A 127,127-nucleotide genomic window follows, 5' to 3' on the forward strand; every position below is an offset into this window, starting at 1 on the left:
ACACAGAGCTGTGTAGGACTGCGTGCACTTTGAGCCAAGAAGTGGAGTTCAACCTCTCTCCCTGGCCCCGGGGACATTTGAGCTGACCTTCTGTTGCTACTCACCCAAAATTCTAGCAGCAGCCACCACCTATCCCTGATGGAGATGATGATGACTCCACTTACTCCAGATCCTGGTCTCCCACCATCCTCAGGGCAGGCCCATGTAGCACCAACCCCATCACCCCCATTTTACAGATGGGGAAACCGAGGCACAGAGAAACTGAATAATTTGATTTAGGCTAAACACCTGGGTGGTGGCCAAGCCAAGATTCTATTATTCATTCAAGAGGTTTTTTGTTTTGTTTTACTTTTTAAAAAATAAACTTTAATTTTTAGAATAGTCTTAGGTTTATAGAAAAATTGCAAATACAGAGGGTTGCCCTATGAAACCACACCTGATTTCCTGTATTATTAATATATTAATATGGTAGGGTTTTTTTTCCATTAATTAACCAATATTGACCCATTATCAACTGAAGTCCAACAAATTTCCTTTTTTCCCCTAATGTCCTTTTTCTGTCCTCGGACCCCACTCAGGTTCCCACATGACATTTCGTCATCACATCTCCTTAGGCTCTTCTGGGCTGTGATGGTTTCTCAGACTTTCCTTGTTTTTGATGACCTTGACAGTTTTGAGGAGTGCCGGTCAGCTATCCTTTTGGTTTCCCAGGGCTGCCGTGACGAAGTACCACAGACAGAGGGGCTTAAAGCCACGCAAATGTATTCTCTCACAGTTCTGGAGGCAAAGTCTGAGACTGACGTGTCAGCAGGGCCATGCCCGCTCCAGAGGCTCTAGGGGAAAGTCCTTCCTGCCTTTTCTAGCTTCTGGTGGCTCTGTGTATCCCTGGCTTGTGGCTGCGTCCCTCCCGTCTCTGCTTGTGTCTTCACATGGCCATCTCCTCTTGTGTGTGTCTGTGTCCAGATTTTCTTTTTACAGAGACACCAGTTACACTGAATTAGGCCCGCCCAAATGACCTCATCCTAACTTGATTCTATCTTCAATGATCCTAGTTCCAAAGAAGGTCACGTTCCCAGATACCTCTCCTAAAAGGTATTTTGTCAAACGTCCCTTGGTTGAGTTTTGTTTGATGTTTTTCTCATGATTAGACTGAGGTTTAGATTTTAAGTCAGAGGAGCACAGAGGTGAAGAAGGTTTTGTCCCATTATATCAAGAGTACGTGCCGTCAACATGACCTTGGTCCCCTGAGTTAGGCACCCAATTCTTATTTATTTATTTATTTACAGCTGCATTGGGTCTTCGTTGCTGCACGTGGGCTTTCTCTAGTTGCGGCACACGGGCTTCTTATCGTGGTGGTTTCTCTTGTTGTGGAGCACGAGCTCTAGGCGCACGGGCTCAGTAGTTGTGGCACGTGGGCTCAGTAGTTGTGGTTCGCAGGCTCTAGAGCACAGGCTCAGTAGCTGTGGCGCACGGGCTTACTTGCTCCGCAGCATGTGGGATCTTCCCGGACCAGGGCTCGAACCCGTGTCCCCTGCATTGGCAGGTGGATTTGTAACCACTGCACCACCAGGGAAGTCCCTGGTTACTTTCATTATCCTTGGTATCATACCATTTCATCCACATCCTTGTAATATACAAAGACTCCCCTCTAAAAAGGATAACCATAATGCAACATTATCACATCTACAAAAGTTAGCAATGACCCTTGGATATTTAATATCCAGTCAGTATCCAGATTTCCCCATGTGTCTTGTAAATGTCTTTTCTAAAGCTCCCCCTCCCCGCCACCCTGCTGCGCTGCACGGCTTGCAGCTTTTGGGATCTTAATTCCTCCACCAGAGGTTGAACCCGGACCCTCGGCAGTGGGAGAGTGGAGTCCTAACCGCTGGACCGCCAGGGAATTCCCTAAAGCTTTTCATTTTATAATAATATTAGATTTAGAGAAAAGTTGCAGCAATAGTGCAGAGTTCCTGAACATCGTCCACCCACGTTCCTCTGATGTGAACCTCTTAGATAACCATGCTACAAGCCAGGTTATCAAAGCCGGGGAATTAACATCAACCATCATCCTATTACCTAACCTCTAGGCTTGTTAGAATTTGGCCAGTTTTCCCTCTCCTGTCATTTTTCTGGGCCAGGATTCCACATTGCACCTCGTCTTTGTCTCCTTGGTGACGGCTCCCAGCCTTTGTTTGTCATGACCTGTTTAAGGAGTTCTGCCCAGAGGACTTCTCTGGTGGCGCAGTGGTTAAGAATCCGCCTGCCAATGCAGGGGACACGGGTTCGAGCCCTGGTCCGGGAAGATCCCACATGCCGCGGAGCCACTAAGCCCGTGCACCACAACTACTGAGCCCACGAGCCACAACTACTGAGCCCACATGCCACAACTACTGAAGCCTGTGCGCCTAGAGCCCGTGCTCCGCAACAAGAGAAGCCACCGCAATGAGAAGCCCGCGCACCGCAACGAAGAGTAGCCCCTGCTCGCCACAACTAGAGAAAGCCTGCATGCAGCAACAAAGACCCAATGCAGCCAAAAAGAAAGAAAGAAAGAAAGAAAGTTTAAGAAAGAAAGAAATTTATAAAATTAAAAAAAAAAGTTCTGGCTGGTTATTTTATAGAACGTCCCACAATGGGCTTGTCTGACGTTTGCTCATGATGTGATTAATGGCATGCATTTTGGGCGAGAATGCCACAGGGTCCCTCAGTGCATCAGCCGGGTGGGCCCATGATGGCAAAATGTCTCATCGCTGATGATGAAACGTCATACGTGTTTTTTCTGCAGGTAGTTCCTTTGAGTCAGGACCCAAACAAAGCCCACACGTGGCATTTGGTTGCTGTATCTCTTAGTCTCTTTTCACCTATAACCATCACCCAGCCTTTTTTCTTTGCCATTTATTTGTTGAACCAGGTCCTTTACCTGGTAGAGTTTACCAGCCTCCTGATTGGGTGGGTTGCTTCCCTGGTGTGGATTAATGGTTTCCTCTGTCCCCTGTAATCCCTGTGAATCGATCTACCTAGAAACATGAGCGGACTTCCTAGGTGGTGTGAGCTCCACCCGACAACATATCTAGTTTGTTTTCTCTTTGTATCTCTGTCTCCCTGTCTTTGTCTCTCTCTCAGTGAGACATGTAACAACATTAACACCCAGTTGGTTCCCTCCCCCACCTCGTTAAAAATGACCAGTGGGTTCAGGTGGCACAAGTCTGATTCATTTACTGTGAAATTTCCCCATGAACCTCTCTCATAATGGCCTTAGTGGCCACTGGTGATCATTGCTTACATACATCATTAGGGGTTGCAAAAATGGTGACTTTGAACACTTTCATTTCTTCTGCATTTATTGTCTGGAATTTTTCTGTTAAAAAACGCAGCTCAAGCAAAAGAACTGAAAGCAGGGTCTTAAAGAGATATTTGTACACCCGTGTTCACAGCAGCATTATTCGCAATAGCCAAGAGGCGGAAGCAACCCGTGTCCATTGAGAGATGGATGGATAAATAAATATGGTTCACCCATACAGCGGAATATGATTCAGCCTTAAGTGGAAGGAAATTCTGACACACACTACAACATGCATGAACTTTGGGACCTTATGCTCAGTGAAATAAGCCAGACACAGAAGGAGAAGTACTGTCTGATTCCACTCACAGGAGGTCCCTAGAGGAGTCACATCCACAGAGACAGGAAGCAGATGGTGGGGGCCAGGGGCTGGGGGAGGGGGATGGAGATTCAGTGTTTCATGGGGACAGAGTTTCAGTTTGGGAAGATGAGAAAGTTCTGGAGATGATGGTGGGGATGGTTGCACAACAGTGTGAATGTATTTTTTTTTAATTAATTTATTTTGGGCTGTGTTGGGTCTTCGCTGCTGTGCGTGGGCTTTCTTTAGTTGCAGCGAGCGGGGGCTACTCTTTGTTGCGGTGCGTGGGCTTCTCATTGCGGTGGCTTTTGTTGCAGAGCACGGGCTCTAGGCACGCGGGCTCAGTGGTTGTGGCTCGTGGGCTCTAGAGCATAGGCTCAGTAGTGGTGGCACAGGTGGCATCTGCCTGGACCAGGGATCAAACCCGTGTCCTCTGCATTGGCAGGCGGATTCTTAACCACTGTGCCACCAGGGAAGCCCCAGTGTGAAAGTATTTAATGCCACTTAACTGTGCATTTAAAAATTGTTAAAATGGTAATTTAATGTCACATGTAATTACCACAATTTAAAGCAATTTTAAAAATGGAGTATGATTAAAAAAACATCTTTCCCCTATCAAGTAATTGGTTACCCAGAAGTAAAGGCTGTGCAGCAAAGACAGGGTAAATGCCTGATTCTTGACTTTTCTTTAGCAGTTTTCACAGTAATTTGTTACTTCCTCAATATCCACAAAAGATCACCAGAGAGTTTGGTTTTTTTTCCTTTTCTGTGACTATGAACTCATGGATGTAACATCTGATGTGTTTCTATCCACTGCATATCTTATTCTTCTCTTATGCCCACATTGTTTCATCTTTGGCCAGTGGAAACCTCTTTGAGTTGGCCCCTAAGTCCTTTTGATGTGACCCAGTGGCCTTAAGGGCTCATAGTTCTGGGGACTCCCCTGGCGGTCCAGTGGTTAAGACTGCATTTCCAATGCAGGGGCCATGAGTTCTATCCCTGGTTGGGGAACTAAGATTCCACATGCTTCGTGGTGTAGCCAAAGAGAAAAAAAAAAGAGCTCATAGTTCTGGCACAGCACGAAGCTTTCTGCTCATTCCATACTTCACAGTCCCAGCCCTGAACCCGGCCATTTCTCCAAGGAGCCCTGCTTCCTTTTAACTGGAGATGATATTTAGAGACCATAATCTGACCACAAAGTTAGGAAATCCACATTTTCTTCACTCATCTTTTTTTTTTTTTAATTTATTTTTTTTGTGTGATACGCAGGCCTCGGGCCTCTCACTGTTGTGGCCTCTCCCGTTGCGGAGCACAGGCTCCGGACGCGCAGGCTCAGCGGCCATGGCTCACGGGCACAGCCACTCCACGGCATGTGGGATCTTCCCGGACCGGGGCACGTACCCGTGTCCCCGGCATCGGCAGGCGGACTCTCAACCACTGCGCCACCAGGGAAGCCCTTCACTCATCTTTTGACTTTGAAAATATTTGACCTACAGAAGTTGCAAGACGATGACAATGAACTCCCATAGCCCCTTCCTCTAGGTCAGGGGTCACTACCTGCTCTAAGCCTGTTTTTGTAAATAAAGTTTTATTGGCACATGGCCAGGCCCATTCATTTACACATGGTCCGGGGCAGCTTTCCCGATGACAGCAGTCATTGTGACAGAGACTGTCTGCCCCTCAATTCAAGTCTGCAGACCCCTGAGCTAGATGCTCCCGCAGTTAACCTTTTGCTTTATATTTCTCTATAAACATAATCTAAAAGTATACAATCTATTCCATAAAGAATATACACATTTTTTATTCTTTTTCTTAATTTTTTTCTAAGTAATTTGAAAGTGGGCAACATCATGCAACTTGACTCCAAAAAAACAAAAATACAAACAAAACAAACAAAAAAACCAAATGTATTTCCTGCAAACAAACACCTCCTGTTATGTAACCAGAAGGTGTTGGTCAAATTCAGGAAATCTAGCACTGATACAATAATAGTATTTAATATACAGCCCATATGAAAATTTCACCCAATATTGTCTTTTATAGCAACTCCCCCCTCCCCCCTCCCCTGTTGTATTCAGTTGGGGATCACTCATTGCATGTAGTTTCATATATCTCTGATCTCCTTTCTTCTGAGACAGCTTTAGGCCTTTCTTGTTGTTGTTGTTGCATATGACCTTTTACAACCTGAGTCTTTCCAAGAGGCCAGGCCAATTATTCTGTGGGATGTCCCTCAGTGTGGGTTTGTCTGATGGTTCCCACGATCAGATGCAGGTGATCCACATTGGGCAGGAATATCCTAGAAGTAATGTGGCCTCAGTGCCTTGTATCAGGAGGCCCAGGAGGCCTAGGAAGCCCATTTTTTTTTCCCCATTCCCGGTGTGTTCACTTGGTGTCTTGGTTAAGCTGCTATTCACCAGGTTTCTAAGTAAGGCATTTTCCCCTTTGTAACTGATAAATCATCTGTAGGAAAACACTTTGAGATTATGTAAATATCCTGCTCCCCAACAAACTTCCACCTAATTACTTTAGCATCCACTGATCAATCCTGCTTGGATCAATTATTGCTGGGATGGTTACCAAATGGTGATTTTAAAAACTCTGTTATTGAGTCAGTGCCTGGGAGTGGGATTGCTGGATCATACGGAATGGTCATTCTTTTTTTTGTTTTTCCTAATTGTTTTTTAAAATACACATAAAATGAACCGTGTTGTACATTTCAGAGGTATGGTTGAATGAATACATTCGTCATTTTGCAACCGTCACCACCACCCATCTGCAGAACTTTTTTCACCTTGTAAAATTGAGACTCTGTCCGCATTGAACACTAACTCTGAGTCCCCCCCTTCCCTGCCCCTGGCACCCACCATCCTACTTTTTGTCTGTGTGATTTTTTAAAAAATATATTTATTTATTTTATTTTTGGCTGTGTTGGGTCCTTGTTGCTGTGCGCAGGCTTTCTTTAGTTGCAGTGAGTGGGGGCTACTCTTTGTTGCAGTGCTCGGGCTCCTCCTGGCAGTGGCTTCTCTTTGTTGCGGAGCACAGGCTCTAGAGTGCAGGCTTCAGTAGTTGTGGCCCACGGGCTTAGTTGCTCCGCAGCATGTGGGATCTTCCTGGACCAGGGCTCGAACCCATGTCCCCTGCACCGGCAGGCTGATTCTTAACCACTGCGCCACTGGGGAAGCCCCATGTCTGTGTGATTTTAAGATTGTTCATTGTTGATGCTCAAATTGTCTCAGGTTTGGTCAGCCTGTGTTTCTCCCATGGGTCCCCATCCTTCTCGGAGCCCTTCCTTACTCTCTGGTGCATCAAGACATTCCAGGCTCACCTTGTATGCTTCCTGCCCCATCCCTGGAATCAGCCATTTCTCCCTAGAGTCCTGGATCCCTTCTTTTTTGTTTTTTAGGGCATGATATTTAGAAGCCAAGATCTGGGTGCTAGGTGTGCTCATTCCAATTGGGTTATCTCAGTGGATGGAGTTAGGAAATTGATTTGTGTTTAAATATCAAGTCCACATGGATACTTTAATCCCATTTCATCCCTGTGGGGTTCTTCTATTTCATCTTTGCACCTTTCTCCCCCAGTGAACACCTGTTCCTAATAATATCAGCACACTTGCTACTTCGACACATTTGCTACTTCACTCAGTCCCACAGTACACGATAGTTTCAGAATCACTACATCTATGCCACTCCCAAAAACAAATGTACTGAACCAAGTTTAAATTTTTTTTTGCAGTTCCCTTTGCCTTTAGAGTGAGTAGTGTGTCCAAAAGTTGCATAAGCTGGTTCTTTTCTATTTCTGTGAGGTTATGTTTTTCATTTGACATAACGTTCAGTTCATTTGTTTTCTATTTATAGTCCATCTTAAAGCTTCTGTCCTCCATCGTTGTTGATTTAAATTTTTGTTGAATATAGAAAGCATTAACAGTTTAAAAACTATACAAAGAGGAAAACACAAAGGGTGTCATCCCCTCCTCTCTTCAGTTTCAATCCCATCCACTCCTGTAGGTAACCAATTTGATTGGTTCTTGGTTTATCTTTCCTTTTGCAAAAACAAGCTGTTATGTGGATATTTTACTCCCCCCTTCTTTACTATACAGAAGGTAACATACTACATATACTCTTGTACTTCCCCCTCAACTTAACAATACATCCTGGAAATCACCCCATTCCGCTCACAGAGATCACCCTCATTCTTTTTCATGGCTGCGTAGTACTCCACTATGAAGTGCAGTGTGATGCATCAGCCTCTCTCCTGTGTACAGACATCTGGGTTGCTTCCAATATTTTACACTTACAAATGACAATGAATAACCTTCTGCATACTCACTTGTGTATCGTTAAAGCTGTGTTTTCAGGACAGATTTCTAGAAGGGGGACTGCTCTTCTGTAGCATGGTGATAATCGTAAGATTAAATAAGGTATAATGCACATATGGCCTTTCACCCAGGCAGCAGGTAATTCATGGCAGAAGGTCACCACTGTTGGACAGCTTGGCCTCAAATTAGCCAAACTCTGCTCTCCCATAGCATTTTAGTCTAGTTCTCAGTTTGCTCTCCCAGCCTGGGGTGAGGGGCTCAGCTGGGGTTGGGGTTTAGTTGGGGTTGGGGCTCCACTAGAGTTGGGACTCAGCTTGGGATTGGGGCTCAGCTTGGAGTCAGGGTTCAGTTCAGGGTCAAATCTCAACCAGGGTCAGGGGTCAGGGTTGGAGTCAGGCTGTGGTCATGGGCTCAGCCAAGGTCAGGATTCAGCCTGGGATCAGGGCTCACTCCAGGATCAGGGCTCAGTGTAGGACCAAGGCTCAGTCCAAGGTCAGGACTCAGCCTGGGATCAGGGCTCAGCTGGGGTTGGGGGTCAGCCTGGGTCAGGGATCAGAGTTGGGGTCAGCCTATGGTCACAGGTTCGGCCAAGGTCAGGGTTCAGCCTGGGATCAGGGCTCAGTCCCGGGTCCAGGCTCAGAACATGCCATGTGTCTCTCTGTGGTGGTCCCTCGTGAGGCCGGGACTGGGGCTCGGGTGCTCATCCCGTCCCCGCTTCCCCCAGCTGCCTGCACAGCCCCTCCTCTCACACCACCCCCCTTCAGATCCGTTTCTGCTTGGTCACCTCCAGTGACCAGATGCTGCTACTTCCCAGGGCGCCCCTCCCTCTGAGCTTCCCTGTAACTGTCCTGCGCCAGAGCTGAGCAATGAACTCAGGGTTCAGGGGGCCACAGTCCCTGGGCTGTCCTCAGCCCCTGTGTCCTGCCCACCCGCCACTCATGGGGGACACCAGAGCCCCTCAGACACCTGTGTCTCCCCACTCAGACCCTGGCCAGGGCCGTGCCTCCCCCCTCAGGCCTCACAAACATCACTCCACCCATCATCCCCGACTTGGTGCCCACACACCTCCGTCCTCACCCTTCTCTGGTTGAGTCAGGGTGAGCCGGGTCAGGGTGGCTGTGCGGTGGCGGTGGGGTGAGCTCCCCACTTCTGTGAGCCCCTCCCCCTCCAGACGTGAGGTGCTGCCCTGGGTGGGGGTCCCCAGCAGCTCTGCTCCTAGCAAAGCCAGCTCAGGGGCAGGAGAGGCAACGGAAAACCTGGGGAGAGAGGGTCCCGCCACGGAGGCCCCGGGTGAATGTGTGGGTGCGTGGGATTCACCTCCCGGCTGTGTGCTCTTCCGTGGGACCCGGGACGGACACAGCCTCTCCAGGCCTCAGTTTCCCCTTCTGTGGACTGCGTGGTCCTGGCCCTGTCGTGAGGCTAAAACGGGGTGCATCTGCGGTATCGATGAGGAAGCTGGTGGTGCTCCTGTGTGTGCGGCCGCTTGACGCACACTTATTAAGCACCTACTGTGTGCCAGGTGGGCTTGGAGCAGTTGGGGAGCCTGTGACGGAACAGCGGGTCCTGCAGGGAGTAGGTCATGGGGGCGGGGAAGTCGTCCAGCCCGGGTGTCACAGGGGAACAGGTTTCCCCCGCTCTGGGACGGGGCGGGGACCCCACCCATAATGAGGGACCGCGGGCTCGCAGCAGGCAGCAGCCGCAGCGCCCTCCGGGAGTCCGGGTGGGAAGCGACCGTTGGGATGCCCCTCCCCGTCCCGGCCTCACCCTCACCCTGGGGGTACCTTGAACATAACAGGAAATTTCAAATAACAGGAAACCAAGACCGGGCAAGGCGAGCAGCTCCACCCTGCCTGGGGCGAACCACCCTGGGCCTCAGTCTGCCCCCGGGGACAGCGATGAACGCCACGGGGGCCCCAACCGAGGCCCCCGAGTCCTGCCAGCTGCTGGCGGCCATCGGGCACAGCCGGCTCATCGTCCTGCACTACAACCACTCTGGCCGGCTGGCGGGGCGGGGCGGGCCCGAGGAGGTCGGCCTGGGGGTGCTGCGCGGGCTCTTCGTGGCCGTAAGCTGCCTGGTGGTGCTGGAGAACCTGCTGGTGCTGGTGGCCATCGCCAGCCGCATGCGCTCCCGCCGCTGGGTCTATTACTGCCTGGTGAATATCACGCTCAGCGACCTGCTCACGGGCGCCGCGTACCTGGCCAACGTGCTGCTGTCGGGGGCGCACACCTTCCGCCTGGCGCCGGCCCAGTGGTTCCTGCGAGAGGGCCTGCTCTTCATGGCGCTGGCCGCCTCCACCTTCAGCTTGCTCTTCACGGCGGGCGAGCGCTTCGCCACCATGGTGCGGCCGGTGGCTGAGAACGGGGCCACCAAGAGGGGCCGCGTGTGCAGCTTCATCGGACTCTGCTGGCTGCTGGCAGCCCTGCTGGGCCTGCTGCCTCTGCTGGGATGGAACTGCGTCTGCGCCTTCCAGCGCTGCTCCAGCCTGCTCCCGCTCTACTCCAAGGGCTACATCCTCTTCTGCGTGGTGGTCTTCGCCTGCATCCTGGCCACCATCACGGTGCTCTACGGGGCCATCTTCCGAGTGGTGCGCTCCAACGGGCAGAAGGCCCCGTGCACCCCGGCCCGCCGCAAGGCTCAGCGGCTGCTCAAGACGGTGCTCATGATCCTGGTGGCCTTCGTGGTGTGCTGGGGCCCGCTCTTCGGCCTGCTGCTGGCCGACATCTTTGGCTCCAACGTCTGGGCTCAGGAGTACCTGCGGGGCATGGACTGGATCCTGGCGCTGGCTGTGCTCAACTCCGCGGTCAACCCGGTCATCTACTCCTTCCGCAGCCGGGAGGTGTGCCGGGCCGTGCTGGGCTTTCTCTGCTGTGCTTGTCTCCGGTTGGGACTGCGAGGGCCTGGGGACTGCCTGGCCCGGGCCGCCGAGGCCCAATCCGTGGCTTCCACCACCGACAGCTCGCTGAGGCCGAGGGACAGCTTTCGGGGCTCCCGCTCGCACAGCTTCCGGATGCGGGAGCCCCTGTCCAGTATCTCCAGCGTGCGGAGCGTCTGAGCCCACGGTTGGAGCAGTGGTCCAGCCGCCGGGTGCACGCCCGGGCGCGCAGGGATGCAGCAGCAGGCAGGCTGGATGGAGAGGGAGGAAGAGGGCAGCCGGGGGCGTGCGTCCCATGGCCCTGCGATCCTCCCCGAAGCCTCCTGAGGCTGCTGACGCCGAGTGGATTTCCTACGGGCTCCGTGGGGCAGGAAGCAACGGGAGGAACAGAGAGCGCGGTGGAATGGGGATGAATGGGTTTGCTGTGTACGCCGCCCCCCTCCTGTGAGATTCTGAGGAAATCCCAGCCCCACAGTGGGCCTCAGTGGGGCTCCCAGGCTGCCAGGGCTAGGCTGGGTAGGGGGGTGTCTATGCCCTGGCAACGCGAGAGTTCAATGATAGGATGAGATGCTGCAGCCCCTTATTCACATGTGGCATCAGGGTGATGGGGTGAGGGCTGTGGGTCTGCTGGAGCTGTGCCTGCAGCACAGGGAGGGCCATGACACTGCCCCTTCCTGTTCACTTCCCCTTTCCCTGCCCTATCTCTCATCTTGGGTCCTGGGCGGCCTCCTTCCCCCACCTCTGGCCTCTGCATCTCTTGGGACTCAGTCTGGAGACCAGCAGAGGGGGAGCCGACTGGCTCTCCTGACCTCGGGGAAATCTCACCCACTTCTCCCTTTAGCATTAACTGCCTCTTCCTTCCCTGTCTGTAAAATGGGCCTATAGCAGACGGAACCCACCGCAGGAGGCGGTCGGTACTCGCTCAGTATTTTTGCCGTGGCGCGTGGCATCAGTGTGTTGACAAAACATTCAGCAACGGTGGAAATGTTCTACATCTGTGCTGCCGTATGGGACCCTCATGTGGCTACTGAGCCCTCGATAAGTGGCCTGTGCGACTCAAGACTGAACTTGGAATTCCTTTGCATTTAAACAGTCCACAGGACTTGCAGCAATGGTATGGGACAGCGCCGCAGGGGTACACCCTCCGGATGTAGCCACCTTTGGCTGGTAGAAAGTGCTCTCTCTCTCCATCTTCCTAGCCAAGACAGTGTCTGCAGGTCTTTCTGCCTCCGTCTTGCCAAGTTCTTGGGTCAGCATCCTGTTAGCCACTCTGGATGGGATAGCTCCGTTCTGAGCCTCCGTTTCTCCCCTGCAGGATGGGGGATGCGGCGATGGGAAACTGTTTACTGCGCTGTTTCAATAAAGCAGCCATTAGCCACACGTGGGTATGTAAAATTAATTAAAATGAATTTTAAAAATTCAGTTTCTTGGTGCATTTCTCGGAGCTGCCGTATCAAAGTATCACAGACTGAGGGGCTTAAACAACAGGAACGCATTCTTTCATGACTTCCCTGGTGGTCCAGTGGTTAAGACTCCGCGCTTCCACTGCAGGGGGCACAAGTTCGATCCCTGATCGGGGAACTAAGATCCTGCATGCTGAGCGGTGCGGTCAAAAAAAAGAAAAGAGAAAAGAAATTTATCCTCTCATGGTTCTGGAGACTGGAAGTCTGAGATCAAGGTGCCAACAGCTTTGGTTCGTTCTGAGCCCTCTCTCCTAGATTCTGGGGGTTTGCTGGCAATCTTTGGCATCCCTTGGTTTGTAGACTCCATTTTCACATGGGTTCTCCCTGTGTGCACATCTGTGTGCAATTTTTCCCTTTTTATAAGGACACCAGTCCTATTGGATTAGGGCCACCCTATTCCAGAGGGACTCAGCTTAACTAATTACTCCTATAACCATCCTATTTCCTAATAAGGTCCTATTCTGAGGTCCTGGGGGTTAGGATTTCAAGACGTGAATTTTGGAGACACAATTCAGCCCATAACACTTGGTCACACTAGCCACATTTCAAGTGCTTGATGGGACATGGGACTTGTGGCTACTGTTTTGGACAGTGTAGACACAGAGCATGTCCATCATCACAGAAAGTTCTGTTGGACAGGACTGGAAAACGTTCCAAGCATGTATAAGCTGGGATACTTCTTACATTTTCCTGATTCCTGGTCCACGTGTGTTTATTTGGGACAGTGGCAGGCAGGGTGAGGTCTCGGTGGAATTCGGTGTGAGTGGAGCCTGGGCCTCCTTGAAGCTCTCAGCCTGCATCCTGGGCCTATGTGAGCTGGCCCTGTGGCCCCCTCTGCCCTGTGGGGTGTCACACTTTGCTTTGACTGAGCTGCACTATTTGCTGCTCCCTCCCATCTGGGGTCTTTGCACCTGCCTTTGTTGTCCCCAGTAGAGTGGCCTGCCTGGCACATGCCCTGCCTATCCTTCAGGTCTCAGCTTTAGCACCACCTCCTCCAGGAAGTCTCCCTGATTTCTCCTCCTCAGCCCTCTTCCAGGCTCCCACACCTGCGTGTGCAACTCCATCACAGATCCGATCGCACCTGGTTACACATCCACCTTTTCCCCTGGACTTGGAGCTCCATGAGAGTGCAGGTAGTGACAGTGTTTGGGCCACAGCTATGTCCCCGGCACCCAGCACAGGACCCAGCAGATAGTAGGTGCTCCATGACCTAGAGTGTTGGGAGAACTAGTCCTAGCATCATGCCTTCCACTGAGCCTGGGAAACTTCTTCCTCTCCTTACTCTTCACCCCCACCTTCCTCCCTGACTACAATGAAACTGTCCCCATGAATCCTGACTTCTGCTCTTAGGTGGCTCAGGTGTCTGTAACCCATTACCGTTCCCCAGCTCTGCCGCTCACCATGGGCTTCAGTTTCCTCATCTGTAAAATGAGGATATTGATATCCCCTGCCCTCCTGGGATGTTGATAAGGCAAGGAATATAAAGGCCCTCAAAATTATGTGTCTGATTTTGTAATAGGGAAGAACAAATCTGACTCCTTTTTTTTTTTTTTTTTGCGGTACGCGGGCCTCTCACTGTTGTGGCCTCTCCTGTTGTGGAGCACAGGCTCCGGATGCGCAGGCTCAGTGGCCATGGCTCACGGGCCCAGCTGCTCCGCAGCAAGTGGGATCCGCCCGGACCGGGGCACGAACCCGTGTCCGCTGCATCGGCAGGCGGACTCTCAACCACTGTGCCACCAGGGAAGCCCCTGACTCCTTTTTAGACCTGTTCCTTTTACTTTAACCTTTGTGCCCTGTTGCCTGTGCTTAGTCATGGTGGCTTTGTACCTTTTGTACAAGAATGTTGCCTATAGCCTGAAATATACAGGTGAGCCTATTCTCAAGGCTCTGACATTTAAGAGTCCATTCACATAGAGGTAAAATGTTTCAGAATAGGGAATAACATTTGTTTTGTTGGAGGTTTACAGGAACATCCTGACCTGACCTGCACAGCTGCAAGAACAAAGGATTCCAGCACCAAGAAGTTTGCAACAACTAACCAGGTCCTTCTCTCACTTGCCTTTAAAAGTGCTTTGCTGAAACCCTTTGGGGAGTTGGGGTTTATGGGGCATGAGACACTGGTCTCCTTGCATGGCCCTGCAATAAACCTTTCTCTGCTCCAAACTCCAACTTTTGGTTTGTTTGTCCTCACTGTGCATTGGGCACACGAACTTGCGTTTGGCAACATCTTAAAATGCCTTATGTATCACTCAGCGTTATCCTAGTCACCTTTGTACTAACTCATTTAATCCTTGGAAAATCTCCAGGAGGCAGGTACCATCATAACTCCATTTTACAGATGGAGAAACTAAGACCCAGAGAGGTTAGGTAGCTTACGCAAGGTCACACAACTGGGAAGAGGCAGAGCTGGGATTCAAACCCAGACAGGTGACTCCCCCCCACCCCCACCCCCGATCTTAGTTCCCTGACCAGGGATCAAACCCACGCCCTCTGCAGTGGAAGCGTGGAGTACTAACCCCTGGACCGCCAGGGAAGTCCCCACAGGTGACTTCTGGATCCCTGTCTGTTACTGCCTCTTTGATGAATGAATGAATAAATGAATGAATGAAAGAATGAATACCAGTTCCTTCTCTCCTTGGAAAACTCAGAATGAATGTTCCATTTCATTCTTTGGGCTGCCCCAAGGTTTCATCTCCACAAAGCAGGATTAGTTGAACCTCCCCATTTTACAGACAGAAAAACCAAGGCTCAGGAGAGGAGGTGGAATGGGCAGCCCTAAGGTCCAAGCCTCATTATCTGAGCCAAGTTCAGGCCCCTGTCTTGCTTTGTCTCTAGATGAGTGTGCGTGTCTTGCCTGTTCATAGCCTGGCCTGGAAGAGTGGGGGTAGATGGAGAAGCAGGTAATAAACATTTGCTGATGAGGACCACGTGGGCCAGAATTTCTCAGTCTTTTCCCTGCCCTGCCAAGCCACTCCTGACTCTTCATGCCTAGGACCTGCCTGGGGATGGCCGGAAGCAAGGGACACAGCTGGAAGGGAGGGGTTGGTGTGTTGGGGTTTTCATGACTCATTCATTCATTCACTCAACAACTGTGTGTCATTGTCTATTCTGGGCAATGGGGTTGCAGCTATAAACAACCTGGTACCTGCCCGTGGAAGGGTCACAATTTTCTGGGGGTGACAAACATCAAACTAAGAAATGTCCAACATCATTTCAGGAAGGAACTAGCCATGCAGAAAGTGGGAGGGGGCCCGCGAGTGTTTTTCAGGAACAGTGGATGCAGCAGCTCTGAGGCTGCACGAGCTTGGTGCGTTCTCATAATACCAACACTTATTGAGCACTTAATGTATGCCTCATCCTTTCCAAGTGCATTCACGTGGATTATCTTGTTGAATCCTCACACACCCCTGGGGAGCCGGGGAAGAGTGTTTGATTATTTATCATCGTATTTGGCAGCTGAGGAAATGGAGGCTCAGAGAGGTGAAGCGACTTGCCCAAGGTCACACAGCTGGGAAGTGGAGGAGCTGGGACTTGAATCCATGCTGTTAATCAACACAGTTGCCACCTTTCACTTGGGACAAAAGGGAGGCCCACTCCCCTAGGCAACGGTATCAGAACCTGTGGGCCAGGGCCATGTGCTCTTCACCCTCTGGCCTCAGTCTTCCCATCTGTACAAGGGGGTGTAAGTTACTGATGCCCCTTAAGGCCCCTGGCCCAGAGACAATTGGGTTCTCAGGGGGGCCAGATTAGAAAATACAAATTTAAGACACCCAGTAAAATTTGAATTTCTGATGAACGAATAATTTTTTTTTTACTGAATGTGTCCCCAATATAAATACGCCTAAGTATAAATATATCACCAACCCCGGCACAACGCCAAGCTGCAGACTACAAGTCCCATAATCCATTGCGACATCCCTTTAGGAACCTTCTGTCATGATTTCTTGATTCTTCTTTCATTCTTTTATCCAAAAATTATATAAACCACCCACTGTGTGCCAGGCCTTGTGTTAAGTTCTGAGGAATACATCAGTGCACAAATCAGGCACAAGTCTTTGCCCTCATGGTGTTAACATCTATATTTCTTGGGAGTTTTAAGTGATTTTTTCCGAACTTCTGCCAGGAAGACTTCAGCTCCCATAACCCCTTGTGCTTGTTCAATGAGACTACAATTCCCAGGAGACCTAGCGCACCAGGCCGGCCCCTCTCTTCCTTATTCCCAACTTTCCTCCGGGTCGCAAGGTCACGTCCTCCACAACCCCCTTCCCCCTTCCACCTTCTACCACAGCAAAGACAGGGCCTCAGTAAGTTCCGCCGATTATAGGTTTTTTTTTTAAGTCTCCGTATTTTCTGACTTGGGGTTTATGTGAAACCTTAGTCAAAAGGTCCACCACAGCTTCCTCTCTCGGGAAGTAACAGAATGGGCCTACAACTCCCAGCAGGCAGCGCGGCGGGCGGGCGGCCCTCGGCGGTGCCCGCAGGGCCCCGGAGCGGGTGCGGGCTGCCCGGCGCGGCGCCCGCAGGACCCCGGCACCTACCCATGCCTAGGTGAGTTCGCGTGAGCCGCCGCCGCCGCCGTCCCGTCCCCGCCGCCGCCCCGCGCGGCCCCGCCGCCGGCCAGGATGCTGGAGGAAGCAGGAGAGGTGCTGGAGAACATGCTAAAGGCGTCGTGCCTGCCGCTCGGCTTCATCGTCTTCCTGCCCGCCGTGCTGCTGCTCGTGGCGCCGCCGCTGCCCGCCGCCGACGCGGCGCACGAGTTCACCGTGTACCGCATGCAGCAGTACGACCTGCAGGGACAACCCTACGGTGCGTGGATCCGGGCCCCTGGCCTCCCCCCGGGGCCGGGCTTTCCCCATGGGCTCCTGACCTCCCCCAGCTTTGCCTCCCCGCACCTGACCTTCCGCTCAGCCTCTCCCGTCCTAGGGGCTCCGGCCTATGCCGGCCAGGATGCCCCCTCCCTCGGTTCGGTCTCTGCTCCCCGGGCCCCAGGACCTGCCTCTCCCACCTGTCCAGCAGGAGTCCAGCCCGCAGACCTCACTTGGGCCGCCAGACACTTACCCAGATCCCAGGCAAGTCCGAGCCTGGATACCTGGACCGACGCTAGGTCCCCAGCTCTCTGCCCCAGGGACCCGCCGCGCTGGCTGCCACAGCACCCCGGCCCCGGCCCCGACAAGGGCTACATGCTCCAGAACGCAGAGCTCCCTCCCACCTTCAGGCCAAGCTGCCCCTGCTCCTTTTCTCCTGGGTCTTCTCTCTCTCTGATTCCCAGCTGGAACAGAGCCTCAACCTTGGGTCTTCTTCACTTGGAGTGGAGCCTCTCAGCGCGGTTCTGCCAGGCCGAGCTGGTCACCCTTACACAGCTCCTGGCACCCCGGTGTGTTTTGTCCAGTGTCTACATTCTGACCCCCTTCAGGGCTCAAGAAGCTCTGATCGCTGACCCCACCCTGGCCCCGTGTCAAGGCCCATCTCTCCCCAGGCTCTGCTCCTTGGTCCCAGCTCATGAGCCAGGTTCCTCAGAATTCCTTAGCTAATTCTTCAGTCCCCTGCCTTTGGGCTCCTGAAATCTCTTGGACCCCATTTCTTGCTCCCCCCTTAGGTGCATACCCACCCCTCGGCTTCCTGCAACACCACCGGCCCACCCTGGCTCCTTCTCTCCAGGATTTCAGGCCCCCGCGGCTGGATCCTGCCCAGCTCCTGTTGCCCGGCCCTGCTCCCTCATCTGTCAAAGTTCTGACCCCAGTGCCCAAGTCATTCTGAATTTCCCTCTCTTTCCCCAGCCTTGCTGTATTTGGTGTTCCAGAACCTTCTGGCCTCTGGTTTCTCTTCCAGCCTGGTGCCTTAAGCCCCCACAAGTCAAGGCCCGCCCTCCCCAGTCCCTCTGGTCGCCTCATCTCTGAGCTCTGGTTCTCTTGGACTAGCCTCTCTTGTTGGAACATCAGGCCTAGCCTGAGCCCCCTGGATCCCCTGCCACTGCCAGCCCCCTGGGGAGCCCCAGTGTCGGGAGATTCCCCTCAGATCCCTCATCACCCCAGAGTTATGTTGTTTCTGTTTAGTGCAGTGGTTGTCAACCCAGGGGTCGCTGAGTGATGACTTTGGGTTGTCATGACTGGGGGTGCTCCTGGCATCGAGGGGGTAGGGCCAGGGGTGCTGCTCCACACCCCACAGTTCCTGGGACGGCCTCTCCCAGAGAATGATCTGGGCCAGATTGTCAGCAGTGCTGAGGGGGAGAACTTGGGGTTACAGTGACGTCTCTAGACCCCAGGCTCTCGACCGGTGGGGAGGAAGGCCAGGAGCCCCTAACGAGTGGGCAGTTTGTATGCGTTGTTGACATCCCCCTGGGGAGAGGGTTTCAGCCGGTGCTGTCACAGGTGGTCTTTTGAGATGTGGCTCATGCAATGGAAGAAGGGGATCTTTAGCATCTTTTGGTGGTTAATTGTAATAAGCTTGAATAGCCACGTGTGACTAGCAGCTGCCGTCCTGGTCTAGAGGATCCTGCAGTCCAGCAGCAGGCCTGGATCCTAGAACTCTCCAGGTCAACCCGCCAGTCCTCCCGCACCCAGTCACTCCGCTGTCCCCTCTCACACTCTACTCGGAGCCTTGCCGGGAGCTCTCCCAGCCCACCCAGCTCCACTCCGGGACCCTTAGGCGGCTGTAATCCAGCAGCCTGAATGCCCCGGATTCCCCCACCGCCTGCTCAGCGCTGGCCTGCTTGCAGGTGTGGCCCCCTCTCCCCGCTCCAGACAGCTGCCGCAGACCCACTCCCTGACTGCATCATTCTCCTCGCAGGTCCTCGGGAACCTTCTCTCCTTTCTCTCTGCCCTCCTTCCTTCCTCCCCTCCTTTACCTGAGTTCTTCGCCCCTGTTGCTGGATTCCTTCCCGTTCTTTTTTTCTGACCCGGTGTCTCCCCCCACCCCACATGCCCGCCTTTCCGGCCCCCATCTTTGTTGCTGATGGTGAGAAACCCGGATGCTGAGTGGGCTCGGGGGTGAGCGGAGGGGCCTGGCAGGGCGCCCACCCGTCTCAGCTCGCACGTCTACACCTCCACCCAGATCACACCAGGCAGTGTCCCCCATTGGCAGGGATGTGAGGTCCCCACCGCTGCCTGGGGAGATATTGGCGGGATAGTCCAGGAAGGCCTAGTGGTGCAGAGGGAGTTCCGCCTCCTCCCCGGTCGCGGAGCCTCTGAGGGCTGGTCTGCTGGGTCACTGCTGATTGCAGCGTCCCCAGCATCACGCATGCCCTCGGCTCCTGCCTCCTGGTGTAACCCTTGCTCTGGGCCTCCTTTCCCAACTTCCTGTTCGCTCCTGTTGAGAAACAGGCGGGCAGGGTGCCGGGAAGGGGAGGCGTGTGCTCTTTGAGCTGGGGTGTGACCCCCCCGCCCCCCAATGGACTCCGGCCTTTCTGGGCTGGGCCACTCACGCCCATCCCACTTGGTCCCCTCAGAAACAGCCCTGGGAGGTGGGGATGTGGGCACCCACACCAGGCATGGGGACGGGCTCTCCGCCCCTTGCTGGTCGGTGGCTTTGCGCTGAAAAGGACCAGTGCAACCCGCAAGGAGAGAGGACTGGCCCTGGGCCCTCGGTAGAGAAGTCTGTGACCTCTGTCCAGGTCTGGTCCCATTGTGGGAACCAGCGACTTCCGTCCAGGTGTCCAGCGCCCGCCCAGATGCAGGGGTGACCGAGGCTGCGCTGGCTTCAGCCTTATGCCAGCAAAGATGGTCTCTGGGGGCACTTGGGGGGCTGGTGTCCACCTGGTTCTGCTCTCACCCCCTCCTTCCCATCTCTGGAAAGCGGGTCTCTGTAGGCTCCTCAGGCCGTCCTCTGTGTCCTCACCCCGAGGTGACAGGTGACATCCGAGCCGCCCCTGGGAGGCTGCGGGCTCCTGGGAGGCTGCGGCTGGGACACGTGGGACACAGGGGAGGGGCTGTCCGGCAATCCCAGAGCTTCAGGGGCCCCTGAAGGTCTTTGCCGCCCTCCCCCGCCAGGCTCTCCCGGGCTCCCACGTTGCCTTAAAGCAGAGGAAAGGTCCCGGGGGTGGGAATGGGGGTGGGGAGAGGCACACAGCCCCCAGCCTGGGGCGCAGGCCCAGCTTCACTCCTTGATCACAGACCCCGCCCCTGAGACAGCCCTGCCCTCTCCCACCTGGGGCGCTGTCCCTTCTGTGTTCTGCTGGGCCCCTCCCCCGGACCAGCCGTCAGGATGAGCTGTAGGAAGCAACCCTTCTCCTGATGGCATATTCTTGGGAAGCAGAGGTGGGGACCTCGTTCCTGGCCCTGAGCCTGAGTCCGTCTGGGCCTGGTGCATCCCTGAGGTGCACCAGGGATGCACCGGGTGCACCGGGCAAGGTGTAGCCTTGCCCGGCAGCCTTGACCTCCAGGCAGCACATTCTGGCTCCCTGGGGGAAGCAGACCTGTTTCTCTGCATTGTTATTTTGACACTCACTGTGTGGGTCTCCAACTGGAGGCCCTAAGGGCCGTTTCTGGCCCCCATGTGCAGTAGGGTTTGTTTGCTTGCTTTGTGCATCCTAGGTCAGCCTGGGACCTGTGAGACATTTGGACTCGCTGTTGCCTTTGTCACCTGGTGATCTGACCTAAGAATCTGGATTTCTGGCAGCATCCCGCTGAGTGCTGTTGGCCCTGGCAGCTGGGGGCCTGCCTGAGCCCCCTTTCCTCTCAGTCCAGGGATGGCCCCGAGGGCCCGCCGCTGCCTGCCGTGCACCCGTGTGTGCTGGCGCCCCCTCCTCGTCACGCTGAAATGTCCACGTAGCCTCTCGCCGCCTTTCTCCAGTAGAGCTCTCAGGACAGCAGTGCTCTGTGTCTGAGGGGACCTGCTGGCCTTAGAAAAGCGCTCTGTGCAATCCTGGCTGTAGCCTACTTCTGCTCAGGCGGGGAGGGGTCAGCTGCCTGGAAAATCTTGTGAGCGGGGAGGGGTCCAAGCCGGAAGCAGCCTCTCCCTCCCTCCCTGATTCTCTGGCCCTTTCTTGAGCTCCCAGAGGAGAGAAACGCGGGTGGTCCTGCCCCCAGGGCACACCAGGCCACCTCTGGCATCATCTGTGGTTACCCTGACTAGGGGGCTCCTGGCATCGAGGGGGCGGGGCCAGGGAGGCTGCTCCACACCCCACAGCGCCCAGGACGGCCCAGGGGGAACAATGCAGCCCTGACGGGAAGAAGATGGACAAACCCTGGTGTTTCCCTTCCTGAGGGACTTCGGGGAGACCGGGTGTTGGTTCATTCCATGTCCTGAGCCTGCTGGGCTGGGAGTCGCCAGGCGATGCTGGGTTTTCACTGTGGTGAACGAGGTCCCTACCCCTGGAATCCCCAAGCTAGTTAGGGGAGTAGATAGCAAGGGCCCTGGGGACATGGACAAGGCTGTGTTAGAGCTGTGAGGGGAGGGCGCCCTGGTCTGAGGAGGGCGGGAGGGGGGCCACTGATCAGGTCAGCCAGGGCAGGGTTTGGGTTTTCCTCAGGTCATTGGGAACTGTGGCGGGGGCGGCAGTCCTGTAGCCTGGGGGCTCCCTCTGCTGGGGACTAGACCCTGGGGTGGGTGCTGGGCTCTGTGCTGGGGGTCTCCTGACACCCTGGGCAGGGTGTGAGGCACCCGTGGGGCCCTGCGTCCCGGGAGCCACGGGGAACCCAGGGGAGGAGGGCTGGGGGAGCAGGACCGACTGGGTTCCAATCCCGGGGCTCCTGCTGTCGGTCCTGCCTTCTGGGTGGGTGGCCTGGGGGGTTGCTGGCTGCCTCTGTGGGCTGGGGTGAGGGCACCCGCCCCTGAGCTGCCGCAGGGACATGGGGCGGGGGGCACAGCACCCAGCCTGGCAGGCAGCCCGCACATCCTCGCGGGGTGGCTGGGTGGGCAGGGACCACGTCACTTTCTGAGGGATGACTGTGGCCGTGGTGTAGTGGCGGGGGGAGGGTGCCAGAGCAGGGACAGTGGGTCCAGCCCTGCTTTAGGAATGTAGGGGTATGGGGGTTGGTCAAAGGAGAAGGGTCTTAGTTTTCGTTGAGTTCTCGGAAGGCCCCGCGAGCCCGGGGTTGGGGTGGGCGCGGCTCCAGTGGGTGGGCGGCCAGCTGAGGGACCCCTCCCTGCAGGCACGCGGAACGCGGTGCTTAACACGGAGGCGCGCACCATCGACGCGGACGTGCTGAGCCGGCGCTGCGTGCTCATGCGGCTGCTGGACTTCTCGTATGAGCGCTACCAGCGTGCCCTACGCCAGTCGGCTGGTGCCGTGGTCATCATCCTGCCGCGGGCCATGGCCGCGGTGCCGCAGGACGTCATCCGGGTGAGGCCCTCCCCGCCCCACCGGCTCCGGCTCCATCCGGTCCAGTCCCCGGTGCCCGACCTCCAGGGGCAGCCCCGGGCCCCCCTGCCCGAAGCCGCCTGAACATTTGTCTCTCCCGCAGCAATTCATGGAGATCGAGCCCGAGATGCTGGCCATGGAGACCATCGTGCCCGTGTACTTCGCTGTGGAGGACGACGCCCTGCTGTCCATCTACGAGCAGACGCAGGCTGCGTCCGCCTCCCAGGGCTCTGCCTCTGCCGCCGAAGGTGGGCTCGGGGCGGGGGCCGTGCGGAGAGGGGCCCCGCTGTGCAGTTTCCAGGACCCCCTCTCCCGGGCTGGGGGATGTTGTGGCGAGCTTGGCAGCCGGGAGCTCTGCCATTTGACTGGTCCGGGGGCCATGGGGGAGAGTGAGCTAGCAAAAGTGGTCAAAGAATTGAGCCAAAAGGATCCAATCGCTGGTGTCGGAAAAGGAAGCTGGTGAGAGTGGGCAAGGCAGGCAGGTTTGTCCACACAGTGGACTAGCCCAGCTCCTTGGGGAAACAGTTTGTGGGTATGTGTTTAAGCTGTAAAGGAAGGGTCATTCCTCCTGGCCAGATTATTAGCTGCGTGGATGCTAGACTGGGGGGTGGCAGGCTGTGGCTCTCGGCCGCTTGTTTGTGTAAATAAAGTTTTATTGGCACACAGCCAGTGTTACACATGGCTTATGGGCTTTCACACTACAGTAGCAGAGCTCAGTGGCTGTGACAGACTGGCCCACAGAGCTGAAAATTTCGACTCTCTAGCACTTTACAGAGAAAATTTGCCAAACCCTCGTCTGGATTAAAGTCTGGACAGTGGCCGTCTGCATTGTGGCAGCACATGAGTGAGGTTTTGGAAAGATCTTAATTTCTAGTTAGAGCGGAAGGGAGGAGGAGGAGTCAGCTGCCTGGTGGAATATTTTGCAGTCGTTAAGAAATGACATCGGGTGTGAGAAAGTGCTTATTTTACGTTGGTCGGTGGAAAAAACAGAAAGATCATAGATCAGGGCCACAACACTTTCTTAGGCGTAGCTTGTTTGTTTTGGAATAACGCTAGGGTTTGGAAGAAGTTGCGGACATACTACGGTTCCTGAGAGGCACTCTCCCAGCTCCCCCAGTGATGACACCTCCCATGGCCATCACGATTGTGGTTTGTGTCGTTGTCGTTGTTGTTTTTCGGCCGCACCGCGCGGCTTGCAGGATCTTACTTGCCCGCCCGGGGGTTGAACCCGGGCCCTCGGCAGTGAAAGTGCGGAGTCCTAACCACTGGACCGCCAGGGAATTCCCACGGTTGTGTTTTTAAATGTGTAAAGAACGGAAGGGCTTGAGACAGGGTGAGCTCACGGGCATTTTAGGGCAGCCGCTGCCCCCAGGTGAAAAAGTGGCAGGCGGGGCTTCCCTGGTAGCGCAGTGGTTGAGACTCCGCCTGCCGATGCAGGGGACGCGGGTTCATGCCCCGGTCCCGGAAGATCCCACATGCCGCGGAGCTGCTAGGCCCGTGAGCCATGGCCGCTGAGCCTGCAAGTCCAGAGCCTGTGCTCTGCAATAGAAGAGGCCACAACAGTGAGAGGCCTGCGTACCGCAAAAAAAAAAAAAAAAAAAAAAAAAAAAAAAAAAAGTGGCAGACGCAGTGGACCACTGGCTTACATGGAGCGAGGTGGGCACCACCTCACCTCGGCTCAGGACAGAATGGAACTTTCCTTTTTATGAAACTTGGAGTTCTCATGCCATCTTTGCTTTCGGGGCTGGGCTGGAGGATCCTGAGCCATCTGATGGGAAACTCCTGTTTTGGGGTCCCTGCTGAAGTGATCCTTGGGAAGCTGGGTCAGAGGTCATGCACACACCTTCGTGATTTCGGAACAGTCCCTGATGGTCCTGCAGAGTGAGGGCGCGCACGCACTCCTCACCGGCCTCAGTGGTGTCCGGGTGACTGTTTCACCAGCTCTTATACTGGACACCCAGGTTCTTTCCCGTGTCCAGTTACCACGTTGTGTTCTAGTCTGTGTGGTCAGTTCTGCTTTTGCTCAGACTGAACCCCTGGAGTCTGGGGTGCTGGGGTGGTGAGCGTGCCGGCTCTGGGCAGGGCAGCCCCCGGCTCAGGCCGATCCTCCCCGCCCCTGTCCTCAGTGCTGCTGCACACCGCCACCGCCAACGGCTTCCAGATGGTCACCAGCGGGGTCCAGAGCAAGGCCGTGAGCGACTGGCTCATCACCAGCGTGGAGGTGGGTGCCCGGCGCGCCTCACCGCCCGTCCCCACTAGAGGGAGCCTCTGACTGGGAAATCGGGTCAGATGGCCGCCTGCCCGCACTATGGAGAGATGGGCCTCCAGCCACACACCCTGCCTCGCCTCCTCCCCCAACCCCTGCCCCACTGAGAGCCCCCTCCCCGAGTGGCCGGCCCTTCCCCTAACAGTAACATCGCGGGAGCTCAGCTGAGCTGGCGGAGAGCAGAGCTCTGGGCAGCAATTAAAGCCTAATCTCCCACCGGGAGGGTGGGTGTATGCAGGCATCCAGGCCAGAGCAAGGTCCAAGTCCTCCCCCTTGCATTGTCCCCGCCAGGGTCAGCTCCACGGGCTGCCCGTGGGGTTGTCTCGCTGCACCCGCCCACCCACCCCCCAAGAAGCCTCCGGCAGTTTTGTTCCCCTCTACCCTCGAGGAGGCCACAGCTGAGGCCTTGCAGAGCTGCCCTCTCCAGAGAGTAAGGGGCGTGGGGCCTCAGCACATGCTGCCCCCAGCTCGGCTCCGTGGGCCCTGCTCCCGACAGGATGACTTTCCCGACTGTTCCCTGCTGGACTTGACCGGGGGCCGGTTTACGCAGGAGGACCTCGGCCAGGGCGCCGGACCCCGACGCCCCGAGCTCTTCCTACGCTGTCAGGACGTTGCCGTGCGTGCTGTCAGCGGGGCTCGGCCTTTGAAGGGTGGGCCTGGTTTCCCGGTGGCCAGGTCCGGCCACCCCCCGTGTCCACAGTGTAGCCGGCAAAGCCGAGAACACTGCCGCTGGGTGGGGGGCGGCCACGGCCTCGGGCCTGCTGGCCCTGCATGCCTGTGTCTCTGCAGGGGCGGCTGACCGGGCTAGGCGGAGAGGACCTGCCCACCATCGTCATCGTGGCCCACTACGATGCCTTCGGGGTGGCCCCGGTACGTCTGTTCCCTCAGGGCCCCGTGAACACCCTGCGGGACAGGTGTCACCGTGAAGCTTCACTCCCCCAAACAAGACGTGACAGCAGAGGGAGGGGCAGTCCCTGGGGAGGCCCACGAGACCCAGCCCGGGGTTCTCACTGGGGGCCGGTCACGTAGGCACCTCGGCCCGGCACGGTCAAGACCCCAGACCCAGGAGGAGAGCAGGTGCCCATCCGGACCCCGTGTCTGCATAGACAGTGTTGGGACAGGGGGCCCCCGAAGTCTGGTTCCCGGCGCCCCAGAGGGCTGGCCTGGCCAGCGTCCCTCCAGGCTGCAGGCCCCCCAGGGCTGTGCCCTCAGAGCCCCCAGCACTTTGGGGTGGGAGGTTCCTGCTGGAGAACCCACAGCCGGCTGAACCGGACAGTGTGGGTGCCGGGAGGGCCTGCGGCCGGGCGTGCGCCCCTGATCGCGCCTTGCGGGCCGCCCCACCTGGGAGGCCAAGGCTGTCCTTGAGGACGCTGGGGCCCAGAGGCCAGCCCTGGACAGTCGGCTCACAGCCACGTTCTCACCCTTTTCATCATCCACCCCCACGGAGCCTTTTTAGACACCTGTGTCCTCGTTTTCCCTTTCCTGTGAAATTTTCTTAAATTTTTTTTTTTTTTTTTTTTTTTTTTTTGCTATACGCGGGCCTCTCACTGCTGTGGCTTCTCCCGTTGCGGAGCCCAGGCTCCGGACGCGCAGGCTCAGCGGCCATGGCTCGCGGGCCCAGGCGCTCCGCGGCATGTGGGATCTTCCTGGACCGGGGCACGAACCCGTGTCCCCTGCATCGTCAGGCGGACTCTCAACCACTGCGCCACCAGGGAAGCCCTTCTTAAATTTTTGAGATGTGATTCCCATAACATAAAATCCATCCTTTGAAAGCACGCGATTCAGAGGTTTTTAGTGAATTCACAGAATTGTGTAGACATCACCGCTCTCTGCTTACAGAGCGTTCCATCCCCCCAAAAGAAGCCCCGTCCCTATGAAGTCACCCCACCCCTCCCCCAGCCCCTGACAGCCAGGAACCCACTCTCCGTGTCTGTGGATCGGCCTGTCCTGGATGTTTCCCCTCAGTGGGGTCACACTCTGTGTGTCCTTCTGTGTCTGGCTTCCCTCACTGAGCACCCGTCGGCCCCTCCCTGTGAACTAGAACGTCATCGCACGCCGTGTGTCAGTTGGTGCGCTGTGACTGTGGGAGGGTCCCAAGCCATGCAAACAGCTCAGCTTTTTTCTCTCCAAGAACCAGTCGTTCCCCGTGGGGAATGTCGCCTTAGAGCGCAGGACCCAGACGCAGGGTGGGGTGTGTTCACAGCGCGGGGGAGCAGAAGGCCCGGGGTCCAGCTGGAGGGAGCTCCCAGGGCAGATGCCGAGGCTGGACGGAGGCTGTGCACGGGGCTTCCCACGCGCGTGGAGGCCGGGCGGTGCCCAGGGGCCATCAGTCTCGGGTTTGGGCCGTGCAGGGCGGGTGAGCCCAGCTGTGCTGGAGATGTGGACCAGGGGCGAGATGTGGAGGGGGGTTGGGGGGGTGTGAGGCACCACGTGTGGATGTGGGGTGACCTCGGCCTCCTCTCTGCACACCCGCAGTGGCTGTCGCACGGCGCAGACTCCAACGGGAGTGGCATCTCCGTGCTGCTGGAGCTCACCCGTCTCTTCTCCAGGCTCTATACCTACAAGCGCACCCACGCCGCGTAAGTGATGGGGGGCAGGGCGGTTCCGACCCTGGAATCACAGTGTCAGGTCGTGGGGCCCAGCTCCTCCTGGGTGCACCCCCGGGAATCTCCCCCAGGAGGTCGGGCTGCCCTCGCTCCTGGAAGAGCTCCAACGGCAAGAAGCAGAAATACCTGCGAGCCGGTCGCTCAGGCTGGCGTCTCCCTGTCGCAGCCCCGGGCACGGTTGGTCACCGGTGTGGGCGCTCGTCCCCACACCACGCTGCCCTGGGGCGGCAGGGGCCCAGTGACGAGCGAGTCTCCCTGAGCTGCCGGGCCCGGCCCCACACACGCAGGCGCCCTGAGCGGCAGGGGTACTCACGTCCTGGGCGGGGAGGGGAGGTTGAGATCAGGGTGTCAGCAGGACCACGCCTCCTCCTGAAACCCCAGGGGAGGGTCCTTCCTGCCGCTGCCGGGTTCCAGCAGTGATGGATTCCTCGGTCCCAGCGTCAGGTGGCCTTCTCTTCCTCCGGGTGTCTCCCCTCTCCTCTAAGGACCGCCGTGGCCACAGCGGGATGGATGGGGCTGGGGGTGTGGCGTGGGGATATGGTCCTTCACAACACCCCTGGCTTCAGTCCTTCTCGAGGGACAGGGTGCCGAATCACCTGTCACTTTTTATTTTCCGGTTGGTCCACCCAGTCTCTCCTGGTTTCGAGAGTTCAGAGAGGCCCCTGAAGCCATGAGAGGGGCAACAGAGCTGTGCTTCTCACCTGGAGCCCCCGGGGACACTGGGCCATGTCTGGGGACATTGTGACCATCATGACTCGGGGACTTCTGGCATCCATTGGGCGGGGGCCGGGGATGCTGCTGCATACCCCGCAGCACGCAGGACGCCCCGATGTCCGCAGTGCCAGGATAGGGAGGGCCAACCCTGCAGGCTGGTTGGATTTCGTACTTGGGGGTGGGGACCACTTCCTCCTTGTCGGGGACCTGGACTCCCACGTGTCAACGCTGGCACCCCACTGCTTCCCGCCAGGTACAACCTCCTGTTCTTTGCGTCTGGAGGAGGAAAGTTCAACTACCAGGGCACCAAGCGCTGGTTAGAAGACAACCTGGACCACACAGGTGAGCGGCCCCAGCGGCCAGGGTGGGGTCTGGGCCCCCGGTACTCCCCCCCACCTCCACCCACCAGCCCTCACTGCACTCAGATTCCAGCCTGCTCCAGGACAACGTGGCCTTCGTCCTCTGCCTGGACACCCTGGGCCGGGGGGACAGCCTGCACCTGCACGTGTCCAAGCCACCCAGGGAGGGGACACTACAGCACTCCTTTCTGCGGGAGCTCGAGACGGTAGGCGCCCTGCCGGAGGCCAGGCTGGGACATGGGAGCTTTGCGCACCCTGGGGCCTCGGGTGAGCCTCAGGTGGGTTTTCCGGGGGGTGGGGGGCAGGTGGGCTTCTCCCTGGGTTCCAGAAGCAGGAGGTTCGGGGAGGGACTTGGGACCCGCCACAGAGACAGGTGGGGCTGGGGTGCGGCCCGCGGGCGCCGGGCAGAGCCTGACAGTGCCCCTTACAGGTAGCCGCCCACCAGTTCCCCGAGGTGCGGTTCTCCATGGTGCACAAGAAGATCAACCTGGCAGAGGACATCCTGGCCTGGGAGCATGAGCGCTTCGCCATCCGCCGGCTGCCTGCCTTCACCCTGTCCCATCTGGAGAGCCACCGTGACGGCCAGCGCAGCAGCATCATGGACGTGCGGTGAGCACCACCGTCGGAGCAGGCATGGGCTGGGGCATCAGCTTGTCCTGGGGCATCCGGCAGGCTTCCTGGCGGAGGTGGCGCTAGAACTGAGGGGCACGAGCCAGGAGAAGGGTGTGGCTCGGTGGAGGGAAGACTTGGGGCGGGGGAGGTGGGGCACCTCCCGGGGCAGCCCCCCACCCCACGCCCACGCCCACTCAGGTCAGGATGCCTCTGAGGCTCCTCTTCTACGGTCCTGTGTTGCTGGCAGCCCTTGGTGTCCCTGCGCTTGTGGCTGTGCCACCGTCCCCACCTCCGTGGTCACGTGGCCTCTCTTGTGCCTGTGTCCGAATTCCCCTCCTTATAGGCACACCACCCGTGGGACTTCAGGCCCCCCTACTCCAGTGCGATCACATCTTAGCTAATAACGTCTGCGGAGACCCTACTTCCAAATCGGGTCCCTTTCCCAGGTTCCGGGTGGGCGTGAATTTGGGGGGCACTGTTGCCCCCACTACAGGGCGTTACAGCAACTCCACCCTCAGCAGCCCGTGGAAGCGGGCGTCCTGACCTCCCCCAAGGTCCAGAGGAGGAGATAGGCCCGGGGCCGCCAGTCACTGAGGCAGACGCGCGTCCACAGGGCGCAGGCTCAGCCTGGGCGCCCAGGGTGCAGGGCAGCCCCGTCGGGGGCGGGCCCGGCCCAGAAAGGAGCCCGCAGTGAGGCAGGCGCCCGTCTGCTGGGAGGGCCGTCACGCCGCTTGTCTTTACCGTTATCAGGTATATGCGCGCTCTTGGCTTTCAGCGATTATGAATGACGCCAATTCCTGATAAGTGTGTTTTTAAACCTTGCCCTCCAAGGTCCCGGGTTGACTCCAAAACCCTGACCCGAAACACGAGGCTGATCGCCGAGGCCCTGACCCGTGTCATCTACAACCTGACGGAGAAGGTGAGCCCCTGCCCGCAAGCCCCCCGCCCGCCCGGCCGCTGGCAGGTCTGGACTCAGCCCCATGCTCTCCTCTCTCCGCAGGGGACGCCCCCGGACATGCCAGTCTTCACGGAGCAGATGGTAACGGGCGGGTGGATGGTAACGGGCGGGTGGACGGGCGGGCAGGAAGGGGGGGCCGGTGGGGTGGGGCAGGGTCCCGTGACCACGGCCGCTTCCCCGCAGCAGGTCCAGCGGGAACAGCTGGACTCGGTGATGGACTGGCTGACCGCCCAACCGCGGGCCGCCCAGCTGGTAGGCAAGGACGGCACGTTCCTCAGCACGTTGCAGCACCACCTCAGCCACTACCTGAAGGAGGTCAGGCCGCACCACGTCAAGGCCGACAAGCGGTGAGGCCGGGCGCCGCCCCTCCGGCCAGCGGGTGGGCTCTCCTAGGGCCTTCCTCCCCCCAGGGCCAGATGGAGCAGACAGAAACACTGGATGAAAAGTAAACACGAGAAGTGAGAAGCGCAGGTGCCCCGTTCAATGAGTTCCAGGTGAACCACAATTGTCTCAGTGTAGGTATAGCCCACGCAGTGTCTGGGACATACTTACACTGAAAGCCCATTTCTTCTGTATCTGCAGTCCTCGTAGAGCTGAAGCCCTGTGTTTTACGTGGCAGCCCTATAGTCCCAGCTACCCTTCGTGGACCTTTTGTGTTCTGTGCCTCCGGTGACTCATACCCCAGGTCCCCTCCTGCCCTCGGGATGCTCTTCCCCACTTCAGGCCTCCTGAGTTTTGTCTTCTTTCTGTCCAGTGCTCCCATGCTCCCTGGTTGGGCTGAGCAAGGACCGAGGAGGGGTGTCTGGGGGATCCACAGGCAGGAGACACCCCCCAGAAAGCTTGGCGCCCCTCACTGGCTCTCCACCTTCCTCCCAACTCTTGTCGCTCCAGGGAGAGCAAGCTCTTGAATAGAAGAAGAAACTGAGGCTCAGAGTGGACCCACAGCTGTGGAGCTGGGGGCCTCCAATTCCTAGGCTGTGGTCGTTCTCCCTCTATAGAAAGGCTTCCCAGACCAGATAATTTCCACAGTTACCACACTTAGTTTTAGAGAGTACACCCCAGAAAGCAACAGGAAAGACATTAGTTGAGAATAAAGCACGGTCCTTCCCCAGGAGGGACAATGACAGCCTTGTGCAGGCACACACCTGGGGTGCCCCCTTCCCCCGCCACGTTCCTAGGCTGGTGGGACCTCCAGTGGCCCTGCTGTCAGGGTGAGCCTGCTGAGAAAGCGCTCTCTCACCAGGGACCCTGAGTTTGTCTTCTACGACCAGCTGAAGCAGGTGATGAACGCCTACAGGTGAGCACCCTGGGTCACCATCCAGGGGACTGGGTCCTCGGGACAGCTGGGGAGCAGCCCCCTGATCCACCCCGCCGCCCCTTCCCCTCCCCAGGGTCAAGCCGGCCATTTTTGACCTGCTTCTGGCCGTCTGCATTGGCGCCTACCTCGGGATGGCCTACACGGCGGTCCAGGTGAGCAGGGGACTGGGGAATGCGAGGCCTCTCAGGAGACCCCTTGGGCGGCCCGAGGGCCTTCCTGTTGGTGGGGTTGCCTGACCTCACTGGAGCCCTCCCGCTGCCCCCAGCACTTCGACCTGCTGTACAAAACAGTTCAGAGACTGCTGAAGGCCAAGACGCAGTGACGCGGCTGCTCGGCGCCGGCAGGAGGGCAGGGCCTTGCCCCTCGGCGGCTGTAACCCTGAATTACAGAGCTTTTCTGTGTTGCTCTTGAGGATTTGGGGGCTTCTTTCTCTTGTTTATCCTTTGAGCTCCCTCGGAGGAGCGCTGGTGGAGGTCTGGTCTGGGGCCTGGCCACGGACTCGGGGACAGACGTGTGGATGAACCCCTGCCCTGGAGTCGGCCCCGTGGCCCTTGGGGCGCGTAAGCCACGCCAGGAAAGACGAGCCGTGCCCAGCTCAGCCTCAGCCTCACCCCCGCCCGTGATGCTGACCGTGGACCTGATGGTCGCAGGCCAACAGGGTCAGGGCCAGGCCACCCCCGTGCTGGCTCTGCATCTGACCTCGAGGCTGTCCCCACCCCCTCTGTCGACCCGGGTACTCTCTTCCCTCCCGTCTGGAGAGGGTGGCCCCGCCTCTGGGTCTCCGGGTTCTGGCCGCTCCCTCACAGCCTTGTACCCTCACCCAGCCGGCCCTGGGACGCGACTCCCCTGAGCCCCCTTGGGCGGCTGGTGCCTTGAACACCTGGCAGCCTCCCCAGGGGCCCTTGCACTGCTCACCCTGCTTCGCGCTGCCCCTGCCCCGGACTCTTGGGGCTCCGCGCTCAGCCTGTCCCCCTGCGGAGCCCCGGGGGTGGGGGCGGCCCCTCTGCCCCTTTCCCTGGGCCTTGGTTTCCTCACATGCGAGGAGGAGAATGCTTTCGGGGGGAGTGGGCACCCCCCCACCCCAGGAGGAGACGTGACCATGGGAGCAGCTCTTCCTGGGGCCCTGAGGGGGCGGGTCCGGGCCTGAGCCCCACAAACCAGGTGCCTGTTGGGGCCTGAGCCGCTTGGAAGGGGAGGAGCGGGCAGGGCTGGGACTGACCTCAGGGAGACCCAGGTGTTCAGATTCATTAGCAATACAGTCAGTTAAGTGTTGAGTGCTGGGGGGCCAGGGTCCAGGAGAGGGGACTCCAGGGGCCTCCTGGCCACCAGGGAGGGCTCGCCTGCCTTCCAGTTCTGAGGGGCCTGGCGGGGCTGGGGACTGGCTCGCTCCCAAAGCCGCCCGACGCTCACTGGAGGGAACGGTCTCCTGGGGGCTCCTGGCTCGGCTGACCGTCCTGTCAGGCCTGGGAGGGGCAGGCGTGGAGGCTGCAGGTCCTCTGTCTCGTCCCACCCTCTCCCTGCCCGGTGGCCCGTCTCCCCCAAAGACTGTTTACTGAGTGCCCGGCCACCTCTGGGGCAGGAATGGGCCCGGCCCCGCCCGGCCCATCCTATCCTTCCCCATGTGTGAGTGTGTGAGCCGTGGACGAGCTGTGGTTGCCGCGTGAGCGTCCTTCCTCCCCAGGGCACATGGTCAGGATCGCTGACCAGTTGGAGCTCAGGATGCTTGTGGGACGCGGCCGGACGATCAGAAATAAAGCCATAATGAATGACAGCCTTGTGTGTCCTGTCCTATCAGGGGCTGGGGCCTCAGGGTTCAGTCCTGCCCACCTGAAAGTGGTTTGCGTTTCCCCAGGGGGTGCGGGGGTCTGGTGCCCGTATAGAGAGCAGGGTCAGCATCCCTCCTGCCCCCAGCTGAGACCACCACCACTCCCCACTGCAAAATGGGGGTAAAAACCAGCTCAGAGCTGATGGGACAGTGGGGCATATTCCTTTCCTGCGGTGGCTGTACCACAAACTCAGTGTCTCAAAACAGCAGGGATTTGTCATGTCCCAGCTCTGGATGCTGTGAGGGCGAGGATCCCAGGTCTGTCCCGGCTTCTGGTCTCTATGTCGCGTGGCCGTCTTTTCCTGTCTTCTCTCATAAGGATGCGTCTTTGGGTTTAGGGCCCATCCTACTCCAGCAGGACTGCATGCCAACTAATCACATCAGCAAAGGCCCCATTTCTCCATAAGACCATAAGTCTGAAGTTCTGCGTGGACGTGAAATTTGGATGGACACCATTCAACCTGATGCAGGGGTGCAATGGCTGTGTGAAGGCCACGCCCATTGGTCAGGCGCCGCCCCCCAACCGCAGACCAGACTACGGGGAGGCCCTGGCTGGGCTGTGGTGCCCCGTGCAGCTCAACACAGGGGTTCCGGCGTCGGGTTCTCTGCTCTGGGCCTGGGAGCTCCCGAGGGTCTGCCTTGAACAAAGCCCTTCCCTCAGGAGCTTGGGTTCGGGGGGCGGGGGAGGATACACACAGTACAGAGACGTATGCTGCGGGGACATGAAGCCACAGGCGACGGAGGCAGTGCGGGGGGTGCAATTTGGACGAGGCATCGGGGGAGCCAAGGGAGGGGGCTGTGGGATCCTTTATCCCGGGGAGGTGGGGCCCTGGGGGGCTGTGGGCAGAGGAGGGGGCGGGGCCTGACTCAGGTGCTCACAGGCGCCCTCTGCTGGCGGCTTCGGGGGGGACAGACGGGGGAGGGCGCCAGGTGCCGAGGACTCTGCTTGTCCAGGTGGGGGCACAGGAGGGGAATGGGCTGGTTTCCCCAAACCCAGAGGAGGGGCTAGGAGGGTGCTCCTGGGACCGTGTGGGCCAGACCGCAGGGGCTGATCAAGTTGCCTTAGTGACACCCGTAGTCAGGGTCAGGGTCACAGCCGCCTCTCCTCAGACCCTCCTCTCCTCCCCCCACTGCCCTCCCCCACCCCTCCCCCCACCATCCTGAGGCTGGAAGGTGGCTCTGGCCCCAGCACGGACTCATGTGAAACTCCCCACGTCTCAGGGGCAAAGCCAGCCCCTTATCTCCTCATTTCAACACAGGTTGATATTTCTTCCTCGTTTTCCACAAAACTGTTCCATTGACTGTAGCCAAGAAAAGGAAAATCGCAACAACACCGGCCCGGCAGACAGAGACGGCCACCATCTACATGCTGGAGCCTTATCCTGTCCCCACACCCCCAGGTACGTGGGTGTGTGTACACGTATGTACCTGAAACCTTGTTCTGGAATTGAGGTTCATGTATAAAAATGGTTTAAGGGCTTCCCTGGTGGCGCAGTGGTTGAGAGTCCGCCTGTCGATGCAGGGGACATGGGTTCGTGCCCCGGTCTGGGAAGATCCCACATGCCACGGAGCGGCTGGACCCGTGAGCCCTGGCCGCTGAGCCTGCGGGTCTGGAGCCTGTGCTCCGCAACGGGAGAGGCCACAGCGGTGAGAGGCCTGCGTACCGCAAAAAAAAAAAAAAAAAAAAAAGTTTAAGTGTTTCTCTCCATAGGCACAGTGGACAGGCACCCATGAAACCATCCCACATGGAGGGCGTGGAGTGAGCGTCATCCTGAACCCCCGGCTCCTCTCGCACCCCCTCCCTCCGCCCTCCTCCTCCCCAGGCGCCCACTGGTCCCGTCACTACAGATCAGTCTTGTTCGACTGTGGAGTCAACCAGTATTTCCCCACCTCCCCGCCACATGCCAGGTACCGTGCGGGGGCCCGCAGACGCAGCGCCAAACGGAGACCGTGGGGCTCGCAGTCCGCTGGGAAAGACGGATAAGTAAAAATAACGCCCGGTGGACATGAGGGGGCTCTTGAGTGAAATCGGGATGACAGGACGGTGGTCCAGGCAGAGGGCACAGCCCGTGCAAAGGTCCTGGGGCAGTACCATGCCTGGTGTGTTGCAGGAACAGCGAAGAGGAAGCCTGTGTGTATGCAGCAGTGTGAGGGAGGGGGAGAGAGGGAGGAGGGGAGGGCAGGGAGGCCCCCAGGACGTTGGTGGGCTTTTGCATTCTGCTCTCAGTGTGATGGGGAGCTGTAGGAAGGGGTGGGCTGAGGAGAGGAGGGGTGTGGAGAGGTCACTGGCTCCCAGGGGACAGTTATGAAGATGCCCACGTTCCTTGGGCTCCCTCAGTGCCCATGAGCGTCACCCGAGGTCCCCATCAACCCTGGGCAGCAGCAAACGATTTGGGCAAAGGTGTCCTCTAGCAAGGGCATTGCACCCCCCCACGGGGACCCCCAGGGGGTCACATCCAGTGGCTTTGATCTCTTGCCAGGGGTCTTTGTTTTAAGACTCTAAAACAGGAGGCGCGTCCCATGAAACCACGTCGGTCCCTCCCCCTTCTTCACAGAGGCATCGTCCACTGTCTGTAACTTTGTCATTCTTTTAAAAACGTTTACATGCACATTTATGGATCCAGGGACAGTATTCAGCATTGCTTGGTGTGTGGCCTACACATCTTATATGGGTGGCATTGTGCCGTCCGTCTCTTGCATTAACTCTTGCTTTGGCATCTCCCACTTACACCCCACACCCCTTTTCCCTGCTGTGTAGTATTCTACCCTCAGAAGACACCACAACTTACCCACCCGGCACCCTGCTGATGGACATACCATTGCAAGCTTCATAGGTGCCTCTTGGGAGGGAGCGTGTTTAACCAGAGGTCAGAGAACTGCAGCTCATGGCTGCGTCCGGCCCCACTCCCTGTCATTGTAAATAAAGCTTTATTGGCACACGGCCACACCCACCAGACTGTGTAGGGTCCATGGTTACTTTCTCACCAGGGACCCACCAACCCCCAAGTGCTTACCTTTACGGCTCTTTCCAGGAAAATCTGTGGCCCCCAATCTGCCCTCTGGTTTTTCTCCTTTCTCATCGTGGGAAAACTTTGGCCGCTACCAGAGCAGAGTGGCTCTGTGGTCCTTTTGTGGGGGACATACATCCTTGGCTTCTTACGACATTTCAGTCTCAGTTCTGAGAGTTACTGCTGATTTTAATTGCCGTTTGACCTACAGCAGGTCCAGAGGAAATCAAGCCGGGGTGGGGGGAAAAGGGGCGGGTGGGCTATTGCAGGAACCATGAATGAAGTGGGAGTGTCATTCCTGAGCGCAGTGTGATGTAGTGTCTGCCGGGCGTCTCCACGGAGAGTCACTGTTTCCCCCTTTGTGATTAATAAGCAATTTGCGGGGAGATCCTTCAGTCTCTGCAAATATCACTCCTCCTCCAGGTCACCCCACAGTGTCAATGCCCACTGAAGATTCCTGCCCGAAACCAGGACCCTGGTGCCCAATGGGGACCCTCCTTCCATCCCTCCTAAAGGTACAGGTCAGGATCACATACCTGCTTTTATGTCCAATTTACAGAGAACAAAAGGGAAATCCAGGCAGGTGAAGCATCTTGCCTTGAGGTCGCGTGGCAAAAGGGCACAGTTGGCGTTCAGACAGGTTTTTTTAATTTAAAAAAAAAAAGCCTTATTGAGATATATTCACATACCATAAAATTTACCCTTTTAAAGTGTATAGTTCAGTGGGTCTTAGTACGTTCATAGAGACGTGCATCCATCACCTCTATCTAATTCCAGAACATTCCATCACCCCAAAAGGCAACCCCGTCCCCATGAGGAGTCACTCCCATCCCCTCCCCCAGCCCCTGGCAACCACGAACCCACTCTCTGTCTCTGTGGATTTGCTTGTTCTGGACGTTTCACAGAAACGGCATCCTACAATATAGAAACCCACGCAGTTTTGATGGCAAGTTACTGGATCACACTGAGGCTGGCTCATTCAGAAAAGAGAATTTATTCATGTCTTTCTCATTCTAACTTGGGCAGGGGGGGGAAACCCTGCCGACTCTGGCATTCAACATGGTGTGCACCCAACCCCTATTGTTCCCAAGCTCAAATTCCCAGGGCAAGAAGTCCTGTGGGGCAGGTGTCCACTCCTGTGGTGAAAGGGTGGGGGGAAGGGGCCACGGCCCCTGGGCGGCCACGGCTGGATCTCTGTTCCTGTTTCCAGCCCCTCCTTCCTTCCTTCCCCTTCTCCAGGCTTTCTCAGGGTTGGCCAAGCTGTGCTTCAGACCTCCCCCTCCCCGACCCCGTCCTGTCCAGGGAGTGGGGTTTGCTGAAAGAGGGAACGGAGAGGTTGGTCCAATGAGGAATCATGTCCCATCCCTGAAGCCAAATAGTGGGGACCGGGGAGGATCCGGGGTCCCTGCAAGAAAGTGGATGGGCAGCTCCTTCCCAAGCGAGGGAAGGCAGTGGAGTTGGAGGCACTCAGAACTGTAGAGCTCTGGCTGCTTGGTGTCCTTAGAGGTGTGAAGTCGGCAGGCATCTGGGGCAGGTGGGGACTGCGGTGTAGTGTTTCTGGGGGACGCATCCTGAGCCCCTAGGCCCTTGTAGGATGGGCCTAGGGCTTCAACCCCCTGGAATGTGCCAGAAGAGCTGTACACAGCCTGGGCAGTGCGGGTCTTCGAGGCATAGAGGGGGCAGAGCCAAAGGGCACCAGGGTCTGAGGGGACGGGGGTGCGGCTGACCATCACCCAGGAAGACACGCAGGCCGGCTGTGCAGAGACCACTGAAGGGAAGGGGCCACTGGCACAGGGCAGCTCCAGGCTGGGCCCCTCGCCCCACTTGCTGACTCTGTCCCGCTGGCTGACCTTTCCACTGACACCAATAACCCCCAAGCAGAGGGGGGCAAGGCAGGGACTCAGAAAGGACATTTCCCTTCGTGGGCTCAGCCTTCTTCACACCCACACACTATGAAATGATAGTCGTGCTAGTAAAAGTCAAGACGGGAACGCAGTGGATGTCTCCTCATAACTTTGCTGCCCTTACCTGGAGGCAGAGTCCCAGGCCGCACCTCAGACCCGCAGGATGGGGATCTGCATTCCTGGCAGGATGCCCAGGTGGTCTTGTGCACATCCGAGAGGTGCCAGGTGGGACTCTGCCCCCTGACCCCAACCTGGCCCCTCTGCTGAGGTAAGCACCTTAGCTGTCCACATCAGCAATACTCACCTGGGGCAGTTCTGCCCCCAGGGGACCCTGGGCCGTGTCTGGGGACATCTGTGGTGGCCACGACTGGGGGTGCTCCTGGCACCGAGTGGGTGGGGCAAAGATGCTGCTCAGCCACCCACAGAGAATGACCTGATCCCAAATGTAGACAGTTTTCCTTTAAGATAACTTTATTTAAGTTTGGGTAATTATTTTGAGAAAACCTATTCTGGGAGATGAACACTAAGCAAGTGCAAAGGTCCTGGGGCAGGTTTTTGACAACAGATCCAGAGAGCCAGTCAACTTGCCAGAAACCTCCCAGCCCCGGATCCCCCAACAGGCTCTGTTCCCACCCTCGTTGGCTTTTAAGTAACAGCCCAAACCGTGGGCCTCCTGCCATGATGCCAATGTGACAAGGTTCCCTCTGGCTGATAATAAATCAGAGAGTCGGCCTCGAGAGCTTCAAATGCTTTCAAGCGCACAGCCTCAGTTTTCTCTGCCATGACCTTTTCCCTGATATGGCTGAGGTGTGTCAGGGAATAAACTCCAGGGATGAGTATTGTTCAGGATGTGGGATGCTGAATTTAAGTTCCCAGAGGTCAGACTCAAGCTAGACTGGGCTCTTCCCCTCAGTGGAAGAAAGAGGCTGAGAAAAATGCCTCTTTGACTCACAGGAGAGCTGGTGGGGTTTTATTTTTATTCTTTTAAACGACTCTCCCGGCACATCAGAGGGCCACAGGGCTTCAAGCATCCTGTCTCCATGGAGACAGAGCCTGTCTCCAGCCTGGCTCCACAAGCCCAGCCTGGGGCTGAGCCGAGAACCAGGGGCTGGGCAGGGCCAAGGGGTGGGATGTTCTAAGAGGACTCTGGACCCCTCACCTGGGCTCTGCTCCTCCCCCAGTCCTGACGTCCTGCTCCTGTCTGGGGGTGGGCAGCTGGCTTCTGGTAACAGTCATGATAATAGCCATTTATTGAATGATAAAGATGTCCCAGGCGCTATGCTGAGCCTCACCTATTAGCTCACTGAATCCATGCCAGGGACTTCACCCTCTTAATCTCACTTGGCAAATAAGGAAATGGAAGCTTGGCTGTGTAAAGCATGGGAAAGACGGTGTGGGATCACGGGAAACGTGTGGGTTCTGGAGTCCAGCTGGCTGGGTTCAAATCCCAGTACTCTCACTGTGTGACTTTGCCCAAGTGACTTGACCTCTCTGGGCCTGTTTCCCCCTCTGTAAAGTGGGTATGGGAACAATACTTACCTCTTATGTTTGCTATGAGGGTGAGTTTGCCTGGGGAGCAAAGTTTAAGGGGGGGATGCCAAAAAACATCATCAAGGTAAAGATTATTTTAATGCAATAATTTTTTCTTTTTTTTTTGAAGATCTGGGTTGTGTTATTTATTTTTATAAATTTATTTATTTTATTTATTTATTTTTGGCTGCGTTGGGTCTTCATTGCTGCGCATGGGCTTTCTCTAGTTGCAGCGAGCGGGGGCTACTCTTTGTTGCAGTGCGTGGGCTTCTCATTGCGGTGGCTTCTCTTGTTGCAGAACACGGGCTCTAGGCGCGTGAGCTTCAGTAGTTGTGGTGCACGGGCTTAGTTGCTCCGCGGCATGTGGGATCTTCCCGGACCAGGGCTCAAACCCGTGTCCTCTGCATTGGCAGGTGGATTCCTAACCATTGCACCACCAGGGCAGTCCAATGCAATAATTGAAAAAAACTAAAAATAATGTGAAAAAATCCATGGTGAACAAAATGTCAACATTTTAAATAGAATCAGAATTACTGAGGTTTCCTTTGGCTCAGTATGGCACTGTTACTGATGCTGTTTTTATTTTAAAATAAAAACAAAGAAAATAAATTTAAAATGAAGTCCGTGTTGGTAGACTGCCCCCAGTGGCTGTGTGGTGTTCTTTCTCTTACAGCCACTGATCCCTGTTTCTCCAACCCTGCCTCAGGGCCTTTGCACTTTCCACTTCATTCTCATCTTTGCTTGAAGGCCATCCGCTCTAAGTCTTCCCTGAATTTGCCTCCTAAAGCCATCCCTCCACTTCTGTTTCCTCCGTTGCATTGATGACAGTGTAAAATATCTGGTTTATTTGTCTGTACCCACCCCAGGCATTTGCTGTGTGGATCAAATGAGTTCATGCATGTCAAGTACTTGGCACAGAGCCTGGCGCCTGGAAAGAGCTATGTGGCTTATCAATAAACAAGTAACTGGGGCTTCCCTGGTGGCGCAGTGGTTGAGAGTCTGCCTGCCAATGCAGGGGACACGGGTTCGTGCCCCAGTCCGGGAAGATCCCACATGCCGCGGAGCGGCTGGGCCTGTGAGCCATGGCCGCTGAGCCTGCGCATCTGGAGCCTATGCTCCGCAACGGGAGAGGCCACAACAGTGAGAGGCCCGCATTCCGCAAACAAACAAACAAACAAACAAACAAGTATATAGCAAATTAGAATTAAATTAATTAAATTAAAATGAGTATAAATGCTATGGAGGAAAAAGGAAGCCTGAGAAAGGAAGTAATGGTAGCTGAACGATTTTCGATCAGGTGGACAGAGAAAGTGATGGGAGATCGAAAGAGTGGGCCATGCACCATTTGGGGGAAGGGAATTTCAGGCACAGCCCGTGCAAAGGCACTGGGGCAGGACCATGCCTGGTGTGTTGGAGGAACAGCCAGGAGGCCCGTGTGTCTGGAGCATAGTGAGCGAGGGGGGGAGAGAGGGAGGAGGGGAGGGCAGGGAAGGGACAGGGCAGGTTGTGCATGGCCTTGTGAGCTGCAGGAAGGACTGGGGTTTTAATTTTGGGACATCTTTGGAGAGGTTTTTTTTTTTTTGAAGTATAGTTGATTTACAGTGTTGTGTTAGTTTCAGGTAGGTGTACAGCGAAGTGGTTTGGTTTTATATATATATGTATTCTTTTTCAGATTCTTTTAATATCTTTTCTTAAAATTAATTAATTATATTATTTATTTATTTATGACTGTGTTGGGTATTTGTTGCTGCGCACAGGTTTTTCTCTAGTTGCGGCGAGCAGGGGCTAATCTTCGTTGTGGTGCATGTGCTTCTCATTTCGGGGGCTTCTCTTGTTGTGGAGCACGGGCTCTAGGCATGTGGGCTTCAGTAGTTGTGGCACACGGACTTCAGTAGTTGTGGCTCGTGGCTCTGTTGCTCCGCAGCATGTGGGATCTTCCCGTACCAGGGCTCGAACCCGTGTCCCCTGCGTTGGCAGGTGGCTTCTTTACCACTGCGCCACGAGGGAAGTCCCTTTTTTCAGATTCTTTTCCATTATAGGTTATTACAAGATATTGAATATAGTTTCCTGTGCTCTACAGTGGGTCCTTGTTGTTTATCTCTTTTATATATGATAGTGTGTATCTGTTCATCCCAAACTCCTAATTTATACCACCCCCTTACCCTTTGGTAACCATAAGTATGTTTCCTATGTCTGTGAGTCTATTTCTGTTTTGTAAATAAGTTCTTTTGTATCATTTATTTTAGATTGCACATCTAAGTGATATCATATGATATTTGTTTTTCTCTGACTGACTTCACTTAGTATGATAATCTCTAGGTTCATCCATGTTGCTGTAAATGGCATTACTTCATTCTGTTTTTTATGGCTGAGTAGTATTCTGTTGTGTGTGTGTGTGTATATATATATATATATATATATACACACACACACACACACACACACACACACACACCCCACATCTTTATCCAGTCATCTGTTGATGGACATTTAGGTCGCTTCCATGTCCTGGCTATTGTAAATGGTGCTTCTGTGAACATTGGGGTGTATGTATATTTTCGAATTAGAGTTTTCTCCAGATATATGCCCAGTAGTGGGATTGCTGGATCATAGGGCAGCTCTATTTTTAGTTTTTTGAGGAGCCTCCATACTGTTGTCCATAGTGGCTGCACCAATTTACATTCCCACCAACAGTGTAGGAGGATTCCCTTCTCTTCACACCCTCTCCAGCATTTATTGTTTGTAGGCTTTTTGATGATGGCCATTCCGACCTGTGTGAGGTGATACCTTCTCGTGGTTTTGACGGAGAGTTTTAAGCAGGGTTGACATGATGCCCATAGAGCACTTGGCCCAAATGCGTCCATATCCTTCGAAATATTTTGGACAGTATGTGCACATGGCAAGTGTGACAGAAGGTGTTGCTGTTGATATAACAATGATTGCTATTTCTATTTCATAAGTTACAAACTTAAAGCTGTGCTGAGCGCAGTGCCTAGCACATAGTATTATCAAAGTGTTCTTTCTTGTTGCTGTTATTATTATTATTCGTTATTATTATTATTCATGATTGTATACTTAAACATTCCAAGGACAGCCCTGTAAATGCCAAGTAAGCACCGTATAGAACTGTGCGCTACTTGTAGTGTTTTTCCTGCTGTTATCAGTGGGAGGAGCCCGTGCTACCTGGGGGCCTGGTCTGTCCTGCCTAAAGCTTCGCCGTCACCTACCCAGAAAGCAGGGGCTACGGGCCCGGTGGACTCAGTTTACCGGCCCGGACTGGGCGCCGGGATGCGGGATGTGGGATTCAGGATGTTCCAAGCGCGATGTGGGATGCGCGATTCGGGGTGCGCGATGAGCACGGAGGCGGGATGCGGGATGCTGGATGGGCGATGCGCGCGGGGGGCGCCGCCTCGGCGAGGCGCGCTCTGGCCGCCAGGGGCCGCTGCGGAGCCGCCCTTTTGTGGTCCTGATGCTGGAGCGAGCGGGCGCGCGGAGGAGGGAGGAGGGCGCGGGGACGGGGCGGGAGAGAGGCGGGAGGCGGCGTCCGTCGCTCCAGCTGCGAGTCCGCCCGCCGCCCGCCGCCGCCGCCGGCTCGGTCCCGCGCCCGCCGCCCGCCTTCGCCCGCCATGGCCCGCCTAACGGAGAGCGAGGCGCGCCGGCAGCAGCAGCAGCTCCTGCAGCCGCGGCCCTCGCCAGTGGGCAGCAGCGGGCCCGAGCCCCCCGGGGGGCAGCCCGACGGCATGAAGGACCTGGACGCCATCAAGCTCTTCGTGGGCCAGATCCCGCGCAACCTGGACGAGAAGGACCTCAAGCCGCTCTTCGAGCAGTTCGGCCGCATCTATGAGCTCACGGTGCTCAAAGACCCCTACACGGGCATGCACAAAGGTGGGCACCCGGCCCCCTCCCTCCCCTCCCCTCTCCTCCCTCGGCCTCGCCACCCCACCTTCCGGCATCTTCTCCCCCCCCAACCCTCCTCTCCTCACCTCCTCCCTCTGCTTGCCTCTGCCACGGCATCATTTCTCCCCCCCCAAACCCTGTTCCACCCACCCCCTCCTCCCCCCTCTGGGGGTGCAGCTGACAGATCCGAGCTGGCCCCCTCCCCTCCTCCGCCCCCTCTCCCTCCCTCCCCACCTTCCGGCATTCTCTCTCCCTCTCCCTCTCTCTCTCTCTCTCTCCCTCTCTCTCTTCTCTTTCCTTTTCTCTCCTCTCCCATCTCCCTCTACCTCCCATCCTCCCCCCCCAGCATCCTTCTCCTTCTCTCTCTCTCTCTCTCTCACTCTCCCCCTCCCTCTCATTCCCTCTAGACCCCCACCCCTTCCTCCCTCCCTCACCCACTCTTTCCTGCCCCTTTGCTCGGGGAGCTGCCTGAACGCTGCCACCCCTCCCTGCCGCCCCCCTCCCCATTCATTCGGCCTCTCCAGGCCCCGTCGGGGAAGTTTGCACCTCTGGACTCCATTGCTTTGGTCATTTTCACAAAGCCAGGCCGGTGGGGCAGGTCCAGCCGGCCACGGGGGACACGGATGCCCAGGATCCCGGGCTAATCGGTAACTACAAAGAAAGCGGGGTGGGGGGCTGGGGTGCAGGCAGCTAAGCCAGTCAGGGGGAGCACCAGACTCGGGTGGTTAAAAGGCTACCGTTTGCCCTCCCCCCTGCCCACCCTCTCTGTCTGGAGCAGCATCCCCCCTCCATTTCTCTATGGCCCCCCCACCCTGAATGCCGCCTCCACCTTTGGCTCAAGTTAAAACTGGCCAAGCCTGTTAGCAGTGTGTTGAAGGCTGAGGCCAAAGACGATGAGCCTGGACCGTCCATCTGGCAGAGCCCAGATCCTGGGGTGGTTGAGGAGGCGTGGGCGACCTGTGAGCCCAGCGGGGGAGGCAGGTGGGGTGGGGAGGCCTGCCCACCTCCCTGCCACCTGATTCTCTGATGGCATGCTGGGAGGGGGTGCCAGGGACTGTGGCCCCAGCCCTGGGCTCTGATCACGGCCCAGTATCTGAATGGGGGTGGCCCTGACAGTTCTTCCGGCAGGGGCTGGGGACTGCGGGTGGGGATGGTAGAGGCTTTGTGCTGACACCCCAGATGAGACCCTGGAGGGGTCTTGGGGGTGGATCAGGTCCCATGACCTATTTCAGGCCCCATTCATGCCTGTCCTCCCTTCAGTGTGGCAGGCATGGTAAGCATGAATACGTGTTTGTTGAATGAATGGATGAATGAACGAGTGAATGAATCAATGAATGATGGGTCGGGGCAGGCCACAGGGAGGGTCTGGTCGGTTGGAGCCCAGGCCTGCCACTTCAGCTAGACCCTCCAGCCGGTACCCTGGGGGAGGAAAGCAACTCTTCCCATCCCCCACCTCTTTTCAAATCCAACCATCACCAAAAAAAAAAAAAAAAAAGGGCCTGGAAAATCTGACTTCTCCCTGTGGCCTAGGAGGGCAGAGGGCTTGCACTCATCCAGGCTAAGGGGTCCACAGCTGTACGGAGGGCTCTTTCCACAGCCCTCACCCATTGGTGTGTCCGAAGGGCCCTTTTCTAGAAAGATTCTGGTGGGGTGGGGGAGTGTCCATGCGGCCCCCCCCAAATGTTGAATTGAAAGGCTGTCGGTGAGCTCTGGGTCAGGGAGACAGATGGGGTACGGGGAGAAGGAGACACCTGGTGGCCCTCCCCTCGTTTCTCATTTATAAATCTCCCCTGGAGACCCCTGCCGCCCCCGCAGCGTGGGAAGGTGAGGGAGAAACTGTGGCTGGATTTTCACCTGGTCAGAGCCTCAGTTTACCTGCTGTTAAAGAGCAGGGTCTCATGAATGTGGATGAGATTATTTTTTTCTGGCTGGAGAATGTTGGGATCGGGGGCATCTCAGGGTGTTTCCCATTTGCGATCTTTCCTTGGAGGGTGAAAATTAGGAAGCTGGGTGTCCATGATACCTGGCCCTCAACCTCCACTTTGCAGGATCCCTGGATGCAGGGCCTGGGGGTATGGGGGGTGGGGGTCTTCCCCTTCTATGCCCCCCCCATACCATCAGGACCCGAATGGTTCCCCCTCCTGATCCCACCTATGCTGGGCCTGGCAGGACCTTACCTGTGGATGGGAGCTGGGGGGAGCTGAAGGCCAGCAGCTGGGATTGAGGCCTGTTTGTGGGGCTCAGCTGTGTGACCTCTGGCCAGTGGCTGCCCCTCTCTGGGCCTCAGCCAAAGGGAAGTGGAAGGATGACTGGGAGGTTGTGGTGTGGGGATGAGCTCCAGGCCCCTCCTGCCAACATGTCTCTGGTTTTGGTTTTGTTTCTGGGGAGCCTACAGGGTGTAGGTTGCCTGCTGGGGGTGCTGGCTGAGAGCCATGGGGTGGGAGTGTGGACGCCAGGTTGTGGAGAGAAATCCCCTGAGAGCTTTCTGGGCCGCCGGAGGCTGGGCACCAGGGGAGCTGAAAGGGCCGGAGTGGGATGAAGTGAAAACACCCATTGTGGTCCCCGTGACCCCAGCACCCAGTAGGAGAAGGACCATCCAGTATCGCATTATTCTTATGATCACCATCGCACCTTTAAGTTTCACATTTGGGGGCCTGTATGATGCCCAGTGAAGGGATCATCACTCCCATGGGCTTGTGAGCACCTGTGCATTTCATCCAGAAGGGAAACTGAGGCTGGAGGGGCAAATACTGGGTCCTAAGGACCGACCAGAGCTGCCCCGCCAGCTGTCACCCACCTGTCTCCCTCCCAGGCCAGAAGCAGAAGTATATCTGTGTGATGAAGGGGCGACAGTGTCCCCCAAGCTGAGGATGAGGACCCCCCCCACCGCGGTGATGTTGAGGGAGGAGGGGAGGGGGCGGGGCTGTGACATCTGACAGCCGTCGCCAAGGGTAGGGGGTAGGGGCACCCCGTTTCCTATGGGCCTGGGACCAGGAGAAAGGCAGGGAGTCCAGCCAGGCCCTTGGACTCTGGGGATGGGGCAGGGTTGTGGGGAGAAGGCAGGGCGGGAAGTGAAGATTCCTCAGGAACAGGGCAGGCACCTGGGTGCTGGCGTTTTTTTTGTTTTTAAGAGAGATGGAGACAGAGGTGGAGAGACACAGCAAGAGCGGAGAAGGAGAGAGATACACCGAGACGGAGGGAGGGAGACACCCAGGGAGCCGCCTCCAGACCCCCCCCCCAACAGGAAGAGAGGGTGGGAGTGGGGCAGAGCTGGAGAAGGGGGGCAGGGAGGCCACAGACCTTCCCCCTGCCCAGATCGGGCGCCCCGATCAGAGAAAGGAGGCCTCCCCCGGCGCTCCCAGCCCGGCCCGGGGCTCAGGCCAGGCACGGGGCGGGGCTCCCACTGGCCAGGGGTCTCCCACTGGCCAATGTCCAGTCATCACCCCCTCCAGTCACCTGCTGGGGGACAGGCCCCCCTGGGACCCTCCCTCCGAAGGCGCTGGGTGCACATGGGGTCCCCCGAGGTGCCTGGTGTGGCTCGGGCCGTCCCTCTCCCAATGGGGCTGAATATTAATACCCAACCTGCCCGGGGCAGGCGCCTACCAGAGGGCCTGTCCGCTGCCGCGCGGCCCCCATTTATGGTAATCACATATATATTTGCATGTTAATGACAATATTTGTCTTAAAGCTGAGGTTGTGAGGGGGGCCGGTGCAGGTGGAGGGGGCGGGTCGGGGCCTACGGTTTCCATGGGAGCACCAGCTGCTCGGCTGGCGGCAGGGGGGAGGCTGGAGCACGCCGCGATTGAGGCGTGAGATTCCGAGTGTGACGTGCCAGCCCCAGGGAGACGGCGGGCTGGGCGGCCGGCAGGCGCTGCCTGGCAGGGGGTAGGGGGGGACGGAGGGAGGGGACAGCAGCGGGGGGCTGGGGAGAGCCACCAGGGCTGGCTGTGCGGCTTCGAGCCAGGCACACCCCCCTCAGTGCCTCAGTTTCCCATGATGATGGGTTTAACAGGCTTTTCTGAGGGTGACTGTGACATCGTTTCTGCCTTCCTTCAGGCTGAGGGCATTGATTGCGCGCCTACTATGTGCCGGCGTTGGTGCGGGGCTGAGATTCCGAGCAAATAGGAATCCCTATGTGGCACGATGGAGTCAATAAGCCGTAAATCCATCTACCCCTATGACCAACATTTATTGAGCACCTGCTGTGTCCCAGGCCCCATCCTAGACCCGGGATACAGTGTTGGGCAAACAGCTAAAAATCCTCTCCCAGACTCCTCCCACCCCCAGATCCCATATGGTGGGGGACACAGTGAGGAACCAGGAGGTTACAAGGCACTGATGTCAGGGCTGCGATGGTGGAAACACATCAGCGGGGACAACCCAGAGGAGGCCCCAGCCTCCTCAGTGCTGTTATCTATAGAGTTGGGAGGCCAGCGGGAGAGGGTTGGGGAATGTGAGGACCGGAATGGTGGTTAAAGCTCTTGACACAGGGCTGGGCACAGAGCCATACTTATTATGCGAGTAGGCTGAGACCTGAAGGGTGGGAAAGATCTGTTGAGGGGGAAGGGTGTTCCTGGTAGAGTATGTGCAAAGGCCCAGAGCAATGCTGATGCTGACTCTGGGAAAGTTCAAGCAGGGGAAAGACAGAGTTTTTGCCCTGGTGGGAAAACAGCAAAGAGTCCTGGGAGCCCCAGGGTCCCCTTCTGATGTGGGGCATATCTGGCAGGGCTCCTCTGAGAAGTTCTGGCATGGGGGGTGGACCCACGAGCTATCTCTGAAATAGGCCGGTGACTCTCTCTTTCACCCCTGATGTTGGCAGAGGAGACCCTCGCCATTAGGAGCACTCAGTAGGACCACACTCACTAATTTAGCCAACACTTCCTGAATGCCTTTTGGGGCCTTGCCTTGTACTAGGCAAGAGAGATTTGAGACCCCTCTGATCGGTAGACAGAGCTAGATATTGGCACCTATAGCTGGAATGGTCAGGGTTGTATGAAAGGGAAGGGATGCAGGGTTGAGGGAACTGGATAGGAAGTTGAAGGCTCTGCCTGGGGACTCTGGCTGCATGGCAGAGGGGCATTAGAAGTGGGGTTTTGAAGGATGAATAGGAGCTTGCCAGGTGGAGAAAGCGTTTCATGTATTTATTCACAGAGCACTTTTTTTGTTCTGGGCCCTTTTTTTCTTCCTTGCAGTACGCGGGCCTCTCACTGCCGTGGCCTCTCCCGCTGCGGAGCACAGGCTCTGGACGCGCAAGCTCCATGGCATGTGGGATCCTCCCGGACCAGGGAACGAACCCGTGTCCACTGCATCGGCAGGCAGACTCCCAACCACTGCGCTACCAGGGAAGCCCTGGGCCCTTTTATGGGTGTGAAAAAAAGCAGTGAGTCAGCTAGGTGGATGTCTCTGTCCTCATGGATGTGGACAGAGGGAACTGGGTTTGCAAAGGCCTGGAGGAGTGAAGGGGCACAGATGGAGTGGAGGAGGAATTAGGTGAGGCATGGGAGGTGAGGCCAGAGAGTTGGCATGGGCTGGACCCTGAAGAGCCTCTTATACTGGACTGAGCTTGGACTCTTTCCTGAGGACACTGGGGAGTCATGGAAGAATATGGAGCAGGGGAGGATCTCAGACCTGCATGAAAAGGGAGCTTCATGTCCTGTTAACTGTCATGGCCACCATTGGCCTCTTTCTAGCCTCCCAGGCTTGTTCAGCATATGCACATTTCCTGCATACCTGGATGGGTACAACAGAAGCTTCCCCTTGAGGCGAGGCTCACAGTGTGGGACAAGAGGGTCACAAAGAAGCAGACATGTGCTCAGGTCGCAGTGGTTCTTAGAAAACCAGGTTTCCCTCCCCCACATGGATAGGTGAGGAATTGGGGCTCAGAGACAGGCAACACCCAGACTCAAGTCACACAGCAGTATAGCTAGGTGTCACACCTCCCAACCTGAGACTTGATCCCCTTTGGAAGAGAAATAAAGGAGTCAGAGAAAGAGATGTGATTGTGGAGACATAGACTCAGGATGAAAGCCATCCAGGGATGCTGGCTGTCCTTGTCCAGGGCCAGAGGGAGGGGCTGCTAGGTTTGGAAGACACTGACCTAGCAATAGCCCTGTTGGTCTGGGGTCATGGTCATCATCACTGACATGTAAGCTGTGTGAGGGCAGGGACTGTGTCTTGTTCACCATTTTGAAGTGGATCATGTGGATGAACAAGGGCCTAAGGGAATGAAAGGATGGGAAGGTGAGGGAGTGGTTGGATGTGGGGGGGGGGGCTGGTCAACAGGTGGATAGATGGATACGTGAGTAGATGGTTCTAGGTATGAATGGACGGATGGGTGACAGTGACTTGGTGGCTGTATGAGTGCATTGCTGGATGAAAGAGTGGGTAGACAGATGAAAGGCTGAATGGATTGATGGATGGATGGGTGGGTGGGTGGGTAAATGGATGGATGGATGGATGGATGGATGGATGGATGGATGGATGAATGGATGGAGGAATACATGGTTAGAGGGGTGGGTGGATGGGTGAGTGGATGGATAGAGGGATGGATGGATGGATGGATGGATGGGTTGGTGGACACCCCTCCAACATTTACCACCTTCCTCCCCACCTGAATGGGAATGACCATCAGCTTTGCAGCCAGACAGGCTTGGTTCCTATTCCTGGCTCTGCTTTTTATTTCTGTGTGATCTTGGACAAACCACCTTATCTTTCTTCTGAGCCTTAGCGTCCTCATTTGTAAAAGAGAAAGAATATCAATAGTTGTCTTACAGAGTAGTTGTAAAAATTAGAATTAATTTATAGAATGTGGTTAATGCAATCACTGTCAGTAGTGTCTTGCATATACTTGGTGTCAGTAAATGGTTGGGTAGCCAGATAGTCAACAACTGTCTGTCAAGTCTCTGGGATGTGCCAGAGCTAGGCTCTGGGGGACACAAAGCAATCTGGGGGGAGGAGGGATTGACAATAAATGAGCAAACAAATGAATAAGATTTGGGTAGGAGAGAGTCGCTCTGGAGGAAGTAAAATGAGATGTGTGTTGGAGGGTGACAGCTGACCTTGGGTGACTGAAGATGTCAGGAGGTGACATTTGGGATGAGACCTGCATTACAGATGAGAAAGCTGTTGTTCTAAACCCAAGGGAAAGGCATTCCAGGAAGCGGACATGGCATGTGCAAAGGCCCTGAGGTCAGAATTAGTTTGCTGTGTTGGGAGAATAGTGGCCTATGTGTCTCAGGGCCCAAAAATCTGGAGGTAGAGAGCACAGCATGTGCAAAGGCCCTGGGGCAGGATGGGGCCTGGTGTATTGGATGAACAGCGGAGATTTCTGCCACCACGGTTGAGCTCGGCTCCTCTGAGGGGCTCCTGAGAGATGGCGGGTTGCCTGCAGATGTCATGTAGGGTAGATTGTGACCTCCCCTAACTGTCCTCCTACTTCTCCCAGCAGCCTTGAAGGGTGGAGTCTTCACTTCTGAGTGGTGGGGAGAGGGCACTCATTGTGTCCTTGTCCCTGACCCTCTGCTAGGAGGAGGGACCCAAGGAGGCATTCCCACCACAACTAGGGGTCTCCCGAGCAACCTTATGGGGAAAGGCAGGCTCAGAGAGGGGAGGGCACCTCCCCAAGGACACACAGCATGTTCATCATAGCAATGTCTACGTTGGAAGGGTTTTGGTGTCATCTAGAGCTACCCCAAGTGGGTGGGCAGGGCTGCAAGGTCATTTCTTCATCTACCTACCCATCCCCTCTCTCAACTGTTTTTTTTTTTTGTCCCTATTATGTGCCACCTTTGTGTGAACCAGACCTACTGTGCCCAAGAGGAGCACAATGTGCTGTGAGAAAGTTGTCAGAACAGCTGAGTGGTCCTAAGGGTGGTGATTTGTGGTGATTTAAAAAGTCAAATCGTCATCTCTTGGTGGGGGGAGATGAGGAGGAAGGGGTCCAGTGAGGTGGGTTTCACCCAGAGCGATCCTGCCCCCTGGGGGACACTGGGCATTGTCTGGGGACATCTGTGGTTGTCATGAGTAGGGGGGGTCCTGGCTTTGGCTGGGGACCAGCCAGGCTGCTCCACACCCTACAGCACCCAGGATGGCCCCCACAGAGGATGACCCAGCCCCGATGGCAGCAGTGCCGAGGGGGGGACCCCGATCTAGGATCGTACGAACATTCTGGCCTGAGCGGTTGGTGGTCAGTGTGGTGTCATGTAGACAAGCCCTCAGGGTGCTCAGGATAGAACCATGGAGTCACCCTCACTCTCCCCCACTCACACCTCCGCTCCCCATCCCTCCCTCCTGATGGCTCTGCCTTCTAACCTTCTCCACGTCCACTCACTTTTCCCCCAAACTCTCTCCACCCCGTCATTGCCCACCTAGACTGGCTTCATCTCCTCCACCCTGGTCCCTCGTCTCCCATACTCACCCCCACAACAAGCTGAAGGTGCCTGTGAGCACCTGAGCCAGACCCCACCCCCTCCTCTGCCCACAGCCCTCCAGGGCCCCCACCTCACTGGGGGTAAAAGCCCAAGTCCCCTCCCTGCCCTCCCCTCCTCCCTCTCTCCCCCTCGCTCACTCTGCTCCAGACACACAGGCCTCCTGGCTGTTCCTCCAACACGCCAGGCCCGGTCCTGCCCAAGGGCCTTTGCATGGGTTGTGCCCTCTGCCTGGACCACACTTCCCCCAAATAATCACATGCCTCCTCCTTCATCCTCTGCAAACTTCACCTTCTCAGTGAAGCCATCCTGCAGACATGATTTATAATCTCAGCCACTCTCCAGCACTCCAAATGCCTCTTCCCTGCTTCCCCCACTTTTTTTTCTGTGAAAATGAGAACTTCTGATGTACCATAGATTTTACTTTTTATTTTATTGGTTTTTCTCTCTTCCCAATAGACTAGAAGCCCTATTAAGATGGGATATTTCTGCCTTTTGTGTTCACTGATAGGTCTTGAGTGCTTAGAAAAGTACCTGAAACACAGCAGGTGGATGGGTGGATGAACGGATGTATGTATGTATGGATAGATAACTTGATGTGTGGATGGATGAATGGGTAAATGAATGAATGATGGATGGATGAATAAAGTAATGGATGATAAATGGATAACGGATGGATGGATGGATGGATGGATGGATGGATGGATGGGTGGATGGATGGATGGATGGATATGAGGATGGACAGGTGGTTGAGAGGATAAATGAATGGGTAATGAATGGATGGATGGATGGATGGATGGAAGGATGGATGAATGGATGGGCAGGTGGATGGGTGGATGGATGGATGGATGGATGGACAGGTGGATGGGTGGATATAAGGAGGGACAGGTGGATGAGAGGATAAATGAATGGATAATGAATGGATGGATGGATGGATGGATGGATGGCTGGATGGAAGGATGAATGGATGGACAGGTGGTTGGGTGGAGGGATAGGTGGGTTGATGGAGGATGGACAGGTGGATGGATGGTTGGATGGGTGGATAGATGGATGGATGGATGGACAGGTGGATGGATGGATGGATGGGTGGATATGAGGAGGGACAGGTGAATGAGAGGATAAATGAATGGATAATGAATGGATGAATGGATGGATGGATGGACAGGTGGATGGATGGATGGATGTGTGAGTGCACGGATGGGGGAATCACTGGTGCAGCCATGGCGACTAAATCCATGGGAGGAGTCAACATGGCCGTAGGCAGGAAGTCGGGGGTCCAGATGAGCCCTGAGAAGCCGCAGTGTGTAAGGTGGGGGCAGAGGAGGAGGGAGCAACAGCAGCCCAGAGACGGTGTGCCCGATGGAGTGTGAGCCCTGGGTCCTAGGTCTTGCCCTCTTGGACAGGAAGCAGTGAGTTTATAAGCAGAGGGAGGGGCCCCATCAGCCCCACTATTCTCAGCAAAGTGGGAGATGGCTTCAGGATGAGAGGATGGACGAGGAGGTGGAGAGGGTGACCAGGGACAGGGGGTGGTGGATAGGTGGTGCCACAGCAGAATGGAATGTCTCCTATAATCCTTAGTGGACGGTATTATTATTTTATGGATGAGAAAGTGGAGGCTCAGAGAGGTTAAGTGGCTGGCCCTAGATCACACAGCAGAAGGGCATCGGGCAGGGTTAATTCCCCATCTTTAGTCCCTAGATTAGCACTGAATTGAAAGATCTTGTGCCTGGGGTGCCAGTGTGCGGTGGGTGGGGATCAGAGGGGTTTGAGACGAGGACTTTGCACAATCGGTCATGGTTGGAGTCCTGGCTGGGGAGGGGAGGAGATGTTGGTGATCAGAGAGAAATGAAAAAGGCTGTCTCTCCTGCTTTTGTTTCCGCAGCACAGCTGGCACATGACAGGTGCTCAGGAAATATTGACTGACCCAATGCTGGGCATGGGGGGCGGGTAGGGAGAAAAATGAATCAAGTGTAGTTGCCGCCTTCCAGGAGGTTGTTCTTGATATTAGCAGGTCAGTTTGGAAACAAAGTCATTCAGTCAGTCAGTATTTATTGAGCACCTACTCTGTTCCTGGCACTATTTAAGTTCTGGGGACCCCAAACTGAACAAAACACAAACCTCCCCCCATCCTCTTGGAAGTGGCATTTCAGTGGGGGAAACAGAAAAAAAAAATTATGTGCCATTTGAGATGGTGACAAAGGCACGGGAAAAAATAGAACAGAGTGAGGGGTGGTTGAGGAATTTTTTTTTTTTTTTGGTTGCATTGGGTCTTCGTTGCTGCACGTGGGCTTTCTCTAGTTCCGTCCAGCCAGGGCTACTCATTGCGGTGGCTTCTCTTGTTGTGGAGCACGGGTACTAAGCGCATGGACTCAGTAGTTGTGGCTCGCAGGCTCTAGAGCATAAGCTCAGTAGTTGTGGTGTATGGGCTTAGTAGCTCTGCGGCATTTGGGATCTTCCCACACCAGGGAATCGAACGCATGTCCCCTGCACTGGCAGGCAGATTCTTAACCACTGCGCCACCAGGGAAGTCCCAGGACTGTCGTTTTAAACAGGGTGCTCCATGGAGGTTTCACTGAGGGGGTGACATTTGAGCCAAGACCTGAAGGAAGTGAGAGGGTGAACCGTGCAGAGATCTGGGGGAAATACATCCCAGAACAGCTTGTGCAAAGGCCCTGGGGCAGGACGGGGCCTGGTGTGTTGGAGGAACAGCCGGGAGGCCCGTGTGTCTGGAGCAGAGTGAGTGAGGGGGAGAGAAGGAGCGGGGAGGGCAGGGAGGGGAAGGGAGAGGTCGTTCAGGGCCTTGTGGGCCACGGGGAGGACTTGGGCTTTTACCCCAGGGAGGTGGGAGCTCTGGAGGGTGGTGGGCAGAGGAGGGACAGGGCCTGGCTCAGGTACTCACAGGCGCCCCCTTGTGGCTACTCTGGGGAGGACAGACTGTTGGCGCCAGGGCGAAGCTGGGGACCAGGGGGGAGGGGACTGAGTTGGTCCAGGTGGGGCTGGACCAGGATGGAGACTAGGAACAGTGGCCAAATTCTTACTGAGCACGTGCTGTGTGCTGGGCCCAATGCTGGACACTGGGAACACATAAGTGACTGGGACAACACATAAGTGACTGGGACACTACCTGTCTCCACCCCCCTGACCCAGCATCAGTTGGGGATGGGGAGGCTTCCCTGAGGAGCAGTGGCTCAGTTGGGACCTTCAGGTTGAGGAGAAATGAGCCAGGCAAAGATGAGAATGAGGGTGTGTGAACCAAGGAAATGGCAAGTTCAAAGGTAGTCAGCGAGGGACTTCCCTGGCGGTCCAATGGTTAAGACTCCACGCTCCCAGTGCAGGGGGACCAGGTTCGATCCCTGGTCAGGGAACTAGATCCCGCATGCCGCAGCTAAAAGATCCCACATGCCACAACTAAGACCCAGCACAGCCAAATAAATAAATATTAAAAGAAACAAAAACAAAGGCAGTCATTGAGAGGCCAGGCGTGGGGTGTGTCCAGAGTCAGGGTGCAGCCAGGGACACAACCAGTGTCCATCAGGGTCAGTCCCCAGACCTACCATGCTGCCTGGGAAGTGACAAAAATCCCAGACTCATGCATGAACATGAGGACTATGAATAGTAAAAAGAAAAAAAAATGTTTTTCTTTTCATTTTTAAAACAGATTTTTTAGTTCATTAGATCAATGTAACAAGCTCCAGCGACTTAAGTCATCCCCAACGCTCTGGAATTTTCTGGAACTCAGAAGCCCTTTACCCACCCCCAGTTTGGGTTTAGCACCAGGGGTTGTTTCTGGCTTGCTGTATGACCTCAGGAAAGCTGCTCAGCATCTCTGAGCCTGGGTTAACTCCTCTGTAACATGGGGATAAAAATAGTGTGAGAGGGCTTCCCTGGTGGCGCAGTGGTTGAGAGTCCACCTGCCGATGCAGGGGACACGGGTTCGTGCCCCGGTCCGGGAAGATCCCACATGCCTCGGAGCGGCTGGGCCCGTGAGCCATGGCCGCTGAGCCTGCGCGTCCGGAGCCTGCGCGTCCGGAGCCTGTGCTCCGCAGCGGGAGAAGCCACGACAGTGAGAGGCCCGCGTACCGCCAAAAAAAAAAAAAAATAGTGTGAGAATCCAGGGATGGCAGGGAGAGCAGCTGCATGAGGGCTTGGCTCCATGCACATGGCTGGTACCACTTGGGGGATTTTTAGTCAGTCCTCCAGGGGTCCTTCCCGTGAAGACCCCCAAACCCTCAGATCCGGCAGGGCCCAAACCAGGTTCCACCTCTTTCTTCCAAACTGCTCCTGCTCCTGGGTCCCCATCGGTACCAGTTTCCTGGGGTAGCCGTTCCAAACGATCACAGATTCTCTCTCAGTCCTGGAGGCCAGAAGTCTGAGATTAAGGCTGTGCTCCCTCTGGAGGCTCCAGGGGAGGGTCCCTCCTGCCTCTTCCAGCTTCTGGGGGCTCCAGGCATCCCTTGGCTTGTGGTTGCATCTGTCCAGTGTCTGCCTCCATATTCCCCTGCCTTCTGTCTGTGTCTCCTCTTCTGTCTCGTATAAGGACACTTGGCATTGGATTTGGGACCCACGTGGTTGTCCAGGATGATCTCATGTCAAGATCCTTACTTATATCTGCAAAGACCCTTTTTGCAAATAAGGTCCCGTTCCCAGGTTCCTGGAGCAGATGGATCTTTTCTGGGAGGACCACCATTCAGTGCCCAGAGATGCTTCTCATCTTCTGGGCTTCCCTAGCCCTGTGTCCCCACCTCTGCCCCAGGCTGACAACACACAGGGGTGTGTCTATCTCTGCCTCTACCCAGCCTGGAGCCTTAGCATCACCCATTAGTCAAAGCATTGTCCCCAGAACCCCAGTTGAACAGAGGCCTGTTGCCATGGAGGGACAATGGCCACCTCTGCCCCCTTCTTCAGAGAGGAGCATCCCCAGGGCTGGGGGAAGAGCCCTGTGTCATGTGTCATGCAGGTATGGGCTTAAGTCCTAGCCCTGTCCTATCTGTGGGTGACATGGGCCACTGGGAACCTCAGTCTCCTCACCTGTAAGGTGGGCACTCTTCTCCCTACCATCGTAGGCTCTGTGGGGTCGGCCTGGGTCTCCATATTTGGGAGGCCTGTATTAATGGTTCAGTTTATCTGTACATCAAACAGCTGGTGACTAGGCTAGATTGTAGGTGGCCCACAATGGTCTTTTTCATGGATGCTCTTAAGGCCACCTTTGTCTTAAAATATTAAAGGTGTGGAGTGAGTTCACGGAAGATGGCAGAATTGGGGGCCTCTGCCACTCCACACCCCAGGGACCAAAGCCCCAAAAGTGCAGTGGATGGGAGTGAAGCCCATGACATCAGATACCCCTGGCTTCAAATTCCAGCTCCACCCCTTACCTGCTGTGCAATCATAGGCAAGTCACTTTGTCTCTCTGAACCTCAATTCTTCCATACAATGCATAACACCTCCCTCATAGGATTCCTGCAGAGAAGAGAGGGGCGTGGAGCCAGGTACCCAGGACAGCGAACACCCTGAGTGTTCAGTGAATTGGCTGTTATTGCTTCTACTGTTATCTTATAAGAGGGGAAATATTGTGGTGCAGAAGGGCTGGGACTGGAGTTAGACTTCCAGGGTGCAAATTCCACCTCTGGGACCCGTCGCTGTGTGACAGCTCAATGTCTGGTGTCTCCGTGTCCCCATCTTAAAATGGGGAGAAAAATAGATACAGTAGTGCCATTCTCTTGGGCTAGGCTGAGGGTTGGAAGGGTTCATATGGGTGATATCTCTATAAGATGCTTGGTACTCAGTGAACTTCAACTATTACTGTCATTATTACAACTTCAAGTCATGAAATTCCAAAAGCTGAGATGTTGGAGCAGAGAGCAGAGGGTCTCATCAAGAGGAGGGACCCTCTGGATTTCCCAGTAAAGAAGTGTCCTCTCTGGGGATCTGCTGCTTGCTTGCCTCCAGGGACAGGGCACTCCCTCCCTCCAAAGAGAGCCATGATGAGGTAGATCTAGTTGTTAGACAATTTTCATATATTGAGGAAATCTCTTGTTTCCCAAGGAGTCCCTACTCCACCTGGGGTGTCGAGAGGTCAGCTCTTGTCCAGGCTTTGAAAAATGGGGTTGGGTGTGAAGGGAACCATAGGGTTGTCAAGTACTGAGCATTCTGGGTTATTGGTTCTTGGAGGTGGGGCTGCCCTCTTGACCTGCCCCGCCTCTACAGAACCCCAGGGCTTGGCCAGCGCGGGGCTTGGAGTGTGTTTTGCTGAACACCTGGTCCCACCCTCTTGTCATTGACGAGGCTGGTGTATAGGGTGAGGGTAGCCAGGGCTGGAATCTGCTGAGAGGCTCACCCATTGTGGGCACTGGCTGGGCTGAGATTTCCCTGGGAGGGTCTCTCTAGGATTAGGATGCAGCAAACCAGACCCCCTCAATTGAAATGGGGTCCACGGCCTCTTCAGCATTTGACCCAGCAGCACATTCTCTCAGAAAGGTGGTACTATTTTAAGGTTCCTTACAGGGGAAGTTAAGGCAGGGGCCTGTGACCCTCCACATAGGGCTGGGGGGCCTGTTTCCCTCATAGGCCCTGGGGGAAATTTTTAGAAAAGATGCAAACTCCAGGCAGTGTTTCCCAGTGGTTAGCACACAGTTCAAGGCACCTGACTGCCTGGGATGTTCCACTGTGTGACCTTGGGCAAGTCACTTCCCCTCTCTCTACCTCAACCCCTCATCTGTAAAACGAGGACAATGCCAACAGCTCCTTTGTGGGGTTGTTGTGAGGATTAAATGAGTCAGTATTGAGTATAAGCTTATTAGCAATAAAAGCTAAGGAGCTTAAGGCTTCCCTGGTGGCACAGTGGTTGAGTCCGCCTGCTGATGCAGGGGACACGGGTTCGTGCCCTGGTCCGGGAAGATCCCACATGCCGCGGAGCAGCTGGGCCCGTGAGCCATGGCCGCTGAGCCTGCGCGTCCGGAGTCTGTGCTCCGCAACAGGAGAGGCCACAACAGTGAGAGGCCCGTGTACCACAAAAAAAAAAAAAAGAAAAGAAACTAAGGAGCTTTATTAACATCATCACTAAAAGTCTGTGTTTGTTGGGAACTGTATTCATTTGTTAAGGCTGCTGAAATAATGTGCTGCAAACCAGGTGGCTTAAAAAAACAGAAATGTAATCTCTCCTAGTCCAACAGGCCAGAAGTCTGAGATCAAGGTGTTGGCAGGGCTGGCTTCTTTTTTTTCCGTTTTTTTTTTTTTTTTTTTTTGGCCGCACTGTGTGGCATGTGGCATGTTCCCCAACCAGGGATCAAACCCGTGCCCCCTGCATTGGGAGCACGGAATCTTAACCACTGGACCTCCAGGGAAGTCCCAGGGGCTGGCTCCTTCTGAGACCATTAGGGAGAATCTGATGCAGGTCTTCCAGCTTCTGGTGGTGCTGGCAGTCCTTACTGTTCTTTGGCTTGTCATACAGCCCCCCGATTTCTGCCTTCATGTTCACATGGCATTCTCCCTGTGTGCATGTCTCTGTGTTCAAGTTTTCCCCCTTTTATAAGGGTACCAGTCTCATATTGGATTAGGGTCCACTCTACTCTACTATGACCTCACCTTAACTAATTGCATCTGCAATAACCCTATTTCCAAATAAGTTCACATTCTGAGGTCCTGTTGGTTAGGAGAACAACATATGAGCTTGGGGGAGGAGGGAAACAATTCAACCCTAATAGAACCTGAAATTCGAGGCTCTATTATCCAGAAACTGGTGAACATGACACGTTTTCACCAATTAGAAAAGAAGTTAAGAGGCCGAGAAGAGATAGGGCCAAGAAAACAGGGAAACATTTCAGTACCAGGGACAGCGGTTCGCGTGTTTGTTTTGGTTTTTTCTCTCGCAAACTTTCCAGACCCAGAGGCTGATGGAAGGTTATTCAGGGGTCTCACCGACCCTCCTAGGGCCAACACACTCCATCTTCTGCATATAGGGCTCCACAGGCAAGAAAGGACCCAAGGAGAAAGGGCTTTGCCCCTATTTTACATCTCCCTGCAGCCCAATTTCTTGCCAATCATGCCTAATTTCTCTCAGTCTTTATGGCTGATTTTCATAGTGCTTCTCCTTTCCCTGAAGACCTTGGGAGATTCTATTCAGAAAATAGAAACACCAAAAAAAAAAAAAAAAAAGTGGAAAGACGAGGCATGTATTGGAAGAAGACATGGGCATCAAATATAATCAAAAAAGAATAAGCACACACAATTTATAAAGAGGGGATGTTTGTAATATATCCCAATTACAAGTTTTTATTCTGGTAAAATTACATAACAAAATTTACCAACTTAACCATTTTTAAGTGCACAGCTCAGTGGCATCAAGCATATTCACATTGTTGGGCAACCATCCCCACCATCATCTCCAGAACTTTCTCATCTTCCCAAACTGAAACTCTGTCCCCATGAAACACTGATTCCCCATCCCCCTCCCCCAGCCCCTGGCTCCCACCATCTACTTCCTGTCGCTATGGATCTGACTCCTTTGGGTCCTCCTATGAGTGGAATCATACTGTATTTGTCCTTCTGTGTCTGGCTTATTTCACTGAGCATCAGGTCTTCAGGGTTCATCCATGTTGTAGCAGGTGTCAGAATTTCTTTCCTTTGTGGTCCTTTTACAGATGGACCACATTTTGCTTATCCATTTATCTGTTGATGGATATTTGGGTTGTTTCCACCTTTTGGCTATTGTGAATAATGCCTCTGTGAACACAGGTGTGCAAATATCTCTTCGAGTCCCTGCTTTCAATTCTTTTGGGATATATACCCAGAAGTGGAATTGCTGGATCATATGGTAATTCTATGTTTAACTTTTTTTAGGAGCTGCCAAAGTGTTCTCCACAGCGGCCGCACCATTTTACATTCCCAACACATTTAAATGTTTTTTAAATGCTAGAAGCTATCCTCAGCTCTGCCTGGTGCCCCTTCCCCAGGGCTGCAGGGCACCTCTCAGGCCTGGGGCGGGGACCCCTCCCCATCACCAGGCCCAGCTGGTGGGAGCAGCCTCGTAGTGAGTGCAGCCCAGCAGGATGCGGCTTTAATTAGCTCCAGCCCGGGGCGGAAGTGGTGCCCACGGAGCTGTTCCTGGGGGCTCTGCACAGGGGGTCCTCTTCGGGGGAGGCAGAGAGACCATGGGGAGGGAGCTGGGCATGGAGGACACAGGACTCGACAGCATCAGAGCAGCCAGCCATGGTCTCATTTCACAGACAGTGAAACTGAGGTCCATAGGGGTTAGGCAAACCCAGCGCTGGAGCCCGGATCCCTATGTCCATCCCAGGGAACTTGCCTGCATGCTCTAGCCCGCCTCGGGCCAACATCTTTCAAAATATCTTTGATCTCATTGGCCTTTCTCTGGGCGCCTCCCTCTGCTCGCTCCTCTTCTGTGTCTGTCTCTCAACCTTTCTTTTTTTTTTTCTTTTTGCGGTATGCGGGCCTCTCACTGTTGTGGCCTCTCCCGTTGCGGAGCACAGGCTCCGGACGCGCAGGCTCCGGACGCGCAGGCCCAGCGGCCATGGCTCACGGGCCCAGCCGCTCCGCGGCATATGGGATCCTCCCAGACCGGGGCACGAACCCGTATCCCCTGCATCGGCAGGCGGACTCTCAACCACTGCGCCACCAGGGAGGCCCTCTCAACCTTTCTTGTCTCTGTGGCTCTCACGCTTCTCACCCCCCGCCCCCATTCAGGACTTCCTCCAATCACACCCTCTCTCTGGACTACTTTAAGGCTGGCCCCGCCCCTCGCCTCTCCTGATTGGCCCTGCCCTTTGACGCCACACCCCACCCGTGTAGCTCTGCTCCCCGCCCCTTGGTGGGTCCATCCCACCGCACCCTCGGACCATCCTCTCTGATGGGGGAAACTGAGGCCCACACAGGGGCAGCGTCCCATCCGAGACCACAGAGCTGGTTAGTGGCAGAGTCACTGTGCTCCTCATTCCAGTGTTGAGGCCTCTCCTGACTCCTTGGGGCTGCTGGTGCCCTCCCCACCCTCCTCCCTGGGGCAGCAGGTCTGCCCCCTCTCCCCTCCCCCACCTCGCCCCGCTTTTTAGCATCAGCCACGTATTTAATTAACAGCTGATTCTCCTCTCTGCTTTTCCCTGTCTCACCCTTCGGGAAGTGTACGTGTGGGAGGGGAGAGCTGAGCTACTCCTACTGCCCCACCCAAAGGGGGCTCCAGCCTCCTTTTCTCTTTTTGTTTTTTAAATTGTAGTAAAATACACATAACATTAAATTTACCACCTTAATCATTTTTCCTTTTCTTTCCTTAAATATTTTTTATTGTGGTTAAATACACATAAAGTTGACCATTTTAACCATTTTTAAGTGTGCAATTCAGTGGCATTAAGTACCCTCCCACTGTTGTGTAACCATCCCCACCATCACCTCCAGAACTTTCTCATCTCCCCAAACTGAAATTCTGTCCGCATGAAACACTAACTCCCCACGCCCCTGGCCCCCACCATCTACTTCCTGTCTCTATGGATGTGACTCCCCTGGGGACCTCCTGTGAGTGGGATCACACAGTATTTATCCTTCTGTGTGTGGTTCTTTCACTGAGCATCACATCCTCAAGGTTCATGTATGTTGTAGCATGTGTCAGAATTTCCTTCCTTTTAATTTATTTATTTGGCTGTGCCGTGTGGCATGTGGGATCCAATTTCCCCAACCAGGGATCGAACCTGCGCCCCTGCAGTGGGAGCGCAGAGTTTTAACCACTGGACCGCCAGAGAAGTCCCGTTTCCTTCCTTTATAAAGCTGAGTTAATATTCCATTGTACAGGTGGACTACGTTTAGTTTATCCATTCATCAGTCAGTGGACGCTTGGGTTGTTTCTGCCTCTTGGGTATTGTGAATAATACTGCTGTGAACATGGGTATACAGCATCCTTTTCTCCTAACACCCATTTTTGTCTCCCCTCCAGGCTGTGCCTTTCTCACCTACTGTGCCAGGGACTCCGCCATCAAAGCTCAGACTGCCCTGCACGAACAGAAGACCTTGCCCGGGGTGAGTCCTGGGTGCTGTCTGGGAAGGGAGGGGACACACGGAGGAGATGCTTTCTGCCTGGGGAAGGCTAAGGCCCTTCCTGGGATCAGCTGTGAAGCCCACATGCTTCTGGACTCAGAAGGAGGCGTAAGGAACAAGGAGACAGAAATCATCACCAGAATGAGCATTTCTTGTGTGCCTACTGCATCCCGTGCTGTATACTTCACATCAGGGTGGTTGTGTGGTGTGCAGGCTGCATACTGCACAAGGGCACCTGACTTTGCATGTGAGTGTCTTGGACTGAAACCTGCAGGATGAGGAAATATTGGCAGGGCAGAAGGACAGCCCGTGCAAAGGCCCTGGGGCAGGACCAGGCCTGGCATGTTGGAGGAACAGTGTGGAGGCCTGTGTGTCTGGAGCAGAGTGAGCAAGGGGGAGAGAGGGAGGAGGGGAGGGCAAGGAGGTGAGAGAGGCAGATGTGCAGGGCCCGTGGGCCTCAGGGAGGAGCCTAGACCCTACCTGTTTCTCACCATAAAAAGGGAAGGGATTGGGCTTCCCTGGTGGCGCAGTGGTTGGGAGTCCGCCTGCCGATGCAGGGGATACGGGTTCATGCCCCAGTCTGGGAGGATCCCACATGCCGCGGAGCGGCTGGGCCCATGAGCCATGGCCGCTGAGCCTGCACATCTGGAGCCTGTGCTCTGCAACGGGAGAGGCCATAACAGTGAGAGGCCCGCATACCGCAAAAAAAAAAAAAAAGAAGGGGTTCTCTTTCCCCTTGTCCTCATGGAGTAAATGAAGCTATGGCCCCTTAATGTAATAGTTCCTCCCCAGGGAAAGCTGGCCCAGACTCTGTCCCTACTGGTCTCTCTTATCAGCCCTTTCCTCTTTGGGTGGGCAGGAGGTCCCTGCCCCTGGTAAAGGAGGGATGGTCCCCCTGAGCCAGCCAAGCCAGGTCTCCAGTGAGAACTGTGGCACCCCCCACATGAGTTCGGGGGTGGGGGGTTGCCCCTTCCCTCTGGAAATCTCAGGGACCCTTCAGCCTCAAGGGGATTCAGCGGATGCTTTGGTGGCATCATGCCATCACTGCTGGGAGCATGGGCACAGCACGGCTGACAGTGGACAATCTGGGGTTCGCCTGCCAGGGACATGAAGCTGTGGCATGGGTTTGACTCAACTCTGAACAAGCATCAAAATGTTTGGGAGGGGGTGGCCTCAACCTTATCTTGCAGAACAAAGAGCCCCTCTTTGGAAGGTGAAGTGGCCAAGGCAAGAGCATACACTTTGGTGGCCACATCAGTGGGCTCCTCATTTAGCTCCCACCTGTTTTTGCTGTGTGACAGTGAGCCAGTAACTCAACCTCTCTGATCTTCAGCATTGGAAGAGTATAATGGGGTGAAACTGTAGAGAAGGTCATGGAGGGATTCACAGAGTAGGTGGCATTTGAGAAGAGACTTGAAAGATGAGAAGGCAGGGCATGCCAGGAGAAGGAACAGGACATGCAAAGGTGACTTAGAGCCTGTGGAATAAACACCATCCGGAATTCACTCTTCTCCCTCCCTTGGACCTTCTGCCAATACCTCCCCAAACCAACTGGAAACTGGAGGGCAGGTCCGTCCATACAGGTTAGCGTTGAGGGGCACAGTGGAGTTCTATGGACTGTATTAGTTATCTCCTGATGCATCACAAATTACTGCTCAACTTAGTGGCTTCAAATAATCAGCATTCGGGCTTCCCTGGTGGCGCAGTGGTTGAGAGTCTGCCTGCTGATGCAGGGGACATGGGTTCATGCCCCGGTCCGGGAAGATCCCACATGCCGTGGAGCGGCTGAGCCCGTGAGCCATGGCCACTGAGCCTGCGCGTCCGGAGGCCGTGCTCTGCAACGGGAGAGGCCACAACAGTGAGAGGCCCGCGTACCGCAAAAAAAAAAAAATCAGCATTCGTTATCGCACAGTTGCCAGGGGTCAGGAATTGGGGTGTGAGTTTGCTGCGTGGTTCTGGCTTTGGGGTCTCTCCTGAGGTTGCAGTGAAGTCGTCAGCCAGAGCTCGACTGTTGGCTGGAGGCCTCAGCGTCTCTCCCCGTGGGCACCTTCCTCGTGCCTGCTGCTTGAGGGAGGGTCCTCACAACAGGGCTGCTGGCTTCCCCCAGGGCACGTGATCAGAGCCAGCGTGAGCCAGGAGGAAGCCACGGCGCCTTTTATGGCTTCCTTTCAGAATGACACACTCTCATTTCTGCCATATTCTATCCTGGCAATTTGCCAGGAGCCAGGGGGCCTTGGGGAGAGACACCTTGGAGGGACAAAGTTTGGTAGTGGATTTGTCCAAGTTCTGGCAGCCAGCAAGCAGCAGAGCAGGGATATGACCTTCATGGTCTGACTGCAGACCCCACGCTAGCAACAGCCCCAGTGCTGTTTCCCAATCCTTCCATATCCAGTGGACTTTTTTTTTTTTTTTTTTTTTTTTTTTTTTGTGGCATCAGGTCCTGGCTGGAAGCTCTGACTCTCTGTTCAGAGAAATCAATACCCACATGGAGATTTGCCATCGTTCCTAGCAGTTTCCCTCCACCCCCATCAGCTAAGTCCCTCTTCCCCATTCCCCTGTGCCCATTTTCCTGATGGGATCACTGAGATCCAAAGCCAGTGACTTTGGCTGCCTGAGGCCTCAGGGGCCTGTTCCCTCTGTGTTGGGGGCTAAAGCTGGGTTCTGGCAGACGGTGGAAGAGCCAGGAGTCAAGGAGCCATCCCTCCCTGTATGCCCCGCCCCTCTTTCCAGTCTGGTCTCTGGTCCAAGGCCTCTTCAGGATGTAAAGATGCCAGTTGCCAGGGGTTCCTTCTCTGTGTCAGGCTCAGGGCTCTCTGTCCTCCTCTCTCTGTTCACTCTCCCAGCCCATGGATCCAGTTCTTTCATCCATCTATCCAGCCACCAGCAAACTTTCATTGAGCACCTATGCTGCACTTCTCTCGCCAGCTCTGTGTGCAGAAACCACCCCCTGGTGACTCTCCCAGGCACCCCAGACCCAGCAGAGCTCAAACTGGCCACAGCATCCCCTTTGAACAAGTTTCTCCTCCTCCCTCCCCCATCCCCCCTCCAGCCCTGCCATCCCCACATCCTGCTCTCCAGAGCCTCTCCTCCATGTGTCACCCCTCCCCCCACATCTGTGCTCCTGTGGGTTCACATCCCAGCTCCACCCCTCCCAACCTGTGTGACCTTGACAGTGTCTTTCCTTCAGAGGCTCAGTCATCCTTGCCTCCAAACTGGGCATCGCCAGGTCCATCTGACCAGGCTGGAGAGAGGGTTGTTAAAAAATGTGGGTACAGGGCTTCCCTGGTGGTGCAGTGGTTGAGAGTCCGCCTGCCGATGCAGGGGGACATGGGTTTGTGCCCCGGTCCGGGAAGATCCCACATGCCGCAGAGCGGCTGGGCCCGTGAGCCTTGGCCGCTGAGCCTGCGCATCCGGAGCCTGTGCTCCGCAGCGGGAGAGGCCACAACAGTGAGAGGCCCGCGTACCGCAAAGAAAAAAAAAATGTGGGTACAAAGTAGATTCCATTTTTGGAGATGTTAAGCTCTTATATTTTGGTCTCCGGCAGCCCCTAGAAATTCCTCACTCCCCGTATACTAAGGACCCGGGAAGAACACCAACCTCTAGGTTGTGCGGAGAACGTGTGGGAAACTGCCTTCCTACCTGGAGAATCTCTACGCTGCTTTCAAGGCAACCCCTGTTATCTCCTCCCTCTGCTCATCCCTGACCCCTCGGGGCCAGGGGTGTCTGCGTCTGCCTATGTCTCCCCCTAGATTGGGGGTCCCTTGAGGGCAGACCCTGACTTTCAGGATGGGAGTAAATCCGGGGGTGTAGATGTCTCCTAGGGCCACTCTAACAAGGCACCACAAACTGGGTGTCTTAAAGCAACAGAAACTTACAGTCTCCCAGTTCCAGGAGCCAGAGTCCAAGATCCAGTTGTCAGCAGGGCCGCCCTCCCTCTGCAGGCTCTCAGGGAGATTCTATCCCAGGCTGTCTCCCAGCTTCTGGTGGTCGCTGGCAATCCTTGGCTTGTAGACCCATCCCTCCAATCCCTGCCTCTGTCATCACGTGGCCTTCTTCTCTGTGTCTTCAGCTCTCCCACCTCCCTCTGCCTTTCTCTCTCTCTCTCTCTTTTTAAAAAATATTTATTTATTTATTTATTCATTTGGTTGGTCTGGGTCTTAGTTGCGGCTCGCTGGCTCCTTAGTTGTGGCATGCAAACTCTTAGTTGTGGCATGCATGTGGGATCTAGTTCCCTGACCAGGGATCGGAGCTGGGCCCCCTGCATTGGGAGTGAGGAGTCTTTTTTTTTTAATTAATTAATTTTATTTTTATTATTTTTGGCTGCGTTCGTTCTTGGTCCTGTGTGCAGGCTTTCTCTAGTTGCGGTGAGCAGGGGCTACACTTCATTGTGGTGTGTGAGCTTCTCATTGTGGTGGCTTCTCTTGTTGCAGAGCATGGGCTCTAGGCACGCGGGCTTCAGTAGTTGTGGCTTGCGGGCTCAGTAGTTGTGGCTCGTGGGCTCTAGAGCGCAGGCTCAGTAGTTCTGGCACACGGGCTTAGTTGCTCCTTGGCATGTGGGATCTTCCCGGACCAGGGATTGAACCTGTGTTCCCTGCATTGGCAGGCAGATTCTTAACCACTGCACCATCATGGAAGTCTGTGCCTTTCTCTCTCTCTCTTTTTTTTTTTTAATAAATTTATTTATTTTTGGCTGTGTTGGGTCTTCGTTGCTGCGTGCGGGCTTTCTCTAGTTGTGGCAAGCAAGGGCTACTCTTCGTTGCGGTGCGTGGGCTTCTCAGTGCAGTGGCTTCTCCTGTTGCAGAGCACGGGCTCTAGGCATGCGGGCTTCAGTAGTTGTGGCTCGCGGGCTCAGTAGTTGTGGCTCATGGGCTCTAGAGCGCAGGCTCTGTAGTTGTGGCTCGCAGGCTCTAGAGCGCAGGCTCAGTAGTTGTGGCGCATGGGCTTAGTTGCTCCGCGGCATGTGGGATCTTCCTGGACCAGGGCTTGAACCCATGTCCCCTGCATTGGCAGACGGATTCTTAACCACTGTGCCACCAGGGAAGCCCCTCTGCCTTTCTCTTATGAGGACACCAGTCGTTGGATTTAGGGCTCACCTAAATCTAGGATGACCTCGTGTCCAGATCTATCACTTAATTACATCTCTAAAGATGCCTTTTCCAATAGGTTCCCATTCACAGATTCCAGGGGTTAGGACTTGGACATATTTTTAGGGAGGACAACCATTCAACTCACTACAAGGGGTGACCACAAAATGAAGAGCCAGATATAAGGGTCACTGTGGGCAGCATCTCAAGGGAGAACCAGGTGACCTGCATTGATGACCTCGCGGAGGGCAAACAGGGTGGCTTCTTGGAGGGGGATGCATTTGAGCTGAGTCTTGAGCAATGGGGAGGATTGTGGCAGATGGGGGTGGTGTGAGCACGGGGTGTACCAAGACTTGGAAGCAGGAACATGCCTGGCCTGCTGAGTGCAAGGACATGTGAGATCCTGACGGACGAGTTTACTGCCCCCAGGGCCACTGGGCAATGTCTGGGGACCTTTGTGGTTGTCATCACCGGAAGATGCTGCTGGCATCTTGTGAGTAGAGGCCAGGGATGCTGCTCCAAACCCTACAGTGCACAGGACGGCCCACCACGATGGAGAATTATCCAGCCCCAAATCAACAGTGCTGAGGCTGAGAAACCCTGTTTTGGAGAATAAGGATCTGGTTAATGTTCTAGAACGGTGCTAATAGAAATAGAATGCAAGCCATGTATAGCATTTAGATTTTTCTAGGAGCATCATTTAAAGAGTAAAAAGAAACAGTTGAAATGAATTTTAATGCTATCTTTTATTTTAACCCACTATCTCCAAAATCCTATCAAGAGGCAGTCAGTAGAGCCCACGTAAAACTTACTAACAAGATAGTTCACATTCCTTTTTTTCATCCTAAGCGTTCCAAAATCTGGTGTGTGGATTGCACACTTCTGGTCCATCTCAAGTGGGACACTCAGTGGTTATCAGAGATGCTCAATCTGGATTTGCATTTTATAAAATTGACAGTTGAAAAAGTAGATTCACTTGCCCAAATTGTCCTAAACATACTTAAAGGTTTTCCAAGAATGAAGTCGGCTAGTATCAGTTTTTAGACTTAGGTTTACCTTTATATTAATTTTTTTAAAAATAAATTTATTGGGCTTCCCTGGTGGCGCAGTGGTTGAGAGTCTGCCTGCCGATGCAGGAGACGCGGGTTCGTGCCCCGGTCCGGGAAGATCCCATATGCCGCGGAGCGGCTGGGCCCGTGAGCCATGGTCGCTGGGCCTGCGCGTCCGGAGCCTGTGCTCCGCAATGGGAGAGGCCACAACAGTGAGAGGCCTGCGTACCACAAAAAAATAAAATAAATAAATAAATAAATAAATAAATTTATTTTTGGCCGCGTTGGGTCTTCGTTGCTGAGTGCCAGCTTTCTCTAGTTGCGGCGAGCGGGGGCTACTCTTCGTTGCGGTGCGCGGGCTTCTCATTGCGGTGGCTTCTCTTGTTGCGGAGCACGGGCTCTAGGTGTGTGGGCTTCAGTAGTTGTGGCTCACGGGCTCTAGAGCGCACGCTCTGTAGTTCTGGCACATGGGTTTAGTTGCTCTGAGGCATGTGGGATCTTCCCGGACCAGGGATGGAACCCATGTCCCCTGCATTGGCAGGCAGATTCTTAACCACTGCACCACCAGGGAAGTCCTATATTAATTTTAACTAAACACAGTTCCGTTTCTTGGTCACGCAAGCCACATTTCAAGTGTTCAGTAGCCACATGTGGCTGTCGGCTGCTGTAGTGAATGGCATAGTTCTAAAATGTTCCAGGCCAAGGGTCAGCCAGCTTTTTCTGTAAAGCAGAAATGTATGGCTTTGCCAGCCATACAGCCTCTGTCACATCTACTCAAAGTGTAAAACAGTAACAGATGACAAGTGAACAAATGGGCGTGGCTGTATGCCAGTAAAACTTTATTGACAACAACAGATTGGGGGCCCGAATAGCGCTGTAGTTTGCCAATCCCCATTATAGACCATTGCTGTCCAATAGAACTTGAAGGTGGAAGTGTTCTCTCTGTGCTGTCCAGTAGGGTGGCCACTAGCTCCGTGTGGCTATGGAGCCCTTGAAAAGGGGCAAGAGTGACACAGGAACTGAAGTTTTAATGTTATTTAATTTTAACAGATGTAAATTTAAACTTCCAATGTCTACACGTGGCTAAGGGCTACCGTACTGGACAGTGCAAATCTAGAATGTTCTAGATTAGGGATCAACTACTGTTTTGGACAGCCCAGACCCAGAATGTTCCAGACCAGGGCTCAGCCACCATATTAGACAGTGCAGACCTGGAATGTTCTAGGCTGGGGGTCAGCTACCATGTTAGACTGTACAGGCTAGAATGTTCTAGACTTGGGGTCAGCTACCACGTTAGACAGTGCAGACCTAGAATGTTCTAGGCTGGGAGTCAGCTACCATATTAGACATAGCAGCATAGAATGTTCTAGAACCAGGAGCATGGTGCAGTGTCATCATACATCTAGGTTAGAGAGTTCTCGGTCTCTCTTTGACACCTGCTGACAGTTGGGGACGGGTGAGAAGTCTCAAGCAATGCCCTTCTCTTCTTGGGCCTCAGTTTCCCCAGGATTATCACTGTTTCCCAGCACTGCCAGGGCACCTCATCCATCTGCCATGTCAGGGGGGCACCAGGGCTGCTGCTCACCCCATTTGACAGGTGGGGAGACTGTGGTGAGAGAGCGGAAGGGATTTGTTTGAGGTCACCCAGCAGAGTGAGGACTGCAGCTCCACCCACCCAGTTTCACAGACCTTGAACCTCTGGCTTCTCTGGCTCACTTCCTGCAAGCTGGCCCCCTTCCTCCCTGGAGGTGAGGGCTGATGTTTGATAAAGAAGAAGGAGGTGGCTTGGGGCTGGACCCTGGAGACAGAGGGGCCCCTGGGGGCCACCTCCTGACTGGGGCAGCATTCTGTGGGAGTAGAGCCTGGCTTAAAATTTTTTTTTCTTAAAATTTGAAAAATACTGCACACTTAGAGAAAAGTGCATGCAACCCAACTGATTACAAAGCAAGCACCCTGTTACCACTACACAGTTGGCACCCTGGACACCACCCCGTCCCGTGTCCCCAAGCCCAAGCCCCTCTCTTCTGCTGGAGGAGCTGCTGCCCTGACTTTTACAGTAACCAACCCCTGCTTTTCTTCTGGTACCGCGCCCGTGAGATTCAATATCACGCCTCAGCACTTTGCACTTTGTCGTCGCTGTGTGGTATTCCATGGCTGCGACACACCATTTATTCGTCCACTCTTCTGCTGGTGGACATATGGGTTGTTTCTAGTTTTGCTCTTAAGGCATAGAGATCCTTGCCGGTGTTTTGTCTTTGGTGGACACGTGCCACGTTTGGGTCAGGTGCATACCCAGGAGTTCCGATCCCTGAGTATGCGTATCTTCCAATTCTGATGAGCGAAGAAGCTGATTTGGGGGGTGAGCCTCCCTGCCTGAGAACACCCGCAGAAATGGAATCAGCCTTTCAGAACAAGTGCTGGAGGCTTGCTTGCTGATCGCACGAGGAGGCATGGGGGCTACTGCGCAGGAGACCCCCTTGCCTGTCAGCAGCAGCTGAGCACAGGTGTCCGAGCCCCCTCCCAGGCGTCTCCGCCAGAGGATGGAGCCTCGGCCAGCCGCAAGAGAAAGCCCACCCCGCGGGCTCACGTCTCCGCGCACGCCCGTGTGCACCGCTCGGGAGTGGGGGCCGGGGCTGGGCTGCGCTAGAGACAGACAGCCACCATCTCTCCTGTCCCCGTGTGTGTGCATGTGTGTGTGTTGGAGGAGACGTATAAAGTGGACACTTCTGTTTTTCTATCTCTTGATGACCCAGGAGGGGAGTGGTCCCCGTCGTTTGCCAGCTCGGTGCATCTCTCCGTGCCCTGGCAGAGCCCAGGCCCCCACCCCCCATAATGCTGCTTTCTGCAGCGAGTGACCCACCCACTCCCACTTCCAGTTCTCTCCTCGAGTATGACAGCGGCATCCGTGGGGGACGCAGTTTAATCAAATCTCAGCACTCTGGAATAGGATCCTACATTGAATAACAGAATCCCAGAATAGAACCCAGAATGGACCACAGGACCCTGGAATCCATGCTGGGCAGATGTCTCTGATTCCCGCAGGGGTTCTTTGCTGGCTGTCAAACCCCAGGACAGGGTTCCTGCGGATGGAAGGGATCCCCCCTCCCCTCTTCACACCCCCACCCCCATCAACAACAAGCAACAGGTCCAGCTCCCGCCTCTTGGACAGTGAGGGACTGGGCCATGTGAGGCAATGCCATCTCTTTCTTTGTGAAGGCCTTGGGGGGTGAGGGATGCCCCAGACCAGGCGGCCGCCCTGCTGCTCATCTGAGCACCCTGGAAAAGGATGAGTTTGTCCAGGTATGAGTCCCCCCACAGGCCCTTCCTGAAGCCCCTTCTGTGCTCACAGGGGTCTCTGAGGTGGTCCCTTTGCACGATCCACCCCCATATCCCATGACTTGGCTCAGAGTCAAGCCAACACTGAGAATGGGCGGGGGGGCCCCAAAGCACCACATGTCTCATGATTTGGCTTCCCCAGACCTCAGTCTCCTCGTCTGTAAAGTGGGTTTGCAGAGTGTTTTGAGGGTCCTGAAAGGTGACACAGGCCAGATGCTGAGCACACACTTGGCAAATAGATGCTGAGTGAATGAACGCAGGGTCCCAGGCAAGTCGAGCTGTGGGACTCTGGCCAGTCATGTCTCTTCCCGAGCCTGTTTTCTCCCGTGAAATGGGGACAGTGCAGACATTCCTGGCACGAGCTCTTGGGTTACTTCCCGTGCAGGGTACTGTGCCCAGCACGCCTGCCTCACTCTTGCCGACAGGACAGGAGTCTGGAAACCATAGGTCTCATCTCGTTTCATCTCAGTTGTCATTTGTGAACCCTATGCTGGGTCTTTCTGGGGAGGAGTTCCCAGAGCCCCTCAGCCCTGACTTCAGGAGTTCATCCCAAAGAGGGACGGTGTGTGTTTTGGGGGATGTGTCACCATCAAGGCAATGCCTGGGCAAAGCAACCAAAGCAGATGGGGATGGAGGGGAAGGCTTCAGGGGTAGGTGGCATTCAAGGGGCTTGTGGGGTGAGGATGGGGTGTACAGGGGCGCATTCCAGCCCTGTGTCCTCGGGGTGTGGGAGGAGGAGGGGGCAGGAATGGCTGGGACTGAGCAGTAAAGGTGCCTCGAACGCCAGGATGAGGAGCTGGCACTCTACCCCAAGGGCAATAGGGAGCCAAGGCAGAATCTAGACCAGGAGAGGGGCTTGGTCTGAGAGGTTGGGCTGGGGTTTGGCTGGGAGAGGAAGAGGCTGGAATGGTAGCCCAGGCGGCCCAGATAGGGGTCCACTTTGCTTCCTTCCCCTCCACACCATCCAGAAACCACCCAGGTGGGACTTTCCCTGGGCCCCCACATCTAAAGGCATAGCTTTGCAAATCCAGGAGAATATTTTGGGCCCCAGTCTGTCTACTGAAGAATCTTCCTGCAGTCCCTCCCCACAGTGGCCTCAGTTTCCCTGTCTGTAATATACACAGGTCAGACATATGGGACCCTGTTTTCCCAGTGGTGTATGGCTTGATGGAAGTCACTCAGCAAAAGCTAGGTGGCAGAGCAAGAACTGGATTCCAGCCACTTAATGTTTGCCCACCCAGAGCCCTATCCCACCTGATCCTTGGCTGGAGGAATGGCTGGGTCCTCAGAGGCCCCTGAGGAAACTGGCAGTAGGTCTGACCCTGCTTCTGATTTTCTCCTCTCTCTTTCTGATTTGCTATCTGTAAAAGAGGCATGTTCCCATCTCATAAAGTTGTTTGGAGATTAAATGAATCAGTAGATATAGGTATTGCTCCAACATGCTCCCCCCGCCCCACCACCAACTCCTATTCATACTTCAAAACCCACTGCAGATTTTCCATCTTCAGTGTACCCCCTTTGGCTCTTCATTGTTCTCGGCTCTAGGCTCTCCCAGCACTTGATCCTTCCCTCTGCCGCAACCCTGACCCTATGAGTCTGGAAGTGTCTGCATATGCCTCTGTTTCCCCCTCTGCCAGACTAGTGGGGTGCTCCCTGAGGCTGCAGAATTACTCAGCATGAGGCACAGGGGAATGTTGTTGAATAAGTGAAAAGAGGAAGGGAGGGGGCAGGGAAAGGGTGCAGTGATGGGGAGCCAGAGAAGGTGGAGGAGGGAGGAAGGGCACTCGGCAGAGACCTCAGTGGGACAGATGGAGAGAGGGAGCCGGAAGGAGGTGGGCAGAGCCAGATGGGCGGGTTGGGGTGGGGGGGAGACCCAGCTCTCCCCTGGCACGCCTCCTCCTGGCTTGGGCGGGCAGCGCGCGCAGGGCCCGGCCTCTGGCGGGTGGATCGCCTGGGCGTTGGGCGCAGAGAACGAGACGCGGAGCCCGGAGCCCGAGTGTGCGTGCGGCGTGTGCACGCCCGTGCGCCCAGGGCCAGCCGGGCAGGAGGCGGCACATGGATGCCAGCCTGGCGCGAGTCTGCAGGCCGGTGGGTAAGGCGAGGCGCGGGTCCGCGGGGCGTGGATGGCCGGGCCTCGCAGCCTCGGCTTTCGAGTGGGCGACTAGAGAGGAAGGGGATGCCCACCTGGCTTCTCAGAGCCAGACCAGGACCACCCCCCCATCCCCCCACCCCCCCGCCGACCTGACCCAGGAGGGAGAAGGGGCCTCCCAGTCGGAGGCGGAAGGTCCCAGGCTCTGCAGCGGGTGGGGGAGATGGGAAGCAGGTAGCCAGGCCGCGAGAATGGGGTGGGGGTGGAGGATGCCGTGATGGGGGCAGGTTCCCTCCCTGTGGTCCCCCTCCCTCGCTCCCTCCCTCGGCTCATCCATCTCCAGAAGATTATATTTAAATATCTCTTTTGTGCAAGGCAGGAGCTGGGCTCGCCCCTAAGAGGCGGTTTCCATGGCAACAACAATTGCCAGCTTCCGTGTGGTGAATCAGCGTTGCCATGGCAACCCCATCCTCATCTGTCCAAGGTGCTGGGGGTGGGGGGGGAGGTGAGGGCCAGCGGAGGCGGGTGAGAGGGGTGGGGGAACGGGAGGCTGCAGCCCAGGTGCCCCCTCCCCCCCACCTCCCTTCACCACCTCAGTCTGCCCTCAGCCCAGAAACTGGTCCCATCGGTTGAAATAATCTCCCCTCCCGCCTCCAGCTAGAGGGGTGTGGCACCCAGGTGAAGAGGGCCCAGGGTGTGTGTGTGTGTGTGTGTGTGTGTGTGTGTGTGTGTGGTGGGGGAAGGGGGATGTGGTCCGGCCTTTCCCAGGTGGTCAGGGTTCCTCTGAGGGTGTGGCTGGGTGGCAGGAAGATTGGGCTGGGGGAAGTGGGGGCCAAGTGGGGAAAACAGAAGCCTCTCTGGTCTGGGGCTCCCAAGACTGTGTTCACACTGAGGAGGCCCATACGTGCCCCAGACACACACTCAGAAAGAGGAAGAGTATCAGAGCAGGAGGGGCTCACCGAGGGGAGGGGAAGCAGAAAAATAACCTCTCCAGGCCTTGATTTTGACATCTGTAAAACAGTGTAAAAATTGTGCATCTTTCTGAAAGCTTGCTGGGCAGCTGCACTGTGATTTAAAAACATGTTTATCAAGCACCTCTGAATGGCTGTGGGGATCTACTCCGAGATTGTCTGACCTGGGAGCGGGGCTGGGACCAGCACTCGTTCCAACCCCAGGCCTGGTGCAGAGGGACCAGGGTGCCTTTCTATGCTGGTGGGTGATGGCCACTTCCTTCTAGTCAGTTCAGTTCAGCAAACTCCTCTGATTCTCTCCTGTACCCTGCCCTGAGGGGCAGGGTTGTGATGTTATGGTCTCAGTCTGGAGGGAAACAGAGCAACACATAGACACTTCCTGCCCTGAGGCAGAGGGAGGAAGGGACCCAAAAAGGTAGAAGGATTGCCTGCATGGGGGCTTTTGAGCTGAGTTTTGAAGGATGAGTAGGAGTTCATCAGAGACACCGGTTTGGGAGGAAGATTCTGTTCTAGAATCAATAGAGAAGCAAATGCCACCCAACCCCACATCCCTCAAATCTGTTCTGAAATATTCGCATTAGCTGATACCCCTGGCTGGGTAAGTTGCAGGAGTGAGAGTTAGAGAAGAATTTCTTCCACTGAACAGTTCACTGGTTTCTTCCATTTTCAGTGCTGGGAGTGGGGGACAGAGTCCAGAACAATAAGTCCAGATTGCAGGCCAGTCCACTGAAGTATGACAGTTCCCCCGACTCGAGGCTCAGGGAGCTGGCCAAAAGTAGCTGCCTTGGTGTATCAGTCAGCTACTGCTGAGTAATAAACTGCCCCAACCATTTTATTTGTTCATGATTCTGTTGGTTAACAAGCTCAGGCTGGGCTTAGCTGGGCCGTTCTGCTGGTTTGTCCTGAGTCATTCATGCAGTTGCAGTCAACTGGGGCTCGACTGAGGCTAGCTGAGCCAGGACTCCCATGCGTTGTGTGTCAGCAGGGCATCTCTGTGCATGAGATCTCCCGTCTTCCAGTAACTCGCCTGGATTTGTCCACCTGGCAACCTCCATGGTTCCAAAAAGGCAAGTTCTCTTGCGGGCAAGGCTTGGAACTCTTACAACTTCACTTCCACCACATTCTCTTGGTCAGAGCAAGTCGCATGGCCAAGTCCAAAAGGAAAAGGTGGGGAAATAGACTCCAGTTCTTGATGAGAGGAACCACAAAGTCATATCACATACAGGGACTGGAGGAGTTGGGCCATCTTTGTAAACAATCTATCACACTTGGGGAGGCAAGAAGACTTCCTGGTTGAAGGGTTATTGTTACTGGGCTTTGAAGGCAAAGTGGGAGTTTTCCAGGCAGCAAGAGCAAAGCCCTGTAGGTGGGACCATGTGTCATTTGGTGTGACTGAGGTGCTGGCTGCTGCCAGAGGTTGGTGGGATGCTGAGGCTGGGGAGGTGGACAGGAGTGCCCAGCAGAGCTCAGGTGAAGCTCCCACCCATGATACCCCCACTGCCCACCTTGACCTCCCTCCCCCCTCTCTCCACAGATGGCACGGCCAATCCAGGTGAAGCCTGCGGACAGCGAAAGCCGAGGAGGTAGTTGTCATCTCTCCGTGGCCACCAGGCTGCGGGTTGGCAGAGGAATGGGAGGAGGGAAATCTTTGCACAAAGGTGGTGGGAGAGGCAGAGGCCCAGGCTGGGGTGGGGTGGGAGAGTAGGGAGGCTGTGTCCCCTCCTCCTAACCACAGGGCCACAGGCTCAGCAGTGGGAGGTGTGGCCAGGTCCTGCTGCTTTCCCCTAGAACTTGAAATACCCCACTCGTCTCAGGGTGCAATAACGGGGATCTTCAGACGCAGAGGGGGTGGGGTCCCTGAAGGACTATGGATTGGTTTCTGGGCTCTGCGTGTGTGTGCATGTTTGCATGTCTGAGCAAGTGCAGGTGTGTGTATATGAGCATGCATTCCTGGGCACGGCTGTGCGCAGATGTATGCGAGTGTGTGCACAAGTGCACGTGTGTTTCTGGCAGGTGCAGTGGGGGTGCCTGCCTGTCTGTGTGCACATCTGCGTGCCTGGGCTGTGCGTGGATGTATATGTTCAAGCGTGTGTGCTTGACTGTTCCCGGCTGGGCGCGTGGGTGTGCAGGCTGGGCCCTGTGTCTGCATTAGGCTGGACCTCTGGGTGTCTGTGTGCCCATGGGGAGATGCTTGGCTGTCCCCAGTGGGATCCAAGGCTAGTCATTCTTGGATATTTTTGACCCCCCTCCCCATCTCAGGTGGATTGGGGGCTGAGGGAGAGCAGCCAGCCTTGGCGGTGCTGTAGGGGGTAGGGCTGTTAGGACCTCTGTGTATGTGTAGGATCCTGTTAAAGCCCATTGGAACTGGGAGCCTGTTTTCACACTCTCCAACCTGGCTTCCACTGTGGGTCAGGGACTAGAGAGGGGGGATCTGCATGTTTTCATCTCTGTCTCTCTGTCTCTCCTCTCTCTCCTTCTCTCCCTCTCCCTCCATCTCTGTTTCTCTCTCCTTATCTTTTTCTCTCCTCCTATCTCTCTGGTTCTCTTTGTGCTTCTCTATGTATCTCTCTTTGCCTCTTACTGTCTCTCTCTTTGCCTGTCTCTGTCTCTCAGTCTCTCCCTGTCCCTCTCTCTCTCCCTCATATGTCTCTCCCTCCCTCCCACCCCTATGAGTGACAGCTGCCAGAGAACGGGTTTCCATAGTAACCAAGCTCACCCTTCCTGGAAGAGGAAGCTGCCGCGTTCCTGATTACAGGGGAGCAGTGCAATTCCCCCGGGGGGAGGGGGGACAGAGCTCTGGTACCTCACATGGGAGAGGCTGGTCCAGACTGGCCCCTGGCCTTAGAGTTGGGCAGGTCCCAGCCAGGCCTGCAGCCAGGCCCCAAGCCAACCCCAGGCTCCCCAGGCACCTGGTCTTGTGCCCACACACTGTTCGTTCATTCAACAGACATTGATTGCTTGGCCCCTCCTGAGCCCTGGCAAGGTTGGGCGGGGAGCTCTGCTGGGCACTGTGAGGATGCAGGGGCCCTCAGCGCTCACCCCTGCCTGGAAAATCTAGATGGCAGACAGACAGACAGACATGGACCCAGGCCAGGCAAGGCAGTTCCTAACCCTGGTACTATGTGTGGACTCTGAGTGCACAGGAGGGAGAGGCCGTTTTGCCCAGAGGGTGGAAGCAGTTGGACAGAGAGGCATTCCAGGCAGGGGGCACTGCATGAGGTGGGACCTCGCAGGCACGTGGAAAGGTGGAGAGACCCAGGCAGGGAAAGCGCGTGGCTGTGTCCTCCCTCACACGCGCAGAAGAGGGCCCAGGGGGGTCCAGGCACCCTGCTCCACGCCCTGCTACCTCCACTCTGTGCTGGAGGGATGGAGAAATTCCCGGAGCCTAGGACTCGGCTGAGGTGGTGTCTCCGCCCACAGGGGACCGGAAGCTGTTTGTGGGGATGCTGAACAAGCAGCAGTCAGAGGAGGACGTGCTGCGGCTGTTCCAGCCCTTCGGGGTCATAGACGAGTGCACCGTGCTCCGGGGGCCCGACGGCAGCAGCAAAGGTGATGGGCCGGGGGCGGGGCTAGCTGCCGGGGGCGGGGCTGTGGGAGGGCGGGGCTGGAGGGATGGGGCGGAGCGGGCACAGGAGAGAGCAGCGGGATCCAGGGGGCGGGGCCGGGCTCGTGGGGCGGGGCTGGCCCACAGTGGGCGGGGCCTAGCACGTGGAGTGCGGGCTGGAGGGATGGGGCCCCCGCTAGGTACACAAGAGTGTGGGGCTCGCTCAGGAGGCGGAAGCGGCATATGGGAGGGCGGGGGCGGCTCCGGGGGGTGGGGCGAGCAGAGACTGTCCAGTCCCACGTGGTCCTACCCGTGTGCTCGTGTCCGTCTGGGGCTGCCTGTCTCCACCTGACTCTGTCCATGGGGCTGTTGCCGTCTGGATTTGCCTATGTCCTGTGCCTGATCCTGCTTGCTCCACCGCTCCTGTATGGTTGTACCATGCAGGAATGATTGTTTAATGATCTCCAGAAACTTGTTTTCCGGTCTACTCACGTGACTGCATGTACCTAGGGTTGAGTATCACTCCGCCTGTGTCTCTTAGTCTCTGACACTCTTTCTGAGTGTCCAAATGGCTATTTCTGTTTGGGTATCCATGTGCCTGGTGGTCTCCGTCTACCTGATTCTACGTGTTCAGGTTCATCTGTCTGGGACTGAGTCTCAGTTTGCCTGTCTCGGCCCTGGTGACTTCATCTTACTGGGACTGAATGTATCTGATGGTCCCTGACTGTTTATTTGCCTGGCTCTTTTCTTGTAATTGAGATATGATCACATACTGTAAAATTCATCCTTTTAAAGTGTACAGTGAAGTGCTTCACAAAATTCACAAAACTCTGCAACTGTCACCACTATCTAGTTCCAGAACATTTTCACCCCCCTTCCCCCAAATCTGCCTGGCTCTTCCATAGCCCTCTCTCTGTCTGGAACTGTAGCCTATGACCGTCTGTCTGGATTTACCTGTGTCTGGTGGTCTCTGGTTGTCTGTCCACCTGATTCTCCCCTTGCCTGGTGACTTTTCATCCCCATCTATCCAACTCTGGCCACATGGGCGTATCTGTCTGGGTCTGAGTGTACCTCTGCCTGAGTGTGGCCACAGGACTGCATCTCTCTGTGTCTGTGTCTGATGGTTTGTCACTCTAATTCTACGTATCTGATTACAACTCTGCATCTCGTGGCATCGGTGGCTGGCGGGCGTTCTCTAAGCCCGTCCCCTTCACTTGTTCTAACGGGCAGGGCCTGCCTCTCCACCTGTGCACCTCCTCACACCCTCTGATGAGGTCTTGGACAAACCGCTATCTGGCTGGCTGGCTGTGTGCTTGTCTTACTGTCTGATCCTTCCTTGTCCAGCTGTCTGTCTGAACAAATGGCTGGCTGTCTCTCGGATGTCCGACTTTCGGGCTGCCTGTGTCCACACTGACTGGCCGTGCAGGGCTGTCAGCCCCTCTCCTGTGGCCCCTCACCCGTTCCCCTTCTCTCGGAGCAGGCTGTGCCTTCGTGAAGTTCTCCTCCCATACGGAGGCTCAGGCGGCCATCCACGCCCTGCATGGCAGCCAGACCATGCCGGTGAGTCGGAGTTGCCCTGGGCGATGGGGGTAGGGGTGGGAAAGGAGCAAGGGGACCCGGCCTTACCATCCCAGCCATCTGGTAGCCCCTGGCCCTTCTTCAGAGAGGTCATGGTGGGGAGAAGAGGCGCAGTCTCTGATGGTGGTATGGGTGGGTGTATGTGTGTGATTGTGTGTGTGAGCCTGCAAGTAAGTGTGGAGTGCGTATGGATGTCCTGCCAGCAAGTGGCTGCCCGTACGCGAGTACGCGCAGGCCAATGTGTGTGTTGGTGTGTGCATATGTGCATGTCTGTGTGTGAGCATGTGGTTGTGAGTAGGTGGGTCAGTGTGCACACGAGGTGTGTGTAATGGGTATGGATACGTGTGCACGTGTGCGCTGGTGCATACGCATACGTGTATACGTGTGACTGCATACACAAGCGTGTTAAGTGGGTGTGTTCGTGGGAGCACACGTGTGCAAATATGTAGCTGAGTGCACATGTATGTTTATGTGCGAGTGTGTATCTGGGTGACGGGGGAGCGAGTGCACCTGTGTACACCTGTAGGAGTGTGTGAAGGCAAATGCCTGTGTGTGGAGGGGTGAGCATGCATGTGAATGTAGGCAGTAACGTGTGTACGTGTATGACTGTGCACGTGAGTGTGTGAGTATATGTGCACGTATTTGGGAGTGTATGCATGTGTATGTGTGAGTGTCAATGGTGAGTGTGAGTCTGTGTGGGCGGAATGCATGTATAAGTGTGTGTGTGAGCCCCAGAGGAGCAGGAAGAGATGGGGCTGGAGGGGCCTGCAGTTCAAGGCTGAGAAGCATGGGGTTCCTCCTAGGGTGATGGGGAGCCCCAGAGGGAAGGGACCAGGTCATTTGGAAATGTCCCCGTGGGGCCAGAGTGGGGAATGGGCGAGTCTGGAATCGGGAGCCTGTGAGCCTGCAGCAGTGAGAGGCTGGAGGGGACCACACAGGTGTTGGGGGTGGCCCTGCCTCCCAGGAAAGTGGCCCTTGGAGCCACCATCACTGTACATAAATGTCCCAATCTGCCACGGGGAAGAGAGGCCTTGGGGACCCACTGTCTGTTGTTGTGGAAAATGGGTGTGAAGAGCAGGGCAGTCTCAGATCCTTCCTTCTATTGCTCTCTGGGTCCTCAGACATCAGTTTTAGTCCCTAGAGGGGCAGGAGTCAGCTCATCCGAAAGTCAGGCTTTCTCCTGCTCCGAGCTGTCCAGTGATGGAGCTGGTGGGCGGCGCAGGGAGTGAGCTCTCCATCAGAGGAGGTATTCAACCTCTCGGATGGTTGGAGCCTTACCTGTTCTCGGGTGTGGGTGGCAGCTATAGGGTCCTCCATGCGGGCCCCCATTGTTCCTCTCCAGCAGTTGGATTCTCCGCCCATTTTGAGAGTGTGGCTGACAGTCAGGGTCCTCACTGTGCCCCAGATGCAGCCCCCCACGCCTGGACGCCCCACTTGTGCACACGAGGGGGCTGCAGGATCAAGTGCGAGACCTGGGATGCTGATCTCCAAACTGTCCCCACTGTGGCACCTGGGACCTCGAGGGTGGGGCTGACAGCTGCTGCTATCCACACCCCTACACCCCTTGTAAGGGACCCCAGAGTCCTGGCTACGTCCCCCCTTCTTTCCCTCCCTGCTTGCGGCTGCCCCTGCAGGGTGCCTCCTCCAGCCTGGTGGTCAAGTTTGCTGACACGGACAAGGAGCGGACGCTGCGGCGCATGCAGCAGATGGTGGGCCAGCTGGGCATCCTGACGCCGTCCCTCACCCTGCCCTTCAGCCCCTACAGTGCCTACGCCCAGGCTGTGAGTGACCCCAGAAGACACACTTCTGTCTCCAGCAGGGTTTCTGAGACTTCTCTGGGGATCTGGCTCAGTCTGTCTCGCTCTCTTTCTCCATCTATTCTCGGTCTAGGGCTTCTGCCTCTTTGCCCATCTTTCTGTTTCTCTGGCCCAATCTTTCTGACTCAGGGCCTTATTCTGGCTGTGGCTGAGTCCCCAAATCCAGGCTGCTTCCTGACCCCAACCCCAGCTGAGCCCCCAACCATGGACTATGCTCTGAGCCCAAGCTGAGCCCCAGGTCTGGACTGACAGGACACTAGACTCAACCCCTACATCCAGCCTGAACCCTCACCCTGCGTGAACATCAAATGAAGATCCAACCTTGAGTTGACTCCCAGATCCTAGCTGTTCCCTAAATCTAGATTAGCCCAAATTCTAGCTAAACCTCCTGGCTGACTCCAAGCTGAGACCCAACCCTGAGTGAGTTCAACATTGGCTGAGCCCTGGTCCCAGACTGAATCCTGATCTTAGACTGAGCCCTAATCCCTGGCTGAGCTCTCATTCCTAAATGAGCCTGGAACCTAGTCTAGGACCTGATCCTACACTGAGACTTGATGCCAGGCTGAGCCCCAATTCCTAACTGATCCCTGACCCCGACCTGAGCCAAGACACCCGGCCTGACCCCCTAGTTCCTGGAGGACCCGCCCCCCACCTCATGAGCCGTGATCTCAGGCCAGGTGCCACTTTGACTGTGCACGTTGACTCCCTCTCCACCCCCCAGCTCATGCAGCAGCAGACAACGGTCCTGTCCACCTCAGGCAGCTACCTGAGCCCCGGCGTGGCCTTCTCACCCTGCCACATCCAGCAGATTGGCGCCGTCAGCCTTAACGGGCTGCCCGCCACACCCATCGCCCCTGCCTCTGGTGAGAGTCCGCCAGGGACCCACGGATGGGTGGGCAGGGCCGGGGCCAGGATCTGGCTCCCCGTGACGCTCTTCCACTCCCCAGGACTGCACTCGCCCCCGCTGCTCGGCACCACCGCCGTGCCCGGCCTCGTGGCTCCGATCACCAACGGCTTCGCAGGTGTTGTGCCCTTCCCTGGTGGGCACCCCGCCCTAGAAACCGTATATGCCAATGGCCTTGTGCCCTACCCAGGTAACTCGGGTGGTTCCCGGGGGCCGAGGAGAGTGGCAGGAGGCAGGGAGGGTGTCCCCGGGACAAGCATGAGTCCCTATGCCTTGGTGTCCAGGGAACAAAGGGGCAGGACAAAGGGAGTCTCAGGTGAACAGATACTAGCTGTGGGCACAGAGAAAGAGGTTAAACATAGAAACTTTGCATCCAGACCTTTCTGGGTTCAAATTCCAGTTCGGTGGCCCTGGGGGGTTTCTTTAAGTCGCTGAGCCTCAGTTTGCTCATCTGGGAAATGGGGCGGATAACATCAGTCATCTCATGAGATTGCACTGACGAGGCAATCAGTCTGTAAAATGCTAACGCGTCACCTGGTACCAAGAATGGCACCATCAATCTTCATTAGTAATCGTTACCATTTGGGAAAATACCAGTGCCCATATTCATTCATTCACTCATTAATTCATTCATTCAATATTGGCCATGCACTGATTTGTTGGGCTGGGCTCTGCCCTCCTGAAGCAGAGGTCTCACTTTTCTCTACCCTATACCATAATTTCAAGGCAAACGTCTTCCCACACCTTACTTAGGTGAAGTACGTCATCTGCGTTTCCACTGCTGAGAATTTGTTTATTCTTATCTTGCAATGATTGGCGCTCACGGGGAGTTTCAAAAATAATACAGAGAGGTCCTGGTACCCCTCACCCAGCGTCCCTGGATGCTAACGTCTTACATAACCACAGTACGTTGTCAAAACTAGGAAACTAACATTGGTACAGTACAATGAACTCAACGGGAGTTGGAGAGCCTACTCAGACTTCACTATTTACAGGCACTTGTGTGTGTGTGTGTGTGTGTGTGCGTGGTTCTATGTCATTTTATCACAGGTATAGTTTCATGTAACCACCACCACAATCTACATACAGAACTGTTCCATCACTATAAAGTAATTCGTTCATGCGACCTCTTTACTGTCTTACCTCTCCCCCAACACCACCCCATCTTCTAGCAACCTCTCTCCATTCAAGATTTTTTTGCTCAATTTTCCCCAGACTCTCCAGCTCTGGTTGCCTAGACAAGCTCTCCCCTACCCCTGTGTCCTCCCCTAGGGACTTCGGAAGGTCACAGCCACGTAGGGGATCCATAGGGTGTCTGATGATCAAGGTGTGGGGAGGGATAAAGGGAAGGGATGGGGATAGGTAGTGATCAAAAGCAGAGACCTGGAGTCCTGGAGAATCCAGAGAATAAAAGAGAGGAGCAAGGGGGGTCAGGATGGGGACAGAGAGTTGGGGTTGATTGTTAAACCTCTCTGGAGTCTGAGAAACCTGGATTCGAGTTTGGCTTCTGTCATTTCCTACCTGAGCGGCCCTATGCCAGCTGCTGTTTCCCCACCTGTAAAATGAGGGTCATACCTGTAAAACGTTTATGCAGAAGTGAAGCTGGGGGTGGGTGTTGCGGGGTGGATGGACGACTTCTGCTGCCCCCGCCCGACTCAGCCCCTCCGTCTGCCCCGCAGCTCAGAGCCCGACGGTGGCCGAGACCCTTCATCCTGCCTTCTCCGGAGTCCAGCAGTACACAGGTAGGGAGGCAGCGCGGCCCCGCCCCGCGCGTGACCCTGCCCCCCGGCCCCCGGCGTCCTACCTGGGCTAGCCACGCCACGCCCCTAGCCACACCTAGATATGGTCCCTGCCCTCAGAGCCGTCCTCTCATCCTACCTTCCCTCTTCTGCTTGTGCCTTCTACTTTGGGCCCAATCCCAGTTCTTGGCCTCCCCCACGCCCCGCCTTTCTTCAACATTTGGCCCTGCCCCTCATAACCTGTCTTTGGTACCGCCCCTCATGTCCTGCCCAGACTGACCCCGCTCTGCCAGGGCCTCGCTCGGATCTCTGGCTTGTCTTCCTAAAGGCTGCCTTGGCCCCGCCCTCAGCCATGGCCACGCCCACTCTGCTCTTCCCCGTTGCCTTGGCCCCTCCCTGCAATGTGACCACGCCCCTCCCAGACCCGTCCTCGATTATGACCGCGCCCCCTCCTTCCCAAGACGGTCCTTGGCCTTGCCCTCGGACCGTCTCTCCCATGTGACCACACCCCTCCGCCTTCCCTAGACCCGGTCTTGGCCCCACCCTCAGCTGTGACCCCGCCCCTCACATCTTAGCCCCGCCCCCACGCGCACCGGCTGCCCACCGGCCTCACTCCCGCTCCGCCCTGTGTCTCGCTCCCGGTCTCTGCAGCCATGTACCCCACTGCGGCCATCACGCCCATCGCGCACAGCGTCCCCCAGCCGCCGCCCCTCCTGCAGCAGCAGCAGCGAGAAGGTGAGGGGGCCGCGACCTGCCCTGGGCGCCAGCCCCGCCCTTTGACCGCCCCCCTCCACCTCCAGGACCCCCGGCTCGGCCTGGCCTCGGGCCTGGGGTCCGGTCAGACCTGGGTTCAAGCCCCGGCGTAGCCCATGGGTGTTTGGGGGGGCGACTGACTCTTCCTCTCTGAGCCTCAGTCTCCTCCGGAAAGTGGGAATGGGACTAGTCCCGACCCAGTAGCGGTAGCAGTGACCCAGAACGGGATGATTCTCTGAAATTTTTTTGAGAGAATTTAGGGGGTGGGATGGTGAGGTATCTCGGGGCAAATGAGGCTTCCTCAGTAAAGTCAAGGGGGCGAGGAGTTAGATTCTGGAGTCGAAGGACCGGGAATCAAATCCACCCAGTTCTGACTTGTGAGCGTCATAAGGAAGGCACCTCACTACTCCGGGCCTCAGTTTCCTCATCTGCCACTCAGGCGACCACCTTTCTCCCCTTGCTGGGGAGTAAACAGCGATGGTTCCTGACACGTGGTGGGCACTCAGCCAGGGAGGCCCTTCCTCTCCTTAATCCATCTAGTGGGGGTGGGGGCGGGGGGGCTGGGGAGAGGCAACCAACCAGAAAAACCCCAAATCGCCCCACGACCTGGGATGCTTGCGGGTGGCCTGGCCCGCAGACTGATTTCTGTGAGGCTCTGTTCAATTTCTCCCTTGCCCTGGGCCTGCAGGAAGGGGAACACTGGCAGGGTGCAGTGGATAAAAGCTGGTCCCGATGCAGTCCGTGCTGCTGTAACAGGATGTATGCTTTCTGGAAAGTCACCTGAGTTCGCAGAACCTCACAATACCAACTACAAGGCTCGTGGGGGAAATGGGGTCGTGGTACACCATTCAGAAACGTTGGCTGTGAGGTGCCAAAAAAGAAAAAAGATAAGATCCTAATGAAAACAGTAGCACAGTTTTATGCGTGTTAGATAGTTTAGAGATACCCGAATAGTACAATAAATTGGGTACTTTATCTTGGAAAAGACCGCAAGTTCGCAGGGGGAAGTGGCATCGGAGGGGTTGCAGCATGTGAGTTACCCTGAAGTGATGGAAAGGCTTGTCTGAAATCAGACGGAGAGTCGGAACCCCAGACGGGGATGGGTCCTGCTCATAACATACTTGGAGAACTGAGAAAGTTGATGGATGATGAAGCTGTGTGTGTGTGTGTGTGTGTGTGTGTGTGTGTGTGTGTGTGTGCGCGCGCGCGCGCACGCGTGCATTTTGCTTTCTTATGAGGTTCGGTGCAACTGCGTGTGGTTTTCTGCATTCACCTAGTGTTTCTTGGAGATGAGATAGCACACAGACAAACACAAAATTCGTGTTTGCTCAAAATTGTTCCATAACATATCAGTTGTATGGGAACACACTTGCATTTTAAAAACAAGCATGTTAGGGAATTCACTGGAGGTCCAGTGGTTAGGATTCGGCGCTTTCACCGCCGTGGCCCTAGGTTCAATCCCTGGTCGAGGAACTAAGGTCCCACAAATCTCGGGGCATGGCCAAACAAACTAACAAAAACAAACAACAACAACAACGACAACAGCAACAAGCATGTTAGCAGAACTGTGGTCCTCATCAGGAAGATAAGGGTGGATGTGGATGTGAATGTGTAATCTTGGATTTTGTGTTTTCTGGGGTGGGGAATATTCATTGTGAGGGTGGGGGGATTCTCGGTGGTTTGAGGGCTACCTTTTTGGTGGGGGGGACCTGGGAGAAGGTTGTCTGTAGGTTTTGGATTAGAGGCAGGTTTGAGGACTGTTGATGACTTTGGATAATCAAGGTTTTAAAATGCTATTATTATTTATGGTTCTTATATGAGCCATGACTGGGGATTCCTGGGGGAGGGGATGATTCTGAGGGTTAGCTGTGCTTTAAAAAATTATTTCTGGTTGGTATAGCATATCATTTAAAAATAATCGGTGCTTTCAAGATATCTGGGGTTTGGGACTAGAGAATAATCTTTTTATTTTACTTGATTTTATTTTTGCATCATTTTTGAAATTATCCAAGGTTTTGAAAATTATCCAAGGTTTGGAGGGTTATCCAAGGTTTTGAAAAATATCTGGATATTTGGGGTTTAGGACCAGGCAATTACTAGTCTTATTTTATTCTGTGATCATCAAACTTTCAAAAAGGCATGTTTCATTTTATTTATTTATTTATTTATTTTTATTTATTTTTTTTTCTTTTTGCGGTATGTGGGCCTCTCACTGCCGCGGCCTCTCCCGTTGCGGAGCACAGGCTCCGGACGCGCAGGCCCAGCGGCCACGGCCCACGGGCCCAGCCGCTCCGCGGCATATGGGATCCTCCCAGACCGGGGCACGAACCCGTATCCCCTGCATCGGCAGGCGGACTCTTAACCACTTGCGCCACCAGGGAGGCCCGGCATGTTTCATTTTAAAACCAGTTTTAGACTTATGGAGTTATTGCAAAGACGGTACAGAGTGTCCGTATGCCCTATGCCCAGTTCATCTGATTTCTGTAAATGACCAGGAGTTTGAGGCTTAGGGATTTTCCGGGGTTTGGGGTTGTATGGGATTTTTGGATTATCTGGGGTCTGGGGTGGAAGAATTTATCTCAGTTGTGGAGGGTAGGGATCATACGAATTTTATAAGTTCTCTGGGGCCTGAGGATCATTAGACGTTTGGAGTGTCTGAGTGTGGGATTTTATAGACAAGGGATTAGGGCTCCCGGCCTCCCCTTCCTGCCACTTCCATGCCTCTTCTTTCTGAGTGTCACGGGGCTCCCCTCTCCCAACAGCTGGAGATGCCAGATGTGGGCTCCGGACCCGTGCCCCTCCCCCGGGGGTCCACCTCCTCTCCTTGGGGGCTTTATGTCTTTCTCTCCCCCACCTGCAGGTCCCGAAGGCTGTAACCTGTTTATCTACCACCTCCCCCAGGAGTTTGGAGACACGGAGCTGACCCAGATGTTCCTGCCCTTCGGCAATATCATCTCCTCCAAGGTGTTTATGGATCGGGCCACCAACCAGAGCAAATGTTTTGGTGAGTCCCTGCTGCGGGTGCCCCCTCCTGCTTGCCAGCCCCATCCCATGCGCCCCTCGCCCTGGAATGGGGGTTGGGAGGGTGTGGTCAGCCATGAGACAAGTCTGGTCCAAAAGAATCCCTGGAGGTCCAGTGGTTAGGACTCCGTACTCTCACTGCCAAGGGCCGGATTCAATCCCTGGTGGGGGAATTAAGATCCCATAAGCTGAGCGGTGTAGCCAAAAAAAAAAAGAAAAAAAAGAAGAAAAAAGAATCACATTTATAATCAAAGTAAACACTTATTAAGGACCTACTGTGTGCCAAGCACTCACCATGCAGCATTTCTAAGACTCCCTTGTTTACTTATTCATCAACAAATAGACATATGGTACACTTACTGTGTGCAGCGCTCAGCATTGTGCCTGGCACACAGTGAAAGAAGCCAACAAAAATCCCTGCCCTCTGAAAGCTCACAGTCTTGCCACTCTGCCTCTAGAACTTTCTCCAATGATAGAAATGCTCTACATCTGTGCTATCTGAGCCGACCACCCCATGTGGCTGCTGAGCACTTGAAATGTGGCCAGTGTGACCAAAGGACTGAATTTTTAATTTTACTTAATTTTAATGAATTTCAGTTGAAATAACCACCCATGGCCAGTGGCTGTCGACCGAATTGGAAAGCACAGGTCCAGGGGGAGGAGATGGAAATAAACAAATATAGAATATAGGCCAGGGAGTTATAAAAATAAAACTGGTAAGAAAATACAGACTGATAAGGAGGAGGCAACATTTCAACTGAGACCTGAATGATGAGGAGCCAGCCATGGGGTGTCTTGGAGAAGAGTGTTCTAGGCAGAGGGAACCACATGTGCAAAGGCCCTGGGTCAGAACAGTGCCTGGCATGTTGGAGCAACAGCGAGGAGGCCCGTGTGTCTGGAGCAGAGTGAGCGAGGGGGAGAGAGGGAGGAGGGGAGGGCAGGGAGGGGACGGGGCAGGCCGTGCAGGGCCTTGTGGGCTGTGGGGAGAACTTCCTTGTCCCCAGAAACAGAGGACATTAAGGCTCAGAGAGGCACGTAACTTGTCCAAAGTCACACGGCAGCAAAGAGGCAGAACCTAGGTTAGAACCAGTCTGTTTGACTCCAAAATCTGGGCTCTGAACCCACCCTGTCCTCTTGGAAGGGTCGACTTTTGACTATTTATTAAGCACCTCCTGTATATACTCATTATCCAACCATAAAAGGGAAGAATGATCCCAATTTACATGGGGAGGAAAGAGAGGCACAGAATGGTCAAGCGACATGCTTGAGGTCACACAGCAAGTTAGGGACACCCCCCGCCTCCAGTGCCCAGGCTCCCTCCTCTACATGCTGCTTCCAGGAAGAAGGAAATTTCTGGAGGGAAACCTGCCCTGTCGCATTCAGCAGTCAGGGGGTCACATGCCTTCTCTGAGCCTCAGTTTCCTCCTCTATGTAATGGGAGGTGTGGGTGATGTGAAGACATCCACCCACCCCAGCTCCAGATTCCACTATGGCTCCCCATGGGCCTCAGCCAGACCCCTCAGCCCTGACCCCACCATCTCTCTGCCTGACCTCCCACCCAGCCTCTCCCATGGAGCTCAGGTATCCTGCCCCCAAATGCCCGCACATGCTGTCCTCTCCCCCTGGAGGACCTCCCCAGCCCCTGTGGTCTCTGCACAGTCCCCCAGGAAGTCTGTGAGGACCAACAGGTGAGGGGCAGGAGTAGGGCCAGGTGGAGGGTGTCATGCTGGTGGAAGCTTAAGGGGGGGGGTGGGGGATGCTGGAGTGTTTCTGATGGCCCAGGGTGAGGGGGGGTCTGGGACAGGAAAGACTGATGGTGACAGAGAGACAGAGACCAAAAGAGAAGAAACAGAAAGGGAGGGACAGAGAGAAGAAACACAAAGACACACACACACACACACACACACACACACACAAAGAGAGAAAAAGAGAAACAGAGAGACAAGGTTAGACAGAGACAGTCACATGGGCAGACAGGACCCCAGATGGATAGAGATCTCAGAGGAGGCAAAGGGTGGGCATCCAGAGCCTAGAAGGAGGCAGGCATGGGGTCTGGGGAGGGAGAACATGGTCCTCCCAGGGCCCCCAGAGACCCAGCCTGTCCCCCACGTAAGTTGGGAAGTCTCAGCAGAGCAGACCCCAGGTAAGGAGTGAGCGCCCCGTCCCCCAGGCACGCAAGCCCAGCGCGTGTCAGAACCAGGCCAGGGCTGCTGTGTGTGCTCTGGGAAGCCCTCCCACCTCCCTGGGCCGTCTGCCCCTGCGAGCGCACACCCCCGCCCCCAGGACCCCGCGAGCCGGGCAGCCAGGGCTGCAGCGCTGGAGCGAGCAGAGGACGCCCGCGTTGCCCTCCATCGTGGGTCCACCCCGGTCTCCGCAGGCTTCGTGAGCTTTGACAACCCGGCCAGCGCGCAGACCGCCATCCAGGCCATGAACGGCTTTCAGATCGGCATGAAGAGGCTCAAAGTGCAGCTGAAGCGGCCCAAAGATCCGGGACACCCCTACTGACCGGCCCACAGCGCCCCGAGGCTGCGGGCTTGGCCCAGGTGAGCCGCCAGGCGGCCCCGCCCCCGCTCCCGCCCCCACCCCGGTCTTGTCCGCACCCCCTCCTCATTCTCCAAACCCTCCCGAGGCTGGGGGGATGCTGCAAGAGGCTACAAGGAGCCCCCAGGTTTGGTTGACGGGGACAGAGCTGGACGAAGACACCCCCAATCCCCCCCAACCCTCCCCCCCACCGTGGTCAGGGCTGGAACCGGAGCAGTAGGATGGGGTTGGGGAGGGTAGTTAGGGAATCCTTCCTGGAGAAGGCTTTGGAGGATGAAAAAAAGTTCACCTGAGAGGCGGGTCTTGGTCTGGGGTGGGGGCGGGCTGTGGGGAGGTGCTTCTGTCCTGTCCTAAGAATCTGTTCTCTCAGCCGGGCCCCTCTGGGAGGCTTCATTTGGTATAATTCATACCCAGTGGGTTGATGGGAGAGTGGAATATTTGCCCCACCCGACAGCATGCGGTGGGGGGTTGGGGGGTGTCGGAAATCCCCTCGAACAAATGAACAAATCCCCAAGAGCGTTTGTGCCATCAGAGTGAACACCTCTGTCAACTCATCGCTTCTTTGGGGAATGAGCCGTGAGCCTCAGGGGCCAATGGGGAAACTTATAAGTGAGCCCAAGCCTTGACAAGCCTCATCTGTGAAATGGGCCCGTGCCTGTGGCCTCCTCCAGGGGTCGTGGGGCGGATTTACAGGGCACTCGGTGTTTTCCCGGCTGAGCCCAGAACCAGCCACCTGGAAAGCTCTGGATAAGTCGTTTTGATTTTTTCCTCTTAACCACCGTCGCCATCGTCATCACAGAGGCTCCTCTGGGGTCTGGTGCGAAGCAGGTGCTCAGTGAGGGGCTGCTCCCAGACCCTGCCGGGGCAGCACCCACAGATTTGAGGGTGTTCAGTCACCGGGTCGTGTGTCGTCGGGGGCGCGCGCGCGGAAATCCGCCACCGGAAGCCAACAACAGGATATCGGCGTGCTTTGAACATGCTGACAGCAAATCCTCACTAAGCACCTACTGTGCGCCAGGCACAGTTTCCAGCACCACGAATGAACAGAAATGGGGGCGGGGAACTGCTTCGTGGAGTTTCAGGGGCAGGGAGCTGGGAAGAGGAGGCAGAAAGAAACAGAAATGTTTGTCCCCAGTGGCCGGATGAGGACACGGGCTTGGCGACCCTCGGTCCCTTCCAAGCTGGGTGTGTCAGCCTCCAAACCCCGAAATGGACTCTTTCTGCAAAGGTGGGGGCCCTTGGGTTCCCAGACACCAGTCTGGCCAGGGCAGGGGGGTGGGTGGGAGGTGATGTCGTCGGCCGACGTGACCCTCCCGCCCCCAGCGCCGCGCCCTAACGCCCCTCCCTTCTCCGCCAGGTGAGGGGCCTTCCCACTTCCAACCGATCCAGGACTTTTACGTAAATTACAACTGAGTTTGGACACCAGCCCCCCCTTCTCCCCTGACCCCCTCCCCATAATGTGAAACGCTGCCCAAGGCCACGTGGAATGGGGAGGGGGCTTCATGGTCTGCGGGGGACTCCTGAGTTGTGGGCCGAGGGGTTCACTGCCCCCTCCTGGGAGACTCCCTCGCTCCCACCTTCCTCCCACACACACAACCTTTGTGGCTTCCCCAAATGAAATTGCAACTTTTCCTATATATATATATGCATATATATATAGAGCTATAGACAGTATATATATTTTTTGAGTATAGATCAAGGGACCAAACTTTTCCGACTTCCTTCCATCCAAGAGAAGGTGACCCTGGACCGGTCACTCAGCAGGGACGCTCAGAAGGGCTGAGGCTGGCGGGGCAGCCCAGTGTCCCCCACCTCCCGCTGTCATGTCAGACCAGGGCGCCGGCCAAGCACTGGGAATCATCAGCCAACGCGATATACCTCCAGGACTTTTGACACCCCCCCCCGCCCCGCCATCGACGATTCTCACGAGCCTGTGGGCTCAGCCGGCTTCAGTGTCCCTGGTCCTAGCTGCAGCTTCCGGAACCCCCATCCCCTTCGTTCCAGGGCCCTACCTTCCCCGGTTGTAGGCACAAAACAGACCCCTTGGCCTCTCCCACCCTCTCCCCTCCCCAGTCATAGCCTTACTCATGTGACCAATAGCCCTTAGCTTTCCGTCGGGGACAGACAGGGTCGGGGAACCCCCCCACCCCTGGAGCCCCCTCCCAAGGGTAGGCGGCCACCCTCCCTGCCTTTGGATCACCAGCCTGGAATTCACAATCTCATGACCAAGATCGCCACGTGCACTGGACAAGCCCAGCTTGCACGGGCCCAGCATCCCTTCACCGGAGATACCTCTACAAAGTTTTTTTTTTTTTTTAATCTTTCTGAGCAGGTACAAAGAAGAAAAGAAATGGGGGGGGGAAATCAAATTACAGTGGATTTTTGTTTCCTAGTTGGGGTGGGGAGGGAAATCCTGTGGGGTGCCTCTGTATAGCTACCCAAACCTTGAAAACCCCCCTTGAAGCACAGAGTCAAGTTCGGGTTTTTTTTGTTTTTGTTTTTGTTTTTTGGACGTCCTGTGGGGCCTCGCGCCAGACGAGGCACCAGAGAACTTCATAAGCTCAAGAAAAAAAATTTTTTTGAAAAGAAAAACAAAGCATTCCCTTTTGTTTCTACCAAAATGTGTTGACCGACCCAGAAAAAAAAAAAAAGAAAAAGAAAAAAGAAATAGCAAAAAAAAAGAAAAGAAAAAGAAAAAAAGAAATAGCAAAAAAAAAAAAAAAAGAAAAAAAAAGAAAAAATATCTTCTGACCAACCTGTTTCGATATTCCAGAGTTTGATAATTGTTCCGAGACCCTGTCTAGTGCGCCTGTGTCCTGTGCGTCTGCGTGTGCGTGCGCGTGTGCTCGGGTGGCGGGGCCTCGGCCGTGTCTGTCCCGCCCAGCCCCCGCCAGGCCTGCTTGGGAGTGCGTGCTGGTGTGCAGTGGCGTGTGTCCTCTGGTCCATGTTTACTGGCTGTAAATACCATTTTTATACTCCACATCAAAGACCTACGTGATTTGTACGATGTACTTTATTTCTGCTACAAGTAATTTCATGAAGTTTCAACTTGCAAACCGACTTTTGGAGACAAACCGCGCCACACACACACGCACACAGAGAAAGAAAGAGGAGAAAAAGACTTGGAGGGAACTTTGGGTTGACCTGGTTTGAATCTCGAGGTCCCTGTCACTGTGGCGTGTTTCAGGTGAGAAGCTGCAGACTTCATCTTCATGTCCAAAACGCCTCTCTTTGGTCTGGAGAAACTGAAAGTTTATTTAATAAAAATTTTACTTGCTAAAGGACTGGGTCCTCCCTCATTTGCCCTCTCTTGTCGAAAAAGACGAAGTACATCTGGCCGGATCGGGTGCCTGGGCCAGAGATAAATCGGATTTAGAGTGAAGGGGTGCGGGAGGAAAAGGGTCTGACATTCCCATGACCGGGATTCGGACGGATTCATCCAGACATTGAAGAAATTGAGTGTTCTTTCTCAAGAAGAGCCGATGCCTGTGTTTGTTGATTCACACATTCATTCATTCATTCAACAAACGTTTATTGAATGGCTACTGAGTGCCTGACCCTGTGCTGGCCACAAGGGTTGCAGCAGTGACCAGATGGTTCTGGGCTCTGCCCTTAAGGAAGCAGCCAGGGGGGCGCGCGGGGGAGACACTCACTATTCGATACACATTTTTGCAATTCGGGTAAAATTCACACAACATAAATTTCACCATTTTTACCATTTCGAACTGTACAATTCAGTGTATTAAGTACATTCACAAGGTTGTGCAACCATCACCCCTATCTAGTTCCAGAAGGTTTTCATCACCTCAAAAAGAAGCCCCGTCCCCATGAGCAATCACCCTGATCCCCCTTCTCCAGCTGACAACCACGCAGCCACTCTCTGTGTCTGTGGATCTGCCTGTTCTGGATGTTTCCCATCAATGGAATCACACCCTGTGTGTCCTTCTGTGTCTGACTTCTCTCACTGAGCATCGTGTTTTCAGGGTCCAGCCACATTGTAGCGAGTGTCAGGGCTTCTCTCCTTTTCATGGCTGACTGATGTTCCAGTATGTGGGCCCTTGGTTCCACCTTTTGGCCATTGTGAATTATGCTGCTGTAATTATTCGTGTGCATGTTTCTGTCTGAACATCCGTTTCAGTTCTCTCAGGTACATACCTAGGAGCGGAATTGCTGGGTCCTGGTAACTCTGTGTTCCCACCAGCAACACATGAGAGTTCCTGTTTCTCCACATCCTCACCAATACTTGTTACACAGTAGATTTGAGTTGGAATGTTGAGGGAGAAATCCCCCCATTGGACCTGACACAGTCAAGGACCCAGATATGTACCGAAGAGGTGAGACCTGGAGGAGATAAAATCTAAGAGATGATGTGGCTTTGGCGGAAAAAACAAAACAGTCTGAGGCCCCTGCCCCACCCCAGTGAAAGCCTCAAAGGTCCTAAAGAAAAAAATTCCTGAGACCTGGGATGGGGGACAGTGGGCTCCAGGGTAAAATCCTGGAGTAGGGGTGTGAGTAGAGGGGGGTGGCCACACCCAAGCTGAGCCTTTCCAAATTCATGGGAGGGGTCCTAACCACTCGATTTAATGAGCTACTTAATATCCTGCCAGGGGCTTTGCAGAAACGATGTCTTTTAATCTTACCAAGGACTCATCCCATTTTACAGTTGAGGAGACTGAGGCTCAGAGACAGGAAGTGCTTTGCTCCAGCTCCAGCAGAGAGAACGAGGCCCATCTGGAGTGGGAGCTGGAAAGGTGAGTCTGAGTCCACCTGGAAGGGTTTTCCAGGTGAAAGGAACAGCCTGGGCAAAGGCTCAGAGGCTTGGGATGTTGTGGTTATTGGATCATTGGCTAAGACCACAGCACTGGGTGAAGAGATGGGTGCAGAGATGACAGGGGCTGGGTTACAGAGGTTCTTTTGCGACTGAGCACCTTCTGTGTGCCGGACCTTGTCCCCGCCCACCCAAGGTTTCAATCAAGGAGAAAGTACTTCTGGACAAAAAATCAAAAGTACCCCATCCCCACAAGAAAAAGTAATTCTCAAGTATGCTAAAAGTTGTAATCACAATGAGACCAGCAAATCTGGGAGATTTTTAATTTAATTTTATTTTATTTGGCCGTGCCATGTGGCGTGTGGGATCTTAGTTCCCTGGCCAAGGATCGAACCCGTGCCCCCTGCAGTGGAAGCATGGAGCCCTAACCGCTGGACCACCAGGGAATTCCCTGGGACATTATCTTGATGTCAGATGGGAGCTACAGAGGATTTTGAGCAAAAGGGAGGGGTGTGATCAGGTTGGGGTGTTAGGAGGATACCTGGGTGACCTCTATGCTGCTGGTGGGGTGTAAATTGGCACTCTGGAGAACAATTGGGCAGAATAATATTCCTACCAAGCATTTATTAAGCACTTACTATTTGCCAAGCGTTGTTTCAAGCCTGTGTCATCCAATATAGTAGCCACTAGCCACCTGTGGCTATTTACATTTCAATCCATTTATCAAATTATTACTTTACTTCCTCAGTCACACTAAGCCACATTTCAAGGGCTCAAGAGTCACACATCCGTCACTTGGGAAGTTCTCTCGGACAACACTAGCCTCAACATTTTAAACGACATAACTCAACCTGCCACAGCCTTGTGAGGTATGTCCTATTAATGGCCCCACTTTATGAGCCAGTAAACTGAAGCCCAGAGAGGTTAAGTGACCTCCCCGAGGCTGCACAGCAGTAATTGAACCCAGGCTCTCAGGCTGGTCTCTTAACCACTATGCTATCCCAATTCCCTGTCCTGTGTGGTGGCTTCAATTTGAATGTATTAAATTGTAATTCAAGTTGTTATTTGCGATAGTCCAATTTAAGCTTTTAAATTTAACTCAAAGTCAGGGAATTCCCTGGCAGTCCAGTGGTTAGGACTCGGCGCTTTCACTGCTGGGGCCCGGGTTTGATCCCTGGTTGGGGAACTAAGATCCCTCAAGCCTTGCAGCGCACGAAAAAAAAAAAGTACATAAATAAATTTAACTCAAAGTCATTAAATATTTAGAATGTGCACCCGTGCAAAACAGAGATTCTACCTGAGAAGAATAGGGTTGTGCTTGGGATGGCTGAGCCCTGGCTGTCATGTAGGTGTTCATCCAGGGGGAATAGGCTAAGTGACACCCAGGGCATATCAGTTAGCTGTTGCTGCATAACAAATTAACCCCCCACCCCGCAATTTAGCTGCTTAAAACACTACACATCTATTATCTCACCCAGTTTCTATGAGTCAGGAATCCAGGAGTAAATTAGCTGAGGGGTTCTGGCTCAGGGTCCCTCAGGAGGTCACAGTCAAGACATCAGCCAGGGCTGCCTCATCTGAAGGCTCGACTGGGGCTGGAGGAGCTGCTTCCAAGCTGGTTCCCTCCCATGGCTGTTGGCTGGAGGCCTCAGTTCCTCACCACGTGGACCTCACCATAGGGCTGCTCATGACATGGCAGCTGGCTTCCTCCAGAGAGAGTGTGATCCAATGTGGGGGTGGGGTGGGGGTGAGAGAGCTAGAGAGAGAGAAAGAAGGATATATGTATTTAAAACATTCTCTCTGAGGACGTGTATATGATTGTAAGAATGAGAAGATGGGACTTCCCTGGTGGTCCAGTGGTTACGACTTTGCCTTCCAATGCAGGGGGTGCGGGTTTGATCCCTGGTTAGGGGGCTGAGATCCCACATCCCTCATGGGCAGGGAACCAAAGCATAATATAGAAGCAATATTGTAGCCAGTTCAATAAAGACTTTAAAAATGGTCCACATCAAAAAAAATCTTAAAAAAAAAAAAAGAATGAGAAGGAAAGGCTAGACATGGACTTCCCTGGTGGCGCAGTTGTTAAAAATCCGTGTGCCAATGCAGGGGACACGGGTTCAAGCCCTGGTCTGGGAAGGTCCCACATGCCACAGAGCAAATAAGCCCGTGTGCCACAGCTACTGAGCCTGCATTCTAGAGCCTGCGAGCCACAACTACTGAGCCCATGTGCCACAACTACTGAAGCCCGTGCTCCTAGAGCCTGTGCTCCACAACAAGAGAAGCTACCACAATGAGAAGCCCACACACCACAACAAAGAGTAGCCCCTGCTCGCCTCAACTAGAGAAAGCCCACACACAGCAATGAAGACCTAATACAGCCAAAAATAAATAAGTTAATAAATAAATTTATTAAAAAAAAGAAAAGGCTAGAAGTGTATTCACCAAAATGACGATGGGGTGGCTTTGGGGGGAGTGAAGAATTAGAGGCCAGGATTAAGCAGAGTTGAACCTCAGCTGCAATCTTTACAAGGTGAATATATTTAGTTATCTTTCAGGAAATTAATAATTAGGTTTAAAACCTTTTTTTTAAGGATGGAAGAATGGGAAAGACAAGTGTGGGAGTTATTTGGGGGAAAGTACCTACATGTAACTCAACTGCTCCACTGCCCTTCAGAGAGACCCTCAGAGCAAGGAATGGGGTGGGGCAGCATCCAGCCAACAGCCAGTGAGGAACTGAAGTCTACCAGCAACCACATAGCTTGGAAGCAGATCCTGCCTCAGTCGAGCCTTCAGATGAGACCCCAGCCCAGCACAACAGCTTGACTGCAGCCTGTGGGAGACCCTGAAGCAGAGGACCCAGCTAAGCACCCCAGATTTCTGAAACTGAGATAATAAATGTTTTAAGCCACAAAGTTTTAAGGTAATTCATCATGCAGCAATGGTAACTAACACATCAGCAAAACCTCATCAACTACAACAACAGAAACTACAAAGTACCTGGAATAAACCTAGAAAAATCTACAGAGAGAAAACGGTAACATTTTACTGATACACATTTTTTTTAGAAAACCAGCCAACCAACAAAAAAACAAAAAACAGACAAGTGGTGAAGTGGATGACGGAGGTACCCAGGGCAACTCATGATCTTAAAGGATCAGTTCTCTCCCTGATGAACCTTGAACATCATCACAGTTCAGATCCTTGCAATAGTTTCCTTGGAAGTGGATAAACCAATTCTCAAATTCATGTGCATAATTGAATTGTAAGTGAAGCAAGGCTGGAATGTCCCGAAATGAATGACTGTTTATTGAGCATATACTATGTGCCAGGCACTGTTCCCAGTGCTTTAGTTATTAGAATTAACTAACTCATTTAATCACCGCAGCAACCCCAGGTGGTCGGATCTAGTTCACAGATAGATAATGGAAATACAGAGAGGTTGGGTGGCTGGCTGCAGAGCCTGCCCACTGGACCTCTATGCCACACTACCCTATACAACAGTAAGACACATTATAAAGCTACAGTAACTAAAATAGCAGGTCATCGGTGCCTGTCCTGTTTTATTTACTCTTCTATCCCCTAGAGCCCAGCACATAGTATTTGCTCGCTAAATGTCCTAAAATCATAGTGCTTAAGTCTGGAGGCTTGAGCTTAAGTCTGAAGACTGCCCAGGGTTTGAATCCCAGTTATGACATTTATGAGACCAGTGGCCGATCTCTCTTCAGCTCAGTCCCCCCACCTCTGGAAAATGGGTCTAATCGGGCACGCTTCTGAGGGCTGTTGTGGGAATGAACGAGTTTATATTTACAAAGCCCAGAGTAAGCACTACAGAAGTGTCAAATCAGTCTCGCGGAAAATTCACTTTCCAGAGGCTTCGCTGCTGGCCACCAGCAGGGGGCAGCAGAGACTCACGCCTTCGTTTAGTAGTACTGGAGCCTTCACTTGAAATGCCACAAGCATATATTGAGCACCCAACGTGTGCCGCGCGCGCGCTGGGCGCTGGATGAGGTGGTGAGGAGATCCCTGGGCTCTCTCCTGGGACATAAAAGCTACCTTGCCCAAATTTCTTAGCCCGTCCCTTAAAGCCTGTGGGATCAGCCCCACCTCCCTTCTGCCCCCTCCTCTCTCCAGAATGAATGTGGTCCAGCTGCCAGGCCATTGCACGTGCGGTTTCCCACGCCGGGAAACCCTCCTACCCTGGAGTTCTGAGGCGCTGGGTTGGGGTGGTGGCACAGGTAATCTTCCGAGCACAGGGAACGGTACTGGCCAAGGTGTAGAGTTGGGAATGACCCGGGCCCTAGTGACAGAACAGGGAGCCCTTCAGCCTGGTTGGCCTCAAAGCTACACAGAGGATGCAAGCAGGGCACGTGGTGGTCAAACAGGGTGTCATTGGACGGACGTGAGGGCCACGAGTACAGAGACCGGCATGCTCACATCTGGGTCCTCAGTTTTTGGTGAGCTATTCAAGGTGTGCATGCCCTTGAACAACCTCATTCTCTTTCCATGCCTCAGTTTCCTCATCTGTAAAATACTATGCACCATCCAGGATTATTGATACGATCAAGAAGATTAATGCACACGAATAACAGCCGTTGTCATTATAATATAACATTGAGAGAAGGCAACACAGGATCTCCCGAATCAGAAACGTGAACTCTCGGACATCACTCCTACTGGATTCGAACGTCAACAGGCATTTACTGAGCGCCTGCGGTATGCCAGGCGCTGTTGTAGGTAGTTACTGGAGACACAGCCGGGAACAAAATGCACCAAAACACCCCTGACCACGCCCCCAGCGCATCGCCCCGCCCCAGACCCGCCTCCTCTCCGCCCCCTCTTTCCTGAGCCTACCAGAACGAGGTAGAGGTGGAGGTTATCTACATATTCATGAGCCCATCAGCCAATCCACAGCCTGAACTCAGGCCTGTCTTTGAAGCCCGGGTGATTGTGACGTCAGGAGTGACGCATCAGTGATACTTAAAGGCGCAGTAACCTCCTATAGAGTAGGGAGTTTGGAACAGATTTAGAGCGACGCACACCTGCTTCTCTTTGGGGGTCTGTACAATACAGGTTGGGATGTGCGAGGCATAGAAACCAACTCAGACTAATAGCACCGAAAGAGTGTTGCTTTCGTGGGTGAAGTCAGGGATACGTTTGGCGCGCGCACTCCCTGCCAGGCACTTGTCCAGCGCCGGGTTCTTGCCTGGAGCTGGAGCTTCAGCACCGGGGGTCGCGGACAGCTCCAGGGCCCAGACAGAGGGCCCTGAGTGGTGGGTGTGCGGGTGTGTAGAGGGCTCTGGGGACAAGGTCGAAAAAGAGCCCTAGGCCCTCAGCCAGCCCACGGGAACAAGGGCCTACTCTCTCTGCCTGTCTGTCCCCCTATCCAAGCCTCAAAGGAGCCCAGCCCCCCAGATCTATGAATCCACCTGACATCTCCAGGCGGATGTTCATTAGGTCGAAACTATTCCTGGTCCCCAGTCCTGCTGCTCCCACGTCGTCTCCATGTCTGCAGATGGCAGTTCCATCCTTCCAGGTGCTGGGGACAGATATCTTGATGTTATCCTTGACTTCCTGCTTGCTCACTCCGTAACCAATCTATTAGGAAGTCCTGTCGCCTCTGCCTTCAAAAGTCTATCTTAAATCTGCGCACTTCTCCTTCCACCTCTGCCTCCCCTTGACGCAGCCCTAGGATCTCCCACCTGGACCAGCTCAGTCCCCTCCATCCAGGCCCTCGGCTCCAGTCCTCACCGGCGCCCCCCCGTCTGTCCTCCCCGAAGCAGCCACTAGGGAGCGCCTGTGAGCACCTGAGTCAGGCCCCGCCCCTCCTCTGCCCACAGCCCTCCAGGGTTCCACCTCCCTGGGGGTAAGCCCAAGTTCTCCCCGCGGCCCACAAGGCCCTGCACGGCCTGCCCCGTCCCCTCCCTTCTCTCCCCTCCTCCCTCTCTCCGCCTCGCTCACTTTGCTCCAGACACACGGGCCTCTTCACTGATCTTCCAACATGCCAGGCATGGCTCTGCCTCAGAGTCTTTGCACTGTCTGCACCCTTTGCCTAGAACCCTCTTTTCCCTGGATATCACCTCCTTTCCACTCACAGCGAGTGGGGGTGCGATAAGTTAGCAGGGGGCTAATTTTCAGGCATCACAGGCCCTGTAGACCTGGTGGAAATGTTGGTCTCTATCCCAAAGGCAACAGGGAGCCATGGGGTGTTTTATAGGAGGGAGAGGTGAGACAATCACATCTGCATCTTTTATTTTCCCTCTGGCTGTTGTGTGAAGAACAAACTGCCCACTATGTAAATAGAGGAGGCTTGTGCCGGCTCCCAGGTGGGCAATGGTGTGGCTTAGATGAGGCCAGGGCCCCCCAGAATTCCCCTGGGGAGAATCTGGGGTCTACCTTGATTGAGCTATGTCCCCCAGAGCTCAGTACAGGACCTGGCATACAGCAGGTGCTCAATAAAAGTCTGAGGCAGGAAGGAAAGAAGGAAGGGATGTCCCATGCCCAGAACCCTGGCTTGGAGACTGACATTGCATTGGGACCTCACAGCAAAGCCGCTAAGAGGACATCATTGGATCCATCATACAGATGGGGAAATTAAGAGTCAAAGAAAGGAATATGCCTGAGCAAACCCAGACTGACTCAAGGGTCAAGGCCTCTGGTGGTAATGGAAGGTTTCCAGGGGGAGGTGGCATTTGAGTGGGGCCTGGAAAGACAGGAATGAAGGTCAAGGGCCAGAGGAGGGCACTCTTGGCTACAGGAAAGGCATGAGCGAGCGTCACGTCGTGCGATGGTAAGAGGATGAAATCCAGCTGGAAACCTGATGGAGAGACTGTGCAGGACTGGAGGTCGGGGGGAAAAGGTCCTGAGCTGGGAAGGTCTGTCCGGTGCAGAGAAAAGAGCTTTCGTATCTGCCCCGCGCCCAGACTGGGGGGTCACCCCCTCCCCTTGAGTGTGGGAGGGGCCTGCGACTTGCTCTAACCGATGGAATATGCGAAGGTGATGGCGTCACTCCCACGGTTAGGTTACTTTTTCCTCCCTTGTGGTTTTTCCAATTGTAGTTAAATACATGTAACATAAAATTTACCATTTTAACCATTTTAGGAGTACAGCTCAATGACATTAAGTACATTCATATAATTTATAATATAAGCATTTAATGCTATGATTTTTCTCCTAAGCACTGTTTTAGCTACATCTCACAAATTTTGAATTTCATTTTCATTGAATAAAAAGTATTTTCTCATGGCTCTTCCATCTAGGTTAGTAAGAAGTTTCTGGTTTAATCTCCAAATCTTTGGAGATTTTTTTCACATAGCTTTCTGATTTTTTTTTCACATAGTTACTGATATCTAGTTTAATTTTGTTACATACTTTGGATGATTTGACTTTTCTTAAATTTAAAGTTCGTTTTATGACCTACCTTGGTGCGTATGATTAAAGAATATGGTCTATCTTGTTGAATGTCCCATGTTAACTTGAAAAGGAGGTATATTCTGCTGTTGTTGGGTGGAGTGTCCTAGAAATGCCATTTCAAGTTGGTTGATAATGTTATCAAGGTCTTCTAGTTCTTTGCAGATTTTCTGCTACTTTTTCCACCAACTTCTGGGAGCATAGTTTGAAGTCTCCAAGTATAATTGTAGATCTGTCACTTTTCCTTTCATCTTTATCAGTTTTTGTTTTGTGCATCTTGACTGTATATTGTTGGATTGTTTGCTGTTTGTATGTGGTGAGATGCATACACATTCAGGATGGGTAAATGGACCCTTTTATCATATATGTCCCTTGCTATGATGTCTGCTTTGTCTGCTTTTTAAATTTTATTTATTTGTTTGTTTGTTTATTTATTTATTTATTTATTTTTGGCTGCGCGCGCGGGCTCCCTCTAGTTTCGGCGAGCGGGGACTACTCTTCATTGCAGTGCGCGGGCTTCTCATTGCAGTGGCTTCTCTTGTTGCGGAGCACGGGCTCTAGGCGCACAGGCTTCAGTAGTTGTGGCACACGGGCTCGGTAGTTGTGGCTCGCGGGCTCTAGAGCGCAGGCTCAGTAGTTGTGTCACACGGGTTTAGTTGCTCCGCAACATGTGAGATCTTCCCGAAACAGGGCTCGAACCCATGTCCCCTGCATTGGCAGGCGGGTTCTTAACCACTGCGCCACCAGGGAAGCCCCCCAGTATATTTTAAATGACTATTTTCTTGGTATATTTCCCCTGTCCTTTTAGTTTTATCTACGTCTTTGTATTTAAAATGGGTGTCTTGCTAATCATGAATTTCCTCAGCTTTTGTTTGCTGGAAAAGCCTTTATTTCTCCTCCATATTCAAATGATACTTTCACTGGGTATAAGCTTCTGGGTGGACAGTCTTTTCCTATCAGCACTTTAAAGACATCCTTTTTTTTTTTTTTTCCCACGGTTAAGTCTGTGATCATTCTTGTCTTTGCCCCTCTGTAAGCCATGTGTCTTTTTCTCCTCAGCTGCCTTCAAGAATTTTCTCTTCATTTTTAAATTTCTGCGTTTTGAGTATGACATGTCTGAGTATGTATTTGTGGGAATATTTATTCCGTTTGGTATTTTCTGAGCTTCTTGGAACTGTGATTCGGTGTCTTAAATTTTGTAAAATTATTGGGCCATTCTCTCTCTCTCTCTCTCTCTTTTAAGTCAATTGAGGGAATACCCTGGTGGTCCAGTGGTTAGGACTCTGAGCTTCCAATGCTGGGCCATTCTCTCTCAAAATATTCTTCTGCCCACTTTTCCTTGTCCTTCTGAGATTCCAGTTACACATCTGTTGGATCATTTGATCTTGTCCTATGGCCTTTGGGGGCTCCCAACCTGTCTACAACACCTCTTTAATGCTTGATCATCTTTTTAGGAAAGACAGAACAGGCTTCAGGCTTGTTTTCTGGTTAGAGTTGGATAGGACTGGGGAGGATTTTTATTGTATTTATCTTTTCAGCTGAACTTGACTGGTGGCAGCCTGTAGTGGTGAGTTGTACTTTTCTCTTTAAACACATCCAAGTCTTTTTCTAGAAATGGTCGGACGGGAAGAAAAATGTTCAGTAATACTCAGACACAGACAAAAGGGGGTGGGTGGTCTGTGCATGGCAGGAGGTTGAGGGGGGCTTTCCGACCTAACCTCCTCTTTTAGCAGCTGGGGAAACTGAGGCTCAGAGTGGCCCTGGGCCCTCTGTCCTTGGGATTGGGGGGTGGGAAGTGGGGGAGGTGCTGGGGGGACCCTCACTGGGCCCTGGTCCAGCTCAGCTGCCACTGAGGGTTTGGGCATCCAGCTGGCCCGCAGGGGTCTCAGTTTCCTTGAATGGAGATATAGCTGATGAGCCAGGCCCCTCCACCGGATGTGTGTGTGTCGGGTGGGGGGCGTGCCCAGCAGCCTCACCAGCTCCCCTGTCGCACAGGGCATGGCTGGGTCTCTAGGCCTTTCTTGTTCTGTCTCTCTGTGTGTCTCTCCGTGTCTCTCTTTGTCTCAGCCCCTCTGTCTCTCCCTGGCTCTCCCTGTGAAGTCTCCTTCTCTCACCCTTCCCGTTTGAAAGCCACCTCCTACATCTGCCTTCCGCCACGGGGCTCTGACCCGCTGTCTGAATGGCTGACCCCCACCGCACATCTGTGGGGTAACGGTCTCCTACGATCACAAGGTACTGAGGCAAATTATAGTTACGGGGCGGGGGCCTCCATGTGGGTGAACCGCGTCCGCTGGGCTGGGCCCTGCCAGCCTCAGCTGGGCAAGCTGGCTGAGGCGTGGCCCCGCTCGGGCCACGAGAGCCATGCCCAGCCCCTTGCCCCTCCCCAACCCCTTGCCAGACCTGCAGCTTTTGTACCAAGAGGAAAATGCCTTTGGGGAGAGTCAACAGGAAATGCCAATGTTTGCAAAACTCTGACCCGCTCTTCATTCATTCATTTCAACAAATAGATTACCGAGTGCCTACTCTGTGCCAGGCACTGCTCTGGACACTGAGGCCAAAGCCGTGAAGAAGACAGACAAAAGCTGACATCCCCCCCACAGCTGGGGGCCACAGACAATCATTAAGTAAAGTGATTAAGGGAAATAAAGCTGGCAGGGGGCTGCATGTGCGTGGTGGCGAGCACTGTTAAGCAGGGGGCTGGGCGGGAGCCTTCCTCAGGAGGTGTCATCTGAGCTGAGACCCGAAGGAGGCGAGGGTGGAAGCTGGGTAGGTGTTCAGCGTCTGCCCCAAATCACAGAAGTGAGTTCTACTTGCTGTGTGTCCCTGGGTTCGTGACTAAACTTCTCGGAGCCTCAGTTTTCCTGTCTGCACTGACCTTACACGGCTTCTGGCGTGTAGTAGGTGGTCAAGAAACAGTTGCTGTTAATAACAGTGATCTGAATAATCACATCTGATCCACACCCCTGCACTTGGTCAGGGATCGTTGGAGCCTGTTGTGTGTGGGAGTCCCAGCTAGGGCTCAGACCCAGGTCCTGTCCTCTGGGAGTCCCCAAGCCAGACACAGAAACTCTCAGTCCCGTGTGCTCAGGGTTGGAACCTAGGGCCAGAGGGTGTGGGTTGCACAATGTCTTTCCAACAAGAAAAAGGTGGCTGAGGGACTTCCCTGGTGGTCCAGTGGTTAAGACTCCGCCCTCCCAGTGCAGGGGGCCCCGGGTTTGATCCCTAGTCATGGAACTAGATCTCGCATGCCGCAACTAGACATCCTGCACATTGCAACAAAGATCCCGCGTGCAGCAACTAAGACCCGGCTCAGCCAAATAAATAAATAAATATTAAAAAAAGAAAATGGTGGCTGATAATCCAAGCCTCTCAGGGTGGGAGGTAAGGGCGTGTACGTGTAGCCCAGACAATGGACAGGGCATGGCTGGGTGTCTCTCTGTCTGTCTCTCTCACTCACTCTGTTTCTCCATCTCTGTCTCTCTCTTAGTGTCTCTGTTTCTCTTTATCTCTGTCTGACTCTATCTCTCACCCTCAGGGACAGGTGGGGAATATTGGGCTGGTTTTGAAGGATGCATAGGAGTCGCCAGGTAACGAAAGGAGGAAGGGTGTGCTGGACAGAGGGGACCAGGAGGAAGCCAGGCCCAGCCTCAGTGGGGGCCTGGGGAGCATGGAGGGTGGTAGGCGGGAAAGAGAACCCGTCAGAGCCATGTTTTAGGAAGAATCCGCTAAGTTTGTGGCAGAGCAGAAGGGGCGGGCCTGGGGCAGCCATTCCTGGTGTGCCACTGTGCTCACTCCCGATGCCACAGGGGTCAGCTTCGGTCCCCATTCATGTCCAGTCCTACTGCCACCATCTCCCACTCCCTCTGTCCACTCCTAATTGGCAGGCTTAAAGCCCAGTGGAAAACCAGACGCCACACGTTCTCCAGCCAGACCTCGCTGCAGCCACTTCAGAGCTCCCAGCAGCCCCTGGCCAGGCCGGGGAGTTCTTCCTGCTGTCCACCTTCAGTCTCTCCTACTGCCAGTGTCGGGCCAGGGCATCAGCCCACACAGGGCAGAGACCAGCCCCTTCTCATCGAGCTTAGGCACACCCTCGGCGCTCCATAGATGCACAACAACCATTAGATGATGAGATCAAAAGAATCCCCCTGGCTTGCTTCTGCTCAGAAATTGGGAGAAGGAAGGAAAAAAGTGAGACGATGATCCCACCCCCTTCTATGCGCGTCTGCATTTTGTCTCATCCCCCGTCCCCACCCGTACCATTGTCCTCAGTGGTCAGCTGACATCTTCAGGACAGAGAGAGTGAAGCCCAGAGAGGCCCAGGGACTGGTCCGAGATCACACAGCCAGGACTCAACAATCCAGGGCCCTCGGACGCCATCCTCTTTGTGCACCGAGAGTGCCTCTCTCTCCCCACCTCTCAAAACGTACCATCCGCTGTGCCTTGGCTTCAGGGCCCCGCCTGGAGTTAATGAGGCCTCGGGGCCTGGGCACCTCCCCAGCCAGCATCCAAGACAGGGGTGGGTGGGAGGGAGGGAGAGAGGGTCGAGGCCCCCCACTGCATGAACCCCAACTCCCTCTGGCCCCAGAGCTTTCTTCCCTGATGGAGTTGATGGGAAGGCGAATCAGCAGGGGAGGGGGAAAAGGACAAGCCAGACGCCTTCCGGGGGTGGGAGGGGGGTATTCCCAATCAGAGGCTCATTCACAAATCCACGTACCGACCGCTCTCTCCCTCTCTCTCTCTCTCTCTCTCTCTCTCTCACACACACACACACACACACTTACTCACGGCCTGCGACGGCCTCCTTGGGCTGTGGGTGGCCACTTGCAAGAGACTGGCCTGGTGTGTTTCAGACCAATGCATCTGCATCCCTCCCCCTCTCTCTCAAGCCTGTGATCTCCAGCTCTGAGAGTCCCCGGCACCTTCTTCCGACTACCCCAGAGAAAGCCCCTCGCTTGGGGCTATGGAAGTCTGGACCCCGGACCTGCACCCCAGGCGGCCGGCCCAGCTTCTGACCGAGTGAGGCAGCTCGGGCTGCCCTTGCCTCCTTCCAAGCATGGAGGTGCCTGGGCCCCTGGTGTCCAGCAAGCCGGGCGAGACCTCGGTCAAATGGCAGCTCTGCTACGACATGACGGCCAAGATGTGGTGGATGGTGAGTGGGAAGGCACCCACCAGTGCCGGGTGGGGCTCGGGTGGAAGTCTTGGGGAGCAGGAGGGGACAGCGGGGAGCCGAAGGGCTTCTCGCCCCGTTCTCTGGCCTCTCGGATTAGGGGACGCTTGGACATTGGTGAAGGGGGGTCAGACATGGTTGACGGCAGCAGTGACCCCTCCCTGGGCATTTGGAAAAGGAGGAGAGGTGGTCAGAAGCGGGGAAACCAAGGCCAGACAATGGAGAGAAAGCCATTCTGGAGTCTTCCACCTGGAAGCGCGGCCAGGGCTGCCCAGAGGCGGTTGAGAGTCCGAATGTGCCGGTGTCTGTGGCCAGGAGGGTGCCGAGGCTGGCCGTCCTCTGGGAAGGTTTGCAGTATGTTAGCTGGATCTGAAACCTTGCAGTAGCCATGACTCCGTTGCCCCAGGGCCTACGATGGGAAGTTCTGAGTAGAGCGAGGTCTGGGGGCTAGGGGCGCTGGGTGGGGGGCTCAGGTTAACAGACAGGAGATGGGAGACTCATGGTCTGAGCTGCTGTGGGACTCTGGCCACACCTCTGCCTGTTTCTGTGCCCCCAGACCCTGGGGAGGGAGTGGGTGCCCTGTAGCATCCACTCTTAAGACTGGGCACCCTTCTGGAAACTTTGAGGGGGATGGCCATGTTCCCTGAGTTGGGACCCAACTGATGGGAGAGAAGACATTCTGGGGCAAGGCAGGCTGTGGCACCTGGGGGCTGGGTGTTTGCTGTCTGAGGCTCTCCAGCCAGCATGAAGCCACAAGCCTGTGCACCATTGTCTGCCCCGCCGTCCATCCACCCCTCTGTCCCTCCAGGAGCTGGCCTGCCCCCCAAAGTGGAACTCTGAAATCTTCTACCTACCTATACAGTTCTAGGTCTGAACCTGGGTGTGCTGTGTGATCTTGGGCCAGTGGCTTGCCCTCTCTGGTCCTCAGGTTCCCCTATCAGGGAAATGGGTTTGGGGCCTAGACGTCTCAGGCTTCTCAGCAAGTGTTCTCCAAGGAGAGCTGGGCCTTGGGTGGAATACCTCCCACGACCCTTCATTACTGCTGCCCCTGGGGTTCAGGTGACTCAGGTGGGTTGGGTGAAGCGGGAGTTATAGAGTATCAAGGTTTTGGGGTCCATGAGGACAGAGATGTTCCCACATCCCTGAGTAGCATCACACGTTGGTTTCATTTTTCATTCCTCATTTAGCCAACATTGATTAAACACCTGCTGTGTCTCCAGTCCTGTTCTCCTGCTGAGAACACAGCAGTGACCCAGACAAAGACCACTGTCCTCTTGGGGCTGATGTTGCAGTGAGGGAGACGGAAAATAAAAGTATCAGTGCACAAAATCGGACTTAATTATGATTGTGGAAGGGGTTCTAAGGAGCTGGGGGCTTTGAGTTAGGCTGGGCAATCTAGGAGGGCTTCACTGAGGAGGTGGCATCTCATCTGAGACCTGGCAGATGGATGACAGAATTCATTAGAAGAGAAGGGGGAAGAGCATCCCCAGCAGGCACAGCCCATGCAAAGGTCCTGGGGCAGGATGGGGCCTGGCATGTTCGAGGAACAGCCAGGAGGCCCGTGTGTCTGGAGCAGAGTGAGGAGGGGGAGAGAGGGAGGAGGGGAGGGCAGGGAGGGGATGGGGCAGGGTCGTGCAGGCCTGTGTGGGCCATGGGGAGGACTCAGGCTTTTACCCTGAGGGAGGTGGGAACACTAGAGGGCTGTGGGCAGAGGAGGGGCGGGGCCTGTTTTACATTCTTTAAAGCTCCCTTGGGCTTCTGTGGGGAGAAGGGATAGTCTGAGGCTGACGTGGCAGCTGGTACCAAGGGGGAGGCCAGGGCAGCATCCAGGCCAGCCATGATGGGGGCCTGGGGGTGGAGGGAAGTGGGTGGGTTTCTGATGAAGAAAGGCAAGAACCTGATGATTAAATTGGAAGCTCAGATAATGGCGTGATTTGCTTAAAGTCACAGGGAAAGTGGAGGGCAGAGCTGAGAACTGGAGAAGAGGCCTGGGGCTAGAGGTCAGAGGTGAGAGAGTGACTCCGCATCACCTTTCTCCGGGGTCCTGGGAATGTCAAGCAGTCTGTGACAAGGAGAATTGTTCTGTGCAAACTTGAGGTCTTATCAATAGAGGTAGAGGCCCCAGTACAGAGGAGGTTATGGATCCACTAATCAGCTAAGGACAGGTATCAAACTGCGAAACTGCGGTATATCCAGAAGAGGAAAGAGGATGGGTTTCAGCAGCCTGTGGAGAAAGATTGAGAGATTCAGGGCTTCAGCCCTAAAAAGATGCTTGGGCAAATTTGGTTCAATTCACCACCTTGCTCTGGGCTCGTCCCAAACTGGGTCATCTGGACACCCCACAGAAGATCAGCCCCAGCCCCACCCACATGGAGCCCCCAGCACAAGAGCTGAAACAGGCAGACCCAAGACAGTTCTCAAATGTCCCCAGGTGGGGCTGCCCTTGGGCACAGGAAGCTGATGCGGGAGCTGGGAAGGTGGTCTGTGCAACCCCAGAGGGCAGAGCTCAGCCTCCACAGGGGTCAGTTCAACGTTGGTAAGGACTATCACCCCCCTGGCTGAAAGGTAATGAGGCATCTGTCACAGGAGGCTTGGTGGGAATTCCATCCTTTTAAGTAGAGAGGACCAGGCCATTCTAAAAAGGTCTCTTTATGCTCAGAGCAGCAAAGATCCCTAGGTGGGTGAGGGACCCCCAGGCAGCATTCAAAATGTGGGACTGGACAGGGAAGTGTGAGTAGGAGCCACAGATTCCAGCCTCGGCCCCCAAATCCCAGGCAGACTCCCATCTCCTGCAGCCATGGGAGGCACAGCGCCCAGGGTCCATGGGACTTTCAGTGCCCTCAGAAATATTTAAATTTATTTATTTATTTATTTTACAACCAGAAGAACGCGAAATATGATAATAATGAATATATAGCAATACATCTAGCCTGAATTATGTTTACGTGTATACCAACGCAACCAGAAAACATAATTTTTAATAATTTTATTTTTTAGGGAGGAAGGCCAAATGCATCAGGCCCTCAAAAGTCATAATGCAGCTACATTTATTCAGTCTCTGTTCATTCATGCAAAGAGCAAATTATCTCACTTCTTGCTGCCTCAGTTTCCTCATCTGTAAAATGGGGGAGGGTGCGTGAAGAATAAAGCCTCTCTCCTACAGGGTCTTTGTGGGATAATCCAGTGAGCCAATGATCATGGAGGTGTCTGGCAAACCGTTAAGGGCTGTGCCCAGGTCAGGAACTGACACACAGCTAAAGCAGGAGAGATTGTGGTTAGATTCCAGGAGGACTTCCGTTGCTGCTCCACCTGTTCAGCGAGTGCCTATTACGTGTCAGCTGTGAGCTAGGCTGACCCAGCCCTGCCCTTCTTGGGCTCATGGTCCAGTTGGGGGTTAGGGAGTTAGAGAGAAAATGAATAAATGCATGAGAGAATTCCAAATTGGGAGGAAGTCTGCAAAGACATTAAAGGGGTGGGTAATGGGCCTGAGGAGGAAGCCAGGTGGGCAGGGAGGCCTCTCCGAGTTGCAACCTGAGTGATCTCAGGGACCAAAGGGCTGGAGGTAGTGAGCACAGCCCGTGCAAAGGTCCTGGGGCAGGACTGGGCCTGGCGTGTTGGAGTAACAGCCAGGAGGCCCGTGTGTCTGGAGCAGAGTGAGCAAGGGGGAGAGAGGGAGGAGGGGAGGGCAGGGAGGAGACAGGGTAGGTCGTGCAGGGCCTTGTGGGCTTGTGGGGACGACTTGGGGTTTTATTCCAGGGGCACTAGGGAGCCCTGGGAGGGCTGTGAGCAGGAGAGGGCCTCCCCCATCTGCCGAGGGGGTCCCTCTGCCCGTCTGTGAGTGCCGCCTGCTGCCTCCCCCGCCGTGTGCCCGGCACTGGGGTGGGATTCGGGGGGCACGTAGTCTCCCCAGCCCCCGGCCCGCGCCCGCCCGGCCGCCGCCCACTCTGCCCACATCTGAGGGACCGAGGAGCCGGACAGTCTGCTGCAAACCACGGAATGTTTCCCGGAGCGCCCGGGCCGGGAATGTCGGCGGTGAGGAGGGGAAGGGCGGGGAGCCCCGGAGAAGAAAGTTGGGGAGACACAGAAAGCAGGGCCAGGGAAGAGGGGCAGACCCGGGCAGCACAGAGGGCTGAAGGGGTCACCATCATGCCCCCCCACTTTACAGATGGGGGAACGGAGGCACGGGGCGGTGAATGGACTTGTCCACAGAGCTGGGGTGAAGCAGCACAAGGATTCGAACCCGGGCTGCAGAGCTTGTGGGCTTAACCCCTAAAGGAGTCAGTGCAATTCTTTCAGTGAATGCATGAAAAAAAGAAAGAAAGAAAGAAAGAAAGAATGAATGAATGAATGAATGGTCTCTGTAACTAAGTGAATGAAGGCAGCCAACACCGCCGGCCCCGCCTCTCACTTGAGCCTGAGACAATCAGTACCTGACCGCACCCACCCATCAGCTCCCCACCCCACCCCGGCTCCAGGTCCCAGCACTTTCCTACCTTCTGGAAATCCTTCCTCTCTTCCATCCTTTCTTCTCCTGGGCAGGCAAACATGGGGTGTTCAGAGCCTCCCCTGGGGGCTCCTGAGGCTGCCCCTCCAAGAGCAGGGTAGAGCTGGGCTGCTGCTCATTCTGGAAGTCAAGAGAAGGAAAAGCCATGGCTCAGAGAGGGACAGTACTTTCCCCAAGGTCATACAGCAAACTACTGTAAATTTGCAGCGCTGAGCCGAGAGCTCAAGATAACAGCCATGTGGAGTCCTCCCAAAAAGCCTGTGAAGAAGGAAGTGCCATGATCACCATCTTACAGATGGGGATACAGGCTCAGAGAGGGACGGTCACCGCATGGGGACGAAGAGACGTGACAGGATAATGCAGTGGTTCAGAGCTTACCCGCAGGATCAGCCTCTGTCTGTCATCCATGAGAGGCTGCTATTTTGGGAGGTCACTTCACTCAGTTAGTGAGTGTCACACCCCAGCCTCACACAAGCTGATGACACGGTGCTTCGTTCCACCTTTGCCCCTGGTGGCCTTGAGAGGCTCCGAGAGCCTGAGGCCTAGAGCCAAAGACAGGGTGGCGGTGCCTGGTCTTTGGATGGAAACTCAGGGAGCAGGGAGCGGGCCCTGGCTGGGGGCGGTGGGGTGGGGCTCCCTGGAGGAAGTGGCATTTCAGCCAAGCCTGGGGGTATGCTAAGGCTTTCAGCTCAGAGAGATGGTGATGAGGGCATTCCTGGCAGAAGGTACTGTGCAGACACAGGTGTGGCAGTGGGAATGTGCTGGGTGTGACAGAGCTAAAGGCAGGAGGAGGTGAGTGAGGGAGCAGAGGGAGACGAGAGTGTAGCCAGACCCTGGTGGGCCTTGCATGCCGGGCTGCGGAGCTGGGCCTTCCCTCCCCGGCAGCAGGGAGCCACGCGGGGTGAATGAGTGGGGAGGGGCACGGCCAGATCTCAGGCGGCTGTGGGATTGGGAATGGGGGCTGGGAGGAGAGTGAAACAGTGATCCAGATGGTAGAAAAGGAGACCTGAGGATGGATGGGGGAGAGGCCCGAGGGGGAGAATGGGCAGAACGTGAAGACCCACAGGCTGCGGAGAGGGAAAGCGGAGGAGGTGAGGCCGGTGCTGCGATCCCAGCCTCAGGGGCGGTGAGCAACGGTGAAATTGTCCCTGAGGTTGGGACATGGGGTGGGGGAGGGGCAGGAAGATGCTGAGTCTAGGGATCCTAGGGGATGTCCCGGGGGGACACTGAGTAAGGCGTGGAGAAAACCACTGGGGCCTAAACCAGTGCATGGTGCATCTTACATGATCAGTAACTGCTTATCCATGGGAGCGAGGGACAGAAGGTCAGGGAGGGATAGATAGAAGGATAGAGGGGTGGATGAGTGGGTGGGTAGATGGGTGGATGGATTGTGGATGGATGGATGGATGGATGGATGGGTGGGTGGATGGATGGGTGGGTGGATGGATGGATGGATTGTGGATGGATGGATAGACGGGTGGATGGATGGGTGGGTGAACATATGGACGATTGGATGGATAAATGGACAGATGGGTGGGTGGAGGCTGAAGACAGAAGTGGCTACCCTGAGTGTGAAGGAAAAAGGGCCCAGCACAGCCTGGTGAGGGCCAGGCCAGTGAGATTTGGGGGTGGGGGGGCAGAAACCATGTCAGTTGCCCCATAACTCTCTCGCAGTGAGGCCCCCCCCCAAGTCCTCTCCTCTGTCCTCACTCTCCATAGGCAGCTGCGGGGCTAGATATTCCTCTCCACACACACATGGCTCAGCTCTGGGGGGCCCACCGCAGACAAATCAGTGGAAAATTAAAATAGTGTCTGTGTGCTGGTTATCGGTGGCCTCAGCTGGGCCACTTAATGATCCCTTTCTGGGGATTGTTACCAGCTGGAGGTGGCTGGGGTTGGGCATCAGCGCCGAGCCACCCAATCTGAAAGGGAGAGGGAGGGGGTGGTCCCTGGAAACAGTGCTGCCGGGAGAGGGGAAGGGCCGTATGGTGGTCGTGATGGGAATCCAGGAAAAAGGTGGTGCTGGGCTCTAGGTATGGACCAGCCTGGGCCCTGCATTCTGGTGGGTCCTCCCTCAGGGCCTCTGCCCTGCAATCCCTCCTGCAGGGGTGCGTGGTAGTTTCAGCTCCTCTTTTAAGTCTCAGGCCCAATGGCACCACCTCCTGGAAACCCTCCCCAGACCAGATCAACTCCTCCAATCATTTACTCTCTGCCCTGCTCACCTGTATGTATAATGTTATCCTCATGGATACACAGGTGTTAAGAGCAAGAACTTCACTTTGCCACTCGCCAGCTGTGTGTCCTTGGGTAAGTCACTTTCCCTCTCTGTGCCTCATTTTCCTCATCTGTAAAACAGGGATGATAATAACCCCTTCTTCATAGAACTGTTGGGAGGATTCAGTGAGCTATGCAGGGCAAACTTGTAATTACTGAACACTTACTATGTGCTGGGCAATCCCATTTTAGGGCTGGGGTCACTGAGGCCCACAGTTAGATAAACTAACCTGATACCGTCATTGTGTTGTGTGCCTGGACCAGGACAATCCCTTCTGCCCTGATTCCCCAGCTCCCACCCTGGTCTCCACAGTCTGTCCTCCCCATAATGACCACCAGAGGGTGCAGGTGAGCATCTGAGGCAGGTCCTCCTCCCTCCTCTGCCCACAGCCCTCCAGGGCTCCCACCTCCCTGGGGTAAAAACCCAAGTCCTCCCCACCGCCCACAAGGCCCTGCACGACCTGCCCCATCCCCTCCCTGCCCTCCCCTCCTCCTTCTTTCCCCCTCGCTCACTCTGCTCCAGACACATGGGCCTCCTCGCTGTTCCTCCAAAGGAACCAGGCCTGGTCCTGCCCCAGGGCCTTTGCACGAGCTGTGCCTTCCACCCAAGATGCTGTTCCATATCCTTTGGCCAAACTGGCTTTGTCTCATTCCTCAGTTCTCAGCTCAAATGGCCCTCGGACAGCCCCCCTTCCCAACTAAAGCAGGTCTTTCTGCTGTTCTGTCCTTACCCCTCCCCCATTCTTCTGAATGCAACTAACACAAGTTGCAATTATATTCTGTGTAATTCTGTATCTCCCACTGGACCACAAATGAGATCAGGGATTTCTGCCCTGGCCTTCTCTGGGTCCCCAGCGCTCCACATAGGACATAGCACACAGGAGGCGCCGAATAAATGTTTATTGAAAAATGAACAAAAGAGTAGATAAACATCACACAAATAACGTGCATGACAGAGCAGTCACAAACTCCCATCTCTCCAAGCTCAGCTGAAAGTGAGCTTTATTCGCCCTGCTCTGGCTGACTTGATGATAATTTTAAAATAGTAGTTCATAGATGCCAGTCTTTTTTTTTTTTTTAACTTTCCATTTTTAAGATTCAGTTACATACAGGATAAGACAAATCCAGAGGGCAGAAACAGACCTCGATATATTTGGGAACGTTTCCAATTGGTGGAGAAATGACAGATTCTTCGATAAATTTTTTTTTTTTTTTTTTTTTTTTTTTTTTTTTGCGGTATGTGGACCTCTCACTGTCGTGGCCTCTCCCGTTGCGGAGCACAGGCTCCGGACGCGCAGGCTCAACGGCCATGGCTCACGGGCCCAGCCGCTCTGCGGCACGTGGGATCTTCCCAGACCGGGGCACGAACCCGTGTCCCCTGCATCGGCAGGCGGACTCTCAACCACTGCGCCACCAGGGAAGCCCTCTTCGATAAATTTTGATCGAAGGACAGCTTTAAGAAAAAAAACTCCAACATTTTATTTGGGTATAGTTTTAGAGAAAATTCACAAAGGTAACACAGAGAATTCCCATGTACCCTCTCCTGACTGCGCTGAATGGAAAATCTTTCTTAACAGCTGTGCATTTGTCACAACTAAGAAATTAACATCAGGATAGTACTATTAACTAAACTCCTTCTTTTAACATCACTACCTGAGTTTTACCATTTTTTCTATTAATGCCCTCTTTTTGCTCCAGGATCCCACATGGAGTTTTGTCATCATGCCTCCTGAGGCTCCCTGGGCTATGATAATTTCTCCATCCTTTCTTGTTTATCATGACCTTGACTGTGTCGAGGAGGACTGGCTGGCATCCTGAGAACATTCCCTGATCTGGGTTTCTTGCATATTTTCTCATGATTAGACCGGGGTTTTGGGGAGGAAGACACAGAGGTGAAATGCCCTTCTCATTACACCCCATCAGGGGTCCCTGACGTGCACACGACATCACCCTGAGGATAACCTCTTTTAAAAAATTGAACAGTAGTTGATTTACAATATTGTGTTAGTTTCAGGTGTACAGCAAAGTGATTCAGTTACATATTTATTCATATATTCTTTTTCAGATTCTCTTTCGTTATAGGTTATTACAGGATATTGAATATAGTTCCCTGTGCTATACAGTAAATCCTTGTTGTTTATCTATTTCATATATAGTAGTGTGTATCTGTTAATCCCATACCCGTAATTTATCCCTCCCCTCGCCTTTCCCCTTTGGTAACTATAAGTTTGTTTTCTATGTCTGTGAGTCTGTTTCTGTCTTGTAAACAAGTTCAGTTGTATTATTTTTTAGATTCCACATATAAGTGATGTCATATGATATTTGTCTTTCTCTGACTTACTTCACTTAATATGATCGTCTCTAGGTCCATCCATGTTGCTGTAAATGGCATTATTTCATTATTTTATGGCTGAGTAGTATTCCATTGTATATATATACCACATCTTCTTTATCCATTCCTCCATCAATTGATATTTAGGTTGTTTCCATGTCTTGGTTATTGTAAATAATACTGCTATGAACACTGGGGTGCATGTGTCTTTTTAAATTAGAATTTCCTCCAGATATATGCCCAGGAGTGGGATTGCTGGATCATATGGCAACTCTATTTTTAGCTTTTTAAGGAACGTCCATCCCATTTTCCATAGTAGCTGCACCAACTTACATTCCCACAAACAGTGTAGGAGGGTTCCCTTTTCTCCACACCCTCTCCAGCATTTATTATTTGTAGACTTTTTGATGATGGCCATTCTGACCAGTGTGAGGTGATACCTCATTGTAGTTTTAATTTGCATTTCTCTAATAATTAGCAATGTTGAGCATCTTTGTTTTTTTGATATTGAGTTGTACGAGCTGTTTGTATATTTTGGAAATTAAGCCTTGTTGGTCACATCATTTGCAAATACTTTCTCCCAGTCTATAAGTTGTCTTTTCATTCTGTTTATACCCTGAGGTCAACCTTGATCACGTGGTTTTGATCGTCCACCAGGTTTCCTCACTGTGAGGCTACCCTTGTCCCCTTTTCGTGCTTTGTTCTTTGGAAGCCAGTCACTAAGTCTAGCACCCCTAGACTCACCTCCAGGAGGAAGGAATAGCTACATGAATTATGTAAAACTCTTCTGCAAGGAAGATTGTTCTCGTCTCCTCTATTTATTTATTTATTAATTCATTTATTATGATCAGTATGGACTGATGACATGTTAATATTAGGTTCTAGTTTATCATCTGATACTGCATTATTCATTTTTTTGCTTTGACTTTTTTGGCTTTGACATTGGAGCTCTTTCAGGTGGCTCCTGTGAGGGGGAAGGACAATTTTTTAAGCCTTGGAGAAGAAAACTTAAATTGCCTCCCTATACTATGTCTTTCATCAATATCCATTACAAATGGGTTAACAGTGAAGCCATAAAAAAATTAAAACACAAAAGTACTAGAAGAAAATATGGGAGAAACTGTTTATAGGATCAGAGTGGAAAGGCCTTTCTAAGCAAGCACAAAGTTCCCTGAAGTCATAAAAGAAATGTTATGTTTTATTACATAAAAAATAAAATTTCATGGAGGGCAAAAAGTCCCCAAAATCAACAACAAATGTGAGAGAAATATTTGCACATACTTGCAAAAGATTTTTGCCAAACAACAAATATGTAAAGAGTGCCTACAAATCAACAAGAAAAGACCAACTGAAAAAAGATACAAAGGATATGAACGGACCATCACAGAAAAGACCTGAAAGAAATAAAAATGGATTCAAAATCTGTGAAAAGATGTTTGACCTTATAGCGTGAGACATTCACAATAAAGCTACAATGGGATTTCTATCGTTTGGATTGCTAAAAAGCTAAAGCTTTCTTGTATGCTGCATTGTAAGTCATGGGGCACTTGTTCTCAACCAGGAGTGATTTGACCCCAGAGCATACTCTGCCATGTCTTAAGACATTTTTGATTGTCATGACTAAGGGGAGGAGGCTACTAGGATCTAGCGGGAGGAGGTCAGGGGATGGGGTTCAACACCCGACAATGCACAGGATGCCTGCCTCTCCCCCAACAAAGAATGGTCCAGCCCAAAACGTCAATAAGGAAGCAAGCTCTTTTGTGTATTACTTGGGAGAACATACATTTTTTAGAGGCAATTTGGTATTACAGCATCTGCCAAAGTTTAAAGTGCAAACATCTTTAAGAAAATTTCTTTTTAATTGAAGTATAGTTGATTTACAATGTCGTGTTCGTTTCAGGTGTACAGCAAAGTGATTCAGTTATGTATATATTCTTTTGCAGATTCTTTTTTATTTTATTTTATTTTACTTATTTATTTTTGGCTGCTTTGGGTCTTCATTGCTGTGCAAAGGCTTTCTCTAGTTGTGGTGCTCAGGCTTCTCCTTACGGTCGGCTTATCTTACTGCAGAGCACGGGCTCTAGGCGCCCAGGCTCAGTAGTTGTGGCTCACCGGCTCTAGAGCACAGGCTCAGTAGTTGTGGTGCACGGACTTAGCTGCTCTGCAGCTTTTGCGGATTCTTTTTCCTTGTAGGTTATTATAAAAAAATTGAGTCTAGTTCCCTGTGCTATCCAGTAGGTCCTTGTTGGTTATCTATTTTATACATAGTAGTGTGTATATGGTTTTTAAAAAATATTTATTTATTTGGTTGCACCAGGTCTTAGTTGCAGCAGGCGGACTCCTTAGTTGCGGCTCGCCAACTCCTCAGTTGCGGCATGCAAACTCTTAGTTGCGGTACACATGTGGAATCTAGTTTCCTGGCCTGGGATCAAACCCGGGCCCCCTGCATTGGGAGTGCAGAGTCTTAACCACTTCACCACCAGGGAAGTTCCTGTAGTGTGTATATGTTAATCACAAACTCATAATTTACCTTTCCCCTCAACCTGGCAAACACCTTTTAACACCACATTTCCAATTCTTGCAATATGTCCTCCATGTCTGCAGAGATACATGTGTAAAGGTATTTGGCACCATATTGTTTGTGGTAACAAACACTGGCAACAACTAAAATTAGCCTCAGGAGAAGACTAATTTATAGAAACCATGGTCAGCAGAAAACAGGATGGTGGTTCCTCAAAAAATTAAACATGTAATCACCATATGACCCAGCAATTCCACTCCTGGGTGCATCCCCAACTGAATCAAAAGCAGAGTCACCAAGAACTATTTGCACACCCCATGTTCATAGCAGCATTATTCACAACAACCAAAAGGTGGAAGCAACCCAAGTGTCTGTCGACAGATGATGGATAAACAAAATGTGGTCCATCCATACGATGAAATATATTATTCAGTCTTAAAAAGGAAGGAAATTCTGACACATGCTACAACGTGGTGAACCTTGAAGATGTGATGCTAAGTGAAAGAAGTCAGATGCAAAAGGACAAAGTGTCTGATTCCACTCATGTGAGGTCCCTAGAGGAGTCAAATCCATAGAGACAGGAAGTAGATGGTGGGGACCAGGGGCTGGGGTGAAGGATGGGACGTCAGTGTTTAAAGGGAACAGAGTTTCGGTTTGGGAGGATGAGAAATTTCTGGAGATGGATGGTGGGGATGGTTGTACGACAATGTGAATGTGCTTAATGCCACGAGCTGTGCACTTAAAAATGGTTAACATGGTAAACTTTATGTTATATATCTTTTACCACAATTTTTTTTTTTTTTTAAAGTGTGCATCCATGCAGTTGACTTCAGTCCTTAGCAAGCTGCTTTGGCTGTTGATGGGCAACCATCTCTTAGGACAAACCAGGTGATAAAGGCTGCAATGCTTATGGGTCCCGCGAGAGGGCAGCACATGACCGGGAGACCTGCCTTAACGCTTTGATACACGTTCTCACGTTCCTGAAGGTTTCCTTTCTGTTTCCCACCTTTTTTGTTTTGTTTTATTTACCTCTGTATTTCTATCCTTTTTTCCTATTACTGTCCCTCCATAGGCAAATGTCTCAAGTGTTCAACGTGTGTCTTTTTTACATCTATGTGTCATTGAAAATGTATTTTGTTAGGTTGCATGAATAGGTAATATGCCTGGAAAGATGATGCATGTGTGACTGTGTGGCTGTGTGCCAATAAAACTTTATTTATAATAGCCAGGGATGGGCTGTGTATTGGTCAGGGTTCTCCAGAGAAGCAGAACCAATAGGGTGTGTGTGTATGTGTGTGTGTGTGTGTGTGTGTGTGTGTGTGTGTGTGTAGACATAGACAGACAGATAGATGTAGAAATAAAGATAATTATTATTATTATTATTTTTTTTTTTTTTTTTTTGCGGTATGCGGGCCTCTCACTGTTGTGGCCTCCCCCGTTGCGGAGCACAGGCTCCGGACGCGCAGGCTCAGCAGCCATGGCTCACGGGCCCAGCCGCTCCGCGGCATATGGGATCCTCCCAGACCGGGGCACGAACCCGTATCCCCTGCATCGGCAGGCGGACTCTCAACCACTTGCGCCACCAGGGAGGCCCTAAAGATAATTATTTTAAGGAGTTGTCTCATGCCATGTGGGAGCTGGCAAGTCTGAAATGTGTAGGGTAGGCCAGCATGCTGGAAAGTCAGTTATGAGGCAGTGTTGCAGCCTTGAGCCTGAAATCTGTAGGCCGGGCAGGCTGGAGACTCAGGCAGGACTTCTGTGTTACAGTTTTGAGGCAGAATTACTTCTTTCACCAGGAAACCTCAGTGTTTGCAGTTAGGTCCTTTGACTGATTTGACGCGGCCCACCCACATCCTGGAGGGCCATGTCCTTCACTTAAAGTCAACTGATGCAAATGTGAACGGCATCTACACAATCCTTGCACAGCAACATTTAGACGAAGGATCACAAAATATAACCATCCCAGGCTGAATTTGATCCATAGGCCACAGCGTGCCAACACCCATGTCTTAATTTCCTGGGGCTGTTAGAACAAAATGTCACAAAGCAGGTGTCTCGAGCCACACAAATTTTCTGTCTCACAGCTCTAGAGGCTAGAAGTCCAAAATCAAGGTGTCCGTAGGGCTGGTTCTTTCTGAGGCCGCGTCGAAGAATCTGTTCCACATCCCCCTCCTTGGCTTGTAGACGTCTGTCTTCATGTTCACACGGCCTCTCCCTGGGTGCACATCTCTGCCCAAATTTCCCCTTTTTAGAAGGACACCAGGCATATTGGATTAAGACCCACCCTAATGACCTCATTTTTAGCTTGATCACCTCTGTAAAGGCCCCATCTCCAAATACTGTCACATTCTGAGGCCCTGGGGCTTAGGACTCCCATGTACGCATTTGGGGAGGATACAGTTTGACTAGTAATACCCTGTTATAAATGTGGATGGTTCTTTCTCCTTACTGTATGATATTCCATTGTATGAATATACCTCACTTTTTTCATCTGTCCTAGTAAGGATGGGCATTCTGGTTGTTTCTATTTTGGGGTTTTTATGAGTGAAGCTGCTATGGCCGTTCCTATATGTGCCTTCTGGTGGATAGATGCAGCATTGCTATTAGGTGTGTACCTACCTGTGTCAACTGATAGTGACAGGCTGCTTCCCAGGGGGCTGCCGCAGTCCACACACACACACACACACACACACACACACACGTGGGCTCCCAGCAACCCTCAGCATCATCCATCTTTCTCATTTTGCCCCTCAGACAGGTGTAAAGTGATACAGCCATGCTACTCTGCATTGCTCCTGGGTTGACCATTTCTGCTTTCTTCTGAAAGTTGCCTGTTCACACACGTTGTCCACTTTGCTCTAGGGGTGTCATCTTTTTGTAATGGTTTTGAGGAGCGGGGCCACTGTATTGCACACCTCCAGGGCAAACATTCCCACTGGGATGTCTTAGAACTCAATTAGACTAGAGTGAGAATGACTTCCCCTGCAATATGCAATACAGCAGCCCTGGGTAGGAGTTCCTTGTATACTCCAGCTATTGGTCCTGCCATTTCTCCTCCTGTCCCATCATCTCTCTATTCACTCTGTTCCTAGTGTCCTTGACTGGACAGAAATCTTTAATTTTAATGTCATGGAATTCACACATCCTTTGCCTTCTGGCTTGTGCTTCCAAGGCTTTGTTTAAGAAGTTCTTTCTCACCCCCAGGTCCTAAAGTTCTTTTCCTACATCTTCTTCTATCAATGTTCCTGTTTTTTCTTTCACATTGAGGTCTTTAATCTGGGGGGCATCCATCTGCAGGTGACATCAACCAGGGAACCAGTTTGAGTTTTCTCATGGAGCAAGCCAGTTTTCCCCAATGCCGTTGGTCCAGCCACCCAAGTCTTTTCCTCGTTGGCTTGAGGCATCACCTCTGCAGATATCCGAGGATGCACCTCTGGGCTCTCATATCTCTCTGATGGGCTCATTTGATTATTTTAAACATCTTGCCCCATTGGATGCCATTGGTGAGGTATGGACACTTACTCTATTTGACAGTTGGGGAAACTGAGGCTCGGGGAAGGGAAGAGAACTCCCAAAGTCATACTGTGGGAGGATGAGGTTACAGTCAAGACCAGAAGCTGGGGCAGGTTGGGTGTTTTCATTGGTTCTGTTTATATATAACCGTTAGTGTAAAGAAGGGGGTTGCAAGTTTTTTCTATAAAGGGGTAGATAATCAATATTTTTAGCTTTGTGGGCCGGTCAGCCTCTGTCATGGCTATTCAACACTGCAGTTCCAGCATAAAAGCACCCATAGATGACATGTAACTAAATGGGATGGCTGTGTGCCAATAAAACTTCATTTATAAAAACAAGTGGTGGGCCAGACTTGGCCCCTGGGCTGTAGTCTGCTGACCACTGGCCTAAATGTTTAGCAAACCGTGCTGGGTGTCAGGCTCTGTTCTGGGCACTGGAGATACAGCAGTGACCAAGACAGATGTGCACAAACACAGAAATGAATAACTTCTAACAATGAGGAGGCTGTGAAACAAAAAACAGGATGACAGGTGGGTAGCAAGTGGGAGGGGAGAAGGGAGGGAAGTCCTCATAAAGAAAGTGTCCTGAAAGATGAGAAGCCAGCCTTGAAGAAATTGGGGAAAGATGTCCCTGGCCAAGAGCACAGCCCATGCAAAGGTCCTGGGGCAGGACTGGGCCTGGAGTTTTGGAGGAACAGTGAGGAGACCCGTGTGGCTGGAACAGAGTGAGCGAGGGGGAGAGAGGGAGGAGGGGAGAGCAGAGAGAGGACGGGGCAGGTCGTGCAGGGTCTTGTGGGCTGTGGGGAGGACAGTGGGATTTTATTCTTAGGGTGATGGGAACCATGGAGAAATCGAGGGCCTTTTTACAGATGGGATGGGGTAGGGGCAGGAGTGAAATCCAGGAAACCAGAAAGGAGCTGCAGCAGCCCCCCTTGGGCAAATGGCTTCACCTTTCAGATTCTCAGTTTCCCCATCTGTAAAATAGGACCCATGAAACCCACTTACTCCACAGCAAAGCAAGAGCCCACGATATGTTCACACGCACAGGTCTTGGAGTCGGATGAAGATCCGAGGTCTAACTTGAGCTGCTAGAAACCACCTAGGCCCGGTCAGTGCCCCACACACAGTAGGCCCACAGGGATGCTACAGGGTGTGAGCAGTGGAGGAAACTGGGTAAATGCCCAATTTCAGGAAGATAGAGGCATGGGATGGGGGTGCAGAGCAGAGGGTGAAGGGTTGAAGCCGTGCCCTGCTTGGCAAGTCCTCGGGGGCAGAAGCCCTCCTGTCCTCTCCCATTTCACTCTCCCTGGGTCTGTGCCAGTCACGGGGTGGGGGGTTCCCCAGAACTTCCTAGTAGATTCAGTTACTATGATGGGTGTGGTTCCTGAAAAGGCTGGGGACTGGTGGTCGGGATGGGAGGGAGTGGATCATGGGGTAAGCCAGCACAGGGACCACCCTGTGGGATGGCCTGGGCCATATAAGGAGCCTCTACTGCCCCCTCCCTGCCTCCGGGGACATCAGACACCTGCAAGGGGCAGCGGGCAGCCAGCCCGGGAGTTGGGAGGAGTGGGAGCTCCAGCCTCTCCCTCATCCAGTCCAGTTACTGCTGCCAGCCGAGGCCCTGACCTTTCTCCCAGATCCCGGAGCTGAGTAATCGTTACGGGAAAAATAAGTCAGGCAGCTGAGTGGCTGCAGCGCATCCTCCTGGGGTTGGGGTCACTCTGGGTTCCCAGTCTGGTTGCTGGGGACCAGGGTACCATGGCCATGATGTGTATCGGGTCAAGGTTCCTCCTCCCCTCCCCCTGCACTCTCTACCCCCTACTGTGCTCACACTGTCCCCAACACAGGTTCCCCACCGCCCTGAAGTGACACTGCCCACCCCTCTCACAGCTCCCTGCAAGGTCTGACAAGTGGGTGCAGAAAAAGGCCCAGGCATCCCTGGCTGCCCCAAGCATTCTTGAGCCTTGGTCCCACAGACGCCTGGATCCAGGAGGAGCAGGGCAGCAACTCGGCTGGGAATCTTGGACATCAAAGGGAGCTGGATTTGAACCTCAGCTCTGTTTTGTCTTTGCAGGGTGACCTTGAGCGGGTGAGCTTGAGCAGTTGACCCTCCCTTTCTGAGCCTCAGTTTCCACCTCCGGGAAATGGGAACAATAAAACAGCCCTTCCTGGTTTTGTGAGGCTCCCGAGGGATGCCCACGTGAGCATCCCAGAACAGAGCATGGTCCTGAGTGGCTATGCAGTACACACGAAGAGCTCCCTAAATGTGTGCAGGGTGCTTCCTGGGTGCCAGGTCCCTGTGGAGCTGGAATTCCAGGGAGAGAGAGAGACCACAAAGGAAGAAGAACACAGTGTTGAGGGACACTGAGTGCCATAAGGAAAACAGAAATGATCGTTAGACTTTACTTTTATTTCAACTGGTGGTGTTGATAGCCAATGGACAGTATGGACAGCCCATGTTCCACACAAGGCCTCCCAAGGCCTGGGATTATTTAGTGTCAACTGCGTACCATGCTCCAGTCGCGGCTTAACCCTGCAAAACCCATTTCCCAGAAGAGAGTGTGAGGTCTCGGGTTTGTCCAAGGTCACGAGCCAGTTGTGCAGGCAGGGCCTGGGAGCGGACCTGCTGGGCGGCACACTTCCTGGACCTGCCTGCCCTCCTTGGGCAGAGTTGGCATCCTCCCAACTGCACCGGCCCCACCAGCCCTGAGCTTCCCCCAGCAGGGGTCCAGGAAGGCTGGACTGGGGAGGGGCATGGCCAGGGCGGACACTGGGGCAGGGCAGAGAGGGAGCAGGGTGCCACCACTGACCCCCAGGGCTGCCTGGGAAATGCCAACGCCTAATCCTGGCTCCAGAGGACACGTTGTACTAGAGATTATATAAACCAGCCTCTCCATTCGTTGGCTTAATTCTTTCAGGCTTTTCCCCTCATCTGTCATTCTTTAATCGCCCTGTTAACAGAGCTCCCAGCCAGGCCTCTCTCTGCAGCCCAACCCCAGCCACTCACGTCTTTCTCCGTGAAGATCCAAGTGGGAGCCTCTGCCACTCCCCAAGGCCAGGTCGAGGTGGTGGAAGGGGTGCCGGGAGGAGGGGTGGGCATGGCGGATGCACCGTGTCTGAGAGAAGGGAGCATAGGGCCCAGAGAAAGGGCACCCAAGTCAGGCTCTGACCCC

The 127,127-nt window shown here is 54.2% G+C and overlaps 3 protein-coding genes across 17 annotated transcripts; all 3 read left to right on the forward strand.

Annotated features, from left to right (window-relative positions):
- Positions 1–9,617: 9,617 nt before the first annotated feature.
- Positions 9,618–11,006, forward strand: S1PR4 (sphingosine-1-phosphate receptor 4). The gene has a single exon (XM_060092383.1). It carries the CDS (start codon positions 9,618–9,620, stop codon positions 11,004–11,006), a length of 1,389 nt encoding a protein of 462 aa, XP_059948366.1.
- A 5,802-nt stretch (positions 11,007–16,808) lies between these two features.
- Positions 16,809–33,190, forward strand: NCLN (nicalin). Of its 5 annotated transcripts, none has more exons than XM_060094612.1 (16): positions 16,809–17,095; positions 22,378–22,568; positions 22,690–22,834; positions 23,643–23,735; positions 24,713–24,807; positions 25,642–25,722; positions 27,328–27,431; positions 28,426–28,514; positions 28,598–28,737; positions 28,962–29,140; positions 29,975–30,062; positions 30,144–30,182; positions 30,288–30,448; positions 31,345–31,398; positions 31,493–31,571; positions 31,685–33,190. In XM_060094612.1, the coding sequence occupies exons 1-16, from the start codon at positions 16,912–16,914 to the stop codon at positions 31,739–31,741; spliced, it is 1,779 nt and encodes a 592-aa protein (XP_059950595.1). In that variant the 5' UTR covers positions 16,809–16,911; the 3' UTR covers positions 31,742–33,190. The 5 variants fall into 5 exon arrangements, with proteins under 5 accessions (XP_059950595.1, XP_059950593.1, XP_059950594.1 ...); XM_060094611.1 differs by having other exon boundaries at positions 16,810–17,095; positions 30,285–30,448; XM_060094610.1 differs by lacking the exon at positions 31,685–33,190 and having other exon boundaries at positions 30,285–30,448; positions 31,493–31,669.
- A 10,122-nt stretch (positions 33,191–43,312) lies between these two features.
- Positions 43,313–91,433, forward strand: CELF5 (CUGBP Elav-like family member 5). Of its 11 annotated transcripts, none has more exons than XM_060092385.1 (13): positions 43,427–43,571; positions 62,943–63,025; positions 77,107–77,161; positions 77,659–77,663; positions 78,974–79,121; positions 80,597–80,676; positions 82,329–82,475; positions 83,233–83,374; positions 83,459–83,605; positions 85,095–85,178; positions 85,806–85,889; positions 88,768–88,911; positions 91,306–91,433. In XM_060092385.1, the coding sequence occupies exons 1-13, from the start codon at positions 43,427–43,429 to the stop codon at positions 91,431–91,433; spliced, it is 1,392 nt and encodes a 463-aa protein (XP_059948368.1). The 11 variants fall into 11 exon arrangements, with proteins under 11 accessions (XP_059948367.1, XP_059948368.1, XP_059948371.1 ...); XM_060092388.1 differs by having other exon boundaries at positions 88,768–88,851; XM_060092389.1 differs by having other exon boundaries at positions 85,095–85,157; positions 88,768–88,851.
- Positions 91,434–127,127: the final 35,694 nt, after the last annotated feature.

Source organism: Mesoplodon densirostris, chromosome 3, assembly GCF_025265405.1.
Source record: "Mesoplodon densirostris isolate mMesDen1 chromosome 3, mMesDen1 primary haplotype, whole genome shotgun sequence".
Lineage (NCBI taxonomy): Eukaryota > Metazoa > Chordata > Mammalia > Artiodactyla > Ziphiidae > Mesoplodon > Mesoplodon densirostris.

Bases quoted from the DNA above. Each gene is read 5' to 3' on its own strand.
- S1PR4 (XM_060092383.1), top strand. From the start codon at position 9,618: ATGAGGGACCGCGGGCTCGCAGCAGGCAGCAGCCGCAGCGCCCTCCGG.
- NCLN (XM_060094610.1), top strand. From the start codon at position 16,912: ATGCTGGAGGAAGCAGGAGAGGTGCTGGAGAACATGCTAAAGGCGTCG. The intron at 29,141-29,974 runs GTGAGCACCACC...TTGCCCTCCAAG, and splicing joins AGCAGCATCATGGACGTGCG to GTCCCGGGTTGACTCCAAAA. The intron at 31,399-31,492 runs GTGAGCACCCTG...TCCCCTCCCCAG, and splicing joins CAGGTGATGAACGCCTACAG to GGTCAAGCCGGCCATTTTTG.
- CELF5 (XM_060092384.1), top strand. From the start codon at position 43,313: ATGGCCCGCCTAACGGAGAGCGAGGCGCGCCGGCAGCAGCAGCAGCTC. The intron at 63,026-77,106 runs GTGAGTCCTGGG...CTCTCTCCACAG, and splicing joins AACAGAAGACCTTGCCCGGG to ATGGCACGGCCAATCCAGGT. The intron at 80,677-82,328 runs GTGAGTCGGAGT...CTGCCCCTGCAG, and splicing joins ATGGCAGCCAGACCATGCCG to GGTGCCTCCTCCAGCCTGGT.